The 144179-nt window shown below is 31.9% G+C and overlaps 7 protein-coding genes and 1 long non-coding RNA gene across 10 annotated transcripts; 2 read left to right on the top strand and 6 right to left on the bottom strand.

Moving 5' to 3' along the window:
• Positions 1-1522: 1522 nt before the first annotated feature.
• On the bottom strand, positions 1523-3858 carry LOC134247864 (potassium voltage-gated channel protein Shaw-like). Of its 2 annotated transcripts, none has more exons than XM_062730265.1 (2): positions 3400-3858; positions 1523-2385 (listed from the first exon to the last, which is right to left on the bottom strand). In XM_062730265.1, exons 1-2 carry the CDS (start codon positions 3856-3858, stop codon positions 1537-1539), a joined length of 1308 nt encoding a protein of 435 aa, XP_062586249.1. In that variant the 3' UTR covers positions 1523-1536. The 2 variants fall into 2 exon arrangements, 1 of the variants encoding a protein (XP_062586249.1); XR_009987939.1 differs by lacking the exon at positions 3400-3858 and adding an exon at positions 3077-3142 and having other exon boundaries at positions 2298-2385.
• Positions 3859-17215: 13357 nt separating this feature from the next.
• LOC134247900 (coadhesin-like) lies at positions 17216-20341 on the top strand. The gene is made up of 6 exons (XM_062730310.1): positions 17216-17253; positions 17439-17485; positions 17667-17855; positions 17971-18162; positions 19167-19358; positions 20100-20341. The coding sequence occupies exons 1-6, from the start codon at positions 17216-17218 to the stop codon at positions 20339-20341; spliced, it is 900 nt and encodes a 299-aa protein (XP_062586294.1).
• Positions 20342-30048: 9707 nt separating this feature from the next.
• On the bottom strand, positions 30049-45635 carry LOC134247879 (serine/threonine-protein kinase 33-like). The gene is made up of 11 exons (XM_062730278.1): positions 45422-45635; positions 43478-43582; positions 37668-37806; positions 36336-36418; positions 35758-35845; positions 35483-35558; positions 34692-34804; positions 34283-34368; positions 33924-34082; positions 31294-31356; positions 30049-30851 (listed from the first exon to the last, which is right to left on the bottom strand). The coding sequence occupies exons 1-11, from the start codon at positions 45611-45613 to the stop codon at positions 30675-30677; spliced, it is 1281 nt and encodes a 426-aa protein (XP_062586262.1). The 5' UTR covers positions 45614-45635; the 3' UTR covers positions 30049-30674.
• Positions 39296-41047, bottom strand: LOC134247863 (uncharacterized). Its single transcript, XR_009987938.1, has 3 exons — positions 40702-41047; positions 39882-39947; positions 39296-39564 (listed from the first exon to the last, which is right to left on the bottom strand). It is a non-coding gene; the product is annotated as an uncharacterized LOC134247863 (long non-coding RNA).
• Positions 45636-64379: 18744 nt separating the features above from the next.
• Positions 64380-69308, bottom strand: LOC134247862 (ADP-ribose glycohydrolase OARD1-like). 2 transcript variants are annotated; one of them, XM_062730263.1, is made up of 4 exons: positions 69261-69308; positions 66430-66498; positions 65311-65464; positions 64380-64904 (listed from the first exon to the last, which is right to left on the bottom strand). In XM_062730263.1, exons 2-4 carry the CDS (start codon positions 66454-66456, stop codon positions 64630-64632), a joined length of 456 nt encoding a protein of 151 aa, XP_062586247.1. In that variant the 5' UTR covers positions 66457-66498; positions 69261-69308; the 3' UTR covers positions 64380-64629. The 2 variants fall into 2 exon arrangements, with proteins under 2 accessions (XP_062586247.1, XP_062586248.1); XM_062730264.1 differs by having other exon boundaries at positions 66430-66519; positions 69261-69279.
• Positions 69309-70069: 761 nt separating this feature from the next.
• On the top strand, positions 70070-90406 carry LOC134247878 (uncharacterized). Its single transcript, XM_062730277.1, has 16 exons — positions 70070-70155; positions 74915-75064; positions 75330-75406; positions 75683-75754; positions 76016-76199; positions 77196-77333; positions 77784-77857; positions 78664-78735; positions 80668-80782; positions 81486-81554; positions 84537-84587; positions 84893-84940; positions 86149-86286; positions 88307-88324; positions 89582-89740; positions 90322-90406. Exons 1-16 carry the CDS (start codon positions 70125-70127, stop codon positions 90357-90359), a joined length of 1434 nt encoding a protein of 477 aa, XP_062586261.1. The 5' UTR covers positions 70070-70124; the 3' UTR covers positions 90360-90406.
• A 4925-nt stretch (positions 90407-95331) lies between these two features.
• On the bottom strand, positions 95332-97098 carry LOC134247861 (slit homolog 1 protein-like). The gene is made up of 3 exons (XM_062730262.1): positions 96805-97098; positions 96172-96288; positions 95332-95592 (listed from the first exon to the last, which is right to left on the bottom strand). The coding sequence occupies exons 1-3, from the start codon at positions 97025-97027 to the stop codon at positions 95441-95443; spliced, it is 492 nt and encodes a 163-aa protein (XP_062586246.1). The 5' UTR covers positions 97028-97098; the 3' UTR covers positions 95332-95440.
• Positions 97099-109705: 12607 nt separating this feature from the next.
• Positions 109706-111292, bottom strand: LOC134247860 (tenascin-like). The gene is made up of 3 exons (XM_062730261.1): positions 111022-111292; positions 110689-110838; positions 109706-109993 (listed from the first exon to the last, which is right to left on the bottom strand). Exons 1-3 carry the CDS (start codon positions 111251-111253, stop codon positions 109815-109817), a joined length of 561 nt encoding a protein of 186 aa, XP_062586245.1. The 5' UTR covers positions 111254-111292; the 3' UTR covers positions 109706-109814.
• Between the last annotated feature and the right edge of the window lie 32887 nt (positions 111293-144179).

Here is a 144179-nt window from a genome sequence, read left to right as displayed (position 1 = left end):
ATGTCATACTCTGCGTATTTTTATAGCAAGCTCCCGAAGATATACTATATAATATCGTATCGATATAAGAATTTGCAAAACCATTGTTAATTGATAATACGTTGTAAAATACCCAAATATAAAACAGATATGTCATACTCTGCGTATTTTTATAGCAAGCTCCCGAAGATATACTATATAATATCGTATCGATATAAGAATTTGCAAAACCATTGTTAATTGTAAATGTCTAAATGAAGGCCAAATTAAATTATTTCTTCTTTTCTTGTGTAAGATTTCGAAAAAGTTCTGCTTCATATGAATACAAAAATAGGTCTGTTAATACTGGGCAAAATTGGAACCCAAAGCAATTCCAATGAACTGTTTGAAGATTATGTCTCCAAAACAACATGTATATTGGTAATCAGAAACTCAAGCATCTTTCGAGTATTTGTAAATACAATCAGAATGTTTTTTAACAAAATAATTTTGCCTAAGACTAATGACAAGGTTAGCAAACTACGAGTTCCATTTTCATTGAAAAAGTAGCTGTCAATGATTAAAAGAGCCTGGACTTTAATTTGCCATCGGGAATGGTTGTAGAGATTATACAGAATTGAAAACTCGTAGGTTTTTATGTTGTCGATTTCAGTAAAATTTAGTGATTCCTTGGAATTTTCAAGTATCCACATCTGATTTACACCACTTCCCGAATAGATTGTTGCACAACACTCCTGAAGTTTCTCCTTCACTCCTGTTAAGTTTTAGTGAGGAGTAAAGAAAAAGGTGTGGTTGTTTATTGTTATTCCCTTAAAAAAGAATACGATTTGGATAATTTTATCAAATGTAAAACTACTTATTTGATAAACTATTCAGATGAATTCTTTTTTGAAATTGAAAAAAGGCGCTTAAAACATACATCTAAACTTTTATACGCTGCAATTGCATGAATTGCAAATGTATGCATACATGTAAATACACGTATCACAAATTTATTAACAATACTTTGAAGATAGGGCAATTTATTCTATTTTCAAACAGGAGAGTAAAGATTTCATCATCAGTTCATCAAATATATGACAATCAGGAGATTCCCATAACCATCCTTAAAATAAAGTTTGTTACCCTCTCCCGACTCAGGATAAAAAAATATGTTAGATGGGGAAATTCCAGGATGTAAAACAATTGAGTGGGACAATTTTTAGCCAGTCATTCTGGGGAGATCACTCTTTCATGGCATCTGCTTCCTCTCATTAATCCATCATCTACATATATATCAAAGAGTATCCATCCAGTGTATCTATAGACAGCAATTGTAGGTGCAAAGCGGTGTACAGTAAAAAAAAAACCAAAATATCTCTATTACAGGTTTTATTTAAAACTGAATTTATTAAATAAAGACATTTGATGCATAGACAAAAACAGATATAAAAACAATAACTAAAAGCTTTCTTTTCATAAGTGTAATGCTTCTTCAAAATGAAATGTATACTTCATATACATGTGTACAATAGTTTGTAGGATTACATGTAAATCTATCGTTTTCCTGCCTAGCTATTATTTTTTCACAATACACGGATGAATACAATTTTTGGATTTTTTCCTAGCAGCAGCATATTTCTTTTTATATGTATAGCAATTATAAATAATGCCAAAATTAGAAGATAAAGCTGCAATTGGCATTGCTATCAACAATAATCCAAACAGAGCCGTCAAAGATGCAACCAAATACCCGAAAGTTGTTTTTGGATAGTGGTCCCCATATCCAACAGTTGTTATAGTTACGACTGCCCACCAAATACTAATTAATATGTTAGGGAACGTTTCTGCATTCTCAAATTCTGCCCAGTACATTCCAGACCCAAAAAGTATAGAAAAAATTGTAAACACCATGAACAGAAGAGCTATGATTTTCCAGCTTTTTTTAAAACACAGTCTTAAAATATTCATTTCTGCAGTAGTTTCAGCTAAACGCAAAAGTCTGAGAATTCTAAGGGAGTATATAAATCCACAAACCACCATAAGTTTATCGGCTGCTATGTTATCGATGACTATACTAGGATTCCTATCAGCAATGCTGATAAAAAATGATATTACCACTGAAACTAGCTCTATAACGTTAGGAGGTGACAAAATGAATGCTTTCTTCCGATGGGTAATCAAAAATCTTAAAAATAAATCAAACAAAAGAAACACGTTAGAAATAATTTCCAAGATCATATGCTCCCTAGAAACAACTTTAGTGATCAATACTGTACGCTTTGGATTGCTGAAGAAGAAGTTGTATGTATTATTATCTGGTATTGGAGGAATGTTTTCTCTTGTGACACGGAATTCACTGTTCGAATGCAGGAGGTAGCACACAACTGCTGTTAGGGTAAAAACGGCCACCAGAAATAACCATATCTAAGAAAACAACGACATTAAATGAAAGATACGTGCATATGAATTCAGGAAATAATTTTTATAGTTGAAAATAATAATCTAAAAATGTCAGTAGAGACTAGCAGTATGATATTAAATTTAAAAAAAGAATCTTTTTGAAATTAAAAGGATGAAGATGATTTAACATAAATTGGATAGAGAAAAGCTAAATTGATAGATTGGAAAGTTGCTGCTAAGATTCAGCAGATCAGCAACACATTATTAAAATTATTTCAAATAAATACATTAAGAGCTTCATATGACACACTGTTCACACCAGAAATCCAAACCCTGTTGTACATTGTACAGAAGGTTTTTGATATTTTTTCCCTGTTTAGTCCGATGAACGTTTTAGACCCCATATTATAATCCCTCTTAACTCATGTGTGTCAAACTCAGAATAAAACATGTGAATCTGCCCTTAGAATGTTTCAATATAAATATGAATTAAATGACAAATATTGCCATGATGACTGTTATTTGGTCGCAATGTCTAATGGTTAACCGATTGGCAATTTGCATTTCAATTGCCAACCAATCATGGAATTTTGATATCAGAGAACATAAGTCGTCTGAGTGATGAAGTTGTTGAATGATTTGTTACAGAGTCAAGGAACTGTTTCAATGTACTGGGTGAGGCTGAGATCGATCTTTAACATGGAATAATATTTACCGAGGCCCCGAGTAACAGAAAGTGCTGGCATGAAATTTTAAGATATCTTGCTTCTCATGGGCCAGAGATTCCAAATAAACGTCTAAGTTTGAAGCTCTCCACTGCTGGTGTCTCAATATGAGTAAACAATTCTAGAAGCTATTAAAAGCAAACAAACAAAAGTACTTAACATATTTAAGAATGAGGTAACTGAAATAAAATAGAGCTGATCAGTATTGCTTGTAGTTTTATTTATTTATAAAAATATTGTCATATATGCTGACACATTTCTTTTTTTTCATCCAATAACACAAGATGTATCTATATTAAGAAAGAATAATTACCTTGCCCAGTAAACTGGAACCTGGATCCACCAATGCCCTGCTGAGAGTTTCTCTAACTTCCTGAAGTTTACCTTTAGAACATTTTATTTCTGTTTCTATTGGACAGACCCCTTGTGCCATATATTCTTCCATTTCCTCGATCGCCTCATAGCTAGACATATTATCACTGTACAATACTTCGTAACAACATTTGGGCACAGCCTCCAGAGGGATCATCCAGAACTCTATTTCTTCTCTTGCTTCAATTGCACATATATTCCTTGGAAGATGCAATTTTCTTCCTGACAAATAATCCAGAATATAATGAAATATTGCAGGGTTTCTGTCCACAAAGTAGTTACCATCTGATTTGACTTCTGCTCGGCCATCTTTTACGAATTCATCCATGAAATCCCTGGCAGATTCAGAGACTGTTACAAAATCAGTACCCCTCAAACTGATACAAAAATAGTTAGCCATAATCAGCATGCCTTAGATGATGGAATGTAATTCATATATCCTAATTCTACATTTGTTGAGTTTATTTAAATTAGGACAGGATCGAAATGGTCCTAGCTAATTGGCTTTTAGACTATCAATCTCTTGATATCCCAGAGCTACTGGTCACACAAAGCAATAGGATAAAACCTTTATAAAATCAATTCTAGAACAATACGAGTATTTATAATTATGTTATCTATTCATCGGGGTTGAATGCAGCAAATCGTAACTTTAGTTAATGTTTGCCAACTCCAAAGGCTACCGGTATGGTTTCACTTCTAGCCTATCTTTGATAGAAATCCATGTGCTCTCTGACAACGTTAGAATCCGGAATAAAATAATTCTTCCCGCTGTAAACTGTTGTGAAATAAATAAGTCTTACATGTAATGTTTGTTTTAGTTAATTCCTGATTTGTAGATTTATAGTTTGACTATGCTGAAAACACAGCCGTGGATTCATTTAAATAATGGCAAGATCGAAATGACAATGATTATATTGTCTTACAGACTAACAACATTTAAATATATATTAACACAATATGACAAACAAAGCAATATTGATCAATCATTTATAAAATCAAATTCACAAAATTAAGAGTATGTAATTATGGTCTTCATATACATGCATATTGATCACAGTGAGTTATCAGTGCCACCGCTATGTATAAACTTGGAAGGGAATTTTAGTTCGAATGAAAAATTGTCTGTGAAATTTACTCTATGTGTACTGAAATTAACGTTTTCATTTTTTAAAGCAAATAACAGGTTGTACAGAATGGTTCGTGCAAACCTGAATAAGTGCTCGCCATGTATATTGTAGCACTAAATTATAGAAAATATTGCAGAAGACTTTCGCGCGTACATTCAAAACTCAACGTACCATAGGATTTTCCAAATTTTGTAAAATTGATTTTAAAAAATCTATTTCCTGATATAAGTCTCTAATGTAACTTAACATTTAACTTAAAGATAAACTCGACTCGTAAATAGGCATTAGCCATTTCGATATTATAATCAACAATATCAACACTAGGGTATACTTCTCGAATTTGTTACACCTGACTGCTTTATTGACACGAGTATCGGCGTGAAATGGCGACCCGACTTCGGCTGGTTACTAGTATCTTGCATTATACCTTTGTATGGCACGCCAAATTCACAAAAATGAGCAAAACATAGTTTCACAATCGATAAACTAGACTGTACGGACTGTAAACTATAGTTAACAACGTTAATCTATATTTTACATCTGTAGACCATAGTTAACGCGATAATCTACGTTTCACAACCGTAAACTATACTTAACACTGAAAACAATCATTTGCGATTGCAAAACATAGATTATCTGATAAATACAGTTTCACGATTTGTAAACTATAGTTTACAAACCGTTAACTATAGTTAACGATCGGATAAATATAGTTTCACGATTTGTGAAACTATGATTAACAACTCTTAACTATAGTTTAGGATTGTAAACTATAGTTTACAAACGTGAATCTATGTTTATCAACAAATTCCATTGTTAACGCTTATTACAGACAGATAAAGTAAGATTATCATTCGTAAACTATAGTTAACAACCGTTAAATATAGTTTTACAGATGAAAACTATACTTAACGAATCGTTAACTATAGTTTACGGTTTGTAAACTATAGTTTACAGTCGATAAACCTAGTTTATCAATTGTGAAACTAGGTTTATCTCATTTTTGTGAATTTGGCGTGCCATACCTTTGTTTACATTTTATTGCAGTCACATGTATTTGTGTTTGTATACTGCACTGACCTGTGAAACTATTGTAAGTTTCTTTGATACCGTATAAGTGAAAATTTAAGCCAGATGCAAATTTGGCGATTTGTTTTTGAAAATTGGTATTTTACTTCTAGCGATATGTAATTTAAGCGATTTTAAAAAGCTCACTTAAGAAGGTATTGCCGATAAAGCGCTATTTATTTTTAGCGATAATAAATTTTTCGCGATCTTGGCACCCTCGCTAATAATGCCAAAATTAAAAATTTATGCATATTCGGTATTTTACTTTCGTGTATAAGAAGAAGTATACATGTATAATTATTTTCGTCAATACCAATTGCTGTAAGCATACACCGGTGACGACTAATTATATTGAACAGTGACTTAGCTCGGCCCTATTTATAGAATCCCTACGATGTAGCGAGAATCGGATCAAAAATGAGGGACACATTCCTTTTATGAAGCCCTATTAAAACAGATATACAAGAAACATGTGTGAAGTAGACTAATATGTATGTTGTATATAAACGTCTTATATATCAACCTTTTATACCAAAACAACTGGACCAAATGTAGCCATATTTGCAAATGTTTAATTGAACTTGACAGACAATTGGCATGATTGTAAATAAAATGGCGATATCTTGTAAATTAATATTCGAGGATTCAATTATTCAATTTATAATTAAACTTGTATAAATTACTAGTTTACAAAATGTACAATTTTTATTATATTAAGGAAAACTACTGATTGTTTCATCTGACATCATGTAAATGACCTAAATCCGAACATATTTTATGTTTTTATTACTAAGGTTTTCTTTGCTTGAATAATCACTCAGTCTGATGCAATCTAAGAACTTTTTCACCATCGGGAAATGATTCAGAGTTCTCTCTTTTTTCATTTTGATAATTCACATTTGGTCATAATAATGCCATATTCAAGGATTCTACACAACTCTCCGTATATTTTTAAATGTACAATTATGGCAATTACTGTTAGAATAGTTTTTTCATCAAACCACGAGAATTTGACAAATTTGTCCAATTGTCCTGGGAATATTACCAACATTCAGGTGTCATGCAACCGTTGTGATATGATCTTTTAAATTTTCTTTCGTATCAAATTCTTATCAAAGTACATCTTCCTTAAACACGTTATATTAACGCCAAGGTTGACAAAACTTAAAATAGCCAAGCCAAAACCTTATCATAAGAAAACTTAATTTCATGTATAAGTATGTCTCGGTCAAAATTTTGGATTAACAAAAATGTAAAAAAAAAAAAATTCCTTTTGACCTTGACCTTATCCACAATAACTTAGATACATGGTCAAGGCACACAGTCTGTACACAAGCAGCATGTTTTTTCTTCATTTATAGGTCTGAGATAGAAGATACAACATAGATTGACACGCCTGTTTAATATATTTGGATATTTTACTTGAAAAAGAGGTTATTTAGCAACCAAGCCCTATAATGATAAACGTAATGACTTTAATTTTTCAATCATCAACCTTGCTTTTGCAGCAATATTCCTTCATCACCTGGATACGGAATTTAAATAGACGTTTTTTTTGTTTTTGTTTTATAATATTGGTTAGTCCATTATTTATACACTGAATCGACGACGGATTTTCCCGTTATTTCCCGATCATGACAAGGAGCACACGGCGGGTGTGACCGGTCAGCAGGGGTTGCTCACTCCTCCATGGCACCTGATCCCAATTCTGATGTTTCGGAGGTCCGTGTTTGCTCTGCTCCAATTTGTATTGTTTTATGGACTTTGATATTGAATACTGTTCGTTATCTTCATATCCTTCGTCTCTCAGTTGATTCGATACGCAAGAGCATGCTCTACGTGTATACGGTGTCTAAAACGAGGTAAATTATTGACAAACAGGTTGATTAAACAAGAATATCAGTCACCATTTCGTAAGTTACATGGCCGATACAATGACTATGTCAGCCAATACAATTTATCATCGAGTCAATTACTGATTGACTTTTTTTGATACCGATTGTTAGTCCATTATTAACACCTGAATTGACTACGGATTTTTCCATTATTTCCCGATCATGACAAGGAGCACACAGCGGGTGTAACCGGTCGGTAGGGGATGCTCACTCCTCCATGGCACCTCATTCCACATCTGATATTTTGGAAGTGAGTGTTTGCTCTGCTCCTATTTTGTATTGATTTATGGAATTTTGAGCTTGCATACTGTTCGTTATCTCCATATATAATAATAATTACAAACTGAAGTGCATACAAGCATTCCATTTATTTTCCACGTCAGAGAAGTTATTGACAATGATGGTTACATTTAATCACACCAGATTTTGAGAAAAATCAATATAATATAAATGAAAATACAATATCAAATTGTATATGTAATTCTGTACAAGTATGAGATAATCTAATAATAGTTGTGTAATTTCTAATTAAACGGCATTGTCCAGATAATTAGTGGGATTGCAAAAGAAAAATCGTTTATTTACACTACTAATATAGATCCGAAACATCAATCTAGAATCAATGTTTAAATCATGCCTAACGAGTAACATGAATCCCCCACATCACCCTAGAATCGGTATTTAAAGCATGCCTAATGACTAATATAGATCTGCCACATCAGCCTAGAATCGATGTAAAAAAAAACAGGTCTAACATCTAACATAGATCCGCCACTTCAGCCTAAAATTGATGTAGAAAACAGGTCTAACATCTAACATAGATCCTCCACTTCAGCCTAAAATTGATGTTGAAAACAGCTGCTCCGAGACTGATGGTCCTCCTTGGCCTCAGACGAATTGAAAAGAGAACAAACAAAAAAGAGCATTCACAAAAAACTTTGAAGCAGCGAAAAGTGTGGAAAGAAAAGAAAAGAAACGAAGGATCGAGAATGGAAGAAAAAAAAATGAAGGGCAAGGCGGGAAACTCGACGAGAAAGGAAATGTTTGTGTTAATGAGATAACCAGGTATAATGTGATAATAATGTAATATGAAGATAGGGAACACAAATCAAGCTAAAATGTCCATTGGTACAATTCAAAATGTGAGCAGCACAAACAAAGTCATTAAACACATAAGATGTGGGATTAAATGCAATGAAAGAGTAAGCAACTCCTTGCTATCGATCTGTTTACATCCTCCATGATTTCTAAGTTGTCTAGTGAAAACTCTGTCCCAAAGAGAATTGTTTTTTCATCTTTTTTGCTATGTTAAGACTAGATAAATCAAGGCTGGATATTGTTTTGTAAAGGTGCCTTGCTATCTGTCTCCTTGGCGTCAGTCGATGGTTGCATAGGATTGTGTTTCCTGGAGAAGAATTCAGGAAGTGTTTCAGAAATGAATGCATGGTACATCTTGAATTTATGTCTACGTAAATCAGAAGTGCTTGCTTTTTCAAACATTTTTTGTATTTCTATTTTATCTTCATCGTTAAGTTCATTTTCTTCATCATAAAATATGAAAGACAATATATAAGGGGAAGTAAAGATAAGGCCGTATTGTGTCAGATCCACAAATTCTAATTTTCCAAAATTTTTGCCAACAGTGAGAGTTTCTATAGTAATGAAAATATAGGACAAAACTACGATTGTTTTCAAAATAGCAAAATAGATTTTTGTTTTGACGAAACCAAGATGTTTCAAAATTTGATTGAATTCATCCTGTCCTATAAATGTTTGGCCATATTTTTCCTCTGCAAGAAAACACATAAATGAGCACGGATGCAATTAAATCCATGACTTCCTTGTAATATTTCATTAAATAGATGATGATCGCAACGGCATAAACAAAATATTTAAAGAGATATTTTCTTACTGGAAGAACAACAAAGAGTATAACATTGACAGATCGGAAGACGAAGAGAAAAGACGATACAATAGGACGTAGTGTAAAAATAGATAACACCAGAATTAACAAGGCAAGAATCGAGTCCACACATTTTCGTTTGGATAAGGTTTTTATGAAATGATGCGTTACAAATGGTATAAGAGGAAGAAAGCAGAAAATCAGCTGAACAGCAAATTCAACTAAAGCCAACGCAAGGTAAAGAATGGAGACACATTTCACAAGTAAGCAACAGGATCTTCTTTTTTTTCTTCTTTTTCTCAGAATCCTTACTTTTTTAGTATTTTTCAGAATAACTGCATGATGCCTGTGAATAGAAGAAGATTTAACTTTAACACAAGTCCAGCAAGCTATATTTTCAATTTGGTCACTCATATAGTTTAGCAAGTCCCACAACAGACCAACTCTTGACATCAGTTTATCACAAACCGTAACTGATTGACTTGTCTGGTATCCAAGTGCAAAAGAATACATTTTATATTCATTTTGAAAAATGTTATTATGATGAAATACAAAGAACACGACACCAAGAAGAGATCCAAATACTGCAAAGATCAAGTCACACTGCAGAATGACATCATCATTGTTACTTAAGTTGTTGCACATTGGCTCGTTTGCACGAACGACGTGTCTGTAGTCTCCATATTCTCTATCAGCCAGACTTTTTCGACTTAATGTTCTGTATACCGCAGCAGGAAGTAATATGAATATGTACAGCAAAATAAATAGTCTCAGAGAGGGCAAATTTATGATTTTTGTAAATAGAGATTCTGAAACTGGTTTTCGATTTACCCCTGATCTTTGAAAATCACATTTACATTGACGAGGCGTTATCTTTGAATGAAATATTTTCTTTATAAATCTCTGAAATCCATACGGTCTTTCATGTGGAAAATAACAGCAGGAGCACTTAAAGCTTGCAGAAAATTGTCGCTTAGGAACTTTTGTTGCATTGTTCTGTTGAGTAGAAATATCTTTTCCAGGGGCAGCTTCTTCGTCATCATCTGCCAGCTGTTCGTCTGAATCCTTCGTTTCCTGTACTTCATGAATCTCAATTAGTTTAAAAATCCATATAAATTCTAATGCTAAAAAGAAAGAGAGAAGGGGTGACAGGAGGGACTGTTTCTTGCTGCTCACTTCTGGATTTCTTATACTTTCTAAATTAGGCTCATAACACAGAAAATCATACCCTATCCATATCGTTGTGAAATAATACAAAACTTCTTTGAATTCCTGCTCGTCAAATTGCTGGTGACAGATAGTAAATTCGTTGTATGAATCGTTTATAAATACCCATATGTAAGAATATATATTTAGTATGGTTGAAAAATCATCTTTAAAATCACAGGTCATGTTCTCGTCCTGTATACTCAGAGGTGGTATTTCTACGTTGCCTTCTTCTTTAAAAATTTCAAGCATATTAAACGTCACAATATCGAAATCAACGGGAAGAATATTTAGCAAACTGTCTCCTTTCTTAAGGTACTGCCATTCAAGTAACCTGTTCTTCACCAATGGAGATATCGTCTTCGGCAAACCCTTCGGGGGCAAAATGTGCAGAAAGATAAGAAAGTAATCCTGGTCAACCATTTTCGTAATCTTCGTCCTAGTTTTCTTTAAAATTTTTTTATCAACGTTTTGAAGCGTTAAAATAATAATACATGCATCCAGATCTCCAAAATCATCACCTGTTGTAGAATTACTTTCGATAGTTTTATTTCTGTCTTTCCGTGATAGTTTAAGTATAGGTGTTGATTGATTTTTAAAAGAAGACGTTGAGTTTTCCTGATTAGTATATTCTGTTCTGTTCCCAATACCTTGGTTCTGCATTGTTATGGATCGTCCAAGTTTGACATCTGATTCATATTCGAAATTTTCTTCATATTTTCCTGTTTCTTTTGTGTCGTTCTCAAAATGAAAACGTCCCAGAAAGAAAATCAAAACAGCAAACTCCGCCAACAGCAAAAGTAAGACAAATGCTGCCTTTACTCTTAAATTCATAATCTGTAAACCAAAAATAGATAATTTATAAGACTTCAAATCAAATACATGTACATAGAATTATAAAGAATTTAATTTCAAAAATTTGTGAAATGTCAAAATCTGAAATATAACGTAGCTAGATTTGCTGTTTAGCTTACCGATTTCAGACCCTATGTAGATATCTCAGTAGAATTTCATAAAGTTTATGATGCAGCTTAAATTTATATAGGAAAAATAACCCAACCTTAAAGATCTTGACCATCCATTTATCCACTGTATAATATATATGCCGTGTTCTATTTCTCTCGTATCTTATTTCGATTTTATCTTCGGATTACAAACATTAATTTACTATGTAAAAAGAATAATATGTAACATTTAGGCCAAAAGAAATCGATTTATAGTTACTCAGGTCAAAAATTTTAAAAATTCAAAATTTCAAAATTCAAAGATCTTGATATCAATTGATTCCTACTTTTTGCTTTCTCATAATGCTAATTAAACATGATCATCCCTAAATATTGTTATCACAAAGATTTCTTTAAAGTCGATTTCTGGACCTTTGTTTCTAAAATTTTGCATCATTTTAAGTTTTAAAATTGAATTTAGATTCTACAATGCAAATTAAACTATATCCATTGCAAAAACCACAATTGAATTCCATTCAAGTAGGATTAAGCCAGGAACTATATTTTGTTATATATTATAAATAAATGAAATAAAATTATCAATTTTTCCCTTTTGAGCTAAGTACAGTTGAGTACTGTTTAGATTTCTATTTTTCCATTCTTGTTGCACGCGAACCTTTTTTATTTTTGCAGTGAAATGTGTTATGCTTGTTCTGAAATATTTATTATTTCTTATGAATTTTCTCTACAAATTCTGATAAATATAGTAAATATATTCTGAAAGTCCAGGAAGAAATTGAGCAAATTTTAAAATTTACACATTTTTAACATCATATATCCCCACTTTTGATGTTCTTTTCTTAATATTTAAGATAAGTTAAATTGGCCTATCTGCTTAAATTCTGCAAAAGTTTAATAATTGATTATGCGAAACAATTTGAATCTTTTTCTTAGTCAAAATTTTAAAATGTCTTTTTGGAATATATTTATAGTTTATTTTTGTTCCATGCTTTATTTGGATAAAAATATTGGAGGGAAAATGTTAAAGATTAAGTTTTTTTATTAAGACACAGATGTCAGTGCAAAAAGGTCATATTTAATGTACTGTAGCGCTGAAAGAAGCATAATGACCCTCATATTTTGATTTGATTTTTAATCAAGCTATGTGTGTAGAAAGTAAAAATATACTAGACAAAAAAGTTTAAGCCTTTAAACATATCAGGAGCCAACCTCGTTAAAAGTAAATTAATAAAAGACCATATTGACTAGATAATATTGTTAACCTAATAAAACGTCTTTTCCAAATGTAATAAAAAGGGAAATAACTCAATTTTCTTTCACAACGTGGAAAAATGGGAAATTGAGTTATTTCCCTTTTCTAATGTCAATAAAATTGATCAATGCGCTAGTTTTTGACCTGATGCGGCGATGTCTGAAAAACAAATGATTACTTTTTTTGGCCTTATCAAGTTAATCTTATCTATAGCAGTCTAGATATGGACTTGACTGAAAACTTTTAACAATGCAATGTTTGTTTTCTCTCCTTACATTTAGTGTGTTTGCTTTGAATTTTATTTGGCAGATGATATGTTCAGTAAAATGGTTTATACAAAAGAATGCTTAATTGAAGGAAACAAAATGTAGGTGTTTCTATTTTGAAGGGCTTTTTTTTATTTAATGGTGATTATCTTCCATTTCATTTACTAATCCTGATTAATGTTTTTTTTTTTAATTGTATCCCCCCCCCCCCATTTTTCTCCATGAAGACAGAAAAGAGAAATAGTACAGTTGCACTTGTATAAGATTAAGATTTGAAACCTCAAAGGAAATATTTTTGAAGATTGCATTGATTTTTATGGATTTGGTCTTCAAGCCCCAGGGTATCGGAAATTATGAAAATTATAAAATATGTCCATTTTTTAAGACGAAAACGTGAAAATGTTAAATGATAATGGACGACAAAAGACTGTCGACGTTCGACGAAATCATTAAGCAATCGGCTACATGAATGACTCTTTTACTACTTGCTAATATTGGGTGATACGTGCATAGAGAGATAGAAAGATAAAGAGAGAGAGAGAAGGAGAGAGAGACTTTTTCATTCTGTTATTTAATCCGAAATAGCTTTGGTTGGCATCTTTAATTTACAAAGGACTATAAATCAGAATCAAAATCAGAAAATTTTATTTATTGTCGGATTTTTAAAACTCAAGTAACAAAAGCTCTGTAGAGTTTTTGACCGACATAAATTGTGTAACATAAAATACATAAATGACAATTAGACTTTAACCCCTGCGTGCATAGGTTGACATTGTTATTAGAGCATGCATCCATGTGTATATCGTATTTTTTGGTACTTTTGAAATAAACAAATGAATGTGAATATAATTCTGGGGTTTTTTTGTGTGTGCTTCTTTGGCAAAATTGTTGCGTAACGGCGTAGCACAGAACGTGTTTGACCCCCCATTTAGCTATAAATCCAGTCTTGTCAGTTCGAATCACACTGGAGCTCAAATAAAATTTACCTTTCCAAACAAGTTTTATAAAAGAAATTATGGACTTTTATTGAAAAAATGACCAAAAAAAGAGTTGCATGAGCACTGCCAATACATATCAAGCAAAAATACAATCAACTACTTAAATAAAGCTGTAACAATTTTTGTCCCCGTTTGAACACTGCAGGTCTCAAGTTGTTCACAATATGACCTCAACAATAAAAGAGAATATGTCGCAATCAAGGAGAATAATTATTTACATACTCCATAATTAATAGTTAATATGTGGAGTGTCCAGTAAATCGCTGGTTTCCGAATAGCACTGCTAAGACATATACTTTATGTAACAGACATGTATATAATCTGTGAAAGCAGAAATGAAAATGGACAAATATGCTATGCTGGTATTTCTACACACTTTAGCAGATCTGAAGCAAAAAAGGTTATCTTGCAAATACCCCCTACCCCCCCCCCCCCAAAAAAAAATACTGGGTTGTTCAAGAGATCAAAACAAAAATCTAGAATATCAATTAGATTTTATATAAGATATAAGAAAATGCTCTCATGACAGCCTGTTTTGATAAAATTAATGAAATATGTTTCAGCCACAGTCTGAATGTTATGCGCACAGATGTTTTCCGGAATTTTTTAAAGGAATTTTGGTTAATTATTAATCAAAAAAACTTAATTGAGCAAAAATAAAAACAAACTGGCAATCTGCAAGTACCAATGATGTTTAAAATATATAATACAAAAAACAGTACTCACCCGATTAATTGGTATTAAAGGCCAAAAATTCGAGTCTATTATTTTAATATAGTACTATAGATATACATGTGCATATGTATATAACCCAGTTAAAACTACAATGTCATGCATCACAACAGACATATAATTAACACACACACACACACAACACAAAGCAGTACATATATTAGATACAAAGAGGTCACACAAAAAATGTCCATTTCCGAATTTTCGCATTTTTGTGCAAAGTTTCATCGATTTCACAGCAAGTTTGTTTCGAAAACATAGAGCAAAAGCTATCTGTCAAATTTATATATTTCAATTACTAGAGACAGATTCATTATATGTATGGAAATCTTGGATTGGCAAGCTTGTGCTCTATGTTTCCAAAAGAGACTGAAAAGTATTTCGAATATGACAAAACCCACCAAGACTGAGGAAATTGGGGAAAATGTCAGACTTGTGCAACCTCTTGTGGCCTCCTTGTAAGCTTTGAAACAAACTTATTATTTAGTGCTGGTTTTTAAGTCAATCATTATTTCAGCTACAAACTACATATTTCAAAATTTCATTTTGTTTTTACATCGAATTGCAGATTCTTCCGTTATCATACCTTGCCCTTTGTTTGTCCTCTCAGACCGACTGGCTACAAATAACTCCACTCAAAAGTTTTTTTTAATCTTCAGGAAACAGTCTTTTTTCCCATTTTTATTCCTACATTTGCTCATCCTATGACAATGTATGTTTAAAATCTTGGGGGGGGGGGGGGGAATCTCAACCTAAATCTTTTTTTTAACCTTGGGTCGGGAGAGGGCAAATAAACATTATTTGAAAGATGGTTCAATTTATGTCAGTGTGATATCGATTTATTTTATTCTTAATCGATTTTGAAATATCTTTATTGTGTAGATTATTGGAAATTAAATCTTCGAAGATTGATGTGAAACGAAATTTACCAGTCCATCTCTAAAGGCTTATCTCTAAAATTTGTTAACATACTGGGTATTGTAAAAAAAAAACAATGTTTACATAATAAAAAAGAGCTTACTTTGACATGAAACACATTTACAAAAGAGTGATTTTAAAGTAATATATAGTGAGATAAGTGATTTTGTCTGTTTTAGCTAGTTTGACACAGTACTTCGTATGGCATAATACCCCCTTCAAATTGTCAGTAAAACGTGTTCTCTCCTTATGTAAATTTTGTTTTTGCGATTTTATTTGTTATAACCTCTTCAACAAATATGAAGGAGTTCGCATGTTTATTCAAATGTTCTCCATTTTGCTATATAATCTGCTTCACAATAACTTGTTCTTCCTTCCCTTCAAAATGAAATGCATAGTACTTTTTGTCCTTTGTATATTTATTTACATCTCATATGCCGAGAGTCACGAAAAAATTTCAGAAGAAAAGGAAAAAGGAAAAAGGTAATTTTCAGTGAAATTACTTGTTTCTTTAATTTGTTAAACACCCTTCGAATCATTTTACTCATATGGAACGCCACTGTTTGCAAGTGGAAGGCCTCAGGGTTATTGAACATTTACTCCGACACGAGTCTTCTTTAAGGACAGTCTCATCCGAAGTGTCGCAGTAAAATTTGAACCTGCGACGAAAAATTCCACTCTTTCTACCGATGCTGTTTATAGAACAAACGTTGTACAAACGACTGCGGTGCCCAGTTTCTATGTAATGTTTTCCTTTAAAATGCAGATACCTGATGTAAAATTTTTTTTTCATTTAGATCTACTTATGGTTACTGCAATCCTTCAACGGGGTATAAAAGATCGAAATGTTCATCCAAAGTCAAGATGGTAACAACTTATTACAAAGCGTGTGGATGGCTATGGAGGAAACGGTGTAAAACGGGTTCAAAGTAACTTTTAATGCTAGTATTTTCCTGATTTATGTCCTAAACTGCTAATATATACATGCATTTCTTCTCAGCAAACTAAGTCAAATAGATCTAATCTGTAAATATTTTTTTATTTTCTCTTTAATTACATTTTTGATCCCCATAATATCGCTCCATTTCTATTATTTTGCTGGTACAGGACTAGTACTGCTAATGAAATATTCTCAGATGTAACTTTATTAAATGTTTCTTTGGGAATCTGATAGTGAAGAAAACTCAGTCTGAAACTCACTACAGAATTCATGCTGCATTGTGAAGGTGTTTGCTTAATCTGAAGATATGTTCAGTAAATATTTTAATTATTTTGAGCGTAGATTTGGAAAAAAGTTTGAGTATATCATGATACTTAAAAAATGCAACGCTTTTAATAAGCGAATCGGATCTTCAAAGAATAGCATATTAACTTTAATTAACAAAATGTTTTAGTTAATAAAATAAAAAGTCATAATAAAAGATATGAAAAGTAACGTTGTTCCTAATGTTTTGATGCATGTGTACTCGTGTTCTGAATAGACAATGGCTAATGTAACGGGAGGCATAAATAATGGCAACAAAATATATTTTTAGATCATTTTTGTTGACATAAATAATTTCTCCGTCAATGAATTTACACGATTTATCTTCCATTATGTGGTACCACACACTACGAATCTATTGATTCTTTTGCTGTTTAAATTAGGTACTGGTGGAAGACAACATATCATTCATGCAACGTCAAATGTACAGGTAATTTCTTAAAAACACTTAAAAAATAATAAAGAGGTTTTGTTCGGAAGAATAAAGAGTTACTATAGAAGAAAATAAAGAAAATAGATAAAAGTTCCTGATGTAGAGAATATGGCAATAAGGTTACTTCCATTGGAATTTTGTTGTTTTACATATATAGCCATATCGTTTCTTTATTAAGTTTGGAGTCATTGGGGAAGTTGGAATGGATGGGGGTCTTGTTTTGGTAACTCATGCATTGGGCAGCAACTGAGGAGTAGGTCTAGGAAATGTAGAAATCCAGGACTTTCTTGGGGATTTTGGATATATAGGAGGCGTGGATGTATTGGACAATCTAAACAAACATCAAAGAAACAATGTTTGAGAAGGGGTACTATTTTAAAGTTGTACTCATGACTTTTAATGCTGTAAAGGTATTAATAATTAACTTTAGGCAGAACTTGTATGTATAAATAACAAGCATTCTGTTTTATGATATATGAAAGTAAATGGAGGCTGGAGCTCATGGGGGCCATGGCGAACATCTGGTGCGTGTTCAAAGACATGTGGACAAGGGTTAATATTGACCACGAGAGAAAGAACGTGCTCCAATCCACGTCCCCGATGTTACGGAAAACACTGCCCTGGATCATCAAAAGTCAGCTTCGTCAAGAAATGTTTTGTGAAGCATTGCATAGGTATTTATATAGTATAACTATATGTAGTACTAAAGGACGTTTTTTTTATATTTCTTACACGTAAATTAGATTTTTATCAATATCTTACTTGAGTCACTTGGTCTATATCTCTTACTGCCTTTCCTTATGTCAAAGTCTTTCGTTCCTACACCTTTCTTTGAAATGGATGAACGTATTTTTACCCATTTAAGATGTTGTTTTTGTGCAAGGGTAATGAAGTATAAAAGGTAAATGTGGTGGGTCCATAACAATAACAATAACCAAGTATACGTAACTTTCAAAATAGTCTTTCTTTCATCCTGCATGGACATAAAGCAGACATATTGTTGTCTTTGCTAATGAAGAGCAGCGAACACCCTCATATTGTAACTTCTCATTCCATTGGATAGAGTCTTGTATTAAAAATTCAATATATGTCTTATTACACCACATACATAAATGACAATTATTTATATTGATATTAATGCACAGTGGTTGAAAATTAAAGAAAATTTACAAATACCTTTGGTAATTCCAAATCTCAACCAAGGGACTAAAAGCATATCATCTGACATTGAGTAAAAGAAATGTTAATCATTTTAATTGTTGTTTATTTTGTCATTTTTTTTATATATATATATATATATATATATATATATATATATATATATATATATATATATATATATATATATATATATATATATATAGCCATTGTCCAGAAGTACTGAAAATAACAAACTCATTTATTCAAAAATGTATTACATCTAGAAATGACTGCATAACATAATTATTTTACAAATGATGTACAATTTATCTATGATTATGTATAGCCTTACATTTTATACCAGATTATTGTTTATATATAATGAACAATTGATGATGTGCCTTTGCCAATTATTGTAATTGTGTTTGTGCCAATAAATATTTGTATTTGTATTTGTATTTCAACAGTAAACAATATATATACCTATGGGTTTAAAAACAAAACTTCAATTTAGAGCAAAGCTTTATTTTCTATACAGTAAACGGGGGCTGGGGTTCCTGGCAGACGTGGAGTAATTATGGTACATGTTCAAAAACATGTGGATCTGGGAAAAAAGAAAGGCATAGAGAAAGATACTGTAATAACCCAGTCCCAAAATACGGGGGAGCGGCATGTCATGGGAGGAGTAAGGAGAAAGAATCAGCCATTTGCAATGTTCAACATTGCAAAGGTAAAGCGTGTTGATATTGAATGTGTAAGATATCCATCGTGTAAGGAAATTTCTATAGCTTGACAAAGTGTTTTGTAACATAATGTATATATGTAAAAGATAATCATATTACTCAAATTAAATTCATTTGATTGATTGTATATATTGTTTAACGTCCCTCTCGAGAATTTTTCACTCATATTATAGAGACGCCACCACTTGCCGGTGAAGAGCTGCAAATTTTGACCTATACTCGGCACTCAAGGCCATTCAACAGGGAGGAATCTTTTTCGTGCCAGCACCTACTGCGACACGGGACCTCGCTTTATACGGTCTCATCCAAAGGACCGGTCTCCACGTCCCACAGTGGGATTCGAACCCACGACTTAAGGATTGACTCCTTACTTCGCGACTCTAGAGCAGACCACTGCGCCACGCCGGCGACAAATTCATTTGAAGTATATTCCTTTCAAATGCTTTGGTAATAATTTGGGCTTAACATTGCACAACATATAATTTCTGTTTATTACATGAACCAGTAATGACTGAATGTTAAAAACATAATCATATAGTTCTGGAGAAGAAGTCAAAAATATGTTTATAGACAGGCAAAGAGACAAACAGAATGTAAGCAAAAAAGCTTATCGATTTGAGCTTTCAGCTTGGGAGGGATACAAATTGTAAATAAAAGACCACTGTTAACACACTCAACGGCCCTAGAGAGTTTTATTTGAAATTTAAAAGAAACAAATATTTATTCAGTGAATGGTAAGTGGAGTGGTTGGGGTAACTGGGGTCACTTCCGGCATTGCTCTGAGACATGTGGTCATGGAGTACGGTATCGGTACCGGTACAGGGAATGTAACAATCCAGAACCTGAGCACGGCGGAAAAAAATGTCCCGGATCATTGAGGGACGAAGAATTCAAGCGTTGTTTTCTGAGGAAATGTCCAAGTAAGACAATAACAATTACATTTATTAAAATAAATTGCTTCTGTTTGTAATTTTGGTATTCTAATTTATTTTAAAAAGTATTTGTAAACAAAGTTTAAAAAATTAATTGCACATTTAGAGAAATATAATAATTTCAGAGCTTCAAAAGACTAATAAAATCTCAAAGATAAGAATCGGTCAGCAACAAGCGCAAAAAGAATTCAACTTGACGTCTGATGTTGAATTAAAGAAAACAAACTCGTCCTCAGGCCTGACTGAAAAAGGAAAAGGTGTCGGTAAGAATCAATTGTTTTGAATAAATCACATGTAATTTAATGAAATAGAAAAGTCATGAAATTATATTTCTTTCCAGAGTTGCCGACAAATAATACCTATATAGACACCAGCAGCAAGGAGTCCAACTCATCACAACTGGGGTCAAATTCGTCTCTAAATGTAAACCAGAAACCTATACAATCCTAAAAAGGATACTTTTAAGAACAATACAATTTTCTGAAATAAAATTAATGCTTAAAAAATATCCATGAAATTTCTTAGGAAAATATTTTAACTTTTTCATTTTCTAAACAAAAAGGAATTTACAAATATCATCGAGTTTGGAGTAAAAGAAAGGTCCAGTAACAATGAAACATATGGAACAGTATTTCAAGATCAAAAGTCCATATAACAATACAAAATAGGAACAGAACAAACGCAAACCTCCGAAACATCAGAGGTGGGATCAGGTGCCATAGAGGAATGAGCATCCCCCGCCGACCGGTCACACCCGCCATGTGCTCCTATCTAATAGGCCAAAAAGCAATATAACAAAAACAATATTTTTATTTTACTGGTAATGGGTCGGTTGAACGGAGTGGTGGTAGGTATGTTTTTCTTTACAAAAGTACAGCATATGCATGTACAAGCATTTTAGTTGAAGTACGAGAGTTAATCCCAAAGTGATGTCACAACTTCGATAAAATTTTTACCATTCGACGTAAAACAACAAAGCTCTAAATGATGGAAGCTATATTTATTTCAAATCAGACCTGAAAATTTCAATTAAACATAATTGCATGAGTTATATTTGTCAAAACATTGGATTATATAAAACGTACGATTATGGTAGTCGCCGCACCTAAATAACGTCAAATTACGGATACGCACCCTCATACATTTGAGAGTCTCCACTCGTTTCATTAAAATCTTTGAAATTCATTCGTTTATAAATTTCACTTTTTTAAAGAATACTTATTACCCATTGCACACTCATTCTTTTTATAATTAAGTCTGCTGTCAAAATTCTTTGAACAGTAGCATACGACAAACTTAAAATTTTACATATCGCTCTACACGTCCGTCTTTTTTTGACGCCGCACACCATTGAACGTTTCCGTCCGCCTTTGATCTTCTTGTCATTTTCTGAGCATTCAATGACCCATCACCCACCCAAAATTGCTGAAATCATCTAAAGTAGTCTCTTATTTACCTTTACTTTCCCCCGTGTTTCTTGTTAAAAACAATAACACATTGCAGTTTGTTCTGGTATTTTTTCCGCCATTTTGACATTGTCAATGCATTAGAGTAAAACAACAATCTCAATGATAAAAAATAGCAAATATGTCATTTTATTTTTAATTAAAGACTAGAAAATGATGTAAATTTTGTCTTTTGAAATATTGGTCGGATAGGCGCTTTATAAAGATGCTTTTTATGTGTCTTTTTTTGTATTCTTAAAAAAAGTACACTTTAATTCGTGACGTTTGGTTGCAACGCAGCGACATCCCCTACCTTCAAAAAGTTTAACATTATTAAATGATAAATTTAATTATAACTGGATTAATACATGTGCATCCTTTGGTATAAGTAAGTAAGTAAGTAATTTATTTATTTATAGTGACATGTGTACATAATTAAATTCGTTTGTTTACAGACTGTATAAAACAACAATCAACACCTGGCCCATCGGGTCTATATGCCACTTTAAACACAAAATTGAAATGCAATATATAAAGAAAATAAAGAGCACAACGTTAAGAGAATAACAAAAAAGTGCATGAAAAATAAACATAATTGTAATAAATATATATATTTTATATGCATTTTGTATGCTAAGATTGGTAGTGTCTATTATAAAGATTATTGTTAGATGAAAATGACATTGAAATATTATTTTATTTTTTGAACAAAAAGGACTGTCTTCGCGTAAATGAAAAATACATGTACTTTGCAACCTGTCTAGGATAATTTGAGATAAGTAAACATAGTAAATCCATATCTGACCACCCCCTTTGATTAATGCCAGTGTTTTCAAAAAGTTTTGATCGATATTCAGAGTAAAAAGGACAATGCAGTAAAAAATGAATTCCGTCTTCCACATTTCTAGAACAAAAAGTGCAAATTCGATTCTCAACAGATTCACCATGATATCTACCGGTTTCTATTCGTAAAGGTAAAATGCCACATCTAAATTGTGCTAAAATTGAACGTAAATATTTAGGCTTGTTAATTTTCTCTACCAAACCTTGTTTTAAAATTAACATAAGTCCGCAGTTTTGGAATGCTTAAAATTTCATTGCTCCAAAGGTTTGAGTAATAATTGTGTATTTTTGATTGAACCATATTTATATCTACCGTAAGCTTTGACTCAAAATAGTAATCCAGCTCTAGTTGGTGTAATATATCTTTCAAATCACTGCACCAGTTATTCCTACACTTATTGTAATCAACTTCAAAAACAATTCTTGTAATTCGATCATTGTCAAAGGATAAAACTCTATTCCAATATCTGATTATATTTATCCAACGTCTATATTGACTTGGAATCCATCCAGTGTCTCCATAAACCCCCAATGTAGGAGCAAAACGGTGAACCCCAATAAAATAACGAATAGCTCTGTTCTGAATATTATCTATAGGCTGGAATTTTTTGTAACCCCAGACACTTGATGCATAATCCAAAACAGGTATGACACAAGAGTAAAATAGTTTTTCATAAGCATTAAACCTGAAATCTTTATTACTATGAATCGAAGATATAATTTTCCCTAGTGCACGTCCCCCTGCTTTAGCAAGATTTTCTGCATTTTTCATGAAATTACCAGTGTGAGTAAATGTTATGCCTAAATACTTATAATCTTCAACTGTATCTAACTTATTAAGTCCAACAGTAAATTCAAAATTGGCTGCCCTTGACCTAGTTTTATTAAAATGTATACACTTAGATTTATTGATGTTTATAAGAACTCTCCAACGTCTACACCAGCTATGTAGTTTATTTAACATACTTTGTAAATCTTCTGGGGACTTGGCTATTAAAGCGGTATCATCTGCGTATAATAAGATGGACAATTTTCGATCAATTAGTTCTATGCCTAAATTAAGATTATTAATATCCTGTACCAGATCATTTATGAAAATTGAAAATAAGGTAGGAGATATATTATCTCCCTGTTTAACACCAGTTTTGCATCTAAACCAATTTGTAAGTTTATTATTCACTCTTACACAAGATTCTGAACTTTGGTAAATATTCTTCATCGAGTTATAAACTTTACCATCTATATTATGTAACAAAAGTTTGTAAAGCATCATATCCCTATCGACAAAATCAAAACATTTTTGGAGGTCAATAAATGCAACATAGAGATTTTTATTGTTTTGGACTAAACTATTCAATGTAAATAAATGATCTTCACACGATCTATCCTTTCTAAAACCATTTTGTTCATCTGCTAAAATATCGTATATGTTATCTGAGGATAAGACACTGTGACATTACTTTTGGATCAACCCTCATATCTACACACTAGTATTCATTAATTGATAGTGACAAATCATGTGATCGCTCTGTAACTATTGGCTGAACCCATCAAGATCTCTAAAACCTGAGAAAATGTATTATATCAGTTTACGAAACCTAAGATAACACGCTATTAACTTAAATACATGTAATATACAGGTAGCTTATCTTCACACAAAAATGCAAAGAAACATTTGAATGCGAAAATATCCAGTTTGACATGTTTAATGCCTACAATCTTAACAGCTTGATAATATGTAATATATAAGTAAGTACATCATTTATTATAGTGACATGTGTTATACAATATAATGAGAAACATTTAATGTAACAATTAATATCCAAACATCGGACCTATATGTCACTTTTAACAAAAATAAATGAGAAAAATATACACAAATATTACGCATAGCGTTTTTTTTTATGCAGCAGAGATTGCCTGCCTGTGTATGTATGAATTGTATCGATATTTAAAGTTCTGCTTAGGAAAATTTATTAAAAGGAAAGTTACACTTTATACATCTGACATAGAAAAAGTTGGGTTGCATTTAATACTATGAAATAAATCAACTTTATTAAATTTTATGTTACCTTTAAGAAAAACGTTCCTGTCTTAACAAAAGCTGGAAAAGTGAATATACATGTATATGTATGAAAAATCTACGCTGGTTTGATGAGCAGAAATTCTTTCAACACACGTACATTTTCTAACACAAAGCCAGCTTTTGACAAACATGTTGATGAAACAAAGATATCAACAATCTCTTTAAAAGTAAAAAAAAAAAATACTGGCATGTGTGGCTATTCCTTGTACTATACTGTCTACGAATTAATCTATTTATCGGATCAAATTCAAGGGATCACGGCGGTTGTTGTTGGTCAACAGAACCTTTCTCTTCCACGACAATTATTCCAACTCCCATGTTCTCAAAGGTTGGTGTTTGCTCTTCTCTTTTTGTTATTTTTCATCTTGAGCACAATTGCTATCAATATAAAAGACAATCTTCAGAAAAAGATACATTATTAGAGAGGTTTAGCAAGCTCACTTGTACGTGTACATATTTACATTTGTAACTACAAGTTTATATTTGCCTGATTGTTACTTTTAACGTTGAACATTTTTTCTTTTTAGCAAAGTATAACCTGTACTTGTACTTGTAAGTTTTTAAATGAAAAAGTAGTTTACATTTAAAAATCATCCAAAAAAGCAATGATTTTAGTACGTATATCACCGATTTACATAAATATATGCATATACTTATGAGAAAATGATTTTTAAGATTTCTTATATTTTTGCAAATACTGATAAAAGAACCTGTAATTGAAAATCTAGATTAATTTATGATTTTAACTCCCTATAAATTTATATTTTTCATTTACTGACGTTTTTTCAGTTCTATATTATGTGAGTATATGCATTAAAAATCATTGTTTTTGAAAAACGCACACTTTTTGCAAAAACTAAACAGAAGTTATAGAATTATAAAAAAAAATTTGACTTACGTGTAATTTTATAACTTGTAGTTTACACGTACATGTACACGTACAAGTGAGCTTGCTAAATCTCTCTATTATTCCAACTCCCATGTTCTCAAAGGTTGATGTTTGCTTTTCCCTTTTTGTTAATTTTCATCTTGAGCACAATTGCTATCAATATAAAAGACAATCTTCAGAAAAAGATACATTAATATTCAATACTGGTACCGGAGTATCTTATAAATTATATTGATATGTTTTCCTAACCATATAAAAACTTCTCAATTTTAACGTTTTTATAGAAAAACCTTTAAACTGATTCAAATGCATAAACCGATTATTTTGGCTCAAGAACATCTGTGACCTATGAAGGAAGATAGATACTCGAGTATTCAAGAATCTTTCCTTCCATGTTTCTAACTGTATTGATGTATTTATGAACCATAATAAACATTTGAAAATCTGGCTATTCTAGGCATGTATTGATAAACCAGAAGTCTCTGATGAGACTGTGGCTCTACTGGTCTGTACGTATAACAAAGGAAAAGTAGCACTTGGCCTTAAAACTTTGCAACAGACAGCAATTATTTGAATTATGTTCCTTAGTGTAGTCTGAGTATCAATTTATGTTGAAAACAGATGAAAACTGTAGCGAGAGTAGAGTTTTGAAAGTATTTTTTAAGAAATTCTATTTTTAGTAGGGATGTCAAAATTGTCAATAATTGATATTCGAATATTCGATAGGAGTATTCGAATATATTCGAATATTCGATAAAATAAATGCATTTTGCATTATGAAATACATATTTTCACTCTCCTGTCAACCAGTATGCATTTGATGTCATTTTTTGGGGGAAAAAGTTCATGTAGAGATTTGTAAATGCAAAGGAATTATATTTTCAAAATTTTACAGAATATATGCAGAATATACATGTACACCCAAAATGTAATCAAAATTTGTTTCTTAAAATTCAAAAGATTCTTTAGTATGTGCAGATTAATTAATCGTCTTAATATTTATACCATGCTAAACAATTATCTACTGAAAAAATTATAATCAATTAATTTTAGATATTTAACTTTCTGATAATTATTAATATTTTTTAATGATATTTACATAAACAAGGGATCCATGTGTTTTCTGTAAAACTGTGTCCTTACAACAATACAAACTTATTGTATTTATTTGGCACTTTTATACCACTAAATAAATGATCAAAGAATAATATTTTTAATAGTTACAATTTTAAAGTAATCCAACAGGACTTTCTTTTAATATTTCTTTTAAAAATCAAACATTATTCTTAGTTAGCGGTATGAACTTATTAAACGTACAAACTTTTCTCGCTTGTATACCTAAAAACCGAATATTCGAATCATATATTTATATTCGAATATCAACTCATCGAATGAATATTCGAATATTCGTTGACATCCCTAATTTTTAGTAACCATGGCAACTAATAGAACATATAGTTCATCGGAATCGAGACCGATGCACTAAATTAGACAGTACTAGTATATCTTAGTGTTGTATTCTCGTGTGCCATGTTATATTGAAATCAGACCAAAATTGTAGAAGTAGCATTTAAAAGGAATTTCACAGAAATTTCTTATTTTGTAACCATGGCAACATCGTTCATCAAAATCAAAAAAGTGATACACTAGATTATGTATCTGTGTAGTCTACTTGATTGCCAAGTTATAACGATATCAGACCAAAACTGTAGGTGGAGTGGCATTTTGAAAAATAGTTTACAGACATACTGACAGACAGATGGACTGAAGACTTATTCCTTACTATCGCAGAAGCTCTTCTGGTTTCTGACCAGTAGAGTTAACAATTACTTCTTACTGTTTCAATTTGTGCTATTAATAATTTCCCTATCCTACAGGTCAACAGAAGGACAAAAATAAGGCAAAGAAGTGTTTCACAATCTTGTCAAGAAAATATCATGTGTTGCATAGATATGATAAATTGAGCATTGATGAATGAAAAGTGTGGTAGTATGTGTGCATGTTTCAATTTGAAAGTTTTTACACTAGAATATATTTAATACTTCAGAAGATCGTGTGTAACTGCTTTAATGATCAGTATACTTACATGTACTGAAAGATATAAGATGATCAGTTCGAGCAAAACAGCAATTAATCAATGAAAAGAAAAATAACTGCAAAATTAAAAGTTTGTCCTAAAAAATGGATAACAATGGGTTTCAAACTAAATCTTTTCCTGATTTCTGTAATAATAATGTAAATGATTTTTTTATTGTTCATGTTGTTGGTCATTTTTAGTGCTTTATTTAAATTTCCATCCGTATATAACAATTCAGAAAGAAAGACAGAACTATTCACTAACTAACCATCATTTTTATTTGATTCTCCCTTCTTAAATTCTTAAATAAAAAAAATCTGTTATTCCTCACAAAAAAATGAATGAAAATTATAACAAGAATACAATTTCTACAATTCATACAAGTCTTTTACCTATGAACACAATTCAGATATCTAAGTTGACAAATTTTGATTTCAAATACTTACAGTTCACTTCTCAAATACATTAAAACAGATAATTATACTTTGAAAAATCATTACATTTCTACAAAAACTAGCACTAAAATTGACAAACAGGTACAAAATAGACAAATTTAACATCTACTTAAAATCTAACATTGTATTTTTGCTTAACGATATTTAACTAAATTAACAAGATATCTTTAAAAAATAGCAAATAACTGTAAAATTCAGCCCCCTCCCTTCATGCCACCCAAATATTCACAACTACTAGTCACTTATAGTATCATCTAAAGAGTGAAACACAAAAACCCTGACATATTGTTTCATAATGCTTCTTTATGCTTTCATATTGGAATGATGAGCAATACGTACTGGCAAACATACAAAAAATAATGATATGTTGTTCAAATATGGACAATATATTTACTCAGCAGTAAGTGTTCAAAAGGCAATTACAATATTCTTACTGAACAGTGTATACATAATCATAATTATTGTAAATATTTCACACAACTAATTTTCTTTATGATTTGAGTCTTAAGAGATCCAAATCACAATATGAACAAGAAGTAATTTTTCATGTCACTTCTTATATGAAGATTGAATGGTTTAAATTAACAGGTTCCTACAGTAAATTTTGACAAAATGCATTTTGTAAAAATTTAAACCAATGCATCTCTTGGTAAACATGATACATCACACAGAAATTCTGCCTTAATTGAAAAAAAAACAATATAATAACCTGTAATTCTCAAAAATTCCAAACGTAAATAAGTTAAATTTCATTAAAAAGTTGATAATGAATACATACTGATATTTGTTCAGTTCTTTCATTAACACAGAAAAAAATCATCACAATCACAAACTGAAACAAAAAAAAAAACATAGAATGGCAAGACAATATATTAACAGATATATAACAAACAACACACAAAGCCTCTAAGGGGTGTGGATTTTCACACACACACACACACACAGACAGACAGTATAATATAACACCCTGGTGTAATACATTTGGCACAAAAACCAGATGGGTCTCTCAGAGATGCAATACAAAGCCACATCGTGAAGATATTTCAAAAAAACATAATTATTTTTTTTAAATCTTTCAAAACCAAGTTCTTGTTATTTGCTTAAAATTTTTGAGAATCAGACAAACTAACCATTTAGTGCACATAATAAAGTTAGTTCATAGATTATTGAATGCCCCAAATCCCTGTTTTCTCATGTAAAACTTTGCTTTAAAAATCCAATTTTTAATGAACACAATTTAAGCAAACATTGCAGGGAAAAAATCTTAAAATTTTTAACTGGTTTAAAAATCCTTTATCCCGATGAGAGTTACCTCTCTTATTTAAATGTCAATAAACTTGAACTGTACACCAAAGGCAACATAAAGGAGAAAAAATAGGCACTTGAAATGAAATTACCATTGAAAGTTAAAACCATAATGCTACGTTCCTTTAAATCTAACTTACTTATTACATTACAAAAATATCTAAGAAGGCAGGTTGGTCCAAAAATTACTAGACAGGCCCAACCATACAGTATTCAATCCAATGTTACTAAATCAAAATCAAAAGTTTAATACAAAATATATAACAAATTCAAACTAAAGCCATTACTGCTATCTTCTTTTCAAAGTTATTCAAAAAATTTAAAACTGGACATAACAATCCAGTCCTCTTAAGATCTAATCTTATGAATGTTATTTAAATATCTCCCACTACCATAAACAGTAAAAATTAGATTTATTTGATAAAAAGGAAAATAATAAATTTTATTCAATATGCAGTTAAAAAATATATATGTAAGGCATCGTCATTGCCCTTACTTTGTAGAGTTTTTGAGACTCAGGAAAGGTTTATCAAATAGGAGTTGCTATAAGAAGATTGTTTATCTAAAAAGACTCTGTTTCTTGGTTAAATATGACAAAGGTAAGTACTTTGACTAAAAGTAAGATGACAAATTAACACAAATGTCTTTTCAAACCTTTATATTTCAGTTAAAAATATATATCACAATAACGTCACAAAACAAACTGTGAGTCAAATTTGCCCTAAGGCAGGATACTTCACAATAATTGAAATATAAAGGGTTTTTCCTCTGGCATCCGAAAAATGGTTAGTAGATTTTGAAGCTCGCAATTTTTCGGTAATCTTAAGTACAAATAGATACATGTACATAAGATGGCATTATTTTAAAAGTCCCACAGAGGATCAATGAATTCTAAAAAGAGGTCTTGAAAATGTTGTAGACATGGATCATTATATAAATAATAACATATTAGGACATCTTTTGATAATACTGGCATATGCAGACAGCTGGACGGACTTTAAAAATCAGCAGTGAGCTTGAAATTCAAAACACATACATCAAGCAGTACCACTGTTTTCTCCACATCAAAAACAAAATGTCCATATTAGGTCTGAAGTCTTTGTATAATGTTCCATCTTCTTGTAAAAACAAGAGCTAAGAGAAAGATAGTTTGTTGTACACTTCAGTTATCTAAATCCATTTCTCTGTCACATCACAATTTAATTTCTGAGGCATCACACATTTCTCCATCACTGACTCACTGTGCATAGTTTACAATTCAATAATACTGGTCATTTCCTGGTGCCCCGCCCCCTGCCAGATGGGGTGGGCGTGGCCCTGGTGTTGACAGATAGTTTATTGTTTGTCTGTATTTTGGTAGGGGTGGGTGTTTTGGCACTTGGCTTGGAAGTTGAAGTGGAGGGCTTAGAATGAGAAGAAACCTGACTACTCTGTCGTGCTGCTGAGGGCTGAAAAACAAAACACAACTGTATACAAACCACGGACTACAGAAATGTTAATCTTTAGAAATTACAATTTAAAGTAGGAAAAAAAATATGCAAAACTTGCTTTAAATTACTTGAAAAATACATGTTAGCCATATCCACTTTTTTCTCTGAGATAAAATGTAAATATGCTGAAAGTTACACTAAGAATCCCACTGGTTTCCTGACTATATTCATCAGTCAAATGAATTATATCTTTACTACCTACTGAACATGTTCATAAATAGACATATTCAAAACTTTGTGCATCAATTAGGTATATGATTTTGGCCATAATCATGAACTATCCCTACACATGTCCACAAAGCACATTGTATTTATTAATAATTTTCTTGCGATAGTAAGATTCGCATACCTATCTGCATCATAGCAACTAAATTATTAAGCCCACTTTTTTAATACTTACCCCCGATTTACCACCTGACCCAGGCTTTTTCACTCCTCCTGAACCTTTCCTTGTATTTCCATTCTGAGAAAAGTTATATGTGTGTTAGAATATGTTATATTGATATAATTAACAGCACAAGCAATTACCAATACACACATGAGACTCCACATTCCAAATCACATTTATTTATCTACTGATTTTTTTTCTTATATTTATTCCCTCAACTGCCATTAGTTTAAACAAGAGGCCCATGGGCCTTATAGGTCACCTGAGTATCATGCAACAACTTTCCAACAATTGAATTTGATTCATGTTTTAAACTAGCCAGTAGAGGCCATGAAATTCTCAATTTTGAAAGCACCATTGCTTTTTTAATTATACACTCAGCATGTTTATTTTGGTTACTTAATACCCAGAGGTAGATCAGAGTAACAAAGAGAAAATGCATTTCCACTTTTATTGAATTTCAGGGCCCCTGGGTCAGGGCTTCTTGTGTTAGGGCAGGTCCACAGTTGAGCTCCTCCCACAGAACCTTTGGGGCCACATTGTAAAATTTTGGACATTTTTAAAAATTTTATTTCATGTGTGTTGATGAACATCAATGTGTATATTTCAAAGCATATCAATTATTTCAGACTATGTTACACAAAGTACCATGATCTAGGGGCCAGGAAATTAACCATTTTTGTCAAAAACATACTAAGCTCATTGGCATTATACCCAACAACAAAGGAAAATATTTTCAAAGAATTCATGCATTTTCACTATATAAACATTAAAGCCCCGCCCTAACACAAGAAGCCCTAACCCAGGGACCCTGCAATTCAAAAATCTCAAAGAGGCATCCTTCCTCCTTATAACTATGCACATAGTTCTTTGGTTAAATACTCAGGTGCAGAAAAGAAGAGTTTTAAAGAATTTATGCATTTTCACTATATAATCAATAAAGCCCCGCCCTAACACCAGAACCCCCAACCAAGGGGCAATGAAATTCAAAATTTTGGAAGAGGCAGCCTTATTCAACATAGCTATGCACTTGGTAAGTTTATTAAATGCCTATGAACAGAGAAGAAGAATTTCAAAGAATTTTTTGCATTTTCACTGTATAATCTATAGGGCCCCACCCTAACACCAGAACCCCTGACCCTGGGGCCAAAAAATTTACAATTTTGGAAGAGGCACTCTTGCTCATCATAACTATGTACTTAGTTAGTTTATTTAATACCCAGAAGCAGAGAAGAAGATTCAAAGAATAAATGCATTTTCACTATATAATCAATAGAGTCTCTCTTAACACCAAAACCCTTGACCCTGGGGTCATAAAATTCACAATTTTGGAAGAGGCGGTCACTTTCAACTTACCTATGCACTTGGTTAGTTTATTTAATGCCCAGGAGCACAAAAGAAGAATTTCATAGAAATAATGCATTTTCACTATATAACCTGTTTAGCCCCACCCTAGCACTAGAACCCCGACCCTGGGGCCATGAATTTCACAATTTTGGTAGAGGACTCAATGCTGATTACAATCACACCAACAGTTTGACTGCTTGATGTCCAGGAGTAAAGAAGAAGATTTTTAAAGATTGCACTACTTTTAGTGGTTTTTGCCCCACCCCCCAGGCCCCAGGGGGGCAGGGACCATGAAATTCACAATTTTTGTTCCCCTTCACCCATTGATGCTATATGCTAAATTTGGTTGAAATTGGTTCAGTGGTTTCAGAGAAGAAGTTAAAAATGTTCAAATGTTAACGCACGACGAACGACGACGGACGAAAACAGATAGCAATAGGTCACCTGAGTTTACTCAGGTGACCTAAAAAAAATAATGCTGACACTAGTTACTTCTGAACTGTTGAGTAAATATATCTTAACATTCATTGTTTCCTCTGAATAATGAGTTTGTACGTTTACAGTCCTGTCCTTTGAATTGTTATAGTTAGTATACCTTAACAATGTTTTTTCTGAGCTCTCTTACAGTAATTATACCTTAAAAGTATTGTCCTCTAAGCTTCTGAAGTTTTTGTGAGTTAGTATACAGTTAAAGTGTATCATTGAGAGAGTTAGCAAGATTCCAGTTCCCCTCGACCAGGACTATTTCCCTCAGCGAAGCTGATATACTTTAACTATTTTATTATACCGATACAAATTTAAATTAATTGTAAAGATCACCTTTTTCAAAAAAAATATTCATTTACTGATTGACTAATCATTATTCTCATAACTAAATAAATCACAATTTATATTTATTGAAAACTAGAGGATTACGGATAACCGCAAATTAGCATGACTAGCTTTCGACAGCGGGATTAGCTCAAAAAAAATAATGCACGAGGATTAGCCGATTCACAGCGATTTCTAGGGAATTGTTCAGATCTAACCACTTAATTTTATATAGGAAAAAATCAGTAGAGATATAATATTATACTTTCAAAGTGTTTATCTCTGAGCTCTTACTTACATGTAGTGAATACATCATAACATGGCATATTCTCCACTGAGCATTTAAGGAGTCAGTATACACTTATCATTTTTGTCCTCTGAAGTGTTATTGAGCTAGCTGTACCTTAACAGTGTTGCTCTCTGAACTGTTATTGAGTTAGTTGTACCTTAACAGTGTTGCCCTCTGAGCTGTTATTTAGCTGTACCTTAACAGTGTTGCCCTCTGAAGTGTCATTGGAGCCCCCCAAATCTAGTTCACTCAGTTCTCCATTTATTGCACTGTCATCTGTCTTCTGGTTCTGTTCATCACGGAACATCTTCATCAATTCCAACACATTAGTTGACTCCTGCTGTGCTTCATTTCCCTACAATTCAATTATACAAAACACTCACTACATGCAGTATTCATCTCTGTGCTACAAATTATGGAAAGAAAAAAAAAAGCTGCTTTTTTTATGAAACTCCAACATAAAGTTTCAATATTAATAGCTGCATGTGTCAATTTTCTTTTTCTATAAATATACTAAGTGCATTTAATGGATCGGAGATTTTAAGCCACGATTACCGTGATCCAGGGGTGATGTAACACTTCTGTAGCAGTCAGTCTGTGAGCTGGGTCAACTCTCATCATTTTCTCCAGTAAGGATTTAGCTAAAAATATTAAACCATTCTCAATCAATTTTCTAATAAAAGCTTTATAAAAATATTTTGAGAAAGAAGAAATCCTATTTCACAACTCATTTATAAAAAAAAATATAATAAACAATATCTACACTGTTATCTTAATACAAATTTTATCTGATAACAATTTTTTATTTAAAAATTGAAGCTCTGAAAATATACAATGTCCGCCTAAAATGTGATATTCACTGTAACTATGAGAAGGTGGGTACATTTGATTTATGTGGACATTTCCTATATTTATAATTTCTCTGTACACTTTCGTTTGCTGTATATTTAGAGGTTGTCCTTACCATTATCACTGACTTTAGACCAGGCCTCTTCACTGAAGTCTAGTTCTCCTTTTTTAATTAGTTCATATAATGAGTCCTCATCTTTTGATTTAAAAGGTGGACTTCCACTTAACCTTCAATAAAAATTTCAAATTTTTATTTCTGTACATTATTTTAATTTTTTTTTTTTTACGCAATCATAGATTTAAATCCAAATCTTTGGTTCAAGTAATAGCACATCAATGAGAGAACTCAGTGATGTCACCAAATGAGGTGCAATAACTCCTACAGAAACATCAGATATATATTGTGACAAGAGTTGTCCTTCCATATTTCTTCCAATTTTTTTTTTCATAACAGGCATGATTGTGTGCATAGTAATTGAAATTCATTTAGCAGTGATTGCAATGAGATCTTGGAGCAAAGCCGGGGCCATGGGAAAAATTGGACTTGCAGATGGATTCAATGCAAACCACACCCCCGCAGTAAAATGGCATACCCAAAATTCTTCAGATATTGCAAAAAGAGGTCCAATCTAACCAATCAAAGATCCCCCCCCCAAAAAAAAAAGAGAGACTGACATAGTAAAATAGACACTCCTCATTAAGAATTTTCACTTTTTATAGTCTTATTTATAGAAATGGAACAAATATACAACAGTCGGGTTTAATGATCCATTATTTCATGCAGTTTGACAAAGTAAGTCTTCAAAATTCGAAGTGTAAGCTATGTTTTTTTTAACAGTATCCAATTAAAACTATCCAACTACGCTTACCTATATGGAAAAATCATTAAACAACCCCACTACTTACATTATATACAGTATAACACCCATGGCCCAAACATCACAATTTTGGCTATATGTTTTGTTGTCTATAATTTCTGGAGCTAAAACGAAGAAAGGAAATCTTACTTGACTGCATTTTGAAGAATGAATCTAGTATAAGGAAGCGCCATAAATTATAAGTAAGTGTAATCATTTACTGAAAACTATATCATTCTTTGAAAAACTTTTACATGATTTTGTAAAAAAAATTATCATTACCATTCTTTGCATGACAATCATTGAGTATTACAGTGAACTTACACATATATATGGGGGTCCCACAAAAGTCCTGCATCATGTTGTCATGACCAGTCCCTCCTTTCACCACTGATAATCCAAAATCTGTCACCTGTAGGAGAGATGTGATTTATACACATTATAAATTACCAAAACATTACCATTCAACTTCACAAAAAGTTTTATAGTCATTCAACTTTAGCTTCTTTCATTGTCAGCATGCTTGGATTGCAAAAAAAAAAAATTAAATGTATATTTTTTTGCCAGTATGGTATCAGGTAATTTAATTTCCTTTACATGGTGGATGTTCCCACACTTTTTGTTGCTGTACTTTCAAAGACTGGCAAATCCTGGATTTCCTTTTTTCTTTTATGCCATATTATTTTTGGGACACCCCCCAACTTTTTATTTGTCAGATTATTTTGGAAGTTGAACTCCCAGCTTTTGCTACAGGCCTTCCTTAATAAGACATGATACACCAAAGAAGTCAATTAAAAAACTCCTATCAGTATCTATAAAGAAATAACACTCACTGAGAAAAATTGTTATGTCTTCCTCTTATTCATGTATAATGCTTAGTATATCCATTATACTATACTTACCTTGATATACAGTTTATCGTCTACATTATCAGGATTCTGAGCTAGAAGTATATTTTCCAGTTTCAGGTCTCTGTGAACTATGTCTGTAAGTAAATGAGTAAATAAATAGTTTCATTATATTCACATGTAAATGAATTATGCTACATGTAATTTAAATTTTACATTTTTTGTTGACGTTTTGTAGTTAGTCCAAAAAATGTCTCAAGCGTGAATTTTAAAAAAATATCAATTTTGATATATATAACAAAACATTGTGATGTTAACACTCATGTTGGCAAGATATAACAATATTTATGATTTACTGAAAACGCTCAAATGACTTATTTCGTCTAACATGTTGAAAATTCCTATATACACAGTATTGTTAAACATATGTGATGCAATTTGGTGTCACATATAAAACCTGTTTCTCTATTTAATTAAAATATATAGATGTCCCAGAGTTTATAACCTATGTTTACACATGTATCAGAAATAATACACAGCTCTTAGTCACAAAATAATTTGGTTCAATAAAACTATTTTGAGGTCTTAAGCTTCATGCTGCAATATCATTCCCTCTTTCACATGACATCTCACAATTTCAAATTCAGCATTTTTTTAGAAAAAAGAATATCTGTACCTTTAACTTAGGTAAAGACAAAATACATTTTTCATGTCAATTATTTCTCTTAATCAAATATATTTTAATATTATAATGCCTGTTAAGTTCCATCTTTTCTGGAATGAAATAAATACATTTATACAATTATGATTTGAATCCTATTACATGTATAGCATTAACCGAGAAACATAGTGTATGTAATACGATGTAACATAATAAACTTAGTTTTCTTGTGTTTAGAAATGACGTGTAAAATCTACTTACAGTATTAATTTTCTTTTTATTTTAAGATATATTTAGAAACTAATGTATGTATTGTATATTGAATCCTCTTAAAAGCTGAGTGTTGTAAGTATATAAATAATTGAATATAAATTTATCACTTTTCTTAAATCCTTATCACTTTAATTCAAAAGTACAAATATTTAATGAATTGACCTTTTATCCTATCAACAATTATAAAATGAGGATTAATTTAATATGTTCTATCATTCAAAGATTTTTACATGTAATACAGAATCTACAAGGATACTGTAATTTTAACATTTGTTTAATGCTTTCAAAGAACCAAAAAGTCATGGTGTCAACTTTTAAACTTGGAAATGATTTTTTGTATATTACAATGTATTCTAGGTATCCTTATCATTTTTCTAAACAATTTTTTCTTTGAAGGGAGAGGAGGGAGAGAGAGAAAAATAAGACTCTAAAAACAGTGAAGAAAAACAAACCATTTTTATGGAGGTATGATATGGCATTAGCTAGTCTTGTCATGATAATCTTGCATTCATTTTCAGGAAGAGGCTCTCGGTTTTTCATGACATCCGCCAACTCACCACCCTCACATAATTCCATCACTAGGTACATTTTCTAAGGAAAACAAGTACAAATTTAAATGCTTTGAATCAAGAGGCTACAATTTTTTTTTTCATATCTAGATTTTCTCTCAAGCCTTTATCTTTAAACATATAAACTCCTAAAAATGACATGTCTAAGATTCTGAATTGGAGTTATAAATTAACTTAAACTGTGCAGCACACAAAGAATTTCCATATGTATACCCATACCAAAAAAAGGTACAGATTAGGCATGCCTATTCTTGATAAATATAGGCACAAAAAAGGTATACCTAAAGTATACAAGTTTGGAACCACTTCTTCAAGTATAGGTAGCAAATTGGTACAAAAAAGGCATACTAAAGGTATACTTTTCAATGATTCATTTTTTTCTATTTCACATATAGGTACATTTTAGGCACACATAAAACATTAGATTGAGCAGTGAGGCATACCTAAAGTATGCCTATACATAGTATGGCATATAATTCTAACAGTCAGATAGGTACATTTTAGGTATACCTAAAAGGTGCCTACATATCAATCTATTAGGTACCTTCAAGGCTGTGCCAAAAGTATGCCAGAGGTATACCAAAAGTATACCTACAAGGTACCTATATTTTACCAAAAGCATTAATAGGCACATTTTAGGTACTAAAAAAGCACAATATTGGCACATCATCTAACTATACCAGTAGGTACATTCCAGGCATACCTAAAAAGTGCCTACATATCAATCTATTAGGTACCTTCAAGGCTGTGCCAAAAGTATGCCAGAGGTATACCAAAAGTATACCTACAAGGTACCTATATTGTACCAAAAGCATTAATAGGCACATTTTAGGTACTAAAAAAGCACAATATTGGCACACCATCTAACTAGACCAGTAGGTACATTCCAGGCATACCTAAAAAGTGCCCACATATCAATCTATTAGGTACCTTCAAGGCTGTGCCAAAAGTATGCCAGAGGTATACCAAAAGTATACCTACAAGGTACCTATATTGTACCAAAATCATCAATAGGCACATTTTAGGTACTAAAAAAGCACAATATTGGCACACCGCATAACTAAACAAAAAGGTACATTTTAGGCATATCAAAAAATGGGCTTTTGTCGACAAATCAACCACAAAACCCTGGAGTTAAAAATTTCTTTCTCCATCAAAATTTTTTTAATTTTTGGCCTAACATGAAAAATACATACTTATCATTCCTTGTGAATGGGACAGGACTATATCAAGGAAGAATTTAACAATAATTATCAGGTTCAAGTAAAAACAAGTAAAAATTTATTATATGATGCTACATGAAAATATATATGAAAAATAACTATTTTAAATCCTCTCTATAAACGGAATCTATATATGACAAATCTCCTATATTAAAAAAAAAATTAATATTGTTACCTTTAACAAAATAATGATATTTGTAATATCATTCTTTGCAAGAAAAAAATAAACACACCTTTTCAGCAAATACAAAACATAATTAATGCAATGTAAATACACAAAGACACCGTGAAGGTATTGAAAGTATACTCCATTTCATGTCCTTTTTTTTGGCCACACATTATTCACTTGCTGCATGTGCAATTCATGTAATCTTCATTACTTTCATAGAGTTTTTACCCAATTGGCACCACAGAATTTTCTGCACAGTAATAGACCTTTTACCAGGGTAAATACTCATTTCTGTACAGTTGCGATTTTCATCCGGACTCCTTATAAAAATTGATCCTCCATTTGAATGTACCACGCAATTCCTTCTTTCATGCCATTCCCTTCAATTCTGAAAAAGTTGTTGCTCTTGAGTCTTCACTTTGAAACTATTTTCAAAAATATTAAATCCAATGTGTGAATGTATACTATAGGGGAGGGGTCCGTGGAGTCTGGAACTTCCTTCCTACTTGCATTATGTATATATTATGTAATTAAATGTATATATATACTTATTCAATTAAAAGTGATTTGGACACTCCCCCCCCCCCTTACCCTGTTACGATCTGCATCTGAAATTCCTAAAATTTACAATGGAGTTTGAAAAGTGGTGATTAATTTTACTATATTTATATTTTTTTTCAAAATCAGATTAGATTTCATACTTACTGACAGAGTTATAGTCTTTATGCATTTCCCCCAAGTTTAGAATGACTACAGGGGACAAGAATTTTGCTGAAAAAGAAAGTTTGTTCATGAAATTATCTGACATTATTATTAACAAAGTTTACACTAATTTGTATACATAATATTTTTTAAATATAATACTGAAACATTGTCACTCTGAAATAAATTATGTGTGTCATACCCCCCCCCCCCCTCATTTTCCCTGGCATGAACCAAGTGGAGAGATGGGGTTTAAATGATTTTATGTAAACTTATAACATAAATTCAAATCAGTTAATTTTGTTATACTATGTTTTATAAATGCTGTAATTTTGATACTTTAAATTAAAACTATTACATGTAAGAACCCCCCCCCCATTTTTTTAAAATAGTGCCTTTACTTTATATTTCAAATTTCATATGCCAATGATTAAATTTTCACACTGATCATTTGAATTTCTGTTTGTTATTATCGCCATGCTCATGTAGAGGCTACTGTACATAACCTGTTCCCGCGATATTGACACGTTAATTACTGGTATTATTTTTTTTTAAAAGACTCTGAAACTGTGAAACACTTTTTATGTCTTGTTACACATCAGGTTAAACAAAATAATTATTATTTATATGTCTTCACTTCATGTGTAGGCTGTAGCACTGGCTACACGGCCATCTTGAATCAAAACAAACCAAAAATCTACGATACAATTACCTAGAACTTCGTAAAATTTACACTTGATATTCACATTCTAATGCATTCTTTACGTGCACAAATACACTAACAACAAGCAGCATGAAAATTTACACTGAAATAAAGACTTACCGAACTATAATTCTCCGATTTCTTTTTGAGGCTTTCATCTCGGCAAATTTTCAAAACGTCTCAGAAATGTCCGCGCTCTCCACTGACCAATCGTAGACTTCGCTGGAGTCACGTGATTTTATTAAAATTTATTAAATTATTCATAAAATATTTCGTGTAAACAATTTATAATTATAACAATGAACATTTAACAATTATTTAATGAAGCCCCAACTTAAACTGAAAGCCGATTGCGAAGAAATCCTAGAAATTTAGCGTGGCTATTTTGGGCAAATAATTGAACCGCCATCTTGACCGCCATTACTATTTTGTGTTTGTTTACATAACAAATCACCCTCAAATTGATTAGGCCCCCTATTTTTTTTTAATTATTCATAAATTTCTTTCATGTTAGATTTCAACTATAAAATCTTAATTAGTGTAACTGACACCAGAGATTGAAACAAACATCGAAATACATGTATGTAAATTATTACAGTATACAATCCATAAATGCTTAGTATGTGAACATGGTGAATAATTATAAATGATAAGCACCTGTATTTTGTGCATCTTGGGGGCTATTATTTGTATGAAAATTCTGTAAATGTACACTTTTTTTAACTGCTACTGCCTAACTACCGGCAAAGACCTATATACTACCAGTATATAGGTCCCTGCTACCGGTAAAAGTTAAAGCATCTCTATTTATTTCATTCTGTAATTTATTCTTCTGTATTTTACCCATTCATGTTGAGCTGAAAAATCTTATGAAATCACCGTTTTGTCATGTTTGTGGTTTGTGGAGAACTACATGTGATACACTAACAATTTCTGCAGGGTGAAGGTCATCCGGTATTAACACCGAATACTGAGGAAATCGACATCGTTTTGCATTCAAAGATAAACAAAGTCTATTTCAAAATACATCAGTAACTGGTCTAATGGATATAAATTCTCACCATATAAAATTAATCTAAACATCCCAAACATTTTTGTAGTTACAAAATGTACGAGAGAGAGAGAGAGAGAGAGAGAGAGAGAGAGAGAGAGAGAGAGAGATGCAGTGATCGCGTAATGGGACCTCTACTGGACATAGAGATGTGTATATAAATTTTATTAATGATAATTTATCATAAAAAGTTGTATCTGTTACAACTAGAGGGGTTTGCTAGCAAACCTGGTTTTGAAAAAAAAAATGTATTTAGTTTTTAAAACGTTTTATATCTTAATAGTTTATCAGTTTATTCACATAGTTAAAACATTCATTTATCATTAAATTATTTAAGAGCAAAAGAAATTAAAGAATTATACTGCAAGAATAATACAGAGAAGCATCGTAACTAAGCAGATTTGGCTGTTGGTTACATGACTTTGTGTCCACTTCACTAGGTGCATGGACTAAACCTGATCTCTCTGTGGATTACCTGTGTATTGTATCCGTTCAAGCGGAAAGTGATTTCCTGTCTCTAATTGACATATTTCACAGTATTGCAGAATTAGTTTTATAAATGCAAAAACTTGATAAAATGACATGTAAAAAAAAAATAATAATAATTTAGCAAGTGCGTGTGTAGTGGGGGGGGGGGGGGGGGGGTTAATGGTCAATATAATTGTATAGTGTTTATAAGACAATCCCCTATGTCTTAGAGAATGTTAATCAAAGTTACTAAGAACTGACACTCTTTAAGACAAACTAGTGCATATTTTAAGAACAGAAATGGATCTTTACCTTTTATTTTCCGTAAGAAGATTAATTGAATAAATGATAATTACATATTTGGCATTTGAGAGTAACAATGTTATCACCCCTCCCCATCACGTCACATTTTTTCTTTCCACAACACCGCTATATATTATACTGAGGACTTGAAATAATGATGTGAAATCTGAAGTATAATGTTATTAAAAATTAAATGCACAAAATGTTGAATGATAATTCAACCCCACCCCCCTACAACCCACCCCACCCACACCCAGATACAAAGAACCAGTCATCTAAAAAAGTATTTAAATTCAGACATTTTGAAAAATGACTGAGTCCAAAGTAGGTACATTTTATGCACACTGGAAAATATTTAAGTTCAACATAGGTACATTTCTGGCACACTGAAAAATGACAAAGTTCATAGTAGGTAAGATGGAAAATATCTAAGTTCAAAATAGGTACATTCTAGGCACACTGAAAAATGACAAAGTCTAAAGTAGGCACATTTCAGGCACACTGTAAAATGACAAAGTCCAAATTAGGTACATTTTAGGTACACTGAAAAATGGCAAAGTCTAAAGTAGGCACATTTCAGGCACACTGTAAAATTACAAAGTCCAAATTAGGTACATTTTAGGTACACTAGAAAAAAATAAAGTTCATTTTTGGTACAGAATAGGTATGCCTTTTCTGTACCTATAATAGTAGGTACACATTAGGCACAGAAAAGGCACAAAAAAGGTATGCCTATATGTACCTTTTTTTTGTATGGGTATATATAAATATAAATGTAAGAATATTAAACTATTTTACATATTATATGTACTCGTATAATTAAAGTCTCTGATTTTACATTTAAATCTCACTATAAACCTTAATAATCATTTTTATCACAATAAGTTTATCTTATTTACATAATTGATATCTCACTCCTTTTCATTTATCACTTCCTTTTGAATCAAATCACATTTATTAAAGATTTTTCTAATTTTCTTGCTATAAAAAGCACAAAGGATTACAGTCATAAATCTGAGAAAATGTAAACACTGCTATTTGCTTGCCTTTGGTGCGAGGTACGAGAGATATTACCTTGGCAGTTTCAAACACTTCATTGAGACTGATGATGTGTTCATGCAGAACTCGTTTTAGAATATTCACTTCTCTCTCCAGAAGCTTAATAACTGGACCTCCAGCCTGTAAAAAAGGAAAAATAAAATATCAGATCTGTACTCCTCTCTGTAAGAAATAAAAGATAATTCTCAGATTGTTTCTTTTGTCTACAAAAAGGAAATGAAATATCAGTCTTATTGATCAGTCTTATCGTCTATTCAATAAGAGGAAATTATCACTTTGAGACCAGGGTTTTCTTTCTGCATGTAAAGAATACAAACAAAAGGCCTATGGACCACTTTGCTCATCACCAAGCACAATGGTTGGGAGAAAGCAGAAATCAATTAAGTATTGAGGATAAGGCATGATTTGTTCAAACTTGAATAAAAAAGGTCTCCACATTTGATCTTTTGTGGTCCCCCTCAATCCAGCCCTGAGGGTTACTCCCTTGGAATAATGTGCGAGTCTCTACTGTGACCCTTCATTCGAACAAACTTGAATTTTCCTAATTCAAAGATACATCATCCAAAGTTTTGTTGAAATTGACCATGTGTTTCTTTAAGAAGTCAAACTGAAAATGTGCAAAGTCTATTAAAGAATAGACAGACACCTGCTGAATAAAATGTGATCAGAACTTCCAAAGCTTCAGGTGCCTACACTAGATCCCTATTTCTGTTAAAGGTTATGAATTAAAGAAAATTAAGGCACTTCAATGTATCAACATCTTTTCTTCAAAGCATAGAAAAATCCTGCAAATATATTTATGTAGACAAAAATTCAACCGTGAACCCCCAATTATCATGATTACTAGAATTTTGTGATCGCATGAATTTCAAAGTAATCTATGCTACCTACAGTAACATTCAGTGTCTACAGGTCCCTGGCACAGTTTACATATAATTAACTCTTTAATTACACCCCTCCCTTATCTTTCTTGCTTTACTCAGTTTGACCTTCACCCATTCCACGGTCCCCATTTCCAGTCCCGTTTTTTGTCTTTGATCAATATATACAAAGTTTAACCCAATTTCTCCATTTAAAGCAAGACTTTGAGAAATCATTTAAACCTTTCATAATCTACATTCAGATCTTCTAAAGAAGCAATTTTCTTCCAATCTTTGATAGCACAGCAATGTGTCCTATTATTACCTCCAAGGCTAAAAGGACTGATTGAGTTGTCTCAGATTTGGAGGGTAACATCTCAATATCCCTTACATGCTAGGGCTATTTTACAATAACACACAGATGGTTTAGGTCAGAGTTTAGTCCACCCCTTGCTAGACTGTTGTGGTATGATCTATTCTACCTTAATCTGCTTGTCACCACTAGACATCTCCAGCTCACCCCTCTAAATTGGAAGGACTCTCCACATGCTGGTCTGCATGTGCACTCAAAAATGTACACATCATATTAATTATCTTCAATGGCCGATCAATGTATTGATAGAGTGACAGACAACCTATTCAACATATTTTTTTCTGGAAACTTTTTTTTCTCTTTTTGAGGGAAAGAATTCAATAGGACATGAAGGGCTTTTGACGTCTTTGCACTTGGAAATATTGTGAACAACTTAGATTAAATCATTTCATTATTTGTTGAGCTATTTATTCATACATGTACATTGTACATGTCTAAATAACATAAGGAAAGAAATCTTTATCTTTTGTTGCAACTTTGTCCTAATCATAATGCAATAGTAACTTCATTTTGCAAGTTTTGCTTAACAAGATAATACTCAAATCCAATATTCACAATGCACACAAAATATACACATGTACCTTTTTTTCAATATCAGATGTAAATAAAAGCTATGTGTATTTACTCCTCTTATTTTCTTAAAAGTACAAATTAAATTTACCAAGAAAAACTAAGCTTTAATCTCACTGATCCCCACCCCAATTCTGAATGACATTGACCCTTTACCTTTTCCTTGTTGATGACCTTTATGGCCCAATATTTCCCAGTCTCCTTGTGTTTGACTTTGAACACTTTGCCGAATGTGCCTTGCCCGATTTTCTCCCCGGGTTCGTAATTTTCCCATATCCAGCTCTCATCATTGATTCGGGTGTGGGGGATGGTTTTCACATCTGCACTGCCTTTGCGACTCATATTCATGGACAGTCATTTAGTTATCTGCAAAGAATGAAAGAAATATCTAATTGTTTTACGTAAAAAAATTCATCATTTGTATCTAGGCATTGTGTACAATCACATAGGTGCCTGCAGACAGTTTATGTAATAGATGATGTTTCCAATAGAAGCAATATTATCTTTTCTTATTACATTGCTAAAAGCAGTTCTGCATCTAAATAATTCATAGAACAATTTCTCCTTTCCTTCTTTCAATCTACTTTTATGTTTTAGTGCAATTAATTATTAAAACAGCAACACAGCTTAGAACATTTTGGGGGCTGTTTGAGAAATATTGCTATCATGCATGATCATACAGTTCACAGATAACCTCTAAAACCACTTGCTTGCATCAAAGAGCACAACATTCCATTCATGAATTCTTAATTCAGTAATCATTTGCAAAGCCATTGCTTAGATTGAGTCTTAAATTTAACATTGGCAGTTTTTAACCTTTTAAAATAAAATAAAACACTCATGGATCAATGATTTTGTTCATTCCCTGTGTCCTTGCCTGACGGACCTGTTAAGAAAGTTCTTTTTAATTCTTTTTTCCCAACCAAAAAAATCCAATAATGACCCATATCACTAGAGAACAATGTTTGTTTAACTAATGAGAAACAACAAGTTTAAATCCATAGTCTTCAAAAGACATGAACTCAAAAGACTTGAAATTACCAAAGAAATACACAAATGTTTAAATAACCTTCCAATGGGAAGCCAACAAAGAGGCTAAGTTTACTCATTTAGAAATACTGTATATAGAAACATTTTGGTCTTCGATTAGATGCAGTACAAGACAGAGCTTCAGGTTTGCACGAATCTGGCACGACACGCAGACTGTATATTTTTTTAAGTTGATCAGCTCAATACCCGTTATCAAATTATCAAACCAATTGTCCAGTTGTAAAAACAGCTGCTCCGGTATAGCTTGATTGTGTTTTATATCTTTCAATTCCACACAAAAGTTTTCATGCACAATTACACATAAAACGTTCCTTCGACTTGAACAATCAAAACGCTACAATTCAAAATTAAAAGCCACAGATTTTAATCCTCATTACCTCGAGCTTATATATACACGCTATATTTTTAGATGGCACCATTATAATTCCTTGTACTTTCTTGTGTGGCTGAATCACTTATCAAAATAAAATTGATTCAATGACATAAATGTCCATGTAGTGCAAATAAGTTAAACAAATAGGACTAATAATTGATAAGTTGCCACAATTCACTCAAAAAATTAGAATTTTAAGTTCAACTAGCTGTTACTGGTTTTTTTTTTCTTTCAAAATTGATGATGCAGCATATTTAGTACCAGTTCATTGAATTAAGTCATGAAATACTAGTACATTGCGGTAGAGTCTCCGCAAATAAACAACAAATCTATCAGTGGGGGTATTAAAAGGAATTGATTTTTTTACAATTCAAATCATCAATTAATTCATTGGCTTCCAATTATACTCCATCACTGAAAGCCTTCACAATATGAATATCAAAGCATGTACGTCACCAAATTAAAGATTACCCAACCGTCTCTATTAAATCATTGCCATCCAACAAAAGAACGTCGATAAGGAATTGATTCTAACTTCAGGTGGTGATTTCCTAAAACAACTGAAAGGATTTGAGAAAGAAACAACGAAACTTCAAGACCTAAACATAATCAAAGGCAAAACAATATTACACATCGAAACATAATGCTGAATACAAGTTCTGGCTTAGATGCAAATAATATATTCCACTGCACAACCAATAAACATTAACAGAAATTGTGCATAAAATATAGGGAAATAAAATTGATTCTACAATATACTTAGCAAAGATGTCCATCATTAGTAAAGCAACATTACATATTAAACCGGTACTCCAGGAATCCCTGTAGTAAAAGATGCTATTATGGTATTAGTCAATACCTGCTATATCATCAATATGTTCATTATATATTTCATCTCTGACTTGCTGATGCATATTGAGACTTAATTGACAATCTGATATTTGTACAATTGTAACACTGAAATATAGCTAAAGCATAAAAAAGATGATAAATGTACCAGGATGTACAAAGAGTATCTATTGAGTATACCTATTGTCATGACTGAGTCCCTACTTCTACGACTAAATATCCCTTTTTTAAACATGTTAAAAACGTATATCTGTCTCCTGGTTGACCATGACACTGATTTTATTCTCATAAAATGTAGAAATGTTAGACTCATCAGACATAGTTTAAGGTTAAAACATACCTTCATCATACACCGTTATACAGCTGTAAACTAAAGCATCATCTCTACTGCACTTTTAAACTAGTCATACAAAATACTAATTCTTAGTTCTACGGCAATGCCTTGCCATGATCGAACTTCATGAAATTGGTCACTAATATCTAAAAAATGTAGGAAGATGACCAAGCAAAAAATATAAAACATACACGACTGATTGCAGATTCCTGAAACAACCTTATCTGAGGTTGGATAAAGACAGGTCTTGCCTTATGACTTAAATCTATTCCCTACATTTGCAAAAATGTAAGTAGTATGAAAGAAACTGCTGAAACCCATTTATAAAGTCTATGGTATTTTACTTCATAAATTTCCTTTTGGATGAATTAAACGTATAATTTTTCTTTTCAAAACTTTATTACTTGTCATACAATGTAAGGGTTAATTCCATTGGCTTTTTCTTTTATTTGTTTGAAGTGCCTATATAATATATCTAATTTCATTCTGTACTAATTTTTCTTTTTTTGAATTGGCCTGGAAATAATGAAAATAAGAAACTTGAATACATGTATTTAAATAAATCTATCTAAGCAACACAGAAGAATTCCAAACAAGGTATTTAGCAGTAATGTTCTCATATGTCAAAAATAAATGGTTAATTTACCCAGGAAGCCTCAATATTTGCTGGAAGTGCTTACAGCAAAATCTTTCAATCAGGTGCAAATATTGACACCTTTATTTTATATCGTGTGAATCGTTGCCCATATTTTCTCTGTGATTTAAATCTTTTAGTGACAGACACTTGCTGCGTACTGCAAAACAAATACTTCAGCTTAAAATTCAACACTATTACAGCCAATATCAAGGCATCACAAACATTTACATACCATTCTTATGAGTTTAAAAACGTATTTCCCGAATACAAGGTAAAATGTAAATTAGAACAGTTAAGTTTACTTTTTATATAATTTATCAATTCCCTTTCCTAACTTAACTTCTCTAAAATTTTCATTTCTTATATGAATAAATTTGATCTTAATTGTAGAATGTAAATTTGAATGTATAGTTATGGAAAAATCTAAAATCACCAAAACTTCTAAGCGAGTTAAAATTACTTGTTGGTATCAATATGGATATCTTGAATTACACATGCTATGGATATGTACTAAGGTTTCTTATTCTTAAAGTATTTAAACCCTGATATCACAATTCCTTGGATATCTTGAAGTTTTCTCATGGCCCCATTGAGGTTAAGATAGAAACATTTGACTGTTACTCAACACATATATGTACACAAAAACATTATAAATTTAATTCTGAGAATAAATCTACAACAAAAGAAAGACACTTGCCATGGACAACATTTAGCATTTCTTATCGTCATCATGTTCATGAATTGATCAAATCTTTGTCCTAGCTCACACACATTGATACCAATTCTTCATATTTTTACCCTTCTTATGCTCAAACCTCTTTTCATCTGATGCTTATAAAATCAAAGAAATAAATACTGTTTGAAGATGAATTTTGATTAAAACTACAATTCGGAAATCACTAATTGAGTCTACCTTGGTTTGCTAAACTGTCTTCGTGCTTAAATCATTGTAGATGTGTACCTACTACCTAACATACATAGACTTAATTCAAGATATATTTTAAGAGGAGAAAACTTATTCTACATATCAGTTCTGGTCATTTCTCAAAGGACGAACCTTAAAGCCATTCCGTCACCTGTATGGTTACTGAAAAGTCTTGAACAACCACTGAAAAACAGAGCTTTATCATTCAGTCATGTTTCAGTATACACTGTTCATCCAGTCACCCTTCAGCATACACACTGTACATTCAGTTACCTTTTAGTATGTACACACTGTACATTCAGTCACCTTTCAGTATATAATCTGTACATTCAGTCACCTTTCAGTATATACACTGTACAACACTGTACATTCAGTCACCCTTCAGTATATACACTGTACATTCAGTCACCCTTCAGTGTATACACTGTACATTCAGTCACCCTTCAGTATGTACTCTGTACAGCACTGCTACTACATTCAGTCACCTTTCAGTGTGTATGCTGTACATGCTGTCACAATTCAGTTTACACTGTTTAGCAGTCACCTTTCAGTGTATAGAGTGTACATTCAATTCAGTCACCTTTCACTATAATTTATTAACTGTACATTCAGTCAACTTTCAGTATATACAATGTACGTTCAGTCACCTTTCGGTATATACAATATACATTCAGTCATCCTTCAGTATACAGACTGTACATTCAGTCACCTTCCCAGGACTGTACATTCAGTAGCCTATTAACAGTATATAGACTGTACATTCTTTCACATTTCAGTATGTAGATGTAAATTCAGTCACCTTTCATTATAATAAATGGTTAAGAACTTCATGTTGCATCAGTTTAACATGTTCAATTATAAGTTTTTGTTTCACACAGTCACAGAATTCATGGGGTATAAATTTGAATGTTATGTCCGAATTACAATGGCCAGTCACCAGTCACAATATAAAAATAAGCATTTAGCCATTACATTCTCCAGGAAAGTTCATTAAATCTATTGACTAAAAGAACTTATTTTGGGTTATTTCTTCTTTTTATCTACCTAACAATATATATCAAGGTCTATACACATATAATCACAATTCAATCATCAAAGCATTTAAATTCTGGCCAAAAGTTAAACATACAACTAAAACATACAAATGTACCCCTTCACCTTAAGTATTGTTAGTGCCTTTAAAGTCACCAGGCTTTTGATTTTTTTCTTAAATTGAAACACGGGGGTGACTTTACTAAATTTGCAAACTAATTCATCATAGCTTACTATATTTCATGGTTAACCATTCTTTTCAACATAACTGAAAGTTGAATGTTCACATATATATATGAATGATTTAAATATGTAACGAGAAAAATGATAATATTGACATTCGGATTCCTTGTAAAACTTCATTGTATAAAAGCTTATTTAAAGAAGGAATTCATGAAAGTAAGAGGAAATCATGTTCTTACACAGGGAAAAAGGGGGAAACGGGAGTTAAAAAGTGTTAACCTTCATTTTCAGATGTTTAAAACATTGAATAACATTATTTTTTGGGGTTGGGGGGTTGGAGTCGGAGGGGTTAACTTTTATTTTGCAACATTCAAAACAATAAATAACAGATAACGGTTGAGTCTATTCAAGACAAATGCAGGTAGATCACTACTTCAAAGCGACCAGATACCAAACACACCGCTTTCTTTAGCGTTTCTCCTACTAAGTTTATTTGTATTGATTAAGCTTTAACTGTTTTCAAAACAGTTGCACAATTATCACGACTATAGCATTTATCAAGATTACCCCTCAAAAAGTTGCTAGGATTTTTCCAAGGACTTTTAAGTTTTTCCTTTCTGCATGAAGCAGTCCCAATTGTCATACAGAACTCTCTATAGATACATGTATCCATGCAGGTTCATTTGAAGTAAGGAAAATCAATAACAGCGAAAACAAAACAACTCTGAATTCTCTGTTTTTGTCAGCACACAGATAAGAAAACTTTTTAAGTTCATTGAGCAGCTATGTTGGTATTTCTAAATTTAAATATATTTGTTTTATTTCCCTAAGGAACAAGTACATATCTGCATATATGTTTACCAATATATTCGTTATTAGAAAGAAATTGTAATTAATGATAATCAGCTGATAAGTTATCTGAGGAAAATACAACACTATTGCATACCAGTATAAGCACATTTCAATGTGGTCTAAACGATAAACATGATTTAATAAATTCAATACACAATTGATTTTCAAGGCTTAACTATAAGCCTATACACTGTACTTGCAGCAAAATGCATAACATTTACATTTTTTTGCCTTATTTCTTATAATACACACAAGAAAATGATAGTACTCAGTTTTAACCTTGGACTTTAAGTAAGCCGTGGTATTCTCAATGTTACATAATTAGCGTCTGAAATTTATGTAGTCTTTCATTCACTATTAAAATATACATTCCAGCAATTAATCAACCAGTGTATCAATGATCCAACTGATATCGTTTCATATGGCAGAGAAGTGGGGCTTATATCAGTTGTCTCATCATTGTACACAACTGAACAATTTAAAGTTTCTGATGTTATATTACTTTCTTAACCAGTGAGAATCTATTTGCCATTTGAGAGATGTTCATTACATAGTGTTGAGAAAGTCACACCCTTCTGAAAGTCCAAGGTTAACTGAGAATCGTACTAACAAGTTGATCATATGATTCCTTTACATACTAAATAGGCAGCATCGTCACAGCCACCGGTGGAACAGATGAACACATAAAAGCAAGAATCAATAAAGGGAGACACATCTTCATCACCCTCAAGCCTGTTTGGAGATCAACAGCACTGCATGTCCACATGCATAAAACTTCATATCTATAACACCAATGTTATGTCTGTTCTCCTCTACATGCAGGTCTGAGACATGGAAAGTCACCAACACCACCTCCAACAAACTACAAACCTTTGCAAACACTTGTCTGTGCCACATACTAAACATGAGGTGGCCAGAAAATATAAACAACAAGAACCTATGGGAAACAACAAACCAAGACCCAATCACTTTAGCAAATAGCCTGTAGAAAGTGCCATTGGATTAGGCATACCCTCCCGAAAACCATCAGGAGACATTACACGCCACGCACTCGAGTGGAATCCCCAAGGCAAACGTTGAGTTGGGCGTCTCAGTACAACATGGCGAAGGTCATGTGAAGAGGAAATCAGACAGTGTGGACACGGCTGAAAACAACTGAAAGAGGCTGCTCAAAACAGCAGAGTGCCAAGGAGAACTGTTACCCAGGCCCTATGTTTCATCAGGAACCAGAAGGAACCATGATGATCACATGACTCACAAGTGAATTGTTCAGAGCTGCCAACATTCTATGACTTTCAATTAAGTACCAAGGCCCCCTGCTGCAGATTTTTTGCAAATGGACATGTTATCTGAGGGATATTTCCATCTTTTAACTCTAAAATATCTACATGAATGTAATCGGCCATATAAAACTGAAATGATGATACAAGCAAGCATTGTAAGAATTATGAATATATTATAATAGTAGAAACTCACACTCAGAGTGATCCCTTTCTTTGAACCTGAAATCGGAATAATATACAAGAAATCGTATATAATTTAGACTTTGTTCCCAAAATCGTAAGGGTTGGCAGCTCTGTGAATTGTTCAAGTCAATTATGACTTTCAATTAAGTAAAACTCACAGTTTTTCATGACAACATGACTCACAAGTGAATCTTTCAAGTCAACTATGACTTTCAATTAAGTAAAATCATAGTTTTTCATCACAACAGCTCTTGATTGTCTAAAGCTGGGCTCACACTCAGAGTGGTCCCTTTCTAACTGGAGGTTCCAAATATCGCAGGGTTGCAAATAACCACTCGCCCACTCGCAAATGCGAGTAAATTTTCCTGTGGGCGACCAGCTTTTGAGAATGTTATCGCCCACATGGCGATAAAAAAGGAATTTTCCAGAATCAATTAGTTTGGTTCAACTATTCAATGTACTTTCGTTTTCATGTCCCAGGTGAATTTATTTGTGTTTGATCATTCAGTTGATTTCATTTTTCAACAAAGATTAATTGTAGCTTTATTTGGGATATAAAATATGTCAACCTAGTCAGCATTTACCTTAAATTTAAAGAGTAACAAGAAACATATTGACGCAAGCGTCAAAAACGGCCGCAAACCAATTAATTCTTCCTTTGATAGTAATTCGAAACTGAAAGTTGCATTAAAATTTCTTATATTTATCTGTTAAAATATCATCGTGACATGAAATACTTGCATGCGACATTGCCGATTTTCTTCATGCATAATGCATGTAAAATATTATATGTGTAAGCAAACTGCCCTTAGACCTCTTCGTTCGTACAAACGAACTCTGGTGGAAGTTTTACGTCTAAGTAATTATTACATAAAAGTACAAAACTAAAGTTTAAACATAGCTATAGTTTTACTTTAATTTAAACGGAACAAATATGAAATATGCTTGTTCATCTTAAAGGATGTTAACACCCCCCCAATCCATCTAGATCCACCACTACATTTCTTCTCTTTGAGTCTCTTTGTTTTGGTGTTTAATTTATATAACATTCACAATGTAAAAACGCGCTTTAAATTCATGCAAAATTGTCTACGATTCTGTGCTTTTAAGAAATCAATATTTCATCAAATTTTTGAAAAATTTCCATAGGAAATGTATAAATATACACGGCATTTTAATTAAACAGCAAATCTTTAGGCTGTTTAAAATGAGAATATATTGTTGATATACAACGTGGTCTTTGTTTTAGACTATGCCTATATAAGACGCTTCGTGCTAATTTTCTCCGCACTTCAGTAATGTCAGAGTTTGTCAATCAGGATTGGATGAAATATTTACCCAATTATTTATAGAATTTTTATTTTATGATTATTGTGCTTTTCGTTAAACATTTAGAATATCTTTGTTTAATATTCTATGATATGAATGTTATTAAATATTTTTATTCAAATTGTTCTAACTCCGCAGATGCACCCTTTCACTATCAAATAGCAGACCGCCTCCTGCAGGGAATGAACTTTCACCAACCACCATTAAAGAACTTTTTGACTAGGCAGCCAATTTGGGTGTCCACTGTAAATACAACACCTGCTCAATTCAGTCCAGGGATGTTTGGCTCTCTCATTTATAAACCAAAAAACCCTGACATACCGACCCTTGGTTTTTATGGAATCAAACATATTTTTATGCCTAATTCAAAATACATTCCCGAAACAACTAAAATCAAAAGAAGCAAATTTGAATTGAATGCTTACATGGAATTTCATACATTTAGTAGTGTCAAAGTCTGCAGGAAAAATTTGAAAATAAATAATGAAATACTATGGACAATAAAGTTTTTTTTTCTAATGTTTTAATATTAAAAGATTTTTTTAAAAAGTGAAAAAAAAATTGTGCAAGCAATGTGGGCAAAAATTTGTGAAGTTGGGGGCCTCACATGGCCCCTAAGGTTTAAATGTTATTTGCAACCCTGTATCGGTATATTTCTTTGTTCCCAATAGGTATATCTCTTTGTTCCCAACTGAGAGCATGATGTTTTTTAACCTATCTTTAATTTCTATTTAATAAAGTTGACAATTTTGTGTTTTTTTATGAAAAACTGATTTTTTAAAAAAAAATTTAATTCCTAAAAGACCTAAATCATTCTTTCAATTTCACACACTGACAGTAACCCCTGTACAAACAATGGTGTGCAAACTCGATCTGCAGATGACTGACTCATAAGAAATAATTTCAATTATTAGCATGTAAATGAATTTGTAATAGAGTACATGTATTTTTGTTTGTTTCTTTGCTTTTGTTGATTTTTTTACCTAAAAAGTACACAACTTTTAAACAAGTTCCTCCAAACCATCTTGCCTTACCGTCCAATAACCTCAACACAAGTCAATGTCATTAAAATAAATACTAATTCAGCCAATAAAAATATTCACCATTTAAAAGTCCATGCAAAGGAGAAAAAAATAATAATCCCTCAATACAAAGCTTGAAGAAAATGTAACTGTTGATAGATTTAAATAGTGGTAATACACCTTAATGCTGTAAATAACATATGAAATGGCTTGTTCATGGATTAGAAGGGATCTTTATTACTATTCAGGAATGTAGACAGGCTTCGCTCATTTGCTGGCCTTGTATTTATGATTAATGTATATATGTATCCAAATAAATATTCTGAAACAGTTTAACTTTGCAAGCTGCGTCTTCGAAGTGCATGAAGTTAGCAATCAGTATATCATTTCCAAGAATTGCAAAATTTTTTAATTCAATTCATGCACTTTTTCATGTTTGTGTAAAAATTACAGCCGCTGACATGAATATAAATAGGTGAAACACTTAAATCTGCCAATGAATCTGAACACTTGCCACTTGCATCATCATGCCATCACATTCCTTAAACAGAAATTATTTTTAGCTTACCACATCAATTGGTTCAATTGAAAGGCATGTTTTTCTTACACAATAGAAAAAATTTAGAAATAGATAAAAATAGAAAAAAATATCTATTAAGCCAATATATCATGATATATAATCTATGGATGTGAAAACTTACTACATACAAAGAATTTTTTTTACTCCAGAACCCCTTTTCTTTATCTTTTTTTTTTAGTTTTATTTATTTTTAACAAAGCTGAAATTATTCTTGAAAAAGTCGATAAGCATATTATAAAACCAGTTTTCTGGATCAGCAGATGCACCCAAGTGTGAAATAGTAGGTGTATCTTTCAAATGAACTTTCACCAATACCATTAAAGATTTACAAAAAATAAAAATTTCTATGAGGACAGTTTTTCCTAAAATTTTTAAAAAGTTTTATTATACAATAAAATGTCTACAGTACCAAAAAATGAATTTTTGCAGGCAAGAATTAAATCAAGCAATGAAAGCTAATTATGCAAGCATTCTAAAATTTTTCGAGCAGCACAGCTTTTTCCTTGCTTAGACTGGTATTTGTTTTAATTAGCCATATATATTTTACTTGTAATTTTTTAAGTTGTAAGAGTATTAACACAATTTATCTACTTTGTTTATCTTTCATCATTTATCATTTATTTGTGTTTTTGAGAATTAATACTTAATTAAGTCTTTTAATAACCAATTGCTCTCTGTAAAACCAATTGCATCTATAGGCCTATAAACGCAATTGACGACCACATGTTCATAGTGGGAGAGAGCAGTGGATATGCAAATATATATTTATAAATGTAATATGTTTAGATCTAATCTTCTTTTTTTTACTTGACATAAAGCATTATATTTTTTTTATCTAAAGAATTACTTTTAAACATGTTGAATGAAATTTCATTTTTTGGATAAAATGACTGTTATGTGTTCTAATTAAATCAAATCAGATTCTAGAAATAAGATGCATTTAACATATCTAAACAGAAAAAAATGCTAGATATGTCACATGGTCTGATTCACACACGTGTATTGGTGTCTAACATCGAGGACAAGGGACAAATATAGTAGATTGTCTTAATATTGCATAATGTTATACAACTTCTTATATCATGAATATTTATAAAATATATTTGAATCAAATTCAATAATTCCTAGCCCTGGCATCCAATTAATGCATCAATGAAAAAAACAAATCAACAACACAAACATAAATAACTTTGAACTTACCAGCTGTAAAAGTTGCAGTCAAGTTGTAACTACAGACACTTTTAAACATCTAGAATTCATTCATCACATATATGTTGTATCATATTATCTTGATGAATTCTGGATACTGTCATTATTCTGATTTTAATGACATAAAAAAAACTCCAAAAGTACAAACACACAAACTATTTCGGGTTATCTACAAGTGTACATGTCTCCATAGCCGCTGTTTTGCTGTTAGGACGAATGCGCACGTTTTGTACGCAACAGGAAAAGGATATCCGCTGCTAGCATCGGATTATCTCTGATATGGTTAAAAAAGCACGAGGGAGTTACGAATGTGTTTTCCCGCCGTTTTTTAAGAGTACACGTCTGTCTCTATAGTCTGAGATATGTACGATCCCTGAAGCCTATATTAAATGTTCCATTCATTACAAAGAAACATTCCTAGTAAATTTGAATTAAAATTTAATTTTTTTGTCGAAGATTTTTAACAGGTGTTTTAAAATTAATTATTTAACATAACATGTAGATCTAATAGTTAATTGTATTAGTTTATTTTTTGGCTGCCGTATATGCATGTAGTAAAATAAAGGAAATGTAGTGTATATAAGTAAAATAAAAATATTCGTTCGGAAAGAAATTAGTACCTATCCCTCCCCCTCCACCTTTGTCAAAAAAAGCTTGCATGGTAGGCCTATGCTTTTTTCGGGTAAGTTGATATCTTTTCTCTCCGGGGGCCCCACTTTCAACAATGATGCTACGTCCATAGGCATTTGTACAGATTACTATTATACATGTACTATGGGTTAAATATTTATTGCCGAAACAAGAGTCGGTGGTTACGTACGTTGACCTGTTCACCTCAACTTAAATATAGAACATTATATTTTTATCAATATCATACTTGAAACAATTAAATAATATTATATACATGTGATATCAAATATTTGTCATTGATAATTTCAACTTTTAATTTGGAAAAGTCAACTTTAAAGTCGGCCTTTCCAACTTTGAAGTTGGCAATCCAAATTGCCAGTCGGCAAGAAATATTTCATAAGTTGACTTTTCAAGACTAGTGAAGGCATTGTACATAGTAAATATCTGAGACAAGTAAAGAGATATAATCAGCTTATGCATGTTTTCATGCTGTGTGCCAACTGAGTCTGAAGAAATTAATAAACTCATCATATAGAGAAATAAGAAATATAAAGAACTTAATTAACACCAAGTTATTTGGAGTATCTCCCAGCACCACTAGGACCCCGGTTTATATTTACTTTCCCTGGGGGAAATGTACTAGTAGACTGTTTATTACACTGTACTATTATCTTCCATAATAATAAATCTACAACACCATATTTTGAAATTTAAAATCTAGAAACTACCCTCAGAGGAAAGATTCAATTAAAAAAAAATCAATATAAGATGTTATTCAAATTATCCTTCCACCATGATTTACCCCGAAACGAACCCTAGGGTGTCAATATCAGGGTTCTGATAAAAAAAAAAAAATCACGATTTTAAAAATTTTCTTTGGCGACGGAAGTCGGAATGAAAAATCTAAACCATAGTTTCGGCTTTATTTAGAAGACAGTTTCATCATTCCTCGCAATATGTTTAACAGATTTAAACTTAAAAAGGAAATATTTGTGTACTGTTCTGAGAAGAGATGTTCCAACAACCTGTCGGTATTTCATTGAGAACAATGTCCTTATACCAGGCGACTTGTTTTTACATTCTTATGAAGTATAGAAGTCGTTATAACGATGAAAAATATGGAGATAACAATTAGCATTCAAGCTCAAAAGTCCATGAAACTATACACATTTTGGAGAAGAGCAAGCATCAGAGGTGGGATCAGGTGCAATGGAGAAGTGAGCATCCCCTGCCGACCGGTCCAATCTGCTTCTTGTCATGATCGAGAACAGAACAGAAAAATCAGTCGACGATTGGATCATTCAAGGTTTTTATTTAAAAAAAAAATTGCTGTGCAAATAGTATGAAAAAACATCAGTCAGCATTTGACTAAATGATAGATTGTACTTGCTGACAAGGTCAGTTTATCGACTATATAGAACTTACGAAATGATGACTCAGACAAGACTTCTGCTGAGACATTCTTGTTAGTCAATAGTTTACCTCGTTTTAGAAATTGTTTGCACGTGTAGCATATTCTTGCATATTAAAAATTCAATTAAATTCATTTTAGCAAAGAGCAAGAGCCATTTTATGCATAAAATGGCCATGTACTTATATCAATTAATTAACTATCACCCTCTTTCCCATTTCATATATCAAAATAAAGTAGACACTTTATACTTTCATTTTCTATAATAAAATTTCGTTTTGAGAATTCAGATATTGGAAAACAAGTTTGCGAAATTGCAATGTTCTTGAAATTTGCAGAAAACATGCGTTTTTGACTACCTTTAGCAAAGAAATAAAATATGAGCACAGCCACGATCCAAAAAATAAAACATGTTTTTTTCATCTTCAGAAACAGAGCTTTCATAATTATGTATTTGCATATTTTGGATCGGAGGTTGTGCCCTATATGAAATATTGAAAAAATGCTTCCACTTTAGGTCATTTTCAAAGGAATTTACAGGATATGAGGAAAATGACGCATTTTATGACGTTATAATGCATTGACTAGATGGGGAATTACGTCACGATTAATAGATACGTGGTCACCAACACTCCAAGTGATGAATACTGCATTTGCAACCTAAACTGATCGGTTTTGATTTTTCAGAAATTATCAGGGCCAAATAAGGCCCAAAGTGGCTCTTCCTCTTTTCATGAAAAGAAATTAAATTTGTTGGGGAAAAAATGGAAACAAATTCTAAAATTGGTTATTTTTAACGAATTATTTCTGATAAAATTAGATTTAACAATTAAGGCTTACAGAACGAATTGTTAAATCTGTTTTAAAAAATAACTAGTATTTCTTTTCAACAAATTGAAGCATTATAGAAAACTTTAAACAATCTTTATTCGTTATAACAAACTTTCGTATTTGTTTTAACGAATTCAACAAATTTGTTATGACCAATTAATTTCGTTACATGTGTATAACAGATATGGCGAATTATATGTTTTGTTATAACATACTAGTATTCAACATCTCGTTATATCGAATTCAAAAAGATTTTATCTCACCGTACTTCCAATTTAAAAAACAAACAATCGTGAAAATATTTTTAAATTAGTTGTAACGATTTTTTTCTATTTTTATACCCCCCGCTTGAAAAGCGGGAGAGTATATAGTAATCGGTGTGTCCGTCCGTCTGTCTGTTACGCTTTGGGGTACTCATCTCTTATCCGCAACTCCTCTCATACCACTGAATGAACTTTGATGAAACTTTCACAGAATTCAAGAACATTAATAACCGCCCTTCATATACATTTACATGCAATATATGGAGATAACACACGGTACATATTCCAGCTCACAAGTCCGGTCCATTCAAGCAATATAATACAAATCGAGAAGCAGAGCAAACACGGACTTGTCATACATCACAGGTGGGATCAGGTGCCATTGATGATTGAGAAACCCCTGCCGAATAGTCTCACTCGCCGTGTGCTCCTTGTCAAGATTGAAAATAAAGAGTAGAGAATTCAATGCGTAAATAACGTACTATATTACAATTACAATGGAAAACCTCCGTCAGCACTTGACTCAGTGATAGGCTGTATTTGCTCACAAAGACAAAGTTTCGACCAAAATTGCGAAATGATGACGTCAAATAGGATTATTAATATCCTTGTTTAATCAACTTGCTTGCCTCTTTTTAGAAATTTTCCATAGGTATAGCATGCTCCCGAGTATTGAATCAGCTGAGAGACAAACCCCCATGTACAGATGATAAGGATTTATTGCTACATTAGTGAGGGAAGTTGACGATTGAAAAAGTTGAAGAACTATAACGTTCATCATAAATCTTGATTGTTAGGTTACCATTAGGTCTTTTTTCTAGTAAAATATCCAAATATAAAACAGATGTGCAAGACTCTGTGGTAATTTATATTTTACTGGGATATATCAAGTTGACGTGTGATTGGAAGAAAATATTAAATATGTATTATCCAAAGTATAATTTTTCCGCAAGATGCTGTTTAACTCCAGACTCTGCTATATTATAATTATGTAGGATCTTGAGTACTTATATAGATCAGTAACTGCCTTTGGACCACAAAGAGGGCGGTGCAGAAAAGTAGAGAGACAAAGTATAATGACAGGTCGAGGCTCATACTGGTAGCGATAATTACTGTCAATCATGTACATTTTTTACACAGGAGTCTGAAGTTTTTATTGTTAAAAAAAAAAAAAATAACAATCCGGAAAAAAACTAAGGGTTTTTTAGTTAAGGGTAGGAATATTTTTTCTCCGGATTTTTATTTATTTATTTTTTATTTTACAAAAAAAAAAAAAAAAACTTCAGACTCCTGTGATTTTTTATGAATACTATTCGACGACTATTTTTTTTTTTTAATTCACATATCTTATTTACTTTTGTTTTATAACCAGATTTGTACATTTACAATAACATTCATTGGATTTTTAATAAAAAAAATAAACATTTTGACTCATAAATTTGAAATGATTAAAAAAATTGATTATTGTATTTTTATATATTTAATTCAATATTCATTGGATTATGTTTTCATCAATATATGAAGACTTCCTTGGAGAAAAGGAATATGGTTCAAATTATTTAAAATATTAGACTTAACTCTACATTTTAAACATAATGGTATTTTAAGTACTAAATGAAAATAAAAATAATTCTGTATTGCAAGTTTTGTTATTTACCGAGTTCATTCTTAAAACAAATTTTACCACTTAATAATTTTCTTTCATATGTGTTTAGGAAAAATGATTTCAGAGAGAGAGAGAGAGATGGTTGTTCAAATTAAAAGTAAAGAGCACTTTTAATTATCAGGCCAAGTGTCTTAGAAGGTGTTTTCGAGATTGATGTAACAGGCATGTGAAGAAACAAAACCTTCTATAGGACGTACTTATAGACATGAAAATGACTGCTGTTTGATCAATGAAACTCTTCACCACAGGGTATATAGTAAAATACCCACATTCACTTCCGATTACACTCCTAAACCATGTACATAAAGCTAAAGGTTGTTGCCCGAATGTACACATATATACTGTAGCAGTTACATTTTAGACATCTGTCCTAATGAAGGTTGAAGTACTAGTCAAATTAAACATCTAATCTGAACATTTGATTAAGTATAACGATTTATTTTCGTATGTGAATTAGTATAGGTACTCTAAAACACTCCAGATCTAAAAAAAAAAAAAAATCTTGGCTTGTCAAGTATTTTTTTGGTAAGTTGACCCCCCCCCCCCCCCGCTAAAAAGCAATGCTCAAGATTAAAAAAAAAATCAAGATCTACACTAGCTGCGGATGCTTCCATACATATATACCCGGTAAATCGACCAATCAAATTCATTGCTTGATATGGATACAAAATATAAATGTACATATTTCTTTGCTGCAAACGTGTTTCCTTTCCCGTTATTCCTGAAAGGAAACATACAGATTTTATATAGAATTCAATTAAAAAAGCAAAGATAACCATCAATTATCGATCAAACAACACAAATCTGTCAAAACGAACCTCTGGAAATCTTATAGTTAGGAGGAGATAGTAACCCCGGTCTTTCGGTCACAGTCACCGAAAACCCAGTGTATTTTTGGGTGACAAAATACTTCGTATAGTCAGATTTAAAAACAATGGCCTAAAATTGGCATGAAACACATTAGCAAAAAAAAAACAAACAAACAAACAAACAAACTCTAATGTCTTTGCTAAGTCATCAGAACGACCAAATATATTACGAAATGCTAACTTTAAATGAGATAGTTGAAATCCTTGTAACATCAACTTTTCTCGCAGAAGCCTGCCTGTGTTTAAAAAAAATAAAAAGTACTCATCAGAGCATGCTCTTGAGCTTATGTTTCTTCAAAATCTGTAAAAGAATATACATCTTCTGAAATAAAGCGACATGGACGGTTGAAAATTATGTTTACCAATTAAATCAAATACATGTGTATCAAGACTTGGTGCTTATTTAAAATTTGATTTGATTTCCTACACAAAGAATATTTTATACAGGGGCCGTATTTTACGTCCAGTTTACAGATTAGTATTGGTTGTATGGAAGGGGATGGGTGGTCGTGGCCATTTTAAGACTATTTTGATCTCCTTAAAACTAAAATTTATGAAATTTTTCTTTGCCAAATGATAGTTAACAGCTTAAAATATCATATCTAAAATAAAAGTTATATCTGGTGGTTAACTAAAAAAAACAATAATCTGTTGACCCCCTAGCCTCCTTAAAAAAACCTACAACTAGTTTATCATTTTTAAAACTTTTATTTGTATTCTAATCAATTTTGTAAGGGGAGAAAATTATTTAGAATCTATATGAAACATGAGTTGTATATGCAAGTATTACTTCAAGGTGGTCCATCGGTCCTTAAACTTTTTGCGCATTAACACAGTTACTGGCGGAAAATAAAGTAAAGGTGTTTGTCAGCAGGAATAAGAACTTTCTAACCTGTACTATTATTCAATTATTAGAACATAAATGTGACTTTCCTTACTAGACCCTGATCACCATAAACATGTATTTACATGTATGATATTAATCAATGTCACAGGGTTTCCATGCGGGGTGGCTGCTATTCGTTAAATAAACTCCATATTTTGATGATTTCATGTCATTAATCTGTTTATTTATCATTGTCAACATTATTGCATAACACTCTTCCCAATTCATGATGATGACACATTACATAGTATTGTAATTTTGCTATTTTGCTCCATTTGGATGCTTATGTATTCCATATGCATATGTAACTATAAAACTTATTAAAATTAGTTGATGTATATGTAACTATAAAACTTATTAAAATTAGTTGATGTATATACCAAGTAAAAGGTTTGGAAAAATATTTTCGAATTTAGATAGAATCAACAATGGAAAATAATTTTTTTTTTTTTTTTTTTATAATTTCTTTCTTTTGAAATATCCCAAGTTGAACTTCCATGTAATGAAAAAGCATGATATGTTATTCTTGTTAAAAGAACTATCTTAAATATTATTTCTCAATTTGTACGAAAATTTTTTAGAGTGGTTATTTATGACTGCATTTTACCTAAACTGATTATTACCCATAAAAAAGTGGCTCGTTAAATGTGGATAATTCCTTAGAAATCACCATGAATGGATTAATCCCTGTGCGTTAGTCAATACAAATCTCTCAAGAACTGTGATAACAATTTATTGACAAAAATTAATAAAACTGCAATAACATTAGACATCAGAAAAGAATATGGAAACTACTTCCTGTAGTAGGTGTAAATCTTGGAAATGCAGAGTTTTATACTTGCACTAAGAAAGAAAAATAAAAATAATGGATACAATAATTCTTATGGGACCATTCAGAGGAAACATTTGCCAACAATAACAATCTTTTTCACATACCCTAACATTCAGTCATTGTCATCAGATAAAGTCATAAAGTGTATACAGTAATACAAATATCTGTCTCATGAAATGTTTCCACTAAGATCAGGTGAACTTCGTCCCACTTGAGAAGGTCCAGGCCACAACCGATTCTGGGCATAGCCAGCTGTTTGACTTGATGTTTCAGACAGTGGTCTCTCATAGCCTCCAGGCTGGACCTGAGACTGTCATACGTTGGTTTATTACTGTATTTAACTTTGGTAACCAGATAGTAAATGTATCGTCCACCTCTCTCTAACACTGCCACTCCACCTGGCTTCGCACCTATGATATGAAAGCAAAAAAAAGAGCTAAATTACACTGAATCACCCTAAACTACACAAGAAAAACCAGATGTTTTGAAAAACATACACAATTTTCTACAAAATAATTAAATATGAATTCAATGAAAGTTCAAGACATGTACAGGCTGATGGCATTGGCACTTGATGTAACATATTTTCTTATTTAAAAAAAACCCTTTAGGTACATCATTTTACTAAGAAAAAAATGTTATGTTAAGTGCCTGTGGCTGAAAGTGCAGGGTTATTCTTCAGCCTGCAGGTAAATCAAACTTTCAAAGGAGGCTTCATCTCCAGTCAGAGTGCTTATAGAACATTCTATCCCAAATTTAAACTACATAATGTTTAAAACATCCTATTTGTGAATACTTTTGAAGAACAAAACTAACCTTGCTTCTTAATTTCCTCAACTCCTCCAAATTTTTTCTTGAATAGTACAGCGATGCCTTTACCCATTCTGACATCCTCGCTAATACAGTGGGCCAAGGAACAGGTGGAAGGACAGGTGAACAAGTCTCCCTTCTTCTCCTCCAGATGAAAGCCCTAAAACAAAATCACAACAAAATTTACGTGATAATGTCTTCAATGAAGGTTTAATACAATGTAAATTTGTAAAATGTTAAATATGTCCATCATTGGAGTTGACTTGACTGATAAAAACTAGAAAAAGTAACTAAAAAATATGTGGTGTCCCATGGATGGCAACTAATCTAATGCTTGGTTTACAAATAAAAACTGCATGAATGTCACAAGTATAAAGGTTGGCATAGTACTAGTATTACTTTTAAATATTATACAAAAGATACCTCTCATGTTAAGGCATAGAAAAATCCAGTTATACGGTATCAAATGAAATCTGTTCATTTAATATTTTGTGGTATAAAGTCAATGGCAGAAGACCAGATATGTGCATTGATTCAATAGTCTTTTTTCTTTTATTCTGTTTGAGATGAAAAATGCAGCAAGAGTTTCTAAACCATAAAAATAAGTAATATATGAAATGAACACTTAGTACTTAATTAAGTCTCACTTTATGCATCCTTTACTTAATTAATTCACCTTAGGTATTAAGAGCCTAGTTTGTTCTGTTGTGTTTAAATAGTTCAGAAATTTTATTTATGCATTGTCATTGTTTCCTAAATATACCGGTATATACTGTATATTATACAGTTATTTTCACCCCTTGTTATTTTTGTCCTTTGGCACTTGCTAATAGATTAGCTCTTTTCATATTCACCCAGTCATAGTTCTGATTAAGAAATTATGCTGTGATCTTTGAATTAGCCCCATTTTAAATTTGCCAATCATGAAGAGGGCAAAGGTGCTAAAATAAAACAGGGACAAAAATTTCCTTGTATACAGTATTCACAACATTCTTTTGCACAACTACATTTCTTGCAGGATTTTGTTGAAAGTCATTCATAAAATTCATATTCAGAATAAAGGAAAATATAATGTAAAATTAACAGTAAAAGCTGCTTTGGTTGAAGTGTAGCTATGTTATTTACCGTTTTATTGCTTCCACCTTCAGCCATGGTTACAGTTTGATTATCTCAGGACTCTAAAAACATCAGGTCCTATACATTTAGACACATGTACTGAAATAGATGAGGTCCTTTACATTTTAATACATGTACTGATATAGATAATATCAATATGATTATGTGCAATAATGTTAAAATGATTGATTCACAAAAGGAGAAAATAATTTTCTCATATATTTAAGCACTGAATCATTAGTTTATTTTAAAGATGTAGTCTTCTAACTGCATTTGTGTGTTCATAAAATTTTACTTATATTAAACAGTTATTGACTGGGTATGAGGGCAACATATGATTTGTTGGACCTGAAGGTGAAAATGTTGCCCGAGGCCACAGGCCAAGGGCAACATTTTCACCTTCAGGTCCAACAAATCATATGTTGCCCTCATACCCAGTCTGTAACTGTTTTGTTATATACTTCAGTGCACACTTAAGATTCAATCAATACACACTGTATTATCAATCATTTAATATGGAATATTATGGCTTAATCAGTAAATGTAAAACAATAGCTGAGAAAGAACAAAATTATTTTTTTTTATTTTATCACAAAAACTATTTATCACAAAACATACTCTTCCCTTCTTCCTTACCTTGCTGGTAGCAACAACTCTTGCAGCTCTTAACTTTGGCTATTTCCCTGTCGCCGATATTGAACGATGATTAATTACTTGTGACGTAGCAGTGACGTTGCGGTCTAACAATTGTTATGTTGGACCGGCAGGCCAGTCAACAGTGAAATTGTTAGACTGATGTTATAAACATTTCTGTTGTTGGACTTTTTATTTGTAATAAATATACAGAAAGCTATTTATAAGGGTATAACAAGAAAATTTGTTTGCACACACTAATGCAGTTATGTGACTACATCTTTGAAAAATATAATAAGAGGAGTTGCGAATAAGAGATGGATATACCCCAAAGCGTAACAGAAGGGCGGACACTCCCATCATTACACAGTTATTGACTGAGTATGAAGGCAACATATGATTTGTTGGACCTGAAGGTAAAAATGTTTTTATCAATACACGTTTACTATCAATTATTTTATATGGAAAATTATGGCCGCAAGCAAAATCAATTATAAATCTATCATATCACAAAAATTCTTTATCACAAAACATACTCTTCCCTTCTACCCTACCTTGCTGTTAGCAACAACTCTTTTAAAATAGCTCTTAACTTCGGCTATTTTCGCGTCGCCGATATTGAACGATGATTATTAATTGTGACGTAACAGACAAGTGACGTTGGAGCTGATTTTTTTTTCTTTTGTTGGATTTTTAGATAATAAATATATAGAAGGATAAAAAAACAATGCTTGTATCGTCTTGTATCCTGTTTTTGACCGTATTGTATTTTTGACCCATTTTTTCCAATTTGCTTCCCATGCAGATACCATGGGGTACAACATTATTTTCGGTTGCTACACTTCGAAAAATTTCTTTCAAGCACAACTGTAGTGAATATACCCAAAATAATTAATTCAAGGGATTTTCCCCCATGGTTTTAGTCTGATGTCAGATATTCTAGTCTTTTTACTAATGCACATTTTACCTGTTGATTAATCAAAGCCGTTATTGGTTAATTACAAAGATTTTTTGATAAAATTTTTCTGAAAGAAAATTAAGATCTCTGTCAAAGAGAATATTAACATGAATGGGTGGATCAAATGAATTTTTTTCTTCCTTAGATATGGGCATTTTCTACAGATATTTTCACTGAAAAATGCTACATAATTTCATTGAAGTAATTTGGAAATGTACAGCTACTGACAGATAGGTTCAACCAACAAATTAAAGTATTGCATTAACCAAATTATGCAACTTATTCAATGTTTTTTTTTTAAGATAGGCAATCATATTTTTATTGTTTGGAATATCCAGCGGATATTTAAAGCCAATACTGACTGGGTGTTTATACTTTATTTAGGTCGAAAACACAAGACGCTAATACTTTTGTAAGGAAAACTGCACCCTCCCCATAATATGGCATATAAGTACAATAAACACAAAACTGCAATTTGGGTTATATTATTTTATTAATAGACATATATGCTATCCTTTTCAGCCCATATTTTTTCAGATTCTATAAAGTTTGCAATAAATCATTTTTTTAATCAATAAATAACATCTAAATAGGTCGAAAATACAATACACCAGGATATGTAAACTTCACATTGTGCTGAATAATTACCGTTATAATTGTTAACCGGAACTGGACTTCTTTGTCATTTCATTCAAGGAGTAACTGCTCTAACTGTCATACATAGCCCCAAAACTTTTTTGATTTTTTTCTTCATAAGAAATCTTTCATTGCCATATTTGTGATAAGATCTTTGAAAATGATCAAATCAAAAAATTTTTGCACCTAAAAAAAATGCTTTTTTATTAAATTCATTTGGTAGCTAAATTCTCTATATAAATATCATCAGTTAATTTATATATAGAGAGGGTAGATATTTTTTATAAATTGTATAGTTTAAACACAATTTTCTGAATTTATAGGATATTATTATATCACATATATGTATCATCCATTTTTAATTTATAAAGTTTGCAATAAATCATTTTTTTAATCAATAAATAACATCTAAATAGGTCGAAAATACATATACGCCAGGGGGGGGGGGGGTCCTGTATCAAGCACAGGTCTGTGAATTTAGGGTGTGCTGATCTTTACAAGATCTGAAAAGGAAACCTCTCAAAAGTTTGTTTTAAATTAATACCCACATACTCAAAGTTGCACATTTTGGTAAGAATATATAGGAAAATTTTAATATTGTTGTGCAACCTACCATCTGAAAACTCGTGTTGACTTCAAAGAGGATGTTTATACATGCTCGATAAATTACGAACCGATAAATAACGCCAATGTTTCCGGAAAAATTGTTCTTCATGGTCATACTTTTTCATTATTAAGTTTTTCTCAAGGAATTTGATGTAAACAATCTATATAATATTACCTGCTTTATTACACTGATTTCCTATCCATGAATTTTAACCCAGAACGCGATGTATGTGTGTTGGGGGGGGGGGGGCTACTTTTTTTCTGAGTAAAGTATTTTGCTATAATTATAGTCAAAGATAGTAAATCTTCCTTTAGATCCTGTCCCCCCCCCCCGCTTTTTGATGTTGCAAGGTTGAGCAATGGCAATTCCAGGAATTGGACAATAAATTAGCATTTTTTTCCGTTGTCCCCCCCCCCTTTGAAGCTAATAACTTAATACCCATTAAAGTCTATTTAGAATTGTATATTCGACACGGGCTAAATAGTTTTTATGTACTAATTATTTTATAATATTGAAAAGGATACACGTAGGTGATAAATTCTCGATTTAAATACACTGTACAGTGTACATGCCGTCTAAGGATAGAAACTGAAATTACAATGTATATATGCTAAGGTCGTCATCAAATCCATTATTTTACTGTTTTTTATACTAAAAAGTAAGTAACTTTTTAATGACTTTTATTAATATTTTTTTTTTTTTACTTTTCTAATATTATGTAAATCATTACAACACCTTCATACCTCACGAATATGAGGTGTAAGGCAGGGCGACCTTTTAAGAGGATCACAATTTATCTCGAATTTAAGGTGGCATTTAGCGGAGATCGTGTTATTGATAAAACGTCCAGGCCACTTTATCAGGAACAAAATGGCAGCCATTTATAATGTTTTAGCTATAAGTGAGTACATTTTTCTTTATTCACAAAGGCCTTATTTGAAATACCAAATAATAATTAAAGCAGATATCCTGCTTCTTATGTCAATACGATATATCCCAGTGAGCTTAAAATAAAAGAAACCACAGAGTATGACACATCTGTTTCATAAGTGGATATTTTACGTGAAAAGGACGTTAATGGTTTAATCTAACGACCAAGTGCTATAATAAACGTGATGGCTTTAACTTTTCAATCGTCAGCTTCCTTTCCTTATGCAGCAATGTACCTTCATCACCTACATACGTGGTTTATATATCTTAGTTGATACAATACGCAAGAGCATGCTCTATGGAGGTAAATTATTGACAAACAAGTTGATGAAACAAGAATATCAACAGTCACGTTTAAAGTCATCATATCGTTAGTTCTATGGTCGATATAATTTTTAAAATAATCTTGTCAGCAAATACAATTTATCATTGAGTCAAATGCTGACTGACGTTTTTCGTTACAATTGTGAAGCCATTATCTACACACTGAATATTGACGACGCATTTTTCTGTCATTTCCCCATCATGAAAAGAGGCACATAGGAGGTATGACCGGTCGGCAGGGGATGTTTTGAACTCCTCCATGGCACCTGATCCCATCTCATGTTTTGGAGGTCCGTGTTTGCTCTGCTCCTATTTTGTATTGTTTTGTGGACTTTTGAGTTTGAATACTGTTCGTTATTTCATATTTCATTGCTCTAAAAAGTTTTGATGATCAGAAAAAAATGTATTTCCCTAAAAAGAAGAGAGAAGAAAAAGACGTATTCTTCTCTGACAGCTTTCTCGTACTTCAGAAGTTTATTCATCGATCATATGTATACTTATAATTTTAAACTTATAATTTTAACACAGGAATTTTGCCTGTCTTTATAGTCTTTATTTGTGTTACAGTACATACATGACTTTACCTATATGTTCTCACGCAAAACTAGGTCCGTTCAAGATAAGCTCACCTCGTTTGCGTGAACTATTTCTTTGATATAGACTTATGCTTAACACCTACCTATTAACTAATATATTATGAGGCAAAATTACTATTTTTAAAGAAGGGACCCAAAGTAAACTAGAAGAGGACGGTTCGTGTAACACTTAACAATTCAAATTTTTAAAATGATTTAGAGTTTTAGAATGTTAATATATAAGTTCAAATTTCTAAATTTCAAAAACTCAAATTGATTTTGTATATTGAAATTAATATTTTAGTTCAAAACTCTAAATTTTCAAATTTCCAAACAGGTTTTAGAATTTTAAGTTTTTAGATTTTTACGTTAAACATTCAAAATTCAAATTTCCAAAAACAAATTTTGTATTTTAAACTTTTGAATTTTTAATCTACCGTTTATTTACAAAATTTACGCTTAACAATCTAAAGTTCATTACAGTTTTACGACTTTTGATTATTTAAAATTAACTTCAAACTTCTCAATTTCAACTTTGAAACGTTTTAGATTTTTTGAATTTTGATTCAAACATTCAAATTTCAAATAACAAAAACACTTGGAGTTTTTAGATATTTACTTCAAATATCCAAAATATCAAATTTCAAACCTGCTTTGAATTTTAAAACTTTCACAAAAACACTTTTGGTTAAGCAAAAGAGCTTTAAGATAGTTAGAATATTGAAGTGATATTCAAAATTCAAATCGAGTTTGGAAATTTGATATTTTGGATAGTTAAAGTAAAATTCTAAAACTCAAAGTTTATAGGTTATTTGAAATTAGAACATTTGAATCAAAATTCCAAATTTCTAAAAATCTAAAACGTTTCAAAGTTGGATTTTAGAAGTTTGAAGATAATTTCAAATAACCAAAAGACGAAAAAAATATTACCAAACTTTAGATTGCTAAGAGTAAACTTTCTGAACAAACGGTAGACTAAAAACTCAAACATTTAAATTACAAAAATCGTTTTTGGAAATTTGAATTTTGATATTTTAGGGTAAAAATCTAAAATATTAAAATTTTAAAACTGTTTTGAAATTTGAAATTTTAGATTTTTAAACTAAAATATTAAATTTCAATATACCAAATCAGTTTGAGTTTTTGAAATTTAGAAATTTGAACTGTTACATTAACATTCTAAAACTCAAAATCATTTTAGAAATTTGAATTGTTAAGTGTTACACGGACCGTAAACAAACTTCCAAATCATGTAATTTCGTGCAAATCAGATCGTGTTGTATCACATCGATAACAATTACAGTGAAAACACATTTCGTATTATAGGTATACATGAAGTTTGCGACGATAAATAATTTGAAAAGGCTAGGGCATCTGATATATTAAAAAAAATTCGCCCCATGCAGGTTGAATCATTTTTTATTAAACGTATCTAACCACTAATACTGAATTTTAAATATTAATGATGATATTAGTCATGATGACATGGATACTGCTAATCATTTTAATAACTTTTTTACTACAGTTGCATCAAAATTGGTGGAAGCTCTACCCACTACAAAGGGCACATACAATGTTTTGTCAAACTGTTTTAGAGGTTTTTATTCAAATAGAAATTTGTACAACAATTCTCTTACTTTAAGTCCTGTGTTGGAGACTTTTGTGTATGAAGAACTATGTGGTCTTAGTACAACAAAAAGTACTGGTCTTGATGAGGTATCAGCAAAATTTTTAAAAATAGGAGCAAGGGTTCTTGAATCACCTATAACTTCAATATTAATCAATCAATAAGTTCTGGATGTGTACCAGACAGTATGAAACAGGCTAGGGTCAAGCCTTTATTTAAAAAGGGTAGCCCACTCCAAGTAGGGAATTACAGGCCAGTGAGTATTTAAAGCGTAGTATCAAAGATTTTAGAGAAAAGTGTCTATTGTCAACTTAAGGAATTTTTACATAACAATAACATGTTGTATGAGTTTCAATCTGGGTTTCGGAGTAAATATTAATATATACATTTGTTGGACCATATTTAACTCTAAGGGATTATTTACAGGAATGATAATGTTAGACCTACAAAAAGCGTTTGATACATGGACCATGAAATATTATGTAATAAATTAGACATTATGGGAATTGAAAATCAATGGTTTAAGTCATATCTAACCGGCAGGTCTTGGTGGGTTGCAAATTTCAAAGAAAATTACCTGTGGGGTTCCCCAAGGGAGCATTTTAAAATCTTTTGTTTTTATGCTACGTTAATGATATGTCCATCAGTATAGATAAGATTGCAAATTTCTTATGCTGATGATAGCACTTTTTATACTCACATTAATGTTATCTCTAACAAACTTGGGAAGGTGCTAGAGAAGTGTTCCGAGTGGCTAATAGATGATAAGTTATCTCTCCATCTAGGAAAAACAGAGTCTATCCTTTTTGGCCGTAGTCGCAAATTAAAAAATGAAGGTCAATTTGAGGTTAAATATCACGATCATATTATCAAATCCAGTGAGTCTGTTAAGTATCTAGGTATTACAATTGATAAATTTCTAAAATGTAACCTAATAGTAGATTTTGGCCAAGGTCAATTCTAGACTGAAGTTCTTATACAGAAATGGGAAATGGTTAAATAAAAGAAGATTAACATTAGCATCTGCATTAATTCAGTGCTATTTTGATTACTGTTCATCAGCATGGTACAAAGTTTGACCAAATCTTTGAAAAATAAGTTACAAGTTCTTCAAAACAAAACAGTAAGATTTATTTTAAATCTGAGCCCTAAAATCAATTGCTTTTTAGATTCAATAAATACACTACGTGTATCTGATCGTGTAAAACAGTTAAGACTAAATCATATCTTTAACATCAATCATAGCCTAGCACCAAATTATCTAAATGAGAATTTTAATAGAAATAATAATGCTACTAGGGGAGCGTCCAATTTTAATTATCATGTACCCAGGGTTGGAGCATACAATGATTCAAATTTTTATTATCAAGCCATTTTAAACTGGAATTCTCTTCCATTGGAAGTAAAAACTATAGCCAATAGAGCTAGTTTTAAATCTGCTGTCAAGTTGCATCTCACACAAGAAGCTTCAAATGGAAGAAAGTATTTATATATAATATTTTTATAAGGGAATGAAACCTTTTTAAAATAATTTGTATTAACCTGAAACTGTGAATATGTATAATATATGTCAAATTATTTTATTCAGGCTAGGAAAATTATGTAATCCTCAATTTTATTTTTTGTCTATGCTGTCTTAGTCAATTAAATTATAATCAACTTGTACCATTTAAACCCCGAAATAAGCATGTTTTATATATTGCTTTCATGGGTTATCCTAGGCAAAGATTGATTAAAAAGATGTTTATTTGTGTTGTATGTGATAAGATCTGGTTCTGAGATCTGTATAATCCTGTGATAATGATAACTGTGATAATACCTGGAGTGATATTGTTTTAATGTGATAGCTACATGTATGTGATAGAACTTTTAAGCGACCCCTAATTAATTTTTGAATGTAATTTGTATTATGATTTGTAATGAATTTGACTCTTTGCCTGAATAAACATAATAATAATAATAATTCATCTCTTAACGAGGCTGGGGGGTGGCAGCCATTTTCAGACTATTTTGATCTCCTTTAAAAGAAGAGCTCCATATAAAGATATACAAAAATGATCAAAATTTAAAACTAAAATGTATGAATTTTTCTTTGCCAAATGAATGTTGACAGCCTAAGATACCATATCTAAAAAAATAAGTTAAATCTGGTGGTTAATTTGTGGTTAAATTGTTGACCCCCTGCCTCCTTAAACATCTTTCAGCTCTGCTTTACTTTTCCTACACCAATGCTGCCCAACAATTCTGCCAAGACATCGATACAAATGCTTGTAAATTTCTAATGAATACGAAACCGGATATGTGCCAGGACAGTTGTTTCGCAGAAGTTTGCAAAAAGACATGCAATATGTGCCGTAAGTATAAATAATATCATACAGTTAAAGCAAGTCAGTATTTCATACTTCACCGTTCTAAAATTAAGATGAAGTAGCTTATCAGATTTGGATTATTATTAGTTCTAACGTATTATTGTTAGTATGATAATATATAGAAATACGAGTTCTTTTTTCTTTCTCTTGTTTTTTCCTTTGCTCGTTTTATAAAATATATTGGATGAGATTTTATCTATTAACTCATTAAATCAAGAGATCGATAAGCGATGCTTGTTTTCATTTTCAGCTTTAGTTTGTTATCAGTGCAACAGAGAATTCTATCCTGAGTTGTGTAAAAAGAAAATTCAATGTAATGAAACCCAGGTAGGACGAAACAAATGAGAGCAAGTCAATTAAATCAAGAAAATGAAAGAAAATTTCTTCCATTTGGAAACTTATTTGCTCTTTCAGACATAATTTATTGATCAGGAAAACTAACCATAAAATTCAGAAAAAAAAAATGTAAGAATGTAAAATTAAAGTGTTAGGGTTCTGCGAAATTTGAAATCTACACAAATAACATGCCCTCTTTCTAATTGCAATGATACCTCGGCTCGTATTCGATATTAAGATTTTAAAGCAGTAAGTATAATTTTACAGATGTGTGTTGCCTCCCAAGAGCTGTCGGTGGACTTCCTCCCTGTTTATGTCTCTGGCTGTATGGAAAAACAGGTAACGCCATAAAATCTTTCATAAATATGTAGACGAAGTTCCATCGGTGGCTTGAACTTTTTTAAAGGACTTATCATTTTCTTAGTTCCAATAAACTGTCATCTTTGGTTCCCTATTTTTCAATGATATTTGTAAGAGTTATTGTGGAATTGTAAATAAAGATAGAAAACTTTGTAGAAAATGCTGTAAGTTCTTATGCCTTCGGGTTTTATTTATTTATTTATTTATTAAACTAAATGTAATTTATCCTATATATTGCAGACATGCCTTGATATCTTTGGAGAAATCAACTCAGGCGCGACGAGAAGATCTAAACTAGTACTCGGACCAAAACGAGACTATGCTTTAAACGGAAGTTGTTGTAATCACGATTTATGTAACGAACACGATCCTCAAAATACTGCAACTGCAGCGCCATCAGCTTTAACTAGACCAACAGCGTTACGTACGCCCTCAGTTTCATTATCTTTAATTTTTTTGCATCATCAATGTTTCCCACAAGATTTATGTACGGACTCTCCTCTTCTGATATAGATCCTTCTAATGACAACATACAAGTAACAGTATGTATTGCTCATATAATATTTTAAAATATAAAATTGCAATCTGTTAAGCTTTTGGGTACCCACCTCTTATTCACAACTCCTCTTATGTAACTGATTGAAATTCAATGAAACTGTCACAGAATCTTTATTACATATTGCAATTGTGCAAGGACGTTTTTTTCCTTTTTGATCGGAAACATATTTCGGGATTCCCATGGCTAAACATAGATACTGCCATTCTTTCTATAATATTTAAGGGTACTCATCTCTTATCCGCAACTCCTCCTACACCACTGAATAAAATTTGATGATAATTTCAGATTCTTCCTAATATTATGCTATGGTGCACCTGTTATTTTATTTTTTGATCTAGCACTTATTTCGGGTCTCCCAGAGCAAAACATGGATTTTGCCATTATAATCATATGGGAGGCAGGGGTATGATTTGGTGAGCTCAGTGCTCACAGTACCTCTAGTTTATTGTTTTATTAATAAGATAAAAATCTTTAAAAGCTAATGCTTGCTGGGATAATAATCTTATTTCGCATCAACCAAAATAATTTGTTTCTCAAAATAAAGCGAAGAACATAATTCTGCGTCAGTGTGTCAAAGGTAACATCATGTTTAGTGGAAAACTCACTAGTATACAGTTATTGACACATCACTAAAAGAAATATTGTCACACATTAGTACCCATAGTGATGAAATCTGTATCATTTATGAATATGGCATTAGTACATTTGTAGATTTTAATACAAAACATCAAGAACCATTGATGAACCATTATGAAAAATTATTTACATAGTTCCTTTATTTTATAATTCTATTTCATACTCTACATAAGATTTTTTTGTTTTGTTTTTGAAGCTACCTAGGAACATTTTTTTTTCTTGTAGCTGTGCAATACGACAACTTGTGTGAATTATCAGACTTAAGTACAGAATTATGCCAGAATCTCTCCAAAGTAGACCGAAATCTCTGTTCTCGTCCATGCTTCGCGCAGAAGATTTGTCCAACAACATGTGGAACTTGTCGTGAGTTTCCTATTTTAATGAGTAAAATATAGTCCTTAGATTTATATCAAATGCATGTTTTTGATTATTATAAACACATTTCTTTTAAATTTGTTCGATTTTTTCTTTTAATTGTTCTATCTAATTATACGTTGAAATCATGTTACCTTATCGTAAATCCACATCTTTATTAATTTTCTCTACAAGTGGTATTGTACAACATCGAAAAGAGATAATTGTTATTAGTATGATCAATATCTTGAGTTATTATTTACGAAAAGCAAAATTTATACATGCAGCCCTTTAAACAATTTCTGTATATCCTGATAGGAAACACTCTTTTAAACAAAAAATTAAATTAAACATTATGTTGCATTGCAACTCTGGACCTTCTCGGGAGATTTTTCTGTTTATATCTTTTTCTTTAAGAATTTCGTATCGAGACAATTCTTAATTGTGCATTTTTTTCAGGGCTTTGTTACAAGTGTGTTAATGTTAATGACCCAACAAGCTGCGTCAAATCACAAACATGCCACAAGAACCAGGTAAGAATCAATAGATGGACAAGAGAACAAAATATATGCAAGATTTATGCCACGACTTTAAAAGAAATATGTATATGAGCAGCTACTCAAAATACATAAGAATACGATTATTTTAGCATTTCCACAAATGAACGTGAGAGAATGCTTCTTCAAACACCACGCACTGTATTTCACTCAGATGTATTCATGCATGTATTCATTTAGGAGATTATTTAATGTTTATAACAAAATTAAGAGCTGAAGAATACGTATAAATCTCACAAGAGGGGAAAAAGTAAAAATAATACAGATGAAAGAAAAGAAAATAGGGGAAAAGACCCAGAACCGTGACCCTTCGAAACACGAGAGGCGGGATTAGAGGACTTGGAGGAATAAGTAGACTAGTCACACTCGCTATGTGCCGTCTAAATAGATATACGAAGTACTCCGTAGTCAAAAAAACAATTTCCAATTAATTGAAACCTCTCAGGAGATATACCACACAATAATAGGTTATATTTGCAAACAACGTCACATAACGACCGTTTAATTTTCGAAAAGCTGATTTTGAATGGGGTTGTTAAAATGTTTGTAAAATCTACTTTTTTTTGTCAGTAGCTTCCTTGGGTTTAAAAATTGATCGTTCTTAGATCATGATTTTGAACATATATGTATATATGTTCCGTCAAATAATTTGCATTCTATTGAAATATTTGGAATGATGCCAAGACGCAAAGAAACAGGTAGGTAAAAAATAATCTAATGTGAGAATTCAGAAGGTTGAATATCAGTCTAAGTTGTACTGCATTTGCTTACTACTTTTGCAGCAATGTATTGTTTTGCACACACTAGATGACAATTTCAACCCGACTTACAAACTGGGGTGTGCAGATGAAAATGTAAGTATTACAAACAATAAGTAAAATATATTAAAGTTTCCACCTTAAACTCCTAAAAAAGTTGTACTTTACGACAACTCCGCGATATCCTAAAACTTATTAAGCTAAAGGATGTATTCTGCTGATTATGTTGAGGTGTCAGGCATTTTTAGGATATGATTTTTATCCATCGGAATATGCATAATTTTTTGACGACGAACTCCCTATTATTTATTTTTTTAAATTAATCTTGAAGTATTATGTATCATAACTTACAACTTATAACTTAGAGTACCAAAAATAAAAATGGAAAAAAGAGGGGGAAAAGTAAAAATAATACAGATGAAAGAAAAGAAAATAGGGGAAACAGACCCAGAGCCATATGTGATAGTGTTCTTTCAATGTTCATGCTGCACAATTCTTTGTTAATTTTCTAATTCTGAAATCTTTTATAAGTAATTTAAAGAGTTCCTAGCAAGATCATAACGTTAGCATTGAAAGAAAAACATTTACAGAATCTCTAAAAAAAAAAAAAGCCACAATTTAAACATTTAAGTGAGCTAATTTTTTTTTTAAACTAAGATTACTTGAATAGTTTTTCAACTGACAGTGAAAACAAATTTAATATTCTTTGTCTGTACATGCATTTGTAAAATTTGGTTTTTATTTATCTTCAAGAGTTTCATTTTGTGAAAATTGTTTGAATTTTGCTACAACTTGTAGCAGATTTCGAGCAGACTGGGCTTTGATAAAATGAAGTCTGGTTTCCCATCATATATTCAATGCATATCTCAAACAAATGCTCATTCACTCATATTCTTTTTCATCTTACTTTGTTTTTAATGAAATCAGATACTAGTAACTAAGGCACAAAATTAAAAAAAAAAAAAAGATACATGAAAGTTTTCTAAGTAGATTACATCATTTTGTCAATTTAGAAGAAAAATAGTTTAAAAAAAACCCTTTTCAGCATGACCTCAACAAAAATCCATTGTCTGTAAGAAGATGGGGGGGATAAGGCGCGCGAAGTGCCTACAGTGCGACAGATAAGAAGTGAAAATTTTAATCTCAATTAAATTCAAATTTTATTTGATATTTCATCTAATATGAAAGTATTCTTTATGTAAAATCTCTACAATTTACAAAAATCTCACAAAATCAGAAAATATTTGCCTATGAAAAAGCTTACAAACACTAAAAAGAACAAAAACGATCATTTGCTCGTACTTTAACAAAATTTTTCAATATGAGTGGGTCTTCGCTCCATTTTTTTGAAAGATGATCCTAAAAGTTTGCAATAAAATACACGTTTTTTGGTTTACAAAAACATGGAGCGATGACCCACTATACCTTAAAAGTACACTTTTATGACACAACATTCGCATCTTTCCGAGAAATACTTCAAGTCTATTAAGTCGCGGGTCATATTACAAACATGATTTAAATGGCAAAAATCACCATGAGTGATGTAGCATAGTGGTTAACGCGTTAGTCTCACAGCAGTATGCTATTGATACGTCGGGTTTTTATTGCTAGGGTTCGAATCCCACGAATACCATTTATTTTATTTACTTTATGAAAGAAAATCTTTTAAAAGATTTTTTTTTCTCTCAGAAAAGTTTTTTTTTTCTCATAATTTAAAAAATTTCAATAATTAGAAGTTGATTGAAATACTCAATTCAAATACTGAATATGATTTCTTAATATCGTACACTATAGGCCTTCTGCCCGCCTTGTTCCCCCATCTTCTTTTAAAGAAAGATAATTTAGATATGTTTGTAATTTGGACTTTTGTTAAAGTCGGTTTCATGATCTTAGAGACATGGTTTGTCTATTCTTACCTTTGGAAAAACTTCACTGTAAGCAATTTATATAATCATATCATCAGATTTATACATTTTCTAGTTCTATCCTATTCAACAAAGTGTTTAAGTGTATTTATTTTAAAATCAGATATGCCAAGCTTACTTTGGAGGCACTGGAATAGCGGGAATCGCGGGTGTGGCTGGACGGAAAAGAAAGGATGACGGACTGGCCGGACATTGCTGCGATAAAGACTACTGTAATGGTAAGATGATTACGTCATTCCTATTAATAAACTGCAGCCTCAGTACAAGAATCTTTTCAAATACTTATATTAGAATATAATCATCAGTCTATCGATAATAGTATAAATAAAAACGGAAGAGAGATAAACGAATTACAAAATCAAAGCGGCGTAATATTCATTGACATTTTATTCAAGTACGTTCAAAATTCATTATCTTAATCTCGAATTAATGCGACACTACAAAACTGAATTGATTCAGAGGTGTATTGTTTTGAAGGTAAAATAAAAGAAAAAAGTGGCTAAGACTTTCTGATGAAATTCACATATCCATGGTATTCAAAGATTTTCAAGATATTGATTGATTGATTGTTGTTTAACGTCCCTCTCGAGAATTTTTCACTCATATGGAGACGCCACCATATAACGGCGAAAGGCTTCAAATTTTTCCTATGCTCGGCACTCAGGGCCATTGAGCAGGGAGGGATCTTTTTCGTGCCAGCACCTACTGCGACACGGGACCTCGGTTTTTACGGTCTCATCTGAAGGACCGGTCTCCACGTCCCACAGTGGGATTCGAACCCGCGACGTAAGGATTGACTCCTTACTTCGCGACTCTAGAGCAGACGCTCTAACCACTGCGCCACGCTCAAGATATTGAAGTTCTACCGTCAGTAATTGTTTGAAAAAACCCCGAAGTTATTTATAGAATTTCTTTTTACAGGACCTCCTCCTACCACAACGACAGAAGCCACGACATCACATAGCACCACAGGAATGAGTCCAGACACATGTAAGTCATGAGCTTGAGATAAAACATACTATCTATCACATCTGACGCACCTGTTTCATATTTGGATATTTTACTTTAAAAGGAAGTTAATGGTAATCGAACAACAAAGCTCCATGATAACTTTTCAATTGACAATTTCCCTTACTTATCCGCAATATGTCTTCATCACCTGCATACCGGGGTTTATATCTCTCAATGATTCGATAAGCACGATCCTACTCTACATATTTACAAATATACATGTATCTAAACCGAGGTTAGTTCTTGACAAATAAGTTGATGAAACAAGAATATCAGCAGTCTCGTTTACAGTCATCATTTGGTAAGTTCTGTGGTAGATTCAATGACCTTTTCCAGCGAATACAATTTATCATTGAGTCAAATTTTGTCTGACTTTTTCATACTTTATTACCATAGTCTATTATCCGGTATGTACACATTGAATCGACGACGATATATTTCATGGATAGTATTTTTCACATTTCGATTTATCTTTTTTGCATAGATTAAATATTTTTATTTATTTCTATATAAATTAAAAATAGAAGACACAGAAGTAAACAAAAAACATGAAAACAACCATTTTATTTATTCATTTTATTAGCTCTACTGGTCAGAGACCAGAAGAGCTTATGCGATAGTAATGCGTCCGGCGTCCGTCCGTCTGTCCGTCTGTCTGTCCGTCTGTCTGTAAACAATTTTTCAAAATGCTACTCCTCCTACAGTTTTGGTCTAATTTCAATATAACTTGGCACACAAGTAGACTACACTAAGATACATAATTCTGTGTATCGGTTTTTGATTTCGATGAACGGTGTTGCCGTGGTTACTAAAAATAGAAATTTCTGTGAAATTCTTTCAAAATGCTACTCCTCGTACAGTTTTGGTCTGATTTCAGTATAACTTGGCACACAAGTAGACTACACTAAGATACATAATTCTGTGTATCGGTTTTTGATTTCGATGAACGGTGTTGCCGTGGTTACTAAAAATAGAAATTTCTGTAAAATTGTTTCAAAATGCTACTCCTCCTACAGTTTTGGTCTGATTTCAATATAACTTGGCACACAAGTAGACTACACTAAGATACACAATTCTGTGTATCGGTTTTTGATTTCGATGAATGGTGTTGCCGTGGTTACTAAAAATAGAAATTTCTGTGAAATTCTTTCAAAATGCTACTCCTCCTACAATTTTGGTCTGATTTCAGTATAACTTGGCACATAAGTAGACTACACTAAGATACATAATTCTGTGTATCGGTTTTTGATTTCGATGAACGGTGTTGCCGTGGTTACTAAAAATGGAAATTTCTGTGAAATTCTTTCAAAATGCTACTCCTCCTACAATTTTGGTCTGATTTCAGTATAACTTGGCACACAAGTAGACTACACTAAGATACATAATTCTGTGTATCGGTTTTTGATTTCGATGAACGGTGTTGCCGTGGTTACTAAAAATAGAAATTTCTGTAAAATTGTTTCAAAATGCTACTCCTCCTACAGTTTTGGTCTGATTTCAGTATAACTTGGCACACAAGTAGACTACACTAAGATACATAATTCTGTGTATCGGTTTTTGATTTCGATGAACGGTGTTGCCGTGGTTACTAAAAATAGAAATTTCTGTGAAATTCTTTCAAAATGCTACTCCTCCTACAGTTTTGGTCTGATTTCAATATAACTTGGCACACAAGTAGACTACACTAAGATACATAATTCTGTGTATCGGTTTTTGATTTCGATGAATGGTGTTGCCGTGGTTACTAAAAATAGAAATTACTGTGAAATTCTTTCAAAATGCTACTCCTACAATTTTGGTCTGATTTCAGTATAACTTGGCACACAAGTAGACTACACTAAGATACATAATTCCGTATATCGGTTTTTGATTTCGATGAACGGTGTTGCCCAGGTTACTATAAATAGAAATTTCTGTGAAATTCTTTCAAAATGCTTCTCCTCCTACAGTTTTGGTCTGATTTCAGTATAACTTGGCACACAAGTAGACTACACTAAGATTCATAATTCTGTATATTGGTTTTTGATTTCGATGAACGATGTTGGCGTGGTTACTAAAAATAGAAATTTCTGTAAAATTGTTTCAAAATGCTACTCCTCCTACAGTTTTGGTCTGATTTCAGTATAACTTGGCACACAAGTAGACTACACTAAGATACATAATTCTGTGTATCGGTTTTTGATTTCGATGAACGGTGTTGCCGTGGTTACTAAAAATAGAAATTTCTGTAAAATTGTTTCAAAATGCTACTCCTCCTACAGTTTTGGTCTGATTTCAGCATAACTTGGCACACAAGTAGACTACACTAAGATACATAACTTTGTGCATTGGTTTTTGATTTCGATGAACGGTGTTGCAGTGGTTACTAAAAATAGAAATTTCTGTGAAATTGTTTCAAAATGCTACTCCTCCTACAGTTTTGGTCTGATTTCAGTATAACTTGGCAAACAAGTAGAATACACCAAGATACATAATTCTGTATATTGGTTTTTGATATGATGAATGATGTTGTCGTGGTTACTAAAAATAGAAATATCTGTAAAATTGTTTCAAAATGCTACTCCTCCTATAGTTTTGGTCTGATTTCAATATAACTTGGCACACAAGTAGACTACACTAAGATACATAATTCTGTGTATCGAATTTTAATTTTGATGAACGGTGTTGCCGTGGTTACTAAAAATAGAAATGTCTGTAAAATTGTTTCAAAATGCTACTCCTCCTACAGTTTTGGTCTGATTTCAGTATAACTTGGCACACAAGTAGACTACACTAAGAACATAAAGAGACTTTATCAACGATCATTATTCTATTTAATGCTGTTTATAAAGTTTCAAATCCCAGCTGCTTAAGTACTTTCTCTTCCTTTGCTATAAGTTCAAACCAGTAGAGCTTCAGTCTCGACAGAGACTTCTGGTTTATTTATTAATTCATTAATTTATTTATCTATTAATATTGTAGCAACAAACGCACCTCAGAATATTACAACCCCTGCTACTCAAACTACAACTGGTGAGAAAAAAAAACTATTAAATTATATTCTTTAACAAACCAGATATGAAATTCTTTTAAACATCTTTTAAATAATATATATTTTTAACACATTTAACCAAGAAAAGAAATTATTTACTTTAACACAGATTTAGAATTTATTTTCATGATACTTGACCAAAAAAAAATCATTATCTATCCTTTATTGAGAATAACTGCAGCTAATATTATTTTAAAAACAATTACAAGTAATTTTTTTTTTTATAGAATTTGGCGTTTTTTTTTGTGTGTGTGTGTTTTATTCTAATTATTTTTATTGATTGCAGTAACCCTGCCAACACTGCCAGTTCCCACTCAGACGACGCCTGCACCAGGTAAATTAAACAATTAAATCTAAAAAAAAATTAAAAATTCAATTCAAATTTATAATAAAAAATTTAATTTAAAAAAATCAAATTAAACAGCTTAAAATAAGTACAGTATAAGCATTCCTGTTGACCATCTGCAAAACTCTTATCTAAAAAAAAACCCAGTCATTTATTTTACACAGTAAATGCAAAGATTGATAGATTGTAGTTGTTTAACGTCCCATTCGAGAATTCTTCACTCATATGGAGCCGTCACCATATAACGGGAAAGGGCTTCAAAAATTAAACTTTATCCGGCACTCAGGGCCATTGAGAACTGAAAGATCTTTATCGTGTTAGCGCCTACTGCGATACGGGGGCTCGGTTTTTAAGATCTCATCCGAAGGACACGGAATTTTCACTTAAATTGCCTAGTGCATGGCGAAGGAACAGTTGCTATCCATTTTACATCGACATAGGTCAGTCACGGCCGAGATTCGAACTAACGATCTTACAGTCTCGGAGCGAGCATTCTACCGACTGAACTACCGTGGCAGTAAACTTAAAGAAAACTTAGAACATACTACTAACGACATAAAAGTACAAACTTATTCCAGTATTTTGGATAGAATCTTGGAGTAAAAGGTTAATCTTGAATGTCATTAGAGTGAGACCTCTAAAATTGTCCCGTGTCCCATGTCCTAGTCGGTTCTGCCACATAAACGACCTAACGTGCTATCGCTACTCGATGACCTTAATGCCTAATAAAGGTTTTAATTTGCTGCTCTCAACCTGAGGGTCCTAGATATTGAATATAAGTGAAAATCGCCAACGTAAAGCACAACAAACGATCAAATCCGAACTGTGTTCTCCTGTTTAGCGTAACCCCAATATCAAGAAACCATCCTCAAACAGAAGGTCCAGAAGTGGATTTTTGCGCTGCATTTCTATATAATACTTCATAACCTAACATAAATTCTTTAAATATTTATTCAAATGTATAAATTCTTGAAATATTTGGATAAATTAAAATACTAGTATGTAAAGACTTATTGTATAAACATTGCCAGATCGTGCATTAAAAGAGTAAGACTTTTGAAAAGAGGAAGTACCTTGATTTTATTGGAATATATAAATCAGTAACAAAACTCTCAGAAGCTTTAACTTCAGTGTGAATCTTTGTTTCTGAAACTCCTTTCTGAGATAGATTTTTTTTTCTATAAATCCTTGTATAGATCCAACATGTGCAGATGTAAGCAGCAACTGTGCCATTGTCTCCTATAGCATTCTATGTAACGCAAAGGATAACTCCTCTCTTACCTATGCCATTGAAAATTGTCCAAGTACCTGTCGCCTGTGTAAAGAGTATGAAGGTAGGTGTGTAATTGCATCATGGTTAAATTTAGAAACTTCTAAAAGTTAATTGATATTTCCCGGATTTCTTCTTACGCTTGAACTTTTCCCAAAGTCAATTCAAAGTCACCCTGAATGAAATCAAATCATTAGATGATAAATGGAATTTATTATGGATTCAATCGACATTTGGTAAGAAAGTTAAAAATTCTGGACCTGACGAATTTCAGTTTTTCTTTAAAAGAAGTACAAAGTTTGTCCCAAAACAACTCGTACGTATTGCGTACCGTATACCAGCAACACTTTCAGTTTTTGCAGAGTGTTGCAAATGCAAAATAAATATTTAAATTGCAATAAAATATTATGATGTTATAGCATTTGAAGGAAACCAAAAATAAATGATCGACCTACGATAATATTTTCAGTTTTTAGCTCACCTGAGCCGAAGGCTCAAGTGAGCTTTTCTGATCACATTTTGTCCGGCGTCCGTCCGTCCGTCCGTCTGTCCGTCCGTCTGTCTGTCTGTCTGTAAAATTTTCACATTTTCGACTTCTTCTCAAGAACCGCTGGGCCAATTTCAACCAAACTTGCCACAAAGTATCTTTGGGTAAAGGGGATTCAAGTTTGTTCAAATGAAGGGCCATGCCCTCATTCAAGGGGAGATAATTGGGAATTAATGAAAATTTAGTGGCATATTTTAAAAATCTTCTTCTCAAGAACCACTGTGCCAGGAAAGATGAAACTTATGGGTAAACATCCTCAGGTAGTGTAGATTCAAATTTGTCCAAATCATGACCCCCGGGGGTAGGGCGGGGCCAAAATGGCCGACCAAATTTTTACATAGAAATATATAGGAAAGTTCTTTAAAAATCTTCTTCTCAAGAATGACAAAGCCATAATTCATCATATTTATATGGGAGCATGCTCAGGTAGTGTAGATTCAAGTTTGTTCAAATCATGACCCCCCGGGGTAGGGCGGGGCCAAAATGGCCGACCAAAGTTTTACATGGAAATATATAGGAAAATTCTTTAAAAATCTTCTTCCCAAGAATGACAAAGCCATAATTCATCATATTTATATGGAAGCATGCTCAGGTATTGTAGATTCAAGTTTGTTCAAATCTTGACCCCCAGGGGTAGGGCGGGGCCAAAATAGCCAACCAAAGTTTTACATAGAAATATATAGGAAAATTCTTTAAAAATCTTCTTCTCAAGAATGACAAAGCCATAATTCATCATATTTATATGGAAGCATGTTCAGGTAGTGTAGATTCAAGTTTGTTCAAATCATGACCCCCGGGGGTAGGGCGGGGCTAAAATGGCCGACCAAAGTTTTACATAGAAATATATAGGAAAATTCTTTAAAAATCTTCTTCTCAAGAATGACAAAGCCATAATTCATCATATATATATGGAAGCATGCTCAGGTAGTGTAGTTTAAAGTTTGTTCACTGTTCAGATCATGACCCCCCGGAGTAGGGCGGGGCCAAACTGGCCGACCAAAGTTTTACATAGAAATATATAGGAAAATTCTTTAAAATTCTTCTTCCCAAGAATGACAAAGCCATAATTCATCATATTTATATGGAAGCATGCTCACGTAGTGTAGATTCAAATTTGTTCAAATCATGACCCCCAGGGGTAGGGCGGGGCCAAAATGGCCGACCAAAGTTTTTAAAGATATATATAGGAAAATTCTTTAAAAATCATTTTCTAAAAAATAGCAAATCCATGATTGGTCATGGGACTACTTTTGGATTTAAACTTTACAATAAAAAGCCATTTTCTACTTTTTCCTACCCCTAGTGCTCAGGTGAGCGATGTGGCCCATGGGCCTCTTGTTAAGAATAGCATTGTCGAAAAGAAAAGTGAAATGCATGACGTCAGTCGTGATCTTTGTCGATAAAAGTAGGAATCATGATCGGGTGTGGAAGACTTAAATCTAATTTTAAAAAATATAACCACGGGGTACTTCAATAAAACTGAAAACTGAAACTGCTTCAAAAGTGGAATTTACTACCTTTTTTGTTTTCTTTTCAGCTTGGAAAAATTCACAAGGTTGGTTGATGATTTTGTGTTATTTCAGAATATACCAGAAGTTCAATGTAAATAACATTTTTTCTATAATTCACACAAACGTAATAATACTTTGTATATTTCTGCAAATACTTCAGCACAGATATTGTCAAAGACTACTGTATTTGACAGAATCATTATCTAGTACTCTGAGTGTCTTTGTTCAAAATGTTTAACTCATATTTGGATGGTCTTCAAAAATCCTGTAACTAAAGTTCTAACTATCTAAGATATGAAATTTAGAATAACCACACACACACATGTAGTATTCGGGAAGAAATATAACTAGATTGTTTTTTATACAATTCATTGTATAATTATTTGTCCTTAAAAAGTGGGATCTATTCTTGTTATCTTCCATAAATAAGTGTTCGTCCATCCCTTTATAAACAATTTAAAACTTCAGTTATTTGAAAAAAAGTATTATAAATGAAATTTATAATATTTTAACGTTTTTGCTTGAAAATATCATAAAGATGAATTATTTCAGAGATAACAATCAATTACCAAGCTCAAAAAAAGTCATTGAAAAAGCGTATACAAATTTAGAGCAGAGCAAACACAGACGTATTAAAACATCGAAAGAGGAATCACCCTCCGTGTCCTCCATGAACAAGAAAACAGAGAATCCACAGGAAATTTAGTGGGTAAATACTAAACAATTAGTATAAAAACTTAAGTCCGCAATCGACTAACTGATAGTTTGTATTTGCTCTGATAGGATCAAAGAATCGACTGAAGAAACGATTTTAAACGAGTTTGTTGAAATTATTGTATTATCAACTTGTTTTGTCAATAACTTGCCTTATTTTAGAATTGTTTGTTCGAGAGCATGCTCTTGCATATCGACTCAACTGGGAGACGTAAACCCAATATGCATATGGTAGGGATATATCGCTATACATAACGCTTGCTGATTAATACTTTAACTCTGACAATCACAGAAAATAGCCAACAATGAATGTTAACGTCTTCTAGGCAATTAATTTAACCTCTAGAGTTTTTCACGGTTTTGTGATTTATGCGCTTTTGACAGATTTGTATTGTTTTTATTTTTTTTTCGATCGATCACTGGTAATTTATAATCTTTTTCACGGCAAAGTCTCTGACTATACATTTTTTTCCACTGAGGCAACATTTTGCTAAACACTTAATCTCAAGAGCAAGAAATATTTGTAACCAATATTGCGGAAATTTCACATTCAAAAAAACATTATGTTAACTTTGATTTACTTTTAGTCTCAACTACGCCGGTGACTACACCGTTTCCCTGTGTTGATGCTCTTCCTAGCTGTTCCGTTTACGGCCCCGTGTTCTGTTTGGATTCTACTCCTGCAACCCGACAATACGTCATTCAGTATTGTGCCTTGACCTGCAACCTGTGCTCAGAATACTTTAGTATGTACAGTGTAATATAAAAAAATCCATATAAGCGGATGTTTCTAAAAATATAAGGTTATGTCACAGAGAAACACTATTATCTTATTCTGCTTAGTGATATCTGAAAGAATCCCGATTAAGGGATTCAATGAATTATCAGAATGCTCAGTTTGTGATGTATTGAAATTATTCTTATTTGGGTTGGTGAATGGTTAAAACAAACACTCTATTATACAATCTTTTGAAACTATGTGTGTTTAGTTTTGGATGGGAAAACTCAAAAGAAAAGACATGTCGACAAATAAGCTATTGCAATTTGCAAAACTCAACATTTTGTGAATGTGTATGAGTAAGTTTTTTTTTTTTTATGAAAATTGATAAAATGCAAATTATCGTAATTCACAGAGTATACGTGTTATGATTGAGATGTCATATAGGCTAATTGTCAGTCATATCATAAAAACTATTTCGATTAATTTTAATTTTTCTAAGACGTCAAATACATTACCTTATTATGTCCGAACCAATGATTTTGACAATAATCATAAAATTCAACTTTGTAATGATATCAGTTTAATACGTTGTTTTCTCTATTACAGAATACAAAGAACAACACGGGGCAATCAGTAGCGGATAAAATAATCTTCGATAAATAATTTTTATTTCAATAAATGAGTGTTTGTGATAAAAAAAATTTTTAATTATTATTTCAAATGAAATATTTATTTTACACGTTTATCGGCATATAATTATACGCTGGTCACGTGATAAATCCTGTGAAGTCCGTATGCCAACAGATATTTAAGTATTTGCTAGAACTTTTGGAATTATACACGTATTCTAATAAATTGCTTGAAATGGCATTATTGGACAAAAAGTTAAGCAAATATCAGTCAGCGTTTAACGTAATCATAGACTAAACTTGCTGACAAGTTTACTTTATCGATCAAAGAACTTGGAAAATGATGGATTTAAACGAAACTGTAAATTATTTTGTTTTAACATCTTGTTTGCTGAACACGTTTCTTTTTTCTGAGAAATGGTTAGTACGTAGAGCAACTGAGTGTAGCCAAGTGTTAAGGTATTCTCTTCGTGATCGGAAGTCCTGAGTTACATTCTCATTTGCTGCACTCCGTCCAAGAATATTCATTGCTTAATCATTGGTGGCGAGTATGTCTAAATTTGAATCTTTCACAGGAAAAGGTTGTCGTCTCTATATGAGTATATTTTAGTAATGACACAGTAAAACAATATAAAATCATTCAAACAATTAAATCAATTGGAAGATGTAGGAGGGCTGTTGAATAAATAATGTCCTCGGTGCTCAGAAAGAAGCAAAAGACGCTTTTCAATGATTTAGTCTTCATGATTTTACTTATTAATCTTTTTTAATTAAAGCATATGTCCGTAACATTTTTTATCCCATTTCTGATTGTTTTTAGAACTCATTTTTTGGTATGACCCTTAGTATAATGGAAAATGGCAGATCCTATGATTTCCTGGACTTGTTTCTTCCTTCTGAAAGGTGTTTTTTCAAGTTTGGAAATAGAAACAAGTCAAAAGGTTAAAGATCTGGCGAATATTGTTAATGTGAAAAAACATTAATTTTCTGTTTATCCCAAAAAACCCCTTTACTCTTCAGGACATGCGGGTTTGGACGCTGTCATGAAGAAATTCAATGTAGTGGATTCCCGATTCTGGATCCTTCCTCTAATAAACCTTTCGATTTTTTTGCAAAAAATTGCTTTCTAGAGTCCTCCAGAAATTAAACTGTCTCCCCCAATACGAATTTGAACAACAATACCACTAATATTTTAGAAAATTGCATATAAATATCTGTCTTTGTGCTCTTGCATACCTTTGCTCTTGTCAGACCTTCGCCGATTTTATAAAGTACATCTTATGGCAAATTTTGTTTTGAGGGTTTTAAGCAATAGATTCATGTTCCAATATCTGTTTGAATATAAAACAAATGTGGATAACTACAGTTACTGATATTTTAAAATAATTCTTAAGACTTTCGTACACGCTGTCGTTTTCACTCATTTTTCAAAATATAGGGTGACCTTTGAGTACCAAGCTTTTTTACCGTCAAACGTTTCTTAAAAACAGTGTAAACTACTCCCGATATGATGTCTGTCATATTTGCTATGTGTCTTAAAGTCAATCATACATCATTAAATATTATTTATTGAAATTTGGCGAACAGCATATAAGTTGTTTTAATTTTTGTTGGCTAGGACGGTACCCATTTTTGATGCCCATTATATAATTTTTTATCATTGTAATCCACCTGCTCATTTGTCTATAAAACAGGTATTGGTTGCTGTAAATGTCGCATATTTCACCGAATATTTCTTTGGGATTTTTAACAAGTTTTACAGCAGCTTTAATTAAGCTTTTATTTTCACTCTAGTTTACTGATTGTTTACCATTCATTGTTAATGCAGTTTCTCGAATAGTCCTTGTTTCCCAGCTTCTCACGATGAAACTATGTGATTAAAAGTGGTCACATAAACTGTATTAAATTCATTAAAGATTCAGCAATGAGGGAAAGTCAAGTTTAATGTCATATGACATCTGTATTGTGTGTCACACAGTTCAGGACACTATAAGAATATGTTTCTGCATTGTTTATAGGGATGTCGTCATTTGAAGAGTAATATTCCTCACGTTTATCAAAACTTTCATTGTCAGTTACTACTTACGTGTACGTCTGTTTCCAGAAAAATCTCGCTTTCTCTTTTATTTCAAGTTTCAAGTGTTTTCTTCTTAAACGTTTTAGAAAAAAATAAATTCCATTAATGAAAAGGCACATTTTGTACCCATGGGATTGTACCGGTAACAGAAAATCCAAGAATGTTTCATTTACAGTCAAATCTCAAATCAAATCATTATTAACATTATGTGCTCTTAAATGCGGGCAATAATGAACAACTCAGTTCGTATGTACATGTACCTGAAGCACATTTGCAGCTTTGTTCTGCAGCCATTAAAATGATAAAGCGAGTGTTTGTGAATAGAGCATTTATTACATTACAAATGCCAAATAAAATGAAAAATTTTACAATTTCAGAATGCAGCAGAAGGTGGGGTGCAAAAAATATCCCACACCTTCAACACAAGAAAATCAGTAATCTGAACAATAATAAAAATGTGCATGGAGGTTTGAAGGGGGGTGGAGGAGGGTAAAATTTTAAAACCACGTTTTTTGGAGCCAAGCGGAATTATGAATATGGGTTAGGCTAATAGCCGTAAATAGAGGGCGCTTGGAAGCTATAACCCGGAAAAACCCCTCAAGACCCAAACATTCATACACATTATTAGTAAATCAAAATACAAAAACTTTGAGCATTTAGATCCCATAAATTCCTTTATATACATAAATACACTTATGTGCTCTTAAATGCGGGCAATAATGAACAACTCAGTTCGTATGTACATGTACCTGAAGCACATTTGCAGCTTTGTTCTGCAGCCATTAAAATGATAAAGCGAGTGTTTGTGAATAGAGCATTTATTACATTACAAATGCCAAATAAAATGAAAAATTTTACAATTTCAGAATGCAGCAGAAGGTGGGGTGCAAAAAATATCCCACAAGAGGGACAATGAACTTATAGAGAAGGGTCCCTCGCCCCACCCAAAAATGTGCTTCAGTTCAACATGAGTATGATAATAAACAAATAAATTGATATACGGATCAATGGAATACTTAAGAGGAACAGTAATCGATTCACATTCAAAAATTTTATATAAAGTTTTGTCATCTTGTATTATACACATACTCATCACACTAATTAAATATTACTGTTAAGTTATAGACCATACTGCATAGAAACGAAATTTATGTTCTTACACAAATAATCCTCTGTTTAAATTCCCCTTGTTTTATCCTGCCCATAAGGAACATAGCCTTGTCCGAACATTAACCAAATATAAATATATGCGTATACATGTATATTGTCTGTTAAACGATAACACAAAATCAAGTAATAGTAATCAGCATGTCCCGCTATATACAATGCACTAGATGGATAATGGAAATGATCCATATAAGAAATTCTAACATATAAAACACACTAGGCTTGAACAACAATACCACTAATATTTTAGAAAATTGCATATAAATCTGTCTTTGTGCTCTTGCATACCTTTGCTCTTGTCAGACCTTCACCGATTTTATAAAGTACATCTTATGGCAAATTTTGTTTTGAGGGTTTTAAGCAATAGATTCATGTTCCAATATCTGTTTGAATATAAAACAAATGTGGATAACTACAGTTACTGATATTTTAAAATAATTCTTAAGACTTTCGTACACGCTGTCGTTTTCACTCATTTTTCAAAATATAGGGTGACCTTTGAGTACCAAGCTTTTTTACCGTCAAACGTTTCTTAAAAACAGTGTAAACTACTCCCGATATGATGTCTGTCGTATTTGCTATGTGTCTTAAAGTCAATCATACATCATTAAATATTATTTATTGAAATTTGGCGAACAGCATATAAGTTGTTTTAATTTTTGTTGGCAAGGACGGTACCCATTTTTGATGCCCATTATATAATTTTTTGTCATTGTAATCCACCTGCTCATTTGTCTATAAAACAGGTATTGGTTGCTGTAAATGTCGCATATTTCACCGAATATTTCTTTGGGATTTTTAACAAGTTTTACAGCAGCTTTAATTAAGCTTTTATTTTCACTCTAGTTTACTGATTGTTTACCATTCATTTTTAATGCAGTTTCTCGAATAGTCCTTGTTTCCCAGCTTCTCACGATGAAACTATGTGATTAAAAGTGGTCACATAAACTGTATTAAATTCATTAAAGATTCAGCAATGAGGGAAAGTCAAGTTTAATGTCATATGACATCTGTATTGTGTGTCACACAGTTCAGGACACTATAAGAATATGTTTCTGCATTGTTTATAGGGATGTCGTCATTTGAAGAGTAATATTCCTCACGTTTATCAAAACTTTCATTGTCAGTTACTACTTACGTGTACGTCTGTTTCCAGAAAAATCTCGCTTTCTCTTTTATTTCAAGTTTCAAGTGTTTTCTTCTTAAACGTTTTAGAAAAAAATAAATTCCATTAATGAAAAGGCACATTTTGTACCCATGGGATTGTACCGGTAACAGAAAATCCAAGAACGTTTCATTTACATTATTAACACTCTGCATTTATACATAAATTGATAGTGTGACTCTACAGGTTAATTTTCGTTTATTATTCTGTCTGTAGTCTATAGTAGCAAACCTGCATTCCAGAATAAAGTTCCTATTAAATTGTATTGAAAAAATATTTTCTTTTTTATATCATTTCAACAACCTTTATTGCCTGACTCAGTGGTAATAGCGTTTGTCATAAAGTCGCAGAGTGAAGTGTTGATCACCGGTTAGAATCCCAATACCGGACATGGAGACCCGTCATTCGGATGATACCGGATATAAATGAAGTTCCGTGACTCGCACAAAATATCGCAGACTCCTTAATTAAATGCCCACATTTTTAAGTAAAGATTTAAATTTGCATCCTCTAACGACCAGTTGTGGTAGTGACTAATTCTTGAAGAGACGTTAAAAAATACAACAACAGAGCATGTGTTAACAATGCCTTGCTTCTTGTTTTTTATTTTCTAAATCACATATATGGTATCCAAATATGGTGTTTTACTTTTGTGTTTTATGCTAATCAGAGAACCCCAGGAAACACCTAACCGCTGGATGAGGCCAAAGCAGCTCCCAAGGCAGCAAGGGCAAGCAGACCAGCACCGCCTCCTGCAATTATGGGAAGAATTGACCTGATCCTTCTGGTGGTAGTCGATGCAGTCGTGGTAGACATGGTCATGGTCATCATAGTTGTAACTGAAATATAAGCATATAATCAACTGATCCTGTAAAGTAAGCTTTGAAGTTTTTGAATGCGTAAAGCCTATAGTTAAAGTACATATAGACGATTTTTCATGGAAACGGAATTTTTAAAACGTTATTTCTTCTCGTTTAACCGGAATTCCAGATAGTCTTTTTCACCACAAAATAAATTTTTACCTTATATTTTGATTCATTTATCCGGACGGTAATTTTTAAACTGGCCTGTCAACTATGCTAAAATTTCTTGTCTATACATGTTTGTCTCTTGACTTCAATAAACTGAACTGAACATATATTTAATTCGTATTATATAAGAGAATAAATTTTGTAACTTTTTCGTAGTCGGCACCAGTGGGACTAACGTTTTTTAAAGTATTTAAACATTAAAAGATATTTATATAAAGCAACATTCTTTATTATTGCCAACAATATGAGAGGCCATTTAACTATAAAATCAAGGAATTTAGGTACCCGGGCACATCACATATCCGGACAAATTGCCTGGGAAACAGAGCGTCCGAATAATTGAGGCTCCACTGTAACATACAAGTTAAGTGAACTATTGATACATACATTCACATTCCTCTCCGGTGAAGCCTGGATTACAGCTACAGAAGACAACCCCGTCACCTACTATACATTCTCCGTCATCCCCACAGGAATCATCATCGAGGGGATCACAAGGAGCCGCTAAAAAAGTTAATTGAAAGTACGTTAAAACTGTTAAATAGGAGTAACTGCTCATTTCTTCCTATATTCAATCATTATTCTGAAATAAATATATCATTTTATTTATCTATAACCAGAATATGCGATTTGAAAAAAAAGGAAATTTCAAAAGAAACCCAAATATTGGATGCAAATTTTCTAAAATATTTTTTAGTCATTGTGAATTTTACTTTCTGCATGATTATAGTTAGAATATAGTGACTAAAATTTTTACGCAAAGACTTAAAATTCAAAAATAGAGGGGTTTCATAAGAAGTAAGAAAAAAATTAAGAAAAAAAAGGGGAAAACCTTCTTTTATTAGTCATTTAAACTTTATCATAAGCTTTTTATATCAAATAATTTTATATACGAAAAAATTTTTAAAATGTCTTTGGACACGATTGATTTTTGATTTTGAAGATCCAAGAAGAATCTAAAGTTGTAAGCGTTTCTTCTAGAAATATATGTACTTGTGAAATTATAAAAGAATCTCTTACGAATGCATTGGGTAAAAACAATTCCACCGATAAGATTTGGAGAATCCTGCGGAAAAAATCCTTCATCACACTGGCATTGACCTTCGGTTGTGATGCATTGTGAATTTGGTGGGCATTCCACGGTTGTGGTGCAGTTACCAAACAAAATTTGGGCTGATGAGAACTGGAACTGCATGAACAAAGCAAAGCTGAAAAGGAGCATCTGAGTCGACCACATTTTCATATGCTCCAGAAAGACAGAGTCTCAATACAATTTAACTTGTACCTGTAGACTGGTATTTGTAACTGCCATAATTTAGGTTATTTATATTAAAATTTCTAGGGTGTAAACGCATGTGAACAGTTCTTAACAAATAGGCATCAAGTGGTATTGAACAGGATGGTAAAATAATGATTGACGGGTATGCCAATTAATCAATCTTTACATGCTGCACAATTACATGTTATCAGGGATTGTCGATAGATACTCCCCTTTTCAGAAAACTTTCAATATCTAAAAGGTGAAGAGAAGAAAAGGTGTCACTTTCTCCTTTTTGAGAGAAAAATATGTTTAGAAATTATATAAATTATATCTTTTACTGTTGGATCAACATTATCTTTTCGGAGGTTGGTATTTACTTTGCTCTTTTGTTTGTATACCTTCATTCATTATGCCAGATTAATGGGTTACCTTCAAAGCTTTTAACAGAACAATTTCCCATAGGATTTAACTTAGTTCTAATTCAATGTATGCTTTAATACTTGTAAGCTATCATCTTTCAAATGTAACAGAAATACCCAAATATCATTTAAGGATACATTAAAAAATTGTCTATTCCATGCAGTTATAAAGTTCTACACACTAGTATCTTTCAGTTAGTTATCTTTTTAAAACAAACAAAGTACCGGTATACCCCGTCTTACCAATATGTTAGGAGAGATCAGTGCAATTAAGCTATAGAAAACCTGTTGTAACATTTAAATATATTAACCTTATTCTGTGAGGTACAAAATTATTCAATCATCTGCATACATATAGAGCTTTGTGTTCACACACTGGTAATCATTTCATTTACATAAAATATATATAAATCGCAAAGGGTTAATTCACTGCCCTGTAGTACTCCATACTTCAATGTCTGAATCGATCTGTTGAAACACGTAATATGAACAATCTTTTCATTCTTTTCAAGATATTTTTTAAACTATTGACAGGTAATATGCCACCTGCTTTATATATATATTACTTGGTATATTAATAACGATATTCTAAAATGCCTTTCGAATCACAACCAGTAAACCGATTTTTTTTATGTCTTAGTTTTTATATAATTATTCAATACAAGTAAAAAGCAAATACATGTGGCAAGGAAATACAGTTTTGAAATTAGATTAAAGTTCAATTCTTTCTGGTGATATGTAATCAACAACTGCAGATGTAAAAGTTTGAAGAAATAATTGCCCGTATCTAAGTTACTATTTCTTAAGGTAGTACACAATATATACCACGGTAAGCAAAAGTTTTCCTTAAATTCATTTAAAAAAAGTTTGATCTAGTATACAAAATAGCTTTATATTTGTAATTTGAAAGAAGTCCAGCTGCATATTTTTTTATAGTTTTAAATATGGCCTATCACCCCCCCCCCCCCACCCCCTCGTAAAAAGATTGTGAAATAAGACGTACTTTGGAATGTACATGTTTTATAAATAATCGATCGATTTATTGCAAAATTTTGCAATGTTTTTTTTTAATAAATACAACCTTTCTGTTCTAAATTTCGGTAAACTACTAACTATTGATACTGGTATATTAAAGTAAAATGTGATGAAAAAATAGAAAATACATATCCTAGGAATTGAAAATTTACGTTATTAAATATATGGAAATAACGAACAGTATTAAAGCTCATCAGTCCATAAATGTATAATTTATTTATTTTATTCTTACCAAAAATTAATAATGATTGGAATGCACGTGTCACAAAATGTGTCAAAGTGAGAAACACTTAACCGGTAGTTTCAGATATTTTGGCGAGTTAAAAAATTCAATGCAAAAACGAAGTACGCTTATATTGCGTTAAAGAAGTAATACTTTTAATAATTATGTCCAAATATTGGGTCTCTACTAAAATGCATTAAAAGTTACCTTGCATCTAATCAATGATTTTTCATTTTGTGTGTTTTTGGCATAAAACACCAAACATATGGTATCTAAAATGACCAATACTGTAGATCACTGAATTTTCCCGACACCTTTTTTCGTGAGATAGTCATTGACTCTAATGAGCAATAAAAATTTTCACGAATTGTGGTTATTACTCTATACATGTGTAATCCTGAGGAATACTATTATACGCCATAATTAAATTTTCGCGAGCACACTCTCTCGCGTACGTATTTACGCGAAAATAAAATTCTATGGAATAAAAAGTGATTTGCAGTATATAGGACTCTCTGATTTTTACAAACCAGTTCAGAGCTACTTATTTTTTTTTTTTTTACAGAAATCATTGATTATTGATCTTATAGTAATATTATTCTTGTTTTGTAGTGTACTCATAAGGAGTGAGTTAAACAGATTCTATGGGTGTTTTGTACTACTTTACATGAAAAGAGGCAACAAAGACAGCGAACAAAATTCGATTACAAAAAAAATTTCAAGCAATACAAATCTGAAATCAGGACACAAACGTGGAACCCTGGAAATTCCAATGATTGGATCAGCTCCGAGATGAGCACACTTCCACCAACGACCTGGTAAACACGCATGATCCTTTCGCATCGATCAAGCAGACGGAACAAATCTTATACAAATTTAGTACAAATATAATCTCTTACTATTGATATGAAACAAACGAGCCAAAATACGACCCAAATGAAAGGTTGTGATTGAATATTTACATTCAGTGTAATTTTCTTTAAGAAATCCATTAGAAATCCACGACGTTCAAATCTCTAAAACACACGCGAAACCTTGTCATCGCGCGTTAGAATACACAGTAGGAACTATATGCCTTTTCAACACTCTAAAACATCAATATGTACATTGTTTTGACTCGATTCAATTAAAAAAAACTATAAACTTGTTAAATTAACGTAATAACAACAAAAGTGCCTTTAAAATTAATTTGTCATTTTTTCTGGTAATGTTGTTCGTTTGCGTTGTGTAACTTATAACGTCACAAAAGACTCGTGTCTATTAAGCACACCATGTTTTGAAGGGCGCTAAATTTACATTAAAGATTAACGAAATAAAGAATTATGAAGAGGAAAAATTAGAGAATCTAAATATAACCATTGAATTCATATTTTTGGATGTCGTAGGTCCTATAACACACCTGGCCGTGCCGACAAATTAACATACCGCGCTATCGCAATATTCAATTTTAATATTAATTGGTGTTGTTTAACGTCACTCCTGAGAATTTTTCAATTATATGGAGACGCCACCACTTGCCGATGGAGAGCTAAACATTTTGTCCTATTCTCGACACCTAGGGTCATTGAGCAGTAAAGGATCTTTTTTCGTGCAAGCACCTACTGCGACAGGGGACCTCGTTTTATACGGTCTCATCCGTAGGACAGGTTTCCACGTCCCACACTGGGATCGCACCCGCGACGTACCTTACTTTGCGATTCTAGAGCAGACGCTCTTACCACTGCGCTACCCACGAGACTTAAAAATTGCCATTCTCATATAATTCTTTTGTGTAACGAATAAACAGGAAGACTGATGAGTAAATGGAATAAAAAGCAATACATTTTATAAAAGGAGTGTATTTGGTGCCAATCAAGATTCCAAGAGTTGGATGGAAGCTCCAAACACTACATAAATATTGTTAATGAGGAACTCCCGCTTCTTTTTAATATCAGCTTTTGAGTTCTTGCGTACAGAATCAGTGTGATTTTGCTGATGATATGAAAGTTTCCTAGTTTTGTTTTCTTTGAAAAAGCAGTTTTCCTTATAATATAGCGTAATGTTTTAATTTATCTAAGATATGGTTGTATAAAGTGTAGAAAAGTCATACGTTTTGAAGTTTTAGAATTCCCAAAAAAAAAAAATCAATTTTTTCTTAAGTTCTGTTGCACTTTTAAGGACACTCATCTTATTTACATCTTCGAAGTACAATATTCACCTCGCCCTCCGGGCTCGGTGAATATCGTACTCCTCAGATGGCTAAATCATTGTATTGACCTCAAAACACAGCAATAATTGTATGATATTTACTCCACCAGTAATTACTTGTTCATTGGGGCTCCAGTTGAAAGAAGAAAAAGAGAAAGAACCATAAGATGATTTTGTTTTAGATTTCTGGGCACTAGAGGTCTTTTTTTTATTGCAAAGTTTGGAAGCAACCGTTTGAGAATATCTAAAATGAAGGATATCGAGATAACGAACAGTCCTCAATATCAAAGTCCATAAACCGATAAAAAATAGGAGCAGAGCAAACACGGACCTCCAGAACATCAGAGATGGGATCAGGTGCCATGTAGGTGTAAGCATCCCCTGTCGACCGGTCACACCCACCGTGTGCTCCTTGTCATTATCGGGATATAACGGAAAATTCGTCGTCAATTCAGTGTATAAATGCAGGGTGTAGACCAACATGAAACTTGGTGTCGACCAAGGCTGAACTTGTTTACGATTCAAAATAATACTTTTGTTCACAGCATCTATTCCTTTGTTTTCAAATTTTAGACCAAGGTCCTAACGGGTAGAGTCAAAATAATTTTTCCACATGTTGGATTAAAGAGTCTACGCCGAACAACTCTCATAAACACAAACAATAGTTTGTATTCTGAATTTGTTGAATATAAGTATTGACTTGCTCTCGCTAATTTAAATAGTCCGTTAAAGACAAATCAAGGAAACCGAATACAGTAAAGCGTAAATATGATAAACATCTACTTGTTTATTGATGTAAGGTAAAAGCGAATCAAAAAGAGACACATGAGTAATTGGTTTGTTGTATGATCGATGTTGAAGAGTACACTTACGTCAGACTCTGTAGGTGTATTGTTAATAAAGCACATCGCATGTTGTTCCGAATGTTAAACTGGAACATTGTGGACTTTAAAAAAAATCCGTACGATATTATGTGATCGTTGTAAATCATACGGTCAGCTTACTTTCACACTAATAATCAATTTACCATCTGAACCTGTAGACGAAGGGATTGGAGCAAAAGGAACCCTACAAAAGGGTGTAGGGTCAAACCTCTGTACACACCATTGATTCGCACTGGTGTTTTAAAGAAGTATGCATCCCCTTCGTCGTTCTCCTTCTATTTATCAAGGTAAAAAGAAATTTGTCGTCAAATAAATTCCAATTTTCAAAATAATTTAAGTGTGTTCAAACAATATATGAAATGTTTCTTTATCTGTCTGTTTTAAAAAGATTATCTTACATTGTATATTCTTTTCTTAAAAATTAAGCAAGAACGTTTCAGTCATGCCAGTTAGTAAGTTGATACAAACAACTTTTTGTCAAAAATTTTTAAAATAACAACTTAAGTCATGATCATGGAAGTACTTAAAATGAATAGCTTGAACCGCAAAGATTTTAAATCAAGGTTTCAGAATAGTGGGATTTAAAGTGACGAAAAGTTGGATAAATTATTAAAGAGGCTTAGATAAGTTTTAATGTTATAACTTTCTCAAATTTTCTATTTAATATCACGTCTTATGTTTTTTGTTTTATTATTTCACATGAAATTAAAATTAAAAAAAAAATTATGTGAAAACTATTTAAACGTCTTTGCATATACAACCTCGCTCTTTCAAAAACCAAACTTTATTTTTAATAATTAAGATATGTAAAAAAAAAAAAAAAAATGGTGTTTAGCAATGAAAAATATTAAAATGTAATCCAGAAATTTCCAATCCAAATTTGGAAAAGTTTTACAAATTGAACAGTAAAACGTAAACATTAACAATGCCCTGTTTACAAAACATGTTCAATTTGTTATTTTTTCCCCAAAAATTTGAATCCTTGCAAACCAGTCTGCATATACGGTATTAACAATCATAATTAAAAATTAAACTAAAGATTTAAAAACTCGTCTTTTGAATGGAGATACATGTATATTTGTTCTGGACAGAGAATTTAAAGATTGCGTAGATTATTTTTTTTTACAACAAATGCATTCGAATTTTGATGACGCGTTGCTAAGAAAAGGGGAAAATAGCACTCTGTTGACGAAGCAAAAGATTGATAGAATGATATATATTTGGATTGAAGAGTCAGTGAATGGAAGGATAAAGCCTTGGGCCAAGTAATACGAATTACACAGATACAATGTATTTGTGAATACGTACGTATTGTAGGTGCATTGCACAATAAGTACAGACCTCGAAAAGAATTAATCTGAGATTGATGGTTCGTGACTAGCAACTTGAATGTCCTTACTGTCGAAGACAACCAGTGAGCCACAAAAAACGGGTGGGAATTTGAAAAGATTGCAGCAAAAAGACTCTGTTGATGTATTTGGTAAAGGATATTTCTCTGGATTTTCTTGGAAATATGACAGTTGGGGTGTACCAATTTAAGTAGAGGCGTACAGAACATATACGTAAATAACGTGGAGGGAAAGATGGATTATTTGTTCACAAACGAGATAATTGCCTATTGAGGATCAAGTTACAATCAGTTGGTGACATATCACGAGGCGGACTTTCTATTGTCGACGTTGAATGTAAACTAAAATCATTGAAAGCAGCGTGGATTCCACGATTACTTAAATCAAAAGGTTTACTGTTTGATATTTTAAATGATTTTTGTAAAAAAAACTTATTGTTAATATCTAATCTTTTAAAGTGTTCATCAATAGGTGTGGATAGCTTAAAAATATACATATTCCTCTATTTTACAAAGAAGTACTAAGTTGTTTTAACGAATGTAAAACTGAATTAAATTTTGAAAAAAGATCTGATGATGAAATTTTGCAACAGCCACTCTGGAATAATCGTAATTTGGTCTATAAAGGAAAACCTATTTGGATTACATCTGGCAATTTATATATATATATATATATATATATATATATATATATATATATATATATATATATATATATATATATATATATATATATATATATATATATATATATATATATATATATATATATATATATATATATATATATATATATATATATATATATGAATTGTTTGATGAAAAGGGTTGTCTCAGACCACTCGAGCATTTTTCCAGTATTACTGACAAATCTAATTGGCTGTGTAAGTACAGAATTCTTCTGTCAGCCACTAAAAATATTCGAAGAGTACACAATTTTTCAAATGCAAGCAACATAAATAAACAAAATGTAATTAACTTCAACTTCCCTTTAGGGAACTTCAACATATCAGGAAAATCAAGTAATTCTTTGTACAAAAATCTTATTGAAAAGAAGTTTTGTAGACCCAGTTTTCAAGCAATATTATCTAAAGATTTTGGAATACTAGTATTTGAGGAGTCGAGTTGGAATTTTTTTTTTATGAATTTAAGATTATTGACATAAGAAATAGACACATCAGGCTTGGGGTCAATTACTTTGAAATGTAATTAATTACTTTCAAATACATTGATAATTTTTTCAATTACTTGCAATTACAATTACATTGATTTTTTCAAATGTAATTAATTACTTTCAATTACAGATGTACTTTGAAAAATGTCGATATTAACTGTGCTTCTCCCTTTTTTCTGAATCTTTTCTTTTCGAATTAAAAACAAGTACTGAAGATGCATTTTCTTACTCTCTTCCCGTTTAAACATTTTTTATGTCTAAACTAGTTTTTCCAAGGACAAAACTTAATAGAATGTCAGAAAAAGAAACACATCCCCCATTTTTACATCATTTTCATATCTTTTATTTTGGACACTCCATATAAAATTGAGGATAAAACTGTATATAGAACTTAGATAAAAGGGATAAAAATTACAGATTTTACAGTCTTACAATTGTGTCATACCATGTGTCTGAATTAATTTCTTCATTAGAAAGGGAGCTTATGGTATAAGTTGGATTACCTATACTAGTGTTAAATCCCAGTTCCTCTAAAATACAATTTAAATAATGACCTTACAAACAAAGACAAAGTTTTTACCCGCTTTGTCAGCAATGACCAGAATTTACCTTTCTGAATACTAGTAACTGAAGTTAGCTGTCATTTTGCCCCTCAGTCGCCCTAGAGTAATTAGTGGATCCTTACGTCGCAAATTTGAATCCCACTATGGGATGTGGAGAAAGGACCCTTCAATATTAAACAGAGGTCCTGTGTCGCATGCACAGTAGGTGCTGGCACGTAAAAGATCCCTCACTGCTCAATGGCCTCCAGCACTGATTATGGGTCAAAATGTGCAGCTTTCCACCGGCAAGTGGTGGCGGATCCATAATAGTGAAACATTATCGAAAAGGGCATAAAATAACAAGCAAATAAAACAAACATAAAATCGAATTCGATCAAAAAATTTGTGTACCTTGCTACATACATGTACATGTAGCTATGTTTTCGTATTTATAAAGTATTGTTTTGCAAATTCATAAAAGGAAAACAAAAAATGTGTTAAATTAAGACCTTGTCAATGCTTTGCATTTTACAAAGAAAAACACTGTATAGTGCAACCTTTAATTTGCTGTAGTTTAGACTAAGTATAGTATCCAAGTTTTTACTATTGTAACCAAAATTTTTTATGTGCTAAAGTAAATCAAATATTTTTACTTTTGATTTCAGACTGTTAAACTAAATCTTATATAATTTCTTTTTAAACACCCTAAATAAATATAGGACATATATATCAATTAACATATTATTTACAAGTTTACTCCTTGGTTTTGAGTTAAGAAGAAAATCAAAATACATGTACATGTATAATTAAAATGTTCAATAATTGTCGTTTGTCCTCTCATGCCTTAAAATAAAAATTGTGTATCTTGTTAAGTGGAATTTTTTTAATCAAAATTGAAACATGTTGCTAACGAACAATATCCGTGGCAAAAATCCATTTAAACAATAAGCAGAGCAAGCTTTAAATCATCAGAAGTGTGATCAGTTTCTAATTCAGGTGTGTGCATTCTCTTTTGGTCTATTTTTTCCGAAATCTATTCTTCTTGAATGTAATAAAATGATTGCCTGCTGTAGGTTAAAAAAAAATTAAGTCGGGTCATTTTTTTTCAGATGGACTATCATAGTAGGCAACGCATAGGTCTTACGGAAATTTGGGATGCATAGGATTTGTATAAATGTTTGTAAACTAAGAGCCATAAGATTTGGAGCTGAGCAAAGGGAGAAACCAAATCGATTTAAGGGAAAACCTTAACAATATTGAAAATCTCTCTCAAAGAGATGCTTACACCATAAAAAATAATTCATCAGGAAAAAAAAACAAACATTATTTTCAGTAATGTTTATTTTGTAAAGAGAAGAATTCTATATTGAAAGTATATTAGTTTGGCATCCTTTGTGCATATAGATGAAATCCAGATGGGAAAAATCCTGGGTTTTTTTTGCGATAAATGCATTGAAATAAATTTCCACAGCATAATATAATAGAGCACCATCTTCATATAAAATAACCACAGCATAATATAAAAGAGCACCATCTTCATATAAAATAACCACAGCATGATATAAAAAAGCACCTTTTTCATATAAAATAGCCACAGCATAATATAATAGAGCACCATCTTCATATAAAATAACCACAGCATAATATAAAAGAGCACCATCTTCATATAATAGAGCACCACCTTCATATAAAATAACCACAGCATAATATAATAGAGCACCATCTTCATATAAAATAACCACAGCATAATATGAAATAGCCACATAAGGCAGCTATGGCGTTCCATAGTTATGACTTTATTTTTTCAATCGTCAACTTTCCTTACTTATGCAGCAATATACCTTTGTCACATGCATGCGGAGTTTATATCTCTCGATCAACTGATTCGATACAAAAGGGCATGTTATACATATAAACAATTTCTAAAAGAAGGTAAGTTATTGAAGAACGCGTTGATGATGATGAAGTAAGAATATCTGTAGTGTCGTTTAAATTCATCATTTGGTAAGTTTTATGGTCGAAACAATTACTTTGTCAGAAAATACAACTTATCATTAAGTCAAATGCCGACTGAATTTTTTCCACATTGATTGTTCGGCCATTATTTTCACACTGAGATGCCTATCGATTTTGCCGTTTTCCCCCCGAACATGACAAGGAGCACAAAGTATATGTGCACGGTCGGCAACGGATGCTCACCCCTCCATGGCTTCTAGATCCATGTTTAATTTGCTCCTATTTTAAAATGTTTAATGGACTTTTTAGCTCGAATACTTTTCGATATCTCCACAAATTTTAGAGACATAATTTTTCTGGATTCTAATTACCTCTATCTCTCATAGTTATTTCCCTTCTGACTTTTGATGATTCTTTTTATACAAAATAAAAATAGAACAAAGCAAACACGAACCTCCAAAACATCAGAGTTGGATTCAGGTGCCATGGAGGAGTGAGCATCCTCTGTCGACCGGTCACACCCGCCGTGTGCTCCTTGTCATGATTGAAAAAACCGCAAAAGTCCGTCTTCAATTCAGTGCATAAATATATGTAATGGCCTTACACTTTGTATGATAAACGTCAGTCAGCATTTCACTTAATGATAGATTGCATTTGCTGACAAGGTCATTCTATCGAGTATATAAAACTTACAAAATGATGATTTTAACGAGTTTGCTGATATTCTTGTTTTATCAAGTTGTTTTCTTAAATCAAAGAAATCTTAAATATTAAATATCCAAATCGAAGGAAGCTAAATATTGATTAGTTGATGGATTACATGGATGTTACCGGCCTCATTAAAAAATTAACATTTCGTAAATTCTTTGATCGTTATAATGACTTTAATATTAGATATAAAATATTATTTAGTCATCTTGTTGCCTGATAAGTCGCATACAAATTGCCAGACCTTTGTTTTTATACAGAGTTTACAGACTCTTCCTCTATCTAATCAACACATAGGGCTCATGGTGGGTGTGACGGGTCAACAGGGATGTTTTCTCCCCATAGACACATGATCCCATCCATGGAATTTATAAGCGTCCATGTTCATACCCTTCAAGAACTGAGTAGTCTGTACATTTTGAAATCGATCACTGTTAGTTATCATCATCGTTTTTGAAGATATACAGGTAATAGTAAGGTTTAAAGTTACGGTCAAGGGTAAGAGTAAGATTTAAATTTACCGGTCAATGGTAATAGTAAGGTTTAAATTTACTAGTCAAGGAAAATAGTAAGTTTTAAATTTACCGGTCAAGGTGGTCTAGTGGTAGGATGCTGGCTTCTTTATTTGTAGGCGTGAGTTTAAGTGTCGCTTGTATCAATCCTAAGCCTTGAACAGTAAGTAATAAATATCGCCAACCACCCAACGTTGTGTTCCCGTTTTGCACACATTTGATACCGTATATACTCGCCTATAAGTCGGTCCGCCTATAAGTCGACTGATTTTTTTTACGTTATTTTGATGGGATTTTCCATTGACCAGCTTATAAGTCAGTACAATTTTTTGCCAAAATTGGGTGACAATTTCAAGTAAATCCTTGATGTTTTAACCTGGTTTCAATTAATATTATTATGAATAACACTGATATTTAATCTTCACTCATTTAACAGATAGGTAATGCTCACTTAAAATACAAATAAAATTATTAAAATAAGTTAATACTTGTTTTTTTATGTATAATCTAAGAAAACATAGATTTTCATACATACCCAGACATTTACTTCGATAATCGTCAGAAATACATATGAAATACTACACTTCAGCGTCCAGAAAAATACCCATCTCCTGATGACTCGCCTTAAAGTCGGACATAGAGTTTAGGACCAAAATTTGACTCCCAAAAAACCGACTTATAGGCGAGTATATACGGTAATTAGATATAGAACAATAGATGTGAAATGTGTTTTGATAACAATTATAGTCTGATTTCAGGTTAGGATTTACCTGGGTTTACCTGTATTTTACCTATGTATCATGAACAGGAAGAATAAATATTAATTTAATGTATATGAAAATTTATTGCAAAAGTGCATTTATAGAATATTTTATTTAATAGTTATCATTATATTAATAAAAAAAAAATGACTTGAAAAACCAATAATTATTAAAGCTGATAATTCAGAAATTGACACCCGAATACCGATTACTATTCATGATTAATTATTTAGTATAATAAATTTCTATTTTGTTATAAAAGTAAAGATTGAAGGAATTGAAAATCTTGTAATGTTTATAATAATTTTTGTTGTTTTAATTTCTTATCTTATTTTCCAGTTCTCACCTATAGGTTCATCTTTCCCCTATCTACTAATTTTGGTATAGACTATACCAATTAACTACTTATCTCACCTGGTCAAATTCCCGTTTTGCACACATTTTTTTCTAAGCCTGAAATTCAAATGTGTGCAAAACAGGAACAAACCCACCCAACATTACTCACGGGTCTCTCGGATGAGACCTTACAAACGGAGGCCCTGTGTCAGATGCTGGTACAATATGGGACCCTAAATGATAAACAGCCCCAGGACTGAGTATAAATTTACATTTTAAGGTACTTTAACGGTATATGCTAACGTCTCTGAGGAGTCAAATGATCTTGAAAGGGACTTTAACCAACAAAGAATCAATAAATTTTATAATCTATGAAAAAGGTTTTTAAATTTATGCCGAACAAAAATTTAAACATGAAAAAATATTTTTGAAAAATAAATATTATGTCGACTAGAATTTCTTCGAATAAAAGCAAAAATCCATATAATTATGTACAAGTATGATTATCTTGGACACTAGAAACAAAGTCTAAAAAGAAATAATTAACTCTCTCTCTCTCTCTCACAGAAATTTTCATTCACTCTTCCAATAAAGGCATTACATAGTGACAATCATTTTATTATATTCTCAGGATAACAAAGACGTTCTGTTGGCGTGTTTTTTTTTCTGTGTTCTGAATGGCACCTAACCAGAAGTAGAAGCCAGTGCAGCTCCCAAAGCAGCAAGAGCAACAAGACCGATGGCACCACCTCCAAGAAGTATTGGGAGACCTCCTCTGTATCGCCGTGTAGTGGTGGTCATCGTTGTAGTGGATCTGAAGAAAGGGAAAATAGGGTTCCTAGTTCCTATCAATGGGGTTGTGGCTGAAAAAATAAGCATAATGTTTGCCTTTTATGTCATAAAATCATTTTTACTGTTTTTATTAACTTCGTCTCAGGATAGTTTGTAGATTTATTATAAATGATTTCTATTGAATGGCTAAAATCTATTGAATGGCTAAAATCAAGTTGCTCTCAGGTCAGTTAGTAGATTTATTATAAATATTGTCTATTGAACAGCTAAAATCTCGACAAAACATGGTCAAGCTTATAGGGTGTACTCCACTGGAAAACAATTGCATTTTATCATTTAATCTGGGAACTTAACTTAGATTTTTCATCTTTTGAAACATAATACAATGTAAAATCAAGCACTGGAGCAGATTCTTTTTTTTTTTAGATAATGCATTACAAATACTCTACCGGTATACCTTACAGGTATGACTTGAAACCAAACATCTTGGGATTTTTAATGGACAATAAATGAAAAATGTCTTCTCTGAAATCTTATGATTTTGAATTCGATTCAAACTCGAAACTTTAAGGTAGAATTAATACACTGCGTATCGTTTGTATACACGGTTAATGTTGAGTTGCTATTCATTCAAATAAATACTGCTGATAAAGACCGGTAATACGGTTGAAATGTTTCAAAAAGTGTAATTTTTTTATTAGAGAGAGAGAGAGAGAGAGAGAGAGAGGTACGAAACAAAAAAGATGATCAAAACTGAAATATTTACATTCACATCTTTCTCCGTAATATCCGGGGTCACAAAGGCAGTAAAAGAAGCCATATCCATATCTGTAACCTTCCTCTCCGATGACACATTCCCCTCTACCGCTGCAATCCGATGTTGCACCCTCGCCGTCTCTTGGGTCGCAGATGGCCTCTAAAGAGTTAAAGTCATTTTTTCAACAAGTACTGAGACCTACAGAAACATTGCCACAAAAAGTCACAGGCGTTTTAATAGAAACGTACTCTTGCCGTCAATCAAATTGAATATTTGAAATAAAAATTGTTCTGGTCTTAGAAGTGTGTTAGAATCGTTCAGAAAAGAAAAAAAGAATATTACCTCTGCATACTGTGACTATTTCGTCATCAACTGTTAGCTCTTCATCAACGGGAGCAAAACCACTGTTACATACACATTTATCATTTACACAAGTTGCATGATCAGGACATTCTACGGCCAACGCTGTTGAACCACAGTCGCCAAATCGTCCAAACTCAAACGGCTGAGAGGAAACAAACCGATCATGTACGCAAAGAGCAATACAAATAAAAAGAATCCAGTGAGCGCGCATTGTTACCCAGACAATTTAAGATTGAACTAAAGAAATGAAAGTGATCTTTGAATGGGGGATATGGCACTGTTCGAACGGATGCAGACAATTTATATATATAGTAAAATATGTCACGTGATCAATGATAAGCGAATACCCAATGAGTTGCAAATAGACGGAACGAACACCAAGGATCGGTGACCTGATTTGTACGATACCAGATGCCCCACCTTCTCTGTCATATGAATAATTGGTCATAGGTTAAAACTTCTTTTTCATATTGATAATAACATTTATTCTCCGTTGATTATCACTGTTGCTGCATGAAGGTTAAATTTCAGGATTTTTCTTTTCATTTTAATCGTTTTATATACATGAAATTAAAATGAAAAACAAAATCCTGAAATTTAGAAAGATGTTAGATTTTAACATTTCGACTCCGAAGATTGCATTTTAAAAATCAAAATTGCTTATGCTGTAGCAAAAGCCTTTGAATTAGTATCTTTAGTATTCTATTATTCATCTTATCTACATATATGTAACAATATTTTTTTCATGGCAATGCTGTCATCTGGAAAAAAGTATTCCAATCAAAATGATAGATTCAATGGGAATCATAGATAAAAATAAAAAAGAAATTCTGTTTATATTTCTAAAATGATATATAAATTACTGAGGAAAGAAGTTGTCAACTTTGTTAAGTATTTCTTTGTTAATAAATTCATTTTGTATTAATTTTACTGAAAATTTGACATTACATACGTGGAATTACTTGCGTAGATTAATTAAAAGGAAAAGACAAAGTATCGTGATTATTTCTATAACAATAGATAATCGAAAAGCTGTTTTTAATAATTCAGCATCCAGACATTTCCAAACATTTTCTTAGATAAAGATGTTGATCAGTTTATAAGTTTATATCATGATATTTAATTTAAAAATTCAATTAAAAATTCAGTTAAAGTACGTAAAAGAAAAAAAAAAGTTACCTTGCCTGACAGAAAAAAAAGTCCCACTTCCTACGTGATAATATATACAAAAATATACGCACAATATTTACGAAACAAAAAATACTCATATATCTACTAAACAAATACGGTATAAGCACAATATTTACTATACCCTCTCCTGATCCCTTTATACATGTATCATATTCTCTAGAATATTCAGTATTTATCACAAAAAAATATAGCATCCTTAGATATTTACTTTGAGTACCCTCAGATCTGATATCTACATATCCCATTGTGGCACAGCTTTTGTCATGCATCTAATTTCATAGTTATATGCCCAGACTGTAAAATATAGGAATTTGAAATTTTAACATATAAAATTTATTCATGAAGATTTTGGTGAAGATTTTTGACACACCTCAGGCATAATTCTCAAGAAAGTCTAGATCATAAGATAAGCGCGTTTAATTACCACTTTGAAAAGAAATACATGGTTTGTTGCTGAAAATAAAGAATTTTGTTCAAAATTCGAATGTTTGTTTTGTCTTTTCTTATTGCAGATTAAGATTTTTTTTAAATATTTGAGATCATAAATTCAATATATTTTTATCAGCTGTTGGAACTAGCTAAACATTTTAACAAAAGGAAATAACATCCGTATTATTTTCATGATGTCTGTAAAACCACTCGAGTGCAAAATGTGTATAATGAATTCACTATATAATTTCTTGCATAATTCGAGAGTGTTTTGGCTGTTCATTAAATCACGTTATAGCCCTAGAGCAGATAAAATTCCTCCATAGGTAAATTGTTGTGCATATGACCAAAGGAGAAGATAAGATATAAAACACTAAATATAAGTTTCGATAGAGGGAGTAGCAAACATACACCAGCTTCAATGATTGATTAAGCACTCCTCCGAAATCATGCATATCATTCATTCTTCTGTAAGATCATCGACTTTTCCATTTCCATACATGTATTTTCTTTTTAAATTATGATGAATTTTTTACCTTTTTATCGGCAACAATTCATAAGATTTCTTTTTAGATAATTATTAAAATTAGAAACATTCGTTTTCTCTTCATTTCACAAATTTGCACAAATTTGGAAATTTTTTTTTCAGAAATATACACTTTCATAATCGCAATATCTTTATAAAAATTAAATATGTACTTCTATATATATATATACACTGGTGTCTCATTATATCGCGGTACTTATTTCTTGTGCATAAAAAGTGTTATTTCAAATTTTTAATTTAACATATAAAATGATATTTATAATTTTATCTATGACCTACCTTTTTAGCGTCAAATTATTTTCCAAGCGTGAAGCGTGGTCTATTTTTAAAACAGAAAGTCTTACTTACCTCCTAAATTGGGGAGTCTCATTGTATTGCGGTATGGGGAAACATGGAAACTTATACTTGACATGTAGCTCAATTTTTATTTTTGAATTTACGATGTAATTGTACATAAAAAATAAACAATTGAAAAAAAAAACGAAAGACTTTCAAAAGATGATCTTGATTACAATTTATACTAAGTTATAAATTCCATGTTCTAAATATAAAAAAAAAACGGGACTGGACATCTGTAAAATTACGTTTTATTTCAGAATTTGTTTGTCAAACGGATGTTATATACTTCTTAATCGTAAAAAAATAAACATTCAGACAACATACATATTGTCCATCACAAAAAAGAATATAGGCTATGTATCCAATAGTTTACAATAATACGATACAATGAAACCCGCGATATAATGAGAATCGAGTATAGTTACTATTAACTTATTTAAACAAAAAAGAAAAAGTGCAAAAACAAAAAAAAATATACATTAATTATTGTCAAAACTTCAAAGTCCCTTACCTGAGAAAATCTGACAATTGCAAGGAAAAAAGTGCTTGTAACTTCGAAAGCATATTTTTCTAGGTATTTTGGATATTTGTAATTACAAAACCAGTGTTAAACTGTTAAAAATTTAAACCAGTTATGTTATATTTTCATGAAATGGATAAATAACGAAATGTTGTTGAATAGTTTAGAGTTAACATTCTCTTCTAGAGCCGAAGGCCCGAGGAGTGTATGTTTTTTCTAAACTATTCAACACTGTCAAGTTATTTATCTAACTTTAAAAAAAACTTCTGCAACGTCACCCATTGTTATCAGTTTATGTATATTTTACCGATCCAACCATCTGTAGTTGGTTATTAAAAGATCCAACTAGCCATCAATTGGATAAAATATTCATCTGCCTATCGGTTTGATATTTAAATACCCAGATGAAGTGCATAAAACATATATTAAGTAACGTAATTTCTAATACACGCGAAATTATTTACTTCGCATTTATTAAATCATTCGATAATGGTTAAAAATGCACTTCTAATGCTCACAAAAATTACATACAATTCATCCAAACTTTGCACACCGTCTTTTAGACTCGTGTATCCAAAACTTATCCAATGATATTTTTACAGATATGTTTCCGGTCTTAAATTTTGAAAGCATCACTTTTTGACACCTTCTAAATACATTTCACCTCCAGTTGAATCTTAAGCTACACCACTTCCTATTGCTGAGGATTATTTCAGGAGTCCTTTATCAACAAATCCCCTCATATTATCCGAGATTTATCTCTTTTTTATACTTTTCCTGCGTACTTTCAAAAGCAATTAATTAATTGACATCCCTTCTAATTTTCGACACCGTTTTTAGCTCAGATTTAGATATGGAATACTAGTATCTTAATGCATGTAGGTTCTGCATAACACGAACAATCTTTTTCTATGTTTAAGTACCATTGACATGCTAGAAGTATTGTACTAATGGAACTCCATAAGAATCCAATACTTTTCCTCATCAAATCGTCATCTTATCAGTAATGATTAATCCAATCATATATCAAAATTCTGTATTTTTTTCTGCTTTCAGCTTAAAAGTATTAAAAACACTCTATGAACCTCTCTGAATTTATTTTGGATTTTAAAATATTCTTCGTCTGATTTAATGACTATTTTGTAAAATGAAAAGGTTTGAAATGACATTATTACCGTGCAGTTGCATGCTCACTAGTCCATGAATGAATAAAAAGAGACGTTCGATTAGGCTATTGTATTGTGTCACTGTTGGATAATGGAATGGGCTAGGTCCTACTGTTCAGCAAAGTTGGATATATGAATGGGTTAATGTTTCTTTGGGGCCAAGAGTCAGGATTTTTTTTTTGAAACGTTATGAACAATCCTCTGTTTACAAAGACAATGGCACTAACCTAACTGGGAAGTAGTCTCTCTTCTATAAAAACTTTTGGTTTGTCGGGACCAAAAAGACTTTATGTTCTTGAATACTATTAGTAAAATGAATTTTGGCTGACTTTTATTATATAGATTTGGTATCGTGCATAAGCATAAAAGCTTTTAAACATACTGTTTGGTCTTAATGTCTGATTTTTCAAGTGTTTATGAAATAAAGTAGGCAGGACATAAAAATCAGCAAAAGAAAAGTGACTGGTTGGGCAACTATCACAAGCAAATGTCTACAGGCCACAGAAATTTTATGAGCACAGTTAAAATATTTTTTTCTGGTTATAAGAGTACTCTGTTTGCCTTCATTCTGTACTTGTTGATCACAAAACAATCAGGGACCCACTTTTTGTATTTTTTTTCAGATTTGTGCCTTTCAAAAACAAAGAAAGCAACCATATACAGAGTGAAAACTGAGATATTGATTTACTTCTGTTTAAAATCAAAGATTAATATAGGTATCAATTAAAATATGGACAGAGATTTCACCAATTCTCGTATACATTTTTTAGTGCAAATATATATATTTATTCTGCCAAACACTTAGGAAGGTCTACAGCCCTCTAGCGGCTTATGAGACATGAGGGTAATTTTTATTTGCATAATGACCATGAGTGATGTATATATAATGAAAACTATTACATATGAATAAGAAATGAAACGTAAATAGAGAGAAGAAGCGGAAACAGTTGGCGGCGCTATGATTAATTAGAAATTATTCTATATCACCTACGTTGTTTTGCCTTTGTTTTCAGGTACATATGTAACCCATTTTAAGTATAAAAAACATATTCTGAAAGCTAGTCCCAATATATATTCAAGATAAGTAAGAGAGCTCTATGGCCAATGGCTTGGAGGACGGCGCGGGTAAATATAATTTTAAGAAAATCATTTTCGGTTTTATTTTGATCTCTTGCAATCTTGTTCATAATCTTTACATTATGCTCCATTTCAGCTTGACATCTAGAGTTTTGTGAGCGTTGGGAGTAAGCATGGTGCACATTCAATGTGTATAAAATACATGTGTATTTGGAAATTCAGTAACTTTATAGCACATATAATTTGGATAGTGCATCTTAATTATTCTCTGTTGGTTGGTAGTGTGTAGCTAACTACAATCTAAAGAACAACAGTATTCTTTAAAACAGGGTCTCTATGGTTAAATGTACAGTCAATGGAATAACATATGCTCTTTCACTCTTTAAACATATAGTGTATTGAAGTCTAAATCCTAGATGGGTGAACATTAATGAAACTGATAATTATGATGTGTTGAAACTGCGAAGATTAATGAATATTTCATCCTTACTTTACTTGAATATCTAGAAAGTGGCGTTGGAGGATAAGAAAGCCTTGTACAGTTATATCCTCGTGGTACTGGTTTTGAAATTAAAAAGGGTTACAAAGTAAATAATTTTTTTTTAGAAATTACTTATCCGACAATCACGATACAACGGTATTTAAGATTTCAAAATTCTAGTTCTAAATGTAGAGGAAAATGAGTGTCCTTTGTAGAAACCCGAGCTTATAAAATAAGTGGAAGAGACGGAAATGGAATGCCCGCGAAAGGGTTGCAATCAAATTTTAAAGGAATGCAAGAAAAGCCATGCTTACAGAACCTCAGCCATCTTGGTGGAAACTGAAGAACGGACATTTTTGCTTTTATTCTTCTCTGGTTGAAGAGTGTCGGTTTATGTTTACCTCCGTTGTTCATTGCATTTTTATAATTATTAAGAGAAGTGTTAATTTTATTATTGAAAAATGTCGTTATATTTCTTGGAAGAATTGCCAAGTTCTAAATATTTATATCAGTGGTCTGTCCCGGTTGTACCTGGTAACCTCACTAACCGCTATCTTTCTGAATGTGTGAAATTCATCACTGTTGAGAATCAGTGTTTACCATATCACCTGGTAAGGAAATTATTGCCTGCTGTTGATTCAATACCCAAGAGCATGGCCTTCGTCCTAACAATGTCTTTAACAAGAACAGCTATACTTACAAATAAGTTTGTGACGAAATGATAAAAACTGTCTCTTATAAGTCAACATTTTGCAATACATGTTCAATATTTTAACCTTGTCAGCAAAAATAATGTATCCTTAGGTCAAAGTTTGAGTGGTAAGTTTTCCATTCTTATTGCAGGGCTTTTATTTTCAAACTAAGTTTCTAAATAAATAGATTTTTCTGTTCACCCGATCATGACAAGGAGCACATAGCGGTTGTGTCTGGTCAACAGAAGATGCTTCACCTTTCATGGAACCTGATCATACCTTTGGTGTTCAAAAGGTATGTGTTTGCTTTGCCCCCGATTTGTGTAGTACAATAGACCTTTGAGTATGACAATTGTGCGTTGTATTCATATTTCAAATCACATTATGCATTTTGTTTATATGGACTATGGATCAAATGAAGATAAAGTAAACAAGTTTAAAAACGTGCCAGGAACGGAAGAATATGCTTTATTATAAAAAAAATTTCTTTAAATTAGTTCATTTCACAGAATATTTTAAAGCAACAGGGGATTAAAATCGTTTCGTTGTAAGCTTATAAGCGTGTTTTACTGTATCTATAAATGGCATGATGACAAACACTCACTGTTCAATGAACCTTAGTGTCGAGTATAGGTCTCAATATTTGAAGCCCTTTACAGACATACGGTGACGTCTCTATATGAGTGAAAAATTCTCAAATTGGACTTAAGGTCAAGATCTAGTAAATAACTAAAGACTATTTTTTATGCTAGATCCATTAAGACGTCATAATCAATTTCAACTTTATTTTTCCTGTACTTTACGGCTTTAGCAGAATTATGTAGAAATAAAGGGTATTTTCATGTCATTCAATTTCAAATCATATAAAAAGTAAACCGGATACCTATATTAGATTTGATATTGATTTAAAGAAGAGGCCATGTACATACTAATTACCGTTTTCTGTGAGAGTGTAGGCAATCTGGATACATTTCCTTTGCCGAATACTAAAAAAACTCCCATTGAAAATGACAGTTTAAAATACAGATTTTCATCTTGTTTACCTACAAATTATGCCCCAAAACATCTTATTTGACCAAGCTAAAGTTGTAAAGCATCAATAAAGGAATTTATTTCTCAAGTTTGATGAATCTATGGGCACCTTTCATTTACTAGATCTTGACCTTAAACAATATAAATCAATCAATTAATCATTGGCCATTTTTTATGGTCTGTAAATTAATATTAGTTAATCCATAAAAGGTAACTTATTTCCATAGGATGCGCTTTAATAAATTTACACCAAAGTCTTTACATTGAATACAAATTGTGCGGGTACAGAAAGGGTTTACCACATACCCTGAATTGAGTGAGAGACCAGATATTGTTCAAGAATTTTAACTCTTATTTTTATCAGCCATTTTAATATAACAATAACATACAAAATAAAAAAAAAATAAAATATTCATAGAATATAACTGAGATCGATGAAAGTTCAACATGTCTGTCTCTGTCCACCTTGTCATCTTATTTTCCTAATCTCATGACGGAACACCTGTAAAATTAAAATGACAAATCAAAATAAGAGCCTCAAATCATCTCTCTCTCTCTCTCTCTCTCTCTCTCTCTCTCTCTTTCTCTCTCTCTCTGGGTGTGGGTTGATGGGTGGTATTTGGAGTTTATGGCTGTGTTACTAAAACATTTGTAAGGATTATTTTATTCAACATAAACACTTACTATATATTTTTCTGTGTTACGTTTGGTTAACATCTAAATCCATCCCTGACAGAGCTTCTATCAGGTCTTCTAAACTCTCACGATCAAGCTTGGTCTACAATTATATGAGAATTCATATTATTTACACCAATTTTGGTTAAGAATTACTTCAATTTTTTGCTATTAAACCCAAACATTTTTAAACATTACAAAAATATAACCAAAAAATATTTTAGGAAGTTTGAAGAAAAGAAACTTATATTAGCAAATTTTAAATTTGAGTACATCATTACTGTTATTCATAAAGATCTATGACGTAAAAGTTGTCAGCAGAATGGAAAACAGTGTTAGATACTGTATTCCGATTGTCACATTACTCGATACAATTATCTGGTATTAATCAAATTACACTGTATTTTGATAATATTCACACAGATATATTTTGAAAAGAAAAACACTAGATATTTACTATATAGGTATGTATCATGCCTCCGGGATTTCCTCGAATCTTTACTTCTCTTTCAATTACATTTTTGAGTCGACAAATTCGTTTTGTAACTTTCACTTTGGTTCTATCACACAGTCCTAAAGCTTCTAGTTGTCTTAAGATCCATAGTCGCCTATTGTCTGCTGACACCCAAACTCCATTTTTCTCGACCACACTGATTTTTGGGAAATTTTCTATTTTACAGCGTCCTAACACTAAATCGTCTAAAGTTTCTCCTATTGATTTCTTTGCATGTTCGGTTTGTTCTCTAAAACAGTTTGAAATCGTGCGTTGACTGAAATATATTTCTGAAGGTTGCAACTCTTTGAAAGCCATTTTGCTTAATGTTACTGTTGTAAGTTGTAGAAAAAACTTATATATATATATATCTATTACAATACAAGTCCTATTTTTAAACCGTTAGTTTTTCCAAGTCTATTTTAAACATCCAATCGACTGATAACCAGTTTAACCTTTAAAAAGTCCATGTTTTCTGAAAATTTTCATTGATAAATAAATACATGCAACACGATCAATAGATAACAGTGCAGTGCGTCGCAGTAAACTCACAGATAGCACAAATGTAAATAAGTAACATTTTTTATAATTTCAACTTTATTTGCTCAACAGCTGTGAAAGTTTTCTTCCTAGTGATTTTGGAGAATTTATTCCATTGCTATTTTAATACGATTTTGTGATATTACGTTTGAATATTTTAATAATAAAAACGTTGTGAAATTGTGTTATTTCTTTATAATTTTTTTCCCTGTACATCCACTAATCTAATCTTTTATTCAAATTTAATACATTGAATAGTCAATCCAAAAAATATATTGTATATAGCATACCTCAGCATATGAAAGACACGTGGGGCACATTTTACAAAAGGACTTAAGACTTAAGACCAAATTCAATTCTTCATATAACCTTTTAATTAACATTATATCGAAAATTATTTTAAACTTTTTTAAAAGGAATGTGGTAAGATATTATAACATAAAAAATCTCTAAGAGAATTATTTTTTTTTTTTTAAATTTAGGATCATCTAAAATTTTAGGTCTTGGTCGTAAGATGTTTTGTAAAACGGGCTTGTCTTGTCTTATTCAATATTAAACGAAAAAAAGGCCAATTAAAAAGAACACTAATTATGAATCATTTCAAAACAAAAAAGAAACAGCAATGATTTAACAACGAAAATTTAAATCTTTTTTGTTTTCATGGGGGTATTATCTATCCTCGCCTGATATTAACATGTCATTTAGTCCAAAACGATTTCTCGTAAATCCTTCCTCATTAGCCAACCTTGTACTTTCATTTTCTCCTTTAGATTTAAAGCAAATCAAGATTGTTTCTAAAGAGAAGCAGGAAGATATATGATTTCTGACTTGAATGAGCAAGTTGACATGATCCCAACGAACAGTCATCATGATTAAAAGTTCATTTAAACAACACGATTTACGAGGAGAAAAAACGATTATGACTACATCAGATTAGGTACCACTATAGAAGTAAGCATCCCTGACGACCTGTACCCCTCGACATGATTGGCAAAACGGAGAAATATTTCTTTAGAGCAAAAAAGAATATTTCTGTATGAATATTTATCGAAAAAAAATTCAGCAAAACATTTTAAAAATATTACATCATTCCATTATAGAGATAATTTTACTGCCTTAGTACAAATTTAAATAAAATCGAGCAGTCATTTAAAATAATGAAATACCAATCCAGAAAGTTCCACTGACAGTGGTTTGAAGACATTGAATATATATTGAAAAATAAATTGAAGTATCAGTATACATTTACTACATTTACCTAATAAAAATCTACTTTCACTTTTCTTCCTATGATAAAGCATTTATTTCTATAATTAAACACCACATTAAATAATGTTTTTTCTATGAATTGTCACTAATAAATTTTATCTTATATGTATAATAGTATAATGGCTTTTATCAACATATACTAAAATTAGAAGATTTATTTGTTATTTAGTGGTTTTCTGAAACCACTATCCAAGATGTTTTGTTCAATATTTAGATAATGTTGTGCTTCAAAGTGCACATGTGACACCAACTTTAATTATACTCTTTGAAGATATCAATAAGTCAAAAGGTGACCAGTTATTCATTTGCAACTATCATTTACAAAAGCAAACAAAACATCCACAACTATTAAAATCGATATAATGCCATTAATAATATAAAAATCTAACATAAAATTATGATCCTCAAACTTCTAAACTAAAGTGAATAATGATATTAAAATTACATGCACGTATAACAAATATTTATTTTTCATTTTTAAACATAACAATAAGGTGTTTAATCCAACAATCCCAGAATAGAGAACTCAGTCAATTTACCACTCTACAACTGGTTCCTTGGATGATCAGTTTTTGTCATATTTATCACTATTGTACATGTAAATTAAGTTATCACTGTGATTTTAATTAAACTATAGTTTTCATAATTTCAGAGATACAGAAATGAACGTTAGCAAAAGTGAACGAAAACTATGGTAAGCTAAAGTTCACTATATTTTCACAGGCACCTGACGTTACTTATATTTCTCTTAATAAAAAAAAGATAGGCCTAGCCCCTACCTAATAATTTTATTATTAGGTAAGGAGTATATTTTTATTAAAGAAGAAAATGTAACGTCAGGTGTCTGTGATTTTGTTTTGTAGAAGCTAGTTTCCACTAACAGCCGTGGAAATTTGAATTTTGAAATGTTTTCATTATATTATCAATATTATCTATAAAAAACACAGTCTATCTCTGATATCATATGAGAAATCTAATGTGACACTTTCAGACATCAATATCTAGTTCATAGAATTAATTAAATTTGATAGATTAATTTTTTAAATACTCCAAAATGAATGTTTCTTCGTCTGAATGGTTATCATGTAACAACTGAACATCTGCTGTTTTTATATTTTTAACTGTAAAACTTTGAAACAATTGTACTAGAAGTGTTAGAAGTATCCGTTAAATGACACAAAACTTTTACCAGCAAATCCGATATCCATTGGATTCAGATTAACAACCTTTGCGTAATTGTCGATGACGGGATTTTGGAGTTTTTCTTGCACGAAAGAAGGATGCGCATGACTCATTTTAGAATCATAAATTCCACCTCTATTTGTTTCAGTCAAAGTATTGCCATCCTGAGTTCTGTCAAACTTAGTGCGCCTTGAAATTTCTACATTTTCAAAACTGTAGCTTCCCCACTGTGTGCTACATACCGAATCGTCTGAGGGCATTAATTGCTTTGCAGATCCTTGATAAACTCGAGTTGTAGAGCCAGGATATGAGCCTATGCCTCTATTGACCTTATTATAAGGGTTGCTGTTCTCGGAATGAGTATGTACGGTTCGTTCCACAGGTACAGAAAAAGCTTCATCTGAATACCAAGCATGGTAATCAGTTGGTTTGTTTTTATAAGAAAATGATTGATTAGAAAAAGTTTCCCTTTCACAAAAAGATTAAGATTGAACTCCAGAAGAGGACTCTAATACTGTAAATGACTTTTTATTCGCGAGAACTTTATTTTCGCGTAGTTACGCGAGACGGCATACACGCGAAAATTTCATTCTTGCGTATGATAGAATTTCTTAAGATTATATAGAGAAGTAACCACGATTCGTGAAAATTTTGTTTCGCTAATAAAGAGTCAATGACTATATCGCAAAAATAAGGTGTCGCGAAAATTAAGTGATCTACAGTAAAACATTTCTATGATCAGATAAGCCAATTACTTCAATACTTTGTTGCACAGGACCGATACCAGCATTAATCTGGTTTTCCAAAATCCTCCATAAAGACCCCCCTGGGTTTCCACTTTGCCTGATTCTGGTGGTAGATTGAATGACGTTTTTCTTTGGATTTAAGTAATTAGTAACTAAGACAGTAATTTTATCACATTTTCCAAGCTTGTGAAGCTTTTTGAACACCCAGAGTCGTCGGTTGTCTGCAGTCACCCAACTTTTACGTCTGTTCACAACTTTGATGGCTGGAATATCCTCAATACTACATTTTCCCGATAATAAGTCATCCAGCGTTTCACCAATTTTCTTGCCATCCCCACAGCAATTTTTAATCGAATTCTGACTGAAAAATATCTCTGATGGAGTCAATTCTGTTATTGCCATTACTGCATCTATAAATTGTTATTTAGCATTATTACTTTGTAACGAAAAAGAAAGTACAATTTTTTTCCGGAATTACCCATGATTCAATGAACTAATTTACCAAAAAATTAATAGAGTACGACCATTTTGTTATCGTATGTTTCTTTGACATGACTATTATTTTTTAAAAATATCGATTTGTATTTAGCGTCCATTCTGACTTCTTTTTTATTATTAAAATAAAGCAATGACATACAACAGTAATATTGCAATTGATTCGTACAGACCTAATTACTAGTAATCAAAACAATTCCAAAGATTTTGAAAAGAAAATTGAAAAGTTATTTCCGACTTTTATATTCTTTAAAGAGTTTGACATGTTTTAGACATGTCGATAGATCCGAGGCGTATATTGCTTTTGTCCTGTCTGTTTGTTTGTTTATCTGTTGTCAAATTTAACCTTCTCCATTACTATTGATCCATGAGAGATACAGACTTAATATTTGGTATACATACTCCACTTATTGAGTTCTTTCACACCGTGGCGCTGTGGTTAGAGCGTCTGCTATAGAGTCGTGAAGTTAGGGGTTTATCATTACGTCGCGGGTTCGAATCCCACTGTGGTACGTGGAGATCGGTCCTTCGGATGAGACCGAGGTCCCGTGTCGCAGTAGGCGCTGGCACTAAAAGATCCATTCCTTCTCCATGGCCCTGGGTGCCGAGTATAGGACAAAATTAAATTTGCATCTCTCCACCGGCAAGTGAGTGAAAAGTTCTCGAGAGGGACGTTAAACAATATACAATAAATAAATCAATCAAATGACACAAAGATAAATAACCTTGTGATCTTGACTGTGACCTATATGCTAAAAATAGCTTTTGCAAACTTCTGTCATAACGTTTAAACCATAGGAGATAGAGACTTCATGTTTGGTATGCATACTCCACTAATTAAATTCTTTCAAATACACTAAGGTCAATGACCTTATGACCTTGACTGTGACATATGTGCTTAAAATAACTTTTGAATTTTATTTCCGCCGGATGCATAGTGTTTCATAGACACATCTTGTTTTCGTCTTGTTTTTCGTTGGTTTCAAAGATCGTAATTTTTATTCCGTGACTCTCCAAACCGACTGCCTGACCGGAATGGAGTAGGACAGCATTTAATTTTAGTACAGTCCACTTTATAATGTGTAATAATGGTCATCAAAATTCTGTATTAAGAGCCATTCTCTGTAATGATTTAAAATTTTATATAGGAGCTGTGGCACGCATAGTCTCAGAATTTCTCCAAACTCTCTATGATAAAAGTCATTGATACCCTAAACTGAAATCAGGCAAAAATTGGTTGCTATGTTTTATAGTTACCATGGCAACATGTCTTAAAGTTCGAAAAATGGCATTTTTTAACATGTTTAGAGCCCCATAGTTAACATTTGCTACAAAACAAACAATTGGCAGTGACTGTTTCCAAAAGTTGAAGGTCAGATGTCTCAAATGCCTGATAAACATTTTTGGTAAATCAACTATTACATACGTTACTACATACACGTAAAAATAAATAGCAACTAAAGAACGAAATTTTACCAAATAATAGAAAAAAGAGCCTTGAAACATATAACAAGAACAAAATATGATATTTCATTTTGGTTGGCAATGGTTGCCAAGGTTTTTATACCACAGAGAGCCTTCAAAGTAACACTCTGTATGTTTAAATCTGATCCTATCTTTTTAAAAAAGCACATTTCCTCATATCTTATGATCAATTTTATAAGATGTTGCGTGCTCCAAGTTTTCCAATTTGAAAAAAATTCAGATTAGTATCATTAAATAGAGCGTTGCTATGGAAACAAGCAGAAAATATATGCTAAAAAACCTGAAAAATATTTTCTTTCCGTGGATACGTACCCTTAAATGTAGATTCCAAAAACTTTTATGATTGATATTTATTAACAGCTAACTTGACTTTTAATTTTGACTATCATCCAATCTCTAAGTGGATGCAAGAAGTTGTCACACAGGGTTTAATATTGATATGGAGTTCACAAAATCGAACATTTTCCCTTCTTGGTAACCATAGCAACAGTGTTGTTTTATTCATCAAATTTTATCAATATATGATATTCAACTTCAGTTCTAACAGATAAGTACTATTCAAACTGAGTCATTGATTTGTTTCTTGATTAAATGGCAATTTAATTCTTAATGCTGCGAAAAATAATTCATTTTTTAGCACTGGTACTTTGTTTCCATGGTAACACTGCAAAGTAGCAATTATACCCAATCTTTCTAATGGTTTTGGTGTTGCAAGGTCCTAAGAATGCATATTTGCCAGTCTTGAATTTTCATGTTTTTCCTTAAGACAGTAGCATTAACCCAGTCTTAGTTACTGTTTTTGCATGGTTACACTGTGTTACCATGGCAACCATAAAAGTTATTTATAGAATAATATTGCTTATACTTACATACGTAAGGTCAAACATTTTCATTGTTTTTCTTAAGTCGTTGATTGAGTTTGAGCATGTAACACCTACAATTAGTGAATACGGAGAGTTTTTCAGCATATTTAAGCATTTTAAATGTATTCCAAATCTACCCTTGGTTACCACTTACTTAGAGATATATTCTAAATAGTTTCTTTACAGTATAAGTGACATCAAGGTGTCATGTTTTTGTAAGAATGTTTTGTTTGCTTTTTCTAGTTTTTATTAAGCTACAGTCAAGATTGAAAGTGGCTGAAAATCTCGATTTTTCAAACTTTTCCGACTGTTGCCATAGCAACCGAGACACATAGCAACAAAATTTTGTTTGATATTTGTTTCTGGTGTCAAGTACTAAGCATGGGTGAAGTTTCATCAAAATCGGTGACCAATCGTGGCAACGAAGTTTAATTGGATACAGAGAATGGCTTTTAATTCCTAACTCCCGCTTTCGGAAAAGCGAGGGAAAATTAAAGCTCACTCGTCTGTCATAAGAACTTTAACCTTGGTCATATCTTTCGAATGAAAAGAGATCAGACTTTCATATTTCATATAAATGTGAATTTCAGATTTTCCTATGACACATCCTTTCTAAATACACTATGGCTTTTGACCCCGTGAGCTTGAAGTTTGACCAATTTTTGAACTTGATGTTTGAACTTCGATTTTTATCCCAAACTAACTATCATAAAAATTCCTATGAGGCAATTGGCCCCTATATCTGATTTTAATAACATCTTTTTCTAGTAATTTATAATCAAATATGAAAGAATTTGAAAGATATATTTCATACATATTTTTTCTCTGTTTTGAGTTTAAAAGGAGATAATTATGGCACGCCAAATTCACAAAAATGAGCTAAACATAGTTTCACAGTCGATAAACTAGGTTTATCGGTTGTAAACTTTAGTTGACGGACTGTAAACTATAGTTAACAACGTTAATCTATATTATACATCCGTAAACCATAGTTAACGCGATAATCTATGTTTCACAACCGTAAACTATACTTAACACTGAAAACAATCATTTGCGATTGCAAAACATAGATTATCTGATAAATATAGTTTCACGATTTGTAAACTATAGTTTACAAACCGTTAACTATAGTTAACGATCTGATAAATATAGTTTAACAATTTGTGAAACTATGATTAACAACTCTTAACTATAGTTTACGATTGTAAACTATAGTTTACAAACGTGAATCTATGTTTATCAACAAAATCTATTGTTAACGCTTATTACAGACAGATAAACTTAGATTATCATTCGTAAACTATAGTTAACAACCGTTAAATATAGTTTTACAGATGAAAACTATACTTAACGAATCGTTAACTATAGTTTACAGTTTGTAAACTATAGTTTACAGTCGATAAACCTAGTTTATCAATTGTGAAAGTAGGTTTAGCTCATTTTTGTGAATTTGGCGTGCCATAGATAATGAATAAAATAAAGTTGAATTGAAGATCATATTTAGAGACTTGGCATATAGAATATCCAGGCTAAAATATTATTGCAAATACACATACAGATTGACATCGGTTTAAGTCTTTTATTTTTCTTTTATTTTTTAAAATATATGCACATTATCACCGAATTACAAACTAATATAAACCCTCAGGATGCTTGCTGGAAAACACACAAATATAAAACAATCCGTATATTTCAAAATGTGGCAGTGATTTCATGTAATACTGACATCAATTAAATCAGGGGCAGCAAATTTACATTACTTATTTATCATTATAAGAAATGAATGATATACAAATAGACATTGATAGACACTTACTGAACAAGTAATAATAAACTATTTTTACATGAAAAGGCAAGACACATTAATTATGAAGCCCTTTAATGAAAATACAATCTAGCTAGCATCTACAATATCAGCCTACAGTTTTATGCTACAGTTAGGATGATCATATAATTCAATCTCTTCAATAACCAAACTCAACAAATCAGGCTGGTACTAAAATTAAACTTAAATATAAATCAAAGTACTGAAAGCACTCATGGGAGTTGAACATGGTGTAAATAAAATCTTTGATCGGGAGGTTAAGTGAGTGGACAATATTACATGTATTAATTATTATTATGTTTGTATTTTCAAATACAGACAACTGTTTCACAGTTTTTGAGTTGGAACAATCTTGATCGAGAAAGACATTCAGAGACATTGAATAGCAAAGAAATGCATGGGCCATAATGTTTGCCTGCCTACATTAGTTTTTTTTTTATACCCCTGCTTGAAAAGCGGGAGGGGATTTATTAATCGTGATTTCTGTCCATCTGTTTGTTACACTTTAGGTATACCCATCTCTTATCCGCAACTCCACTAACACCACTGAACAAAATTTTCATAGAATCTTTATTACATATTGCCGTTGTGCTTCTATTACTGTTTCATCCTATACGTATTTTGGGTTTCCCATTGAAAAACATGCACACTGCCATTATATTCATATTAGAGGCGGTTGATCATTTATATCACTGCTCACAGTCTTCAAATTTATAATATATTTTTCCTTTGCACCTTTACCCATGTGTTATGAAAATTTCAGTTTCTCAGGAATAATATCAATGTTGATAAAATATGGATTTTAACACAGCATCCTTTTAAGAACTAACAGGTTTATTGTATAAAACTTCTCTGTGAATAAAAATGTATTTCAATTACACGAACATTATACATGGAGTACGTCAAAACTTAATCTTTTTTAATATTGTGAAGAAAAGAGCAATACCAAGTAAAAAACAAATATTTATTGACAAAACATAAAAACAGTGGTATATGCGAGAGTTTGTGTGCGTACAAATTATCGGGTATGTAAATGAGGTTTTTCTTTTATCAAAAAAAATATACTTCATTTTGTTGTTTTTAATCGCGATTTTACGAAAACATCAGTGTCCGTTTTTGGTTTTAATATTTATAACAGTTACTAGTTTTACCGCTTTTGGCAGATCATACTGCTGATTAAGAAATAAATTCGCATGTTTCCTAAAGTTTTTATGCATTAACAAATTCAATTAAACCAAGAAAATGTTCATGAAAAGTTTGAATATGACTAAATTTAACGTTTGCCGTCAGTACATTGTATGTAGAGTTGTCGTTCGTATCTCTTTCAGTGTATGACGCTACACTAAAAATGAGTTCCATTACGAAAAACTTTCATGGTTCTTTATAATTTAGTTTAACATATGTACTTTGAACGAATTCTAATATTCAAAATAAGATTACTTTATCATTACATTTACTTACATTATGGAAATAAGATTAATTAAGGAGAAAATGACATGAACTATTTGTCGCGGATGTTTATGCATGTTTTCTGTTGAATATCATCGGAGTAAATCAGCCGACATAGCCTCGCTTTCGTCTCTATGTAATCAACACAAATTACTGCGCATGTTAAATACGTGATGACCATGGGAGAGATTGAACATAGTTCAACTCCCAAAAATCAAATTTCAATTGTTCAACTTTTTTTAAAGATGACATTTGTCCTTTTTCTCTGCTTCATTTATGCAACATACTGCGTACTATAACAAGTTAATTTAAAATATATGTAAAGAACTTGACCCCTACAATTTTTTTAGCACTTTACCTCTGAGTACGGCTTTTTTAGTTTTAAATATAGGCTTTATATACATTTCTACAGAAGTATTTTGAGAAGACAAAGTTTTTTTTTAGATTCCAACTAAGACTTTACACAATTAACACTGAGACGTGTACTTTACAAATCCACACATATTTAAACAGAGTTATATACAATTATAAAATCTCCCTGAGTTTCCATTGCACATCTTACAGATGATAATAATGAAAATTTAACATTCAATTTAAAATCTAGGATACTGTAATATGAAAAGGACAAGATAGGGTAAGAGCAGTATTTGGTCCCCAAGTTTGGCTGTCTTTCAGAATGATCCAACAGTTTATCCATAAAAACCTGTTGTCACCCCTGTCACAAAATGAGTATTGGTTTTAAGATTAAGAATATACAGGGACCACAGTAAGGTCAGGAAAAAGATCAATTTCCGTCATTTCTCATTTTTATGCAAATTTACGTCAATTTTACAGTACATTTTCTTTCAGAAAACATAGAGCACACGCTTGCCTATCTTCCAAATTAATATATATTATACACTAATTTCAGATACAGTTTATGTGAAAAAATCTCAAATAGGCAAGCTTGTGCTCTATGTATTCCGAAGAGAAATGTATCCAAAATATGAAATTCCACCAGAATTGAGGAAATTCTAGAAAATGCCCTATTTTGCACACTCTAGTGGCTTCCATGTAAGCTTTGAATCAAAATTAGTGCTTGTATTAAAGTGAGGATCCTTTTAACCTCTGAACTACAAACTATCACAATTGTACCATTGTTCTGATTTTTATATCTAATAAGGGGCCAGATTCGGCTGTTACCCTATCTTATCCTTTATCTGAAAATATATAGTACTGATTTAATTCTTATTTCATGGTATTTTCTGATAGAAAAAAAAATTATATATTGATTTTTGAAATTATGATATTCTAATACAAATAGAAAGTTAAATGAGGATGATAATGATTACATTTTTTTCTGGAATGTACATGTACACAATGAACTTTGTACTTCTCATTAATAATTCTGTACCCAACTATACATATTCAATAATCAGGAAATTTTATGTCCTCCAGTTTGTCAAATCCTTCATTTTCAAAATGCATCTCCGCACATTCACCCTGATTTGAGATGATACTGACAGAAAGACAAGTTTAATATACTGTATCTTCAATGGATATGGAAGGGTCTCTATATTAAGATTACTTCATCCATGAGAAGATTACTTATTTTTTTCTTAGGTTGTGATTTTATAAATTCATACCAAAGTGTATACATTGAAAACCAACTGTGCAGGTAAAGAAAGGGTGTATAACATAGAAATGAGTAATAGACCATTTATTGTTCAAGAAATTGAATATAATTCAGAACGATGAAAACAAGTTCAACATGTCTCTCTCTATCCATTTTGTCTTTTTATCTTCCTAACGTCATGACGGAATACCTGTAAAATGAAATTCACAAATTAAAATCACAATAACATCAGAATCAGAATACTATCTCTCTGTCCTTCTCTCTCTCTCTCTCTCTCTCTCTCTCTCTCTCTCTCTCTCTCTCTCTCGATGTGTCTCTCTGGGGGCTTTGGGTTCTAATGACTGTGTTACTAGAACAATTTTTAACAGATTATTTCATTCAAAAGAAATACTTACATGTATATTTTCCCATGTGTTACGTTTGGTTTGCGTTTAAATGCATCTGTGACAGACCTCCTAGCAGTTCCTCTAAACATTCATGAACAATCTGAGACTACAATAATTCAAGAATTCATAATAATTGAATCGATTTGGGTTAATAATTACGAAAATTTTTATGTCATTAAAATAAAATATTTTAAGCATATGGTAAAACAAAAAAAAAATTCACATGCTTTTTTAAGAAACTCTTTTAAGCAAATGTTAAAATTGAGTACGTCACTACTGCTCATTATAAAGAGCGTGCAAAGAATTTATTAAGTAAATGTTGTAAGCAGAATGAAATTTTGGGCACGATAAAGCAAAAAAAAATCACTTGATACAGTTATCTTTATCTTCTGTTAATATAATTACAGTATATTTTGAATATACAGGTTTTAAAACTTTCAGCACTTACTTACTATACTTACTTACTATATTTGTATATAAAACTCCTCCAGGGTTCCCGCGAATCTGTACTTCTTTTTCAATTACATTTTTACCTCGACCAAGATATTTTGTCACTTTCACTTTGGTTTTCTCACACATTCCTAAAGCTTCTAGTTGTCTTAAGATCCATAGTCGCCTATTGTCTGCTGACACCCAAACTCCATTTTCTCGACCACACTGATTTTTGGGAAATTTTCTATTTTACAGCGTCCATACACTAAATCGTCTAAAGTTTTTCCTATTGATTTCTTTGCATGTCTGGTTTCTTCTCTAAAACAGCTAGCAATCGTTCGCTGACTGAAATAAATTTCTGATGGTGCCAGTTCTTTGAAAGGCATTTTGCTTAATGTTACTGTTATAAGTTGTAAGAGAACTTATATATTACAGCACAGGTCCTATTTTTAGATGGTTAGTTTTTCCAGGTCTATTTTTAACATCCAATCGAGCGATAACCAATTTCATGTTTTCTGAAAATGCTCGGTCAAATTGATAAATAAATACATGCATCACGTTCAATAGATAACAATGCAATACGTAGCAGTTTACCTACTGATAACACATACTGTATATATATAAGTAATATTTGTTATTTCAACTTTATTTTCTGTAAAAGCTGTAAAAGTTTGCTTCCGTCAAATAGTCTATTTTCCTCTTGATTTGAAAGAACTTATTCCATATCTATTTTGATACCATATTTTGATGTTTTGTTCAAGTAAACTTAAGTATAAATACACTTCAGGTCTTATTCAAAGTTAACCGAGAAAAATAAACGAAAATTGAAAAAGAAAAAGAAATGAATCATTTAAAAATAAAAAAAGAAAAGAAACCACCATGATTTCTAACAACGAAAATTTAAATCGTTATTTATTCATGGTGGTATTATTTATCCTGGTCTGATATGAACATGTTATTTAGTCCAAAATGATTTCTCGTGAATCCTTCTTAATAAGATCATATTGTACTTTCGTTTTGTACGATGTTCATCAAAATTTTCTTTATTTTCATAAGCGCCCTGTTATTAGCAGACCTATTTTTGCATTCATATGAAGCAGAATTTGTACAAAATCTTACGCGTGAAAAGAAGATTACATTTGCTTTAGCGTTCAACTCAACATTTTTATAAATCAACGATGTATTGTCAATTAACAATGGTGATTTCAATTCCTTTGTCCATACGATATAACCTGGTGAGCTTGGGATTTAAGATACCACAAAGTCTATCACATCTGTTTCATTCCTGGATATTTTCCTTGAAAAAGACGTTAATGTGAATCTAACAACCAAGTTCTATGATCTACTTTTCTATCATCAATTTCCTTTATTTATGCAGCAGTATACCTTTATCACCTGCATACAGCGTTTATATGATACGCAAGAGTATTCTCTATGTATGAACAATTTCTAAAACGAGGGGAAGCTCACTACTCCATGGCACCTGATCCCACATCTAATGTTTTTGAGGTTCGTGTTTGCTCTGCTCCTATTTAATATTGTTTTATGGACTTTGATATCGAATATTGTTCGTTATCTTCATATCCTTTATTCAACTTTTCTTTCCCAATGATAAAGAAATAATTTCTATAATCAAATGCCGAATAAACAATGTTTTACCTATGAAATATTTCTGCTGTAAAATTTGAGTAAATTTGATCTTATCTATGCCATAAAATATTGCCTTTTTCATAATATTCTAAAAATAGAAAAGATTTATACTATCGAGTGGTTTTCTGGAATCCCTATATCTATCCACGAGGTTTTGTTTGATATTTAAAAACTTGAGTGTTTCGAGGTGGATATATGTCGCCTGCTTTATAGCTTCATAGAAGATAACATTATGTCGAACGGGGACCATTTATTCATTTGCCGCTCTACTTTTGGAAAACAAACATAACATTAATAAATACACATTTATTACACATTAATAATACATTAATACACATTGATAAATACACCACAAATATTAAGACCGATTAAATGGCATTATTTATATTAAATCTGACATTTAATTAAATCGAAAATTGTTTTTCAAACTTCTAGAGATCGACCGCGTGGCGCAGTGGTTAGAACGTGTGCTCTAGAGTTGCAAAATAATGAGTTGATCCTTACGTCGCGAGTTCGTATCCCAGTGTAGGAGGTGGAGACCGGTCCTTCGGATGATACCATGTCGCAGTAGGTGCTGGCACGAAAAAGATCACCCACTGCTCAATGACCCTGAGTGCCGAGCATAGGACAAAAAAATTTGCAGCTTTTTTTAAAAACCACTTATTTTGCTCAGATTTGTAGAGAATGTTTCCTCAGTTGCATCGTTCTTGATATATTAGTCGGTAGAGGGCTCGCTCCGTGATCGGAAGGCCGTCAGTTCGAATCTCGACTGTGATGACCTAAGCCAATTCAAATGAGTAGCAATTGTTCGTCATGCGCTATGCACTTTGAAGCTAAAATTGCGAATGAGACCTTATAATTAAAACCCGAGGCCCCATATCATAATAAGCGTTTGTACGTTTGTACGATGAAGATCTTTCACTGCTTAATGGCCCAGAGGGCCGAGTAATGTAAAAAAAATTGAAGACCTTCATCGGTATATGGTGACGTTTCTATATGGGTGAAAATTTTTTAAATGGGATGTAAATCAACAAACAATCAAACAATCATTCGGGATAATTATTCGTCGCGTATTGATTTCAACTGACAAATCGCGAATAAAAGTTTGTTTACAGTATATGTAACTAAATATATTTTACTTGACACATGAATCAAATAAATAGGTACTTATTTTTTTTAACCATTATTTACATCACATTATCCCATGAGTTGTATATTCTATAAATTTATTTGAATTTGTAACAATTAAATTAAGTGTATAAGTACAATCATGAGTTCTCAAGAAGCCAACAATAAGGTTGTTAAATATAAATCAATGGAGATTTTAAAGTAAAATTTACCGTAATTTTTTGTCAAAAACTGCTTTTCATTTCAACATAAAATTAATCTTTAAAAAACACTATCAACATTTCTGTGCCTGTGACAACTGTCTCACCCAGCACTTGGAAAAACTTCAATAATTAAAAGAGGATGTTTAAAAAAAATATCATCGTCAGGGGATTAAAAACATATAGTGTTCTTAAATATAAATATACAAACTGTATATAAACAAAATAAATAAATAAAATCTATCTACACTTTTCAATAAAACGTTTGTTCACATTCATAAAATATACAATGAATGCCATTTGATGTTCCCTTCATTCTCATCCTAATTTGAACATTCCATATTTACATTGATAACTATTCCAAAGGTTTCTCCATTCGGTGAATATATTCAAGGATAAATTTTTCTTCATTTGTATGTAAAGCACTTAGCAACTGAACATCTACTGTTTCTATATCTTTTGCTGTGAAGCTATGAAACATAGTATAATCCATTGATATTTTTACGTTTCCAGTAACGGTGAATTTTCCAAGAACTTTCTCGGCATGCTTTAAAACCCAAAGCTTTTCATTTTCCAATGTGTAGAATTTATTTTCATACTCCATTACATTCAGCTCATGACTGCGCATTCCAGAAGTAAATATTTCAACGAGAATTCTTGTGATTGATCTTCCGTCAAATGTACTCAATATGGAATTCCTTGTGTAATATACATTTGAAAGAAAAATATTTACTTTTTTCTTTGTATGTAAACTATTCAATCTGATAAAGCTTTTCCATTCTTTTCCACCTATTCTGTTCAAAGATTTCACAGAATCATGAAATTTGTAAATTGGTATATTCGTAGGCGTTGGAATAATGGTACAGGAAATTTTTACATTGCCACTAATTCTTTGAAGCATTTGTAATGCTAACAATTTAAGCACTTCTTTGGAATAAAATTTTTCTTTGTGTTTGAACACCTTAATGGACCTTGTCCTGAATGATGCAAGTCCGTTATCTAACCATTCTCCTAGGTCATTTCCATCAAATGATAACAAAGTGTCACCAGCAAATCCAACATCCAAAGGGTTCAAGTTTATAACCATTCCATAACAGTTAGCACGGAGATTTTTTACCTTTCTTTGTACAGATTTTGCTCGCTCTTTAGTGCATTCATTGGTTTCAACTCCCAAATCTTCAGTTTTCGCTAAGCTAATGTTTTTTTGGGAGCGAAGATATCTGTCCATGGTTGTATGCTTTGATATATCAATTGCAACATTTTTAGATATATGATTATCTCTCAATGTACTAGGCGAAGTTTTGTCTTTTGACAACAAATCGATAGGCGATTTCATGTACCCTACAGTGTCACCAGTTCTAAGCTTTGAAAGGCTACAATTTTCTGATTTAATATCTCGTGCTGAACTTGTTTTAGTTTTTTCTTTGTACAACGAATCGTTTGATGTTTTCTTGTAAATTCCAGCTTCAACAGTTGAACAACTTGGAGTTACAACACTTTCAGACGCTTGGCTATCTCTCAATGTATCTGACAAAGTTTTATCTTTTGACAACGATTCTTTGCCAATGGGGGGTTTCTTATAATTCGCAACGTCAACAGGTCTACGCTTTGAAGTGGCTTCATCTTCAGATGAATAACTATCTCTCATAGTACTACAATTAGTTTTAATCTTTGACAAGGAATCTTTTGTTGTTTTATTGTAATATTCCGCTTCAACAGTTGTACGCCTTAATTCTACTTTATCAGAATCATAACTTTTACTTGGTGAACTCGTTTTAGTTTCGACTTTAAACAGCGAATCTTTGGGTGTTTTCTTGTACTTTTCAGCTTCAACAGTTGTACACCTTGAAGAATACACTTTTTCAGACGCATAAATTTTACTTGGTGTGCTAGTTTTTGTCTCGACTTTGGACAACGAATCTGTTGGTGTTTTCTTGTACTTGTCAGCTTCCACAGTTGTACGTCTTGAAGTTGCAACATTTTCAGATATATAATTATCTCTCAATGAACTAGGCGAAGTTTCATCTTTTGACAACGAATCGATGGGCACTTTCTTGCACTCTACAGTGTCACAAGTTGTACGTTTTGAAGGGGTGCCATTTTCTGATTTAATATCTCGTGGTATTCTTGTTTTAGATTTTTCTTTGTACAACGAACCGTTTGGTGTTTTCTTGTAGTGTTCAGCTTCAATGGTTGAACATCTGAGAGTTACAACATTTTCAGACGCATGACCATCTCTCGACATACTTGACGAAATTTTGTCTTTTGACAACGATTCATTGGATGTTTTAGCAACGTCAGCAGATCTACAATTTGAGCGGGCTTCCTTTTCAGATGAATAACTATCTCTCATAGTACTACATTTAGTTTTGATCTTTGACAAGGAATCTTTTGTTGTTTTATTGTAATATTCCACTTCATCAGGTGTACGCCTCAAAGTAGCAACTTTTTCAGAGGCATAAATTTTACTTGGTGAACTCGTTTTAGTTTCGACTTTGGACAACGAATCTTTGGACTTTTTCTTGTACTTTTCAGCTTCAACAGTTGTACTCCTTGGAGTTGTAAAATTGTCGCATATATAATTATCTGTCAATGTACTAGGAGCAGTTTTGTCTTTTGACAACAAATCCATAGGCGATTTCATGTACCCTACAATGTTACCAGTTCTAAGCTTTGAAAGGCTACCATTTTCTGATTTAATATCTCGTGGTGTATTTGTTTTAGTTTTTTCTTTGTACAACGAATCGTTTGATGTTTTCTTGTAAATTCCAGCTTCAACGGTTGAACAACTTGGAGTTACAGGATTTTCAGAAGCATGACTATCTATCAAGATAATTGACGAAGTTTTGTCCTTTGATAAAGAAGCTTTGGGGATTTTCTTGTAATTAGCAACGTCAACCCGTCTACGCTTTGAAGGAGATTCATTTTCAGATGAATAACTATCACTCATTGTACTAGACTTAATTTTGATCGTTGACAAGGAATCTTTTTTTCTTATCGTTTTCATCTTCACCAGGTGTACGCCATACAGAAACACAACTTTCAGAAGGATAACTATCTCTCAATGAACTGGGCACAGGTTTGTCTTTTGACAACGAATCTTTGAGGTTTTTTAGGCAATTAATAGTGTCAAAAGGTGTACTCTTCGAAGGTGCAAAATCTCCGGATGTATGGGTATTTATTGTTGAACAAGCGCTAGTTTTATTCGTTGAAAATGGATCTTTATCGGTTGTTTGATAGTTTTCAGAGTCTCCACATCTAGAAATACTGGACTGAAATTCTTTCTCATGGTACTTTTGCTTCGAGACGTAAGTAAAATGTCGTTCAAAATCAAATGAGCTTTCCAATAAAGAAGATATTATGAAGTCTTCGTCATAGTTTAGGTAAGAAGTAGGGTTTTTATCAGAGGAAACCGCAGAGAAGGTTTTGGTAGAATTGTCTTTAGAATGGGAGATTGGAGTCACATATTCAGCTTTTGACATATTTGAACATTTAAAACGTTTAGCTCTGTTCGTCGAAAACGAATATTTAGGAGATGCTTGGTAGAACATGTTGCTAGAACAGGAACAGGAGTTTGTCTCTCTTATATCATTGGATCGGTTATTGTTCGTACATTGAGTACGTACGGCTGAGGCCACTGGTATGGAAAAGATCTCGTCTGAGTCCCTAGCGCTTCTCTTATCACTCTCTTGGTTGTAGTTATTATTTCCCAATAGTTTGTCAACAGAGGAATAGCATTTTAGAGAGCAAGTATCTGATTCACACAAAGATTGAACTTCAGCATGTTCAGTGGGGTCTCTTGTTGACAATTGTAAACCAACACCTCTCTGGGTAGAAAAGTCATATGCATCAACAGATTGGTTTTGCTTTACCGAACTGATGCCAAAATTAATCTGGTTTTCCAAAATCCTCCATAAAGACCCCCCTGGTTTTCCACCTTGCCTGATTCTGGTGGTAGATCGAATGGCATTTTTCTTTGGATTTAACCAATTAGTAACTTTAACAGTAATTTTATCACATTTCCCAAGATTATGGAGTTTTTTGAACACCCACAGTCGTCGGTTATCTGCAGTCACCCAATTTCTACGTCTGTTCACAACACTGGTGGTTGGAATATCCTCAATACTACATTTTCCCGATAACAAGTCATCCAGCGTTTCACCAATTAACTTACGACGATGACATGTGCCATCCCCAAAACAATTTTTTATCGAATCCTGACTGAAAAATATCTCTGATGGAGTCAACTCCATTCTAGCTATATTGACTCAATACGTTTAAAAAAGTTATTACTTAGTAAAGAAAAAGAAAGTACTAGTACAATTTTTCCGGGAATTACCCATGATTCATTGAACCAATTTACAAAAAAATTAAAAGAGTGTAGCCATTTTGTTATTGTATGTTTCTTTGACATAACTGGTGTTAAGGTGGGGCTCCATTGATTATATAGTGAAAATGCATTAATTCTTTAAAGATCTTCTTATCTGATCTTGGGCATTAAATAAACTAACAAATACATAGTTGTGTTGAATAAGACTGCCTCTTCCAAAAATGTGAATTTCATGGCCCCTGAATCGGGGGTTTTGGTTTTTGGGGGTGGGGATCCATTAATTATATAGTGAAAATAGATTAATTTTTTGAAAATCTTCTATGCTCCTGAGTATTAAACAATCCAAGTACATAGTTATAATGAGCGAGAATGCCTCTACCAAAATTGTGAATTCATGGCCTCGGGGTCAGTGGTTCTGGTGTTATGGCGGTGTTTTATTGATTATATAGTGAAAATGCATTAAATCTTATCTGCTCCTGGGCATTTAATAAACTAACCACATACAAAGTTATGTTGAATAAGGCTGCCTCTTCCAAAATTGTGAATTGCATGGCCCCTAGGTCTTGGGTTCTGGTGTTGGAATGGGGCTCCTCTATTGATTATATAGTGAAATACATTAATTTTTTTTAATCTTCTTCTCTGCTCCTGGATATTAAACAAACCGACCAAGTACATAGTTATAATGAGCAAGAATGATTCTTCCAAAATTCTGAATTTTATGACAACTGGGGTCGTGGGTTCTGGTGTAAGGGCGGGGCTCTAATGATTATATTGTGAGCGATAACCAGTTTACCGTTAAATATTTCATGTTTTCTGAAAATGCTCATTCAAATTGATAAATCAATACATGCATCACGATCAATAGATAACAATGCACAACGTAGCAGTATAGCTACAGATAACACATAATGTAAATAAGTAATATTTTGTTATTTCAACGTTATGTTCTGTAAAAGCTGTAAAAGTTTGCTTCCGTCAAATAGGCTATTTTGCTCTTGATTTGAAAATCATTTAATTTTTATAAAATACTTGATTCTGATTGGATAAAAAATTCTTTTGATAACTGCATCATTAAAATCTAGAGTTCGCTTGCACTAAGCAGCCGGAACTACTTTGGCAGTCGTTACATGTATATTCCCGCTTCAAGATTACTTTTCGAAGGAATATTAAACACTTTTGCTTTAATAAATATTTTCCTGAATTTCGGAGCCTGTCCGTTACGTCCCTGACTTATTTTCTACTTTCGTTTCATTTTGAATTACCCTCCTGTGCTATTTAACAAATCAAATCTTCTGCATGATGACAATACAGTTTTGGGAAAGAAGGGAAGAAATCGTTTAATCGGCATACTTTTCTTAAATGTTTGACTTTGAGATGTCTGGTATGAAACAATAGAACTCTGAAAAAATGTTTTATTATGCTACCAAAGCGGGGAAAACCGTATATTCTGTTAAATCATGGGAAACGAGTGATCGAGAAAAACGACACTGCATGAATGAGGAAGGAATTCTTTTAATCTTGAACTGTCGGCAGCAGTCTCTTTCAGGCTTTACAGCATTGTCCATGTTGACAGGTTGTGATACGTATTTATATATTCGGTTTGAAATTCAGGTGAAAAGATGCGCAAATGAAATTTAAAATTTCTGTGATCTAGAACTGTTAAGATATTATAGAGTAGCTTCCCTTTACATTTACAAACTTAGATAACTTACCAGGGGAAATATACCCAGCGGGATAACACAACAGGTAAGTTTTTTGTTTTAAAGAACTGTAAATTATTTCAGATCGAGAATGTTGGTAATCACACGACAATATTTGAGAACGTTTTTCGTTAGCATGGTTAGAGCCATTTTGAAATATCAGCAACGTTAACGTTATGGTGATGTATTCGTGCGCACTGTTTTTGATGCAAAAATTTAATAGAAAAGTAAAAAAAAACTTTCATTTTATTAATTTAAAATCATAATTAAATGATAAGAAATGAATGTAATATTTTTTTCTTTGATCGATGTATCAAAGAAAAATTTGGACGGAAAACTTTTTGAAGTTTTCCGTCCAAATTTTTCTTTGATACATCGATCTAAGAAAAAAATATTACATTCATTTCTTAAGAACTTATTCCATATCTATTTTGATACGATATTACAATGTTTCGTTTAAGCAAACTTCAGTATAAATACACTTCAGGTCTTATTCAATCTCTTCAAAAACAGACTTGTTAAAATTTTCCTGTAGGATTTGGAATTTTTTCATACTCATAAATGTATACACTTTTAGAAAATTACAAATTTCATAATCAAATAATTCTGATTATTTCATTAAAATTAATAATTATTTATGGCCCATAAATATATACATCGCAACGTGTTCGAGGTTCCGCTTTCCATGCTATTCACGCTTGCGTATAGATTTCATAAACAAAACAGCATGGTAAGAGAGGGAATCCCGGTAGGCCTGCTACATTGACAAAGTCGACCAAAAGGAAAAACAAAACCAAAAATATGGCGTGAAATCAAAAAAGCAACTTTCCTGACAAAAATTTAGTTGGGAGATTAATATAATCATTGGATGAACGAGAAACGGGATCTCCGCGACATTCACGTGGGGCTCGCGAAGGTTCTACCCTACAGGTTTGTTGATACATGCTATCATTCCTCGTATCTCCATGGCTTTCAAAGAAAAAAAAAATCAGTGTAAACTAAACGTAAAAATGCACTTATGAAATATAAAAATTATTGCCATTTGAAGTGCAAATTGTATTGGAACTGCAGAAAGATATTTTGTTTGACATTTTGTCGCGATGACGTATGATTTGGTGGATTTTCCTTTCCTGCACCCCATTACACAAAACGTCAACATTTGTACTAAAATCATGTTAAATTTGTCTGAATGCAGACTAATATGTTAACTACTATTAATTTATCGGAAAGTTAAGATATTTTGATTCTCAGTATTGCTTTTACTTAAGGTAGGATTCTTCTCATATTTCTAATAATTAAAAATTAATGAAATTTTCACAGAATCAAGAAGACAATATGTGTAAGTGATAGTATCAGTGAAATTAAATTTGAATGTTTTATATTAGAGGCAAGGTCAGGTCAAGGTCAATATCTTTTTCCTTGACATTAAGAATGAGAAATAACTGTTTCCAATCATGTGATACCTACTTCTATTTCAAAAGTTTAATGATTGTTCTTTTTGCATAAAAACATATTACTATATCGGGTCTATAGCATGATATTACCAAATTTACATAAATAATTTAACTTAACTGGATATTGGCTAACCCGAATTTTCTCTGTTTTTCTTAATTTTTTAGGATATATTAGATATTTTCATTCGCTTCCTATATTTAACTTTTTCTTATTTTCACATATAATAAAGTAGCCTTATAAATGTACAAAATGATACAAAAACAAAAAGTTTTGATCGTTTGCTAAGAGAGAAAAAATACTTTTTATGGATTTTTGGCTCAAATCTGCACTTTTATAGGAAGCTTTTAAAAGCTAATAAAGTTCTAGTTTGTTTGAAAAATCATAATTATTTGATATATTTTGAAAGTTTAGTCCCTCGTTATTAATTTAACTTACATTTGAAAATTTCTCCAAGTCTTCGATTGTGTAAAAATTATAACTAAATTCATTGTTCTATCATAATTTTGAAAGGCAGAAAAGAAGATATTTTCATACGCCACCATTCCGCCAAAAATATAGTCCCTGCTAGATTTCAAACGCAGTTTACCATTTCTATTTAAAGTTGTATAATTGTGATGAGGAAAAAAAAATATGGTCTTTAAAATTCCTTACACCTTAATATATAAGACATATAAGCAAACATACTTTGAATGTTTCATCTAGTCAGAAACCAGAGAAGAATCCTACCTTAATATTCCATTATAATTGTAAACCTTACATTGTATGCACGTGCCATTTTAGAATTCACGTGGTACAAATAAACAGAACTAAGTTGTACAACCCTTAATTTTCCGGCAGATTTTAATTACGTTAATTTTACATAAGGAGAGAATATTCATTTTTCTCTAATGCTTACTGTAACTTTTTACCTTATTCCTGAATGATATATTGGGTAAATTTGAATGAAAAAGCACACGATTTGCAGCTGTATTGCCGCTTTAACCGAGAAAAAAAAACGAAAGATGAAAAAGAAAAAGGTATCGGTCGTTTAAAATAAAAAAGAAACCACCATGATTTAACAAAGAAAATTGAAATCGTTATTTATTCATGGTGGTATTATCTACCGTCGTCTGATATGAACATGTTATTTAGTCCAAAACGATTTCTCGTAAATCCTTCCTAATTAGATAATATTGTACTTTCATTTTCTCTTTTAGAGCTAAAGCATAGGGAAATCTATTAGTAATGAATTGAAATGAGCAAGCAAATTATGATCATAACGAGTATAAATCATGATTAATCATGATAAAAAGTTACTTTAAACAATACAATTTGCGAGAAGAGCAAACAAAGAATTAAAATTACGTCAGAGGTTTGATTAGGTACCATCACAAGAGTATAAGCATGTGCATCTCCTTTAGACCCATATCCCTTGATTAGGAAAACAGAGACAATTTTGTTTACAAAACTGTAGACAATTCAGTTTGAAGATATGATCGAAATTTGTCAGTCAATTATAAATATTGTGACGGATTTTTTTTGTTTGTAAACAAGTTCATGTGATTGCATCTACCATAATATTTGCAAAGTGCTGACTTTGAGATGTTGAAATTCGTGGATCATGAACTTTTGTGTTTGTAGTCTGCTGCGTTTTAGAAATTGTTTATGTAAAATACAGGCTTTTGCATATGAAATCAAAGGTTAGTTAATAAAAATAAAAATAATCTAATATCAAGAAGGATGATATACGCATTATTACTCTGTTG

The sequence above is a fragment of the Saccostrea cucullata genome, unplaced genomic scaffold, assembly GCF_032062105.1.
Source record: "Saccostrea cucullata isolate Sc308-1 unplaced genomic scaffold, CSIRO_AGI_Scuc_v1 ctg120, whole genome shotgun sequence".
Classification (NCBI taxonomy): domain Eukaryota; kingdom Metazoa; phylum Mollusca; class Bivalvia; order Ostreida; family Ostreidae; genus Saccostrea; species Saccostrea cuccullata.
This window is presented reverse-complemented; position numbering and strand designations above follow the sequence as displayed.

Excerpts from the sequence above, each read along its gene's own strand:
- LOC134247862 (XM_062730263.1), bottom strand. The coding sequence starts at position 66,456 with ATGGCTGAAGGTGGAAGCAATAAAACG. Across the intron at positions 65,465-66,429 it reads AAGGTGGAAGCAATAAAACG|GGCTTTCATCTGGAGGAGAA; the intron begins GTAAATAACATA and ends ATTTTGTTTTAG. Across the intron at positions 64,905-65,310 it reads TGAGGAAATTAAGAAGCAAG|GTGCGAAGCCAGGTGGAGTG; the intron begins GTTAGTTTTGTT and ends TTCATATCATAG.
- LOC134247861 (XM_062730262.1), bottom strand. The coding sequence starts at position 97,027 with ATGAAAATGTGGTCGACTCAGATGCTCCTTTTCAGCTTTGCTTTGTTC. Across the intron at positions 96,289-96,804 it reads TGTTTTTACCCAATGCATTC|CGGCTCCTTGTGATCCCCTC; the intron begins GTAAGAGATTCT and ends TAACTTTTTTAG. Across the intron at positions 95,593-96,171 it reads CACCGGAGAGGAATGTGAAT|TTACAACTATGATGACCATG; the intron begins GTATGTATCAAT and ends CTTATATTTCAG.
- LOC134247878 (XM_062730277.1), top strand. The coding sequence starts at position 70,125 with ATGGCAGCCATTTATAATGTTTTAGCTATAA. Across the intron at positions 75,407-75,682 it reads TTCAATGTAATGAAACCCAG|ATGTGTGTTGCCTCCCAAGA; the intron begins GTAGGACGAAAC and ends ATAATTTTACAG. Across the intron at positions 84,588-84,892 it reads TGCTACTCAAACTACAACTG|TAACCCTGCCAACACTGCCA; the intron begins GTGAGAAAAAAA and ends TATTGATTGCAG.
- LOC134247864 (XM_062730265.1), bottom strand. The coding sequence starts at position 3,858 with ATGGCTAACTATTTTTGTATCAGTTTGAGGGGTACTGATTTTGTAACA. Across the intron at positions 2,386-3,399 it reads GTTCCAGTTTACTGGGCAAG|ATATGGTTATTTCTGGTGGC; the intron begins GTAATTATTCTT and ends TTGTTTTCTTAG.
- LOC134247860 (XM_062730261.1), bottom strand. The coding sequence starts at position 111,253 with ATGCGCGCTCACTGGATTCTTTTTATTTGTATTGCTCTTTGCGTACAT. Across the intron at positions 110,839-111,021 it reads AATAGTCACAGTATGCAGAG|AGGCCATCTGCGACCCAAGA; the intron begins GTAATATTCTTT and ends TTAACTCTTTAG. Across the intron at positions 109,994-110,688 it reads TTACGGAGAAAGATGTGAAT|CCACAACCCCATTGATAGGA; the intron begins GTAAATATTTCA and ends TTATTTTTTCAG.
- LOC134247900 (XM_062730310.1), top strand. The coding sequence starts at position 17,216 with ATGAAAAGTAACGTTGTTCCTAATGTTTTGATGCATGT. Across the intron at positions 17,254-17,438 it reads CCTAATGTTTTGATGCATGT|GTACTGGTGGAAGACAACAT; the intron begins GTACTCGTGTTC and ends TGTTTAAATTAG. Across the intron at positions 18,163-19,166 it reads TTTTGTGAAGCATTGCATAG|TAAACGGGGGCTGGGGTTCC; the intron begins GTATTTATATAG and ends TTTTCTATACAG.
- LOC134247879 (XM_062730278.1), bottom strand. The coding sequence starts at position 45,613 with ATGAATATGAGTCGCAAAGGCAGTGCAGATGTGAAAACCATCCCCCAC. Across the intron at positions 34,805-35,482 it reads GGTGTTATACTGTATATAAT|GTTAAGTGGAAGTCCACCTT; the intron begins GTAAGTAGTGGG and ends TTTTTATTGAAG. Across the intron at positions 31,357-33,923 it reads CAGAGGGCAACACTGTTAAG|AATGGAAATACAAGGAAAGG; the intron begins GTACAGCTAAAT and ends AACTTTTCTCAG.